Source organism: Cornus florida, unplaced genomic scaffold (genome assembly GCF_030987335.1).
Source record: "Cornus florida cultivar Cherokee Brave unplaced genomic scaffold, ASM3098733v1 CherokeeBrave_3.0.0_Hap2_Chr10, whole genome shotgun sequence".
NCBI lineage: Eukaryota > Viridiplantae > Streptophyta > Magnoliopsida > Cornales > Cornaceae > Cornus > Cornus florida.
In genome coordinates, this window is record NW_026775580.1 from 60,591,439 (window position 1) to 60,735,617 (window position 144,179).

A 144,179-nucleotide genomic window follows, 5' to 3' on the forward strand; every position below is an offset into this window, starting at 1 on the left:
CATAATTATGTTTATCTATAGGATTAGGCTTTTATTTGAAAATAGTAATTAGTTATTTGATGAAATTTTGATGTAATTAGAATGCTTATGTGTAAGATTTTGTTAACATTTTATCTATAAATAATTAAAGAGGCATGCTGTAATAGAAGTCCAGCACCATCAGAATCATTTTATTATTGTGTTTGCTTTCTTAAGCCTTTTTCCTAAATAGAATCCTTGCTATTTTTCTCTATCTCTATCTATCTTATTCTCTCTATCTCGTTCTAATTCTCTCCCTCAATCTCTTTCTCTCTATCTCTTTCTATATCCAGATTTTTTCCCCTTTCTATTCTCAATCTATTACTATAAATTATTCATTATAAAAGGTTTTTTAATTAAGGTAATTCTGAACTAAAAGAGGAGTTTTATTGTTCCCTTATTCCTCGCATCGTTTGAAAGCCAACCTTCTTAAAGGGACTGTAGTTGATAATTTACACTTGAACCATATAATTGGTTCTGGCCGCCCGTAGTACATCAATTTAGAATCGGATCTAACTAGCCGGTTTTAACGTCAACACATAGTCTAGAGACCAGTGGTAGTCCGGTAGAGTCACATTGGAAACGGTGGGGCCCCCACTTTCCATTCGAATTTATTTTCTATACATTTTTTTATAATGAAATTATAGTTGTCCCCTCACTTAACTCCTTAAAAATTCACTGAAGTCCTTAAGAAAAAATATTAAAATTCAAAAAGACCATTCTTTTGTAATTCGCTGGCCAACAAGTTTATCAAAATTAAAAATGAAATAAAAATACTTCTGTATTTTCTCCTCCACTTATGCAACAAAATTTTAATAAATCAAAATTCAAGAAAGGCTCTTACTCTACTATTTATTACTTTGGTTTAATTTTTTTTATTATATTATTTTTAATGGGTGCCGACTCTCAAGTAAATTTCTGAACTCACACTTTTATTATTTATGTAATCGTTTAACACTCTTGCTCAACTAATCTGATTTCAAGTACAACACATATATCAATGGTAATTAATTACTTTGATGACAATATTGTTTGAAAACTTGAGATTAAGGACGGATCCAGCCCATTAATATATATATATATATATATAGGTATATAATTTATAAAATATTATTTGGTATTCCCTTTAAAATTTATTTTTCTTTCACTCATAGGTTTGAATTTTTTTTTTTACATAAAAGTATATAATTTGTAAATTATTACTCTATGCCCTCTAAATCCTAGCCCTATCCCTACTTGAGATCTTTTTATTTTGATTTAATCATTTTTAACTTTTAAAATATAAACTTAATTATTTATATTTTCTAACAATTTCATGAGAGAAAGATATTTGTTCATGATGCATCATATTAAATAAAATGGAGGGTAAAGCACAATGATACCCCTTGAGATAGACATATACAAGTTACCTGTTTTTTGGACAATAACATTCCCTTAAGGTTGAAAAGTTGACAAAGACACCCCATGTTGCCACTTGTCATGGAGAATTGACTAAATTTCCATTTGACCGTTTTAGCGGACTTTTTTTAACTTTACAACTCAATAAATTTGACCAATCTATCCTTATTTACAATTGATGAAAAAAAAAGGTGAAGTACAACCGCAAGGCTACTAATATGGTCGTTGGAGATGACTACATATATATGCATCCCTGTACAACATATGCAATAGATGAGAAATTATACAAAAAGGCAACAGAAGATTGTGGCAGCAACCAATTTAAATTTGGTATAGTTAGTTGGAGATGACTACAAACTTGGCAGCAACCAATTGAAATTTAGCATAGCCAGTTGGAGAAATAATACACCACATTAACAGAATGCAGTAAATATTGACATAGTCAGTTGGAGATGACTACATATATACACACACACACACACACACACACATCCATATACAATTTGTGAAACATATGAAAAATAATACAGAGGGCAACAAAAGCTTTGTGGCAGCAATCAATTGAAGCCATTACAGTCATTACATAACCAACATTTAATATTAAAAAAGTTTTAAACTTATAAAGTAGCCATCCACAATTCATAACAAACTTGGTACAACTTGTGCCAAGTCATTACATAACCAACATTTGACACCAAAAATTAATCTACTAGTGAAATATGAAATATGTTATGCAGTTAGCAACTATGCATGTGCAAAAAATCAAGAGTGCAAACAAAAACCAACTGTGCCTAATTAAAAACCAACTGTGCAGCTGCCCAAACATTAACTATCTAATAGTCAAGTTTCACCCAACTAACAAAAAATAACCTCATTGTGTTCGGTGTCGTATGTGACATTTACAAAAAAAAAATAAATAAATAAAAAAACAAAAAAAAAACATGTTACCTAAAACCCAAAAAACATGTTGTTCATTGCTAAGTACTACTACCAGGGTGGACCAAATACCCCTTCACTTGTTGATGCTCTATTGGATTGAGTGGATGGTGTAGTTGCTGCTATTATACTTGAATGTGTATAATTTGTAACTTGCAAAAATAGAAGCACATTTGGTTATAACTGCTCAATTGGACTGATTGAAAAACAACAATAAAAATTTACCTTTTTGCTTACATTTGTTTGAGTGACTTGTGATGGTCTTGATGTACCAGCAACTCTATTGGGTCCTTCATAACTTCTATATGCCTGCAAACATCCAACCATTTACAAATAACATTGACCTAAGGTATTGACAGTTACAAAAAGAAATTCAAATGAAGTAATGCTTTAGTAATGCTTACATTGGACTGACTGGCCATGGCTTGTGCTGGTCCTACTGATCTCACAACTATACTAGATTGGCCTGCAATTCCAAATGTATAATAAATAAATACCAAGGCATTTATAGAGAAATTTAAAATAACCAAGGTCTACCTGTTTTGCAATAGCTCTACACCTTGTCCTTACTCTTTAACCTCTCATTCCTTTCCTTCCTTTGCTGAAGTTGCTGCTGAAGTTGATCCTGACCCATGTTTTCCTTTTCTTGATCCATGTTTCCTTTGATCTAAACTGAAGCTCTTTGACAATCTCTTTTGTTGTGCCCAGTACCCATGCATATGCTATAGTGAATAATGAAAGACCTCTTACTAGCCTGTGGTTCATCAACTTCCATTTTTCTTGCCACTTTAGGTCTGCCTATAGGCCTTTTTAGAATTGGGGGAAGCAAATCCTCCTTATCTACTTTATCCTATAAGGTCTCATGGTGCATGGGATATTTCAATTTTTTGTATGTTTTAACATAAGTGTACCTACTGAAAAATTCATGACAGTACTCCCCAATATTCAATCTTCTATATGTAACACATGTTACTACATGCTTACATGGTACACCAATGAGTTGTTATTCCCTGTAATCACTTGTTTTGTTATCTAGATTGATAATATATTCATTATAGTTTCCTCTGTTATCTCAAACAAGTCACTACCTGGATAGATCAGTTCAAATGTGCTAGCCTTTTTAATAACTGAGTTCAATATCTTTTTGATTTTTGGGACTGGAAAATTATCCCAACTAGTTTGAAACCTTTTGGAAATTTTGGTTATAAGCTTGATTCTTAATTATACCTTAAAACATAACAGTTATAGGTTTTGCCCTTATCCTTTTAAGCCATGAATTGAATGATTGAATTGCATTATTTGTTAGAAAATCACATTTCTATTTCTCATCAAACTTATGTCTTACCCATGTTTTAAGTGGATGATTCATCAACCACTGCCATGCTTGTAGACTACTACTTTGTATCTTTGTCATTGCTTTATTGAATTCCAACTCAGTATAGGCCCTACCTGCCATCCAAAACAAATTTCTATACCTAACCCTATGATATATTGTCCTAAAATTAGCATAAATATGCCTACAACACCTCATATTGAGCGCATGAGTATATACCTTATCTACAACTGGAAGTATACCCTTTTGGCCATCAATCATAATTACTCAAGCCATATTTCCACATATATCACTAGTAATTTTGGGTAAGTGTTCCAAAAATCACTTCCAACTTTCTTTATTTTCAGACTACACCATTACAAATGAAAATGTGCGTAAGCCATTATTCCCATCAAGCCCCACTGCAGTAATCAAAATACCACCAAAGGAGTCTTTCAAGAAACTACCATCTATACCAATAAATGGTCTGCAGCCATCCATGAAGCCATTTAACTCTGATGCAAATGATAAAAACATCCTCATAAACCTTTGTTCCTCATCTTGTGAATGTTTTATAAACACCAAACTCCTAGGATTTGTTTTCTGAATCTTAACTACAGATTGCCACAGTTTGGAATATGAATCTACATGGGTTCCTTCACTGTTTTCTAAAACTTTCTTTCTAGCTCCCCTCAAACATTTCTCATTCACTTCTACATTAAACTTGTCTCTAACTTCTTGTTCAACTTATCTAAATTGATGTCAGGTTGATTTCTGAATTTATGAATAAGATTGTTTGCTATATATATAGAAGTAACCACCTTGTTCTTAGTGATTCTAATGCAAGTGTGTTCTGGACCAAGCGAAGCAACCTTAAAGGTGGATTGATCTACTTGTAGAGCTGTATGGATTCTCTATCCACAACTTGGGTTCTCGCAATGACTAGTCACTCTAACCCTTTCATTTTTCTTTATCACCAATTTAAAACCCTTTTGAACTGCGAAGTCCTTTAACACAGTCCTGAAATGATTTATGTCATCAAACAAATGATCCTTCACAAATTTAATCTCCCCATTATCACCATACTTGAACAATATTCCCTTAATGTGTTTATGTTAGGGCTGCAACTCGAGCGGGTTGGGCGGGCTTGGCATTCATCTCGGGCTAGGTCCATATAGAAAATCTTCAGCCCGAGCTTGCCTTGTGTGATAACCCTCGACTCCGAGACATTGGTTGATCAGGCCCAAACCCAAACCCGAGGGAATATCAAACATTTAATATATAAACAAACAGAAATACAAAAAGATTTAAGAAATAGAATAAAGCTGGAAGAATTAATTAATATAAAATCCTCAAACCTTAAAGATTAAAATAATCCAACTCTCCAAAACCTCCAAGAGTACAACTTGGGAATCCATTTAGTGGACCCCTAAACAAAATCCCAACTGAAAATAAACAACTGAAGATAAAATCCAAACTAAAACATAAAAAGAAATCCTACGTAATCGGAGGAACGAGTGACTATCTCGGCTTAGCACGATCAAGCTCTAAGGCTGGAACTGTAGAACACCTGAAAAATAAGAGTGGATCAGGCCCATGAACAAGTTCTATTCTAACTGCAATCCATACAGTGACCCGATACGTAGATACATCTTAGATATCTCACAATATTTATCTAGTCCATAAATATACATATATATATCCACTCTAAGGGACACTCACTAAACTACAAAGGGGTCTCAACCTGAATAGAAGGCAACATGCAAAACGCACCAGAGGTGGGCATGAGTACCTAGCCCTAACAGGGTACACCTCATCCGTCATAGCCAGCTATGCATCCTAATGCATATACACTTCTTAACCGACGATCCTGAGGCTCAAGCTCATATCGTGGTACCATAGTTATATATTTAAAGTCCATCCAGAACCAAAATATGTCATTCAATTGTTCATTGATCTGACATAAGATTTCCAATCCAGTTAGTCACTCAACTTATTCAGTTGATCTGACTTAACTACAAATAACAATTAATCCATGTAGTCACTCAACTTACTCAGTTGGTCTACCCTAAATATAAGTAGGATTCAATTTTTACAATCCATTCCCTTATTCCAATAGGGTAGGTCTTAGCGTTTTGAGCTAAACCATCCCTAGTATACCACCGTCTCATACCGGTGCATACAATCCATAACATCCAGGTAATTGACATAATTTAATAAAATAATTCAGCAATTAAAGTCCAACACATTAATCCATATAATTGACAGAACATAGTTTAACAGTTCAACAATTAATAACCAAAACATTAATCTATGTAATTGCAGAACAAAGTTTATTATTTCAGCAATTAACATCCAGAGTAAGCATAGATCAAATCTGATAAATAAATGACCTTATTGTGCATCCAAAACAAGTTTTATAATCATGTTATAGTCCGTTAAATTGTTAAAACAAAATTAAACAATTTAATCATTTTCATCCGTTAACAGCATGCTTTCCTATTGTTCCATCCATTAGCTTAGAGGCATAAACTATGCCATAAAAGGTTTTAATATTACTTGAAACTGGTATTTAAAACCTCCCAATAAAGTCCCAAAACAATTCGGAAAGAACAAACCGTCCAAACCGAGCTAAAAAAATTCTAGAAAGTGATAACTTAAGAGAGCATGCTCTCAAAACTTGAGAGCAGACTCCAACCATACATGGAGCCGGCTCCATGATCCTTGGAGCCGGCTCTAGAGGGGTGGGAGCCGACTCTCTAACCCCTAGAGCCGGCTCTTCACTTGGGGGAGTCGGCTCCCTCTTCCATGGAATCGGCTATCTCTTCCATGGAGCTGGCTCTCTCCCTCTCTAAGAACCCTGAACCTTCTCTGGCCTTCTGCTTCGTCTTCGGCAACTTTCAACTCTTCTGTTCCTCTTTAATACTGAACCTAAGATTCTAATTTATACCCAGTAGCATCCTAATCATTTGTTTATAACAGTAGGAATTAATAACAACGATTAAAACAACTACCGATTCATTATGCTTTAAAAACAGACAATGAATCCAAACTTGCAAGAACTATTCCAGACAAAATTAAACACATATAGATGATCAATTTAACATATACTAAGTATGCAAGATTCAGTTAATGTCCGATTAAAATCTTAGACATCATCTAGGCATGCACAGAACACAGGTTAAGGGGATAGAGACGAAATATAACTTGCCTATGTGGTTTTGAATCAAAACCTCATCGCCATCTTCTAAGTTTTCCGATGATGTCCTTTTACTGTCAATCTTCTACTGCTCAACATTCCCTTCTCCTAGGTCCGTCCTTTAATCCACAGCCAAAACCCCGTCTGTAACCCCGTCTGTAACCCCGTCTGTAACTCTTTGTTTTTCTCACAACCTCTCTTTATTTCTCTAGTACGTGAATAGGGTTTTTTCAACCCTAGACACATGTACTGTTGTATTTATAGGCTTAGGAAAACATAACCCTAATTCTAACTATGAACCGAGAAGGAAAAGAAACAATTAAATTTATAATCTAAGTCAGCTAAAACGTGACCCATAAAAGACTAAAACCCTAATTTAACATTACAATTAATAATACTAATTTAATCCAATTAATTCCATTTAAATAAACTAATAAACCATTAAAACAATTAAAACAAGTAATTTAATTAAAGGAAATACAAATACAATTAAACAAACAACAATGCAATAAAATAAACTAAATAAAACAAGTAATCAATTAATTACAATAATCAGGAAAATAAACAAATAAACAAATAAAAATGCAGTAAAAATTATTATTAAAATGCCGAGACTATCCTTTTAAAATTAAAAGTATTACACCTTAAGTCCGAGCTGAGCAACCCAAGCCTAGCTCATACATAATTTGTCCAGCCCGAGCCCGCACTAAGCCCACCTCAGAAGAATTTGTGTGTAAAAAATAAATCAATTAATGCTGCACCCATGACTTGAACCTAAAACTTTAAGTATAAATCCCAAGCACACTACCAACTTGGCTACTACACTCTTGCGACTTAAGTATATATATTTATAAATTTATAATATTTTCAGGCTCGGGTTAGGCTTCGGGCTTCATCCATATCAACCCAAGCCCAGCCTGAATTGAATTCGGGCTCAAAATATATAACCCGAGCTCAAAATATATAGCCCAAGCCCAAACTGAAATTAGAAAAATATTGCCCAAGCCCATAAAATTTAGGGCTGCGCTCTGGTTATTTCGGGTTGGGCTCGCTTGAGTTGCAGCCCTAGTTTATGCACAGAAGCCGGTCTTTCGTAATCACTTTCTCTACTAAAATCAGCAATGTCACTATAATCAGATAATTCACTATAAATGTTATCAGGACTCTCCCTTACTAATTTAATATTATCATAATCATGTGCCTCTTATCCGGCCCTCATGTCTTTCATCTCCCTTATTCCACTCCTCATCATCACTGTATGAGAAATTGTAATCATATTAATTTATCTTCAGAGTCACTATCTTTATATTCCCCCACAGGATTTTGTGGTCCAATGGCTCCATATCATTATCTAAATCAATTGGGACCATCTTTTTTAGCAATTGAACCATCCTTATTAGCAATCTCAACAATTATATCTATCTCCCTGTCATCTAAATTCAATGTAAAAATTATGATCAGATCATTATCCCCATTTAATAGCATTCTGCCACAACTCCCAAGGAATTCGTAAAATATATTCAATATCATACCAGTCTGATTATAAACATGTTTAAGCACAAATGCATAAGCAGATGAGTACAACTTTAAAAAGCAATAACTATTTGGATCTATCACTCTCACAACATGTATGTGATCATCAAACTTAAGTAGGAGATCATGGACTTTGTCATTAACCATCTGCAACTGACAAAAAAAATTCACACAAAATAAATAGACACTAAATCACACAAGATATGCAGTGTAAAGAGAGCATGCATATGATAGGCACTGTTAAGACAAGAAGCAAACTAAGTGATTGAAACAAATAAATGTCGAGCGGGACCCAAAATTGCCACTAATTTTGCATAGTCTGTCATACAATAAACATTCACAGATCAATCATTATGGTTGCCAAAAGTCAATAACATGCCATTTTATAACTTGTAGTCTCATCAAACTAGACATGCATTTTCACAAAATAACAAATTTTTGGTAAAAAAAAAAAAACCAATTCCAAGCTCTATATGCAACAAATTTCATGAAATAACAAAAATTTGATTTAAAAAAACCCCTAAATAAAATAACAACAAATTGATAATAAAACACTCAATCAAAAACCCTATATGCAACCAATGATTTCATGACACAACAATAAATTTATAGAAACCCCTAAGCAAAAACCCTATATGTAAACACTTGATCAAATATGTTACATAATGAAACACCAAGTCATAGAGGAAAAATGAGATCAGACTTACAGAATGAAACACAAAGTTAGAGAGGAAAAATGAGATCAGACTTGTAGAGATCGCGAACAACCAAACAACCGAACACACAGAACATAAACCACTAAATATTTAAGTGCTTGATCAAATCAAACCACCAACTTTAGCATTTCAGAACTAAGGTTTTGAAATGATAAACATGGTTACAAACTTAGGGTTTTCGAAAGAAAGAGATGCATGGTGCTACGAAAGGCTTTCAGACTTAGAGAAATAAAATGTTAGAGTGAGAGAGATGATGGTTTGTGGGGGTAGGTGGGATGATGGTTTCAGGCTTTGGAGAAATAAAGGGGTTTGTGGGGGTTGGTGGGATGATTGTTTCATCTGGCGCCAATTTGTGGCTGAAATTAACTCAAGGGTAGTTTCGTCTTTTTAATATGTTTGATATTTTACAACAAATTTGATTTTAATATTAAGGGGTAATTTCGTCTTTTCAGACCATCTAAGGCCTTGATTGATTGACATTTCTAATATGGGGTGTCATTGTCCATAAAACATGCAACTTATATATGTCTGTTATGGCAAACCTCAGGGGTGTCATTGTACTTTACCCTAAAATGTATTCCCTCTGTCGCAAAAAGAGACACTCTTTTTAGGACAGAGGGTGTCTCTTTTTGGGACAGAGTCACAGAGGGAGTAATTCAAAGACTAATTTTGTGGTTTACCCTAGTACTTTGTGAGCTTAGCACATACTAATAATATATATCCAAACTGCTCCATGATGTATCTTACAACAACAAAATCAACATTAAGAATAGTAACCATGGCCTTTATCTCAAGTAGTTTTTAAATCATGTTGATGGATATCTATTTACCATGTGTATGTATTTGCTTGAACTTTTAATTAAATTAAAAAAAAAAAAAAAAAAAAAGAGGAAAAAAAAAGAAAGTGTTTGTCACGTAAAACTTGGCCCATCCCAAACAAAGCCGGTCGTTCAAAATCCATGTCCAAATATGTTCTAAAGCCCGATTTTCCTATGAAAGTCCAATGGGCCATGTAAGAAAATAAATGTAGTAATCGCAGTGGGTCCACTATCATCAAGTACCAGTCTACTCCCTTTTATGTCACGCCCTTTTCTGGGAGGGTCCCAGTGAACGATCACACTTCTGGACCAGAAGTCGTTCTCCAACTATGTGAAAACCCACTTAGTAACACTCCCTTGGTCGCTCAATTGGTGATGAGAGAACAAGGCAATGAGCCCCTATTACTCTCATCCTCAGAAGAAAATGAAACCGGCCACCATCAGGAACAATCAGACGGTGGAAGTTGGATCAGACGGACATGGACGGAGACGAAGAAGATATGGCAGATTGCGGGTCCCTCCATCTTCACCCGCCTCGCCATGTTCTCCATGACCCTCATAACACAATCATTCGCCGGCCATCTCGGCGACCTCGACCTCGCCGCAATCTCCATTGCCACCACTGTCATCATCGCCATCAGCTTCGGCTTCTTGGTAATTAAATCACACTCTGTATACTGTATTCGATCTGTTGAAATTAATTTTGAAAAATTATAGAAACTACATTTCTCTGTATTCATTTCGTATAGGATTTCTGAATCAAGTACTTACAGTTGAGTGCTGTTTGATAAAACTGAAAATTTTGAGCTTTATTTTCAAGTGTTGAAGTTTTAAATGATAATTGCAAAAAATTGAGAATTTGTATTAAATTTTAATGCTCTGTTGGGTTATATGGAATTGGTGTCTTAGAATTGAAATTGGTGAAGATTTAGTTCAAACTTTAAACTAATTTTTCTCCCACCAATTCCATGCAGCCGAACATAGCTTTAACTGTAACATTGTGTGATGTCAACTGGAGAAAATTTGGTTCAAGCTTTAAACTAATTTTTCTCTCACAATTCCATACCACCAAACATAGCTATAAGTATTTAAGATTCAGTTAAAAGTGATATCACTGACACTCAAAATTTTAGATATTCAACTTACAATATCAAACTCAATATTGGAATAAAAAGGGCAAATTCAGTGCACAAGGCTCATTATGGGAGTTTGGGAGGGTAAGATGTATGCAGCCTTACCTTTGCATGCGAAGAGACTATTTCCTTGTTTTTAACCCGTCACCTCCAGGTGACAATGGATTAACCTTACTGTTGCGCCAAGGCTCACCCTCAAACTCAATGTCAGAATCAAGTAAAACAAATTGGGTTATCAAACATATCGATACCCATTTCCAATCATAGTTGCATTACCCATTTCCAATTCCATTACCTATTTGTTTTACTGGGATTTCTACGAGACCTGAAATTGGGCTTTGATGGTGTAAAATCACAAGGGATGAAGCTAGCATGAATGGGGCATAGACTTCCTCGTATAGTATAGGTAGAAAACAAGACCGTGCTATATTCGTGTAACTTTAACCAAGTGCTAAGTGAAGAAGACAAAATCTTAGCGTAATAGAAATGTGTGTGTATATATAAAAATTTTCAGCTCATTCTATGTTTCTGAATTTTGCCGCAGCAACTCAATTATGGAAGTTGTATTTTTGTGTTTGTGGTATTTGATGATAGTTAGGGATGGCGAGTGCGCTCGAAACACTTTGTGGCCAAGCTTATGGGGCGAAACAGTACCACATGCTGGGTATATATATGCAGTGTTCGTGGGTTGTGTTGTTTCTTGGTTCGGTGTTATTGTTGCCTCTTTTTGTGTTTGCTACCCCTATATTGAAGCTCACCGGACAGTCGGCAGAAATAGCAGAGTTGTCAGGGGTGGTGGCGATGTGGTTGATTCCGATGCACTTGAGCTTTATGTTTCAATTCACCTTATTGAGGTTCTTGCAGTGCCAGCTCAAGATGGCGGTGATTGCTTGGGTGTCTGGTGGGGCACTTGCAGTCCATGTGTTTGTTAGTTGGCTTTTTGTGTATTGGCTGAGGGTTGGCATTGTTGGCACTGCACTTACTCTTGATTTCTCATGGTGGGTTTCGGTTTTGGGACTCTTTGGGTATATAGTTTGTGGTGGGTGTCCTCATTCTTGGACTGGCTTCTCAAACCAAGCTTTTGTTGGGCTTTGGGAGTTTCTCAAGCTTTCTGTGGCTTCTGGGATCATGCTGTCGTATGCTCTTTCTCTCTCTCTCACACACACACACACTTGTCACTTGCAGTCAGATTTAAAATTTGACAGTTTTTAGTGTTTTAGGTTGGAGAATTTCTATTATAGAGTGTTGATCATAGTGTCTGGGATGATGATGAATAACACTGAAGTTGCAGTTAATGCCCTGTCCATCTGGTTTGCTCCTAATCCTTTAGCCTTTTCAATTTACTCCATTAATTTTTATTACATTCTTTTTTGAGCAGTGTTACAGGAACCAAAACATTAGACCGGTTAAGCAATGTGAATTCAAAATAACCAATAGTTATCTTTATGTGGATCTTCTCTTTAAACTCTATTGGTTATTTTAATTTACGTTGTTAGTTTGTTAGTTATTTCATTTAAAAAAGAATATTTCTTTTTTGTTTTTTTTTTTTTAATTCGGACTATTTTTTTTTTCTTGACAGCATCGCTATTTATGGTTGGGAATCTATGATTCCACTTGGTTTTTTTGCTGCAACTGGGTAAGTTGATCTTTGTAAGTCTCTCTCTCTCTCTCTCAAGTTCGGAGCCAATTTGAGGTCCAAATATGAAACTTGAATTTAGAATATTAGTATAAGAAGAGAGAACGAGATTGGAGATGCAAAATTTCAAATTGTAAGGCACAGAAAGTATATGAATATGGGGTTCAAGGCATTTTTATCACGAGCATCTTTACTTGTCCTGTTGTGTCCACTAAAAATGAAGCAGTCTTGAAAAGCAGTATCATATCTCCATAAAGGAAGGAAAGTGTCCTCATAGCCTTCATTTGACCCCATAGGTCACCATCCATCCCCACTTTGTCTCTTCACTTGGCGCTTGTGCTATGACAACCATATATCACTTTGTTTTTGTACCCCTCCATATGATGTATGCAAACTTATGATAAGAGAACTCATAGTTGTTAAAGGCTAAGGCGCACTAAGGTGCCAAAGGCCTTCTGGAGTCTAAGCGTATGGGGTAGTATAAGACACGGGCCTAATCGAAGTAAGACGTGTAATAATAATGCATATTTAAACATATATTACTATATATATTCAGAATCAAGCACAAATTGCAGTTAATGTAAGTAGTGAATAATAAATTTATGAATTTTGTCAAATATTTCATAATGTTTAACAATATGATATATGATATAGAACCCTTTAATTTAGTAGTCATTAAATAAAAAGAAAATGATATGAATAAATGATTAAAAAAATTCAAGGCGCGCCTTTTTTGACCCTAGAGCCTACTAAAAAGTGTGAGCCTGGAGAGTTTTATGTGAGCCTGATTGAAGGGGCCTAGTTTGTAGTAGGTTGAGGCGCTCTAGTTGAGCCTTGACGAGCGTGGGGCTTTTTTGGAGCCTAGCTAGGCGCGCCTTTAACAACTATGAGAGACTTCAACTGAGAAATTTAAAATTCTTTGCCAGTTGCTATTGACCTCACATGAATCTCATAATTGAATTTATCACATCTATTGAATGAGGTTTTACAGTTATGATTACTCTACTTTTGACTTACTGATTTGTCTCATTGACTAACCAACAAAATTCCGAAGTTTGGATATGTTGTAGAAGGTTGTGTTCGATTACATTATATCTACATGAGAATTTGTTTTTTTACATTTTTTTGGGTGATAGTTACTAGTTGGTTTGTAAGTCAATTCTCTTGGATTTAGTCTCCACTTTATTATTATAAATTTAGGCATCACATCAACGGTGGCTTCACAAAATCTTGATTTTTTTTTTTATTTTAAATTCTTGATTCTTATAAGTAAAACTCGTTGGTCAAATTAGAATATGGTGTTCTTCATCACTTTCTCCCATGGGTATGCTTCTGAAAGAAAAAAAACTCAACCTCTCTGTTGCTATCCGATATTCTGTGTGCACAGAGTACGTGTAGCAAATGAGCTTGGAGCAGGCAACGCAAAAGCAGCCAAGTTCGCCACCATCATGTCAGTACTGACCTCCCTCGTAGTGGGGATTTTTTGTTGGTCAATGATCATGGCCTTCCCTGACAAGCTTGCAATGATCTTCACTTCAAGCACTTCCGTCATTGCAATGGTCGATGAACTAGCAGTGCTATTGGCATTAACCATTCTCATCAATTGCATTCAACCAGTTCTTTCAGGTAAAAGAACTAAGAGGTGTCCAATTTTACAAGCCAAATGCAAGTGTAACAATATCATAATCCGCCCATTTGCTATTTCTTCAGGGGTAGCCGTTGGATGTGGTTGGCAAGGATTGGCAGCATGTATAAATATGGGTTCTTACTATATCATTGGAGTCCCTCTTGGGTTAATCTTGGGATGTTTGCTTCCTTTTGGCATTAAGGTATAACATTTGTTTTACACTGTTCCAAGCACTATGAGCAAATTATGATGCTCAAAGAAACCATTGTGTGTGTCTGGCCTGATTTTTCAAGCATTACTTTCAAATTGTATTCCTGATTTTGATATGCAATGTATCTATATGTTTATCAGGGTATTTGGGCTGGAATGATCGGCGGGACAGTGGTTCAAACATCAATATTAGCAATCATCATTATCAGTTGCAAATGGGAAAACGAGGTAACAATATTTCGAAAACAGGATCGAAACATATTCTCATTTCCATTCTAAGAAACTGACAGTTTCTCCCGGTTGGATTATCGTTTGCAGGCACAGAAAGCTCGGTTTCATATGGCTAATCAGGCACTCCCCAGCTATTAATCTCAGAGCACTGCAAATGGATAGGTGCAAATAGTTTTTGTTCAAACTACAAGAGCTCTAATGCATTTCAGAAAAAAAAAAATCTACTTATTCTTTTCATGATTTCTTCTTGTCATTTTTTTATATTATATGTTCGAGTTTGATTTTTTAAATCTTTTGAGTTGCAGAGAATAGATGAGCCCATTTTGTATGTACCCCACATATGTGAATACTTTGGAGAGGGTTAACATCTCTAACACTCTCAATTATGTATGATGAAAAGAAAATGTTACGCAAACAAAATGTATATATATAAAAATTTGTTTTGAAATTAAGTGAATGCAGAAATATTCATGTATTCGGAGTGCAGAAAAATGTATGTTCGTATTAACTATCTGATCTCATTGGATAGTTAAAAATGCCATTTATGTTTCTAGTCAGAGATGATATCCAACGGTGATGATTTAATGGTTTTTTCTTTATTTTTGTATTTTAATTTGATTCAGCTGGGATTGTAAATGAACTTTAGCTAACCGAATTACAGAATGGTTTTTATGATTGGTTTCGGTTGACTTTCTAAACTGTACTAAACTTGATTAGTGGGTTTTATGTATGGATTCTAAAAATTCAATGGTTGTAATTTAATTAGTGTAGAAAGTCTCTGCGCAAAGTCAGTCTGTACAGTAATATTCTTTGAAGAACAAAACAGAAAAATAATTGAAGGCTCTTATATTGCCTTTCGAAATATCTGACAATAAAAACAGGGTTTTTTTTTTCGGTTCTTCGTTTGGATTTGCAATATTGGTGACGCAAAGAATAATCAAGATTTATGATGTACAAGAAAAGGTTTGTATGTATATAAATCATAAATTTTTAAAGTTGTTTGTCTTTTCTCATGTTATTGGAAAACAAAAAACAATTCATAATTTTGATTGATTACATTTTTTTTGCATAAATTATTTTCTGAAATTGAGATTAAAATAAAAAAGAAGAAATATAAGTTTCGTATTCGGTTTTTTTTTTGGTTTGAAATTATGTTTAAATTATTAAAATCAAGATAAAAAATTTATTTCTTTTAAGTTTTTGATTCTACAGGCATATCTATTTGAGAATGGTTTTGTGGACATTCTTAATTGGCTTGTGTGCATAATACAGGTATTTATGATGCACTCATATTAGCTGTCCTCTTTTAATATTATAATTTTTTAATTACGTTTCCTTTTAAAATTATATCATTGTGGCTTTAAATTTAAATGTGTATGTTACCAAATTGGAATTTTTTTTTTGAAAATTTAAACGGTAATTATATATATATAAAAAAAAAAAACAATATATTTTTTGTTTGGACTTCAAATGGTATAATTAATTTGGATGCCTAAAAAAGAATAATAAAATATTAGTATAGGACAGAGGTAATATATAATATGATGATTACTATACTTAATATATATTTTTTAATTTTATTTTAACTATTCCAATCATAATGTATAATAATAACTCTTAATTAGGGATATATAAGTTCGAATTTTTTTTTATCATTTTCTTATATAATATACATATATATGGTGCAGAAAATGATGAGAAAAAGGCAGAAAAGACATTGACAGAGAGATGAAATGAACAGTCTTTAATTACTATCTCTCAACCCTTCAAATGCGGCCACACCGCCACCCTTCCCTTCCGTGACGTCCCGCGTGTCCATCTTCAGCGTTGCCTGCATATATATACCTGTCCACACTGCCACCCTTTTGTCTTACTTCTCTTTCTCTCTCTCTCAAGCCATCCTTTCTCTCTCACACACATACACACAGTACTACTAAAGCTAGTTTGATCAGCCTAGCTAATTTTCAAATAACACATATACGCAACAACATCTCCTGATCATGGGAAGCATCATCAAGAGTACTACTTCTACCACTGACGATGATGAACTCAATCAGACCTTGTTGATTCAAGATTCGGCAATATTATCCTCAGACGGCCTAGAAAAGAAGCAATTAGTGAAAGAAGAGGATGATGAAGAGAGGGATTTGAAAACAAGGGTGTGGATTGAATCGAAGAAGCTATGGCACATTGCGGGTCCTTCCATATTCAGCCGCTTAGCTTCTTACTCCACCAATGTTATCACCCAATCCTTCGCTGGCCACCTCGGTGACATTGAGCTCGCTTCCATCTCCATTGCCAGCAACGTCATCGTCGGCTTCAATTTCGGCCTAATTGTATGTCCCTGCATCTCATTTCTTCCTTCATTTACATGCATATATATATACAGCGAGTATTATTATATTGTGTGTATATATATATATATATGTTCAATTGTTCATAGCCAAATTGATTATCTAGAACATAATTTTATTTTTTAGGTAAATAAATCTGATTAGGAAAAATAAAAATAAAAAAACTATACAAACAGCATGGGTCATGGCCCAGAACCACAAACCAGGCCCATTAACAAACTAGCCAACTACCAAAACCAAGCATTGGCGGGAAGCGAAAGTTAGCAATATGCAGACAGGAGAGATGCTAATTCTTCTCCTAGGGATCAAATAAGGACCTGGGCTGGTTAATTCCATTCATTTGTGATGGTCGGCATTCGCAATGTTTAATAGAGTATAAGTGATAACGGATTGAATCAATGATTGAATTTATGTCATGCTTGGGAACACCGAATCAGTGTTTTGGATTTTGATTAGATTTTCTTTAATTCCAAATCCAAGGCATCAATTCAGTGCTTCAACATTAGGGTTTTTAGTGGGGAAGAAGATATATTTATGAAGATTTGTGATTTCTTTCCTTCAAATGTGGTAAACAAACCTAGCAAGGGTAATATTTGAAGGTAGGGTTTTACTGTACATTTTTTTTGCTTCTAGCTCAAAGAAGCCAAAGGAGAAAGTCATTCCAACAATTAGGGTTAGTGTTGAAGAGAAAATCAGCATCATCCGGAACGGACGCGTTTCTTGCAATATACAAGGATGACGTCTCTTCGAACGGCACCGATGTGGTGCCAGTTGAGGATGCTTAAATGATCAAGTCAGTAATTGGAAGGAGTTGTAGAGAGTCGTATTTGATACGTACAATTTTTCACATACCTCATTTATTGGCCGACCCCTATATATTGTTATTCTCAGGATCTCAGTGAGTTCGATTAGATGATTGAGTTTATTTCTTCCAACAAATCTCCGGATTTGGTTAGTGGTCGCCCTTATCTCCTTAAAATTTAAATTTAAAATAAATCTAGCAATATCCAAGTCAAATAATCGAAGCAGTAGTTTTTCCCTATCATATAGAATCCACACTTAGCTTGCAATGAGTTCCAAATAAATGAGGAATAAGGGCATTGATGGAAGACGTTATTGTGGTTCTCAGCTGCTTTGAGGCAAAGGATACAAACATTACACTGCATCAAGAAATTTAGAGCTGGTTTGTGTTTATTAAGGAGTTTATCTTGAATGGCAAGCCGCAAACAAAAGGCATGTTTGGGAATCGATTGACTGAACCAAACCAGCTTGTGCCAGTGGACTTTAGGGAATGGTTGGGAGATGGTAGCCACAGAGTAAGGTCGTCCAGGGTAAGATTGGGAAGGGGAAGGTTCGAGATCGATGTCACAAATAGGGGACACTATGTTGTGCAGATGTCTAGGCCAAGACCATTGCCCATTAGAAATCAGTGATGACACCTTAACATAGTTGTTGATATTCCAGCCATGTCTAGAGTCAGTAGGAATACCATGGTAGAATTCCCATTGTTGATTTTGTGTTAATGTATAAATATATGTATGTATATATTACACACAACACAAATGTTGCATGAATGGATGTATTAAGTTTATAAATAACTTGTTCTATTTTTCTATATGTATACATAAGTCTACACATAGGTGGATATTTATACATGTATTACACACATATGTCGCGTGTATATATTTATTAAATTTATAAATTACTTTTTCTGTTTTTCTATTTATAAATATGTCTATATACATGGGTACATGCTGATACCCAAACTGAATAGATAGACCAGAATTTTGTACTAATGTATTTGTGTATATTACTCGCTTATGTTCTATGTATGAATGTATTAATCTACTAAATCACTTGGTCTGTTATTGTGAATTAGCTAGGGATGGCAAGTGCATTGGAGACTCTATGTGGGCAGGCATTTGGGGCCAAGAGGTACCACATGTTGGGAGTATATATGCAGAGATCATGGATTGTTCTATTCTTGTGTTCTGTCTTGTTATTGCCCCTATACGTATACGCAACCCCAATTCTGAAGCTCATGGGACAGCCTGATAAAGTGGCGGAGCAATCGGGGATGGTGGCGCTTTGGTTCATTCCAATGCACTTCAGCTTTGTATTTCAATGCTCACTACAGAGGTTCTTGCAGAGCCAACTTAAGACAGCGGTCCTAGCATGGGCCTCCTTGGCGGCTCTTGTGGTTCATGTGATTATCAGTTGGCTTTTTGTATATCAGTTTAAGCTTGGGTTGGTTGGAACAGCTGTTGCTTTGGATGTGTCTTGGTGGGTTTTCGTTCTTGGCCTTTTGGGGTATACAGTGTGGGGTGGGTGTCCCCAAACTTGGACTGGTTTTTCCATGCAAGCCTTCTCTGGCCTCTGGGAATTTTTCAAGCTCTCTACTGCCTCGGGAGTCATGCTTTGGTATTTCCCTTGCTCTTTATAGAGGGAAATCTTTTAGAATTCGTCATTCAAACAACTCTGAATGATTTGATATGAGTAGAGAGCGTATCACATCAAATCAGTCGGAGTTGTCCGACTTTCGGATTCCATATCATCACTCATATATGTGTGCGTGTGCCTTTGTGTATAATGTTTATGCAGCTTGGAGAATTGGTACTATAGAATATTGATATTGATGACTGGGAACTTGAAGAATGCTACAATAGCTGTGGATGCATTATCCGTGTGGTATGTGAATTTCTTATGATTAATAACATTTCATTACCAATTATGTATGATAAGAGAAAAATTCAATAAATGCATTTTTAGCATGTCCATAGGATAATTTTTTTTATTTTTTATTTTTATTTTGCTGTCCTCTTGGTGTGATTGACTATGATGTGGCAGTATGGCGATTAATGGCTGGGAAATGATGATTCCTCTTTCCTTCTTTGCTGCAACCGGGTATTGTTATTTGACCCTCTCATGCTAGATATTGTAACTGGTTTATTCACAATTGTCAGCCATATGCAGGATGTAACTTTTTTTATTAAACCCTAAAATATGACATCTTTTTTCTTCCCTTCCGGCATGCTGTGGCTTCCCGGCAAATGGTAGCAATGCACAATCAGGTGCAGGATGTGACTCTATGGACTACCAATATTAAAGGGATAATATTCATTTTTCCTAAGGTTTAACCGGGGCCGGCCCTGACCCAAGGCGATCGCCTAGGGCCTCGAAAGGGCGTCAAAATTTTTAAGCCCATTAGTGATAGGTCCAAAGAAAGAAAAACTTAAACCCCTTTACAATGAGTGATAAGCCCAAATAAAAAGAAAAAAAATTTAGGCCCCTTTCTATGAATGAAAGGTCCAAAAAAAATATATATATATACTTGTCATTCAATTAAACGAATTCACAGCCCATTCAAAATTAGGGCCTTTAAAAACTTGGTAATTAAATTTGAAATTGAATATGGCCTTTTACTACTTTATGCGTATGTTAGTGTGTATTTTAGTAATTAAAAGACCTCACATTTAAGTTCGCCTATGGCCTCTCAAGATTTTGTCAATCTCAGAGCCGGCCCTCGATTTAACATGACTTGACAAAACCAGAAAAAGAAAAACAGGGAACTTTAAAGGTCCTAATCCAAGAAATTTTTAGTTTTCAGTGACTAATTTGGATTTGGTGGAAAATTTCCGTCTAAATTTGTATGAATTTTCTCATAATAAAAGGAATTTCTAATATATATAGAAAAAACAAAGATCCCACAAATTCAGCCCTCTACATAAACATGTATTAAAGCATGTATAAAATTATGGCGAAGGTGCCTTTATGTGAAATCATTGGTCACATTTGTTGCTTTAAAGCAAACTAATCACTTAACAATTATCTTTAATTTTGGTCACTAAATTACAAAGTCTCTGTTTCATACGTTTGCTTGTTTCATACGTTTGCTTGATATTGTCGTCATGGCTTTTGTTGAGGTCACGACTCTTCATCAACCATGACCAGCCACTAATTAAGCTTGTCCGAAATTATTACAGTGTACATTTTAAAGATTTAATATATATACAACTTTTAGGAAAAGATACTCAAAAAATTTCTGCGTAAAATTGTGGTGAATATAGAAAACTTTAAGCAACACTACAATATTGTTAAATAAAAATTCAATTAATTTAAGCTTTTATAGTATTGCACTCCTTCCCTTGTATAATATTGTATATTAATGGATGAGTTGTTTTAGCAATTTTGCCATTCGTTTCAAAAATGTATTTATAACTTGTTGAATGCATCAAAATTCTTTGTTTCATCTCTTCATTTGTCACATTTTTCTGGGTGATTCACTCTCCCAAGTACCAAGCCATAGTTTCCTGAATTTATTATGAAAATATTTACAGAGTAAGGGTTGCCAACGAGCTAGGTGCAGGGAACGGAAAGGGAGCAAAATTTGCAACAAAAGTGGTCGTGGCACAGTCCACAATAATCGGTGTCTTCTTTTGTGCACTTATAATGACATTCCATGACAAGATTGCATTGATCCTCTCATCGAGCAGCGACATCCTCAGAGCAGTTGATAAGCTTGCGTACCTCTTAGCTATCACAATTCTTCTCAACAGTGTTCAACCAATTTTATCAGGTTAATTCACCTCCAACTTTTCGATTGAAATGTGTAGCATTCTTATTTTCACAGCATTTATGAAGAAAGAACAATATCTTTCTTTCTTTTCCTAGGGGTGGCCGTTGGATCAGGTTGGCAGTCGAAGGTTGCATACATAAATTTAGGCTGCTACTACCTTATTGGACTCCCCCTTGGAGTTGTTATGGGTTGGGTCTTCCATTTGGGTGTTGAGGTATGTTAGCCTTTTTTTAATCCCCTTGAGAGTACACCAAAGTGACTGTAAATTGGTTATGTGAATGTCATAGTAGGTGTGGACCTAAGAGCTCAAAGGACCATGGTCTGAAACCACAAGGACACACCGGACCTTGTGGTTTGAGGACTAAATTTCATGTTTTTCGCCACAAAAATTGTTTACAAAACTAGTATTCTAACCTTTTCCATTATAATTTACTAACATTCTTTGTTGCTTCCACTCGAGCACGAAAAATTGTTGGGACATTTTTACCATTCGGAGCCTTGGATTGATCTCTACAGTTAGGTTTCAGTATTGTCATGATTAGATGGGTTCGCACTGAACATATATATTATCAGTTAAAAGAAAAAAGGAACATTGTTACTAAATATTGCATTCATTAGCCATGAAAGGATACATGACTTGCTTGCATGACTGATAGTTATGTTGGTCACGAAGAAACTATGAATATCATGGAAAGTTATTGTGAATTTTTTCATTATGTGTTTTACTTATTAATCTAAGTTACATTTTAAAAAATTTAGTGAGATTTGTTTTTGCTTTTATACTAGTCAAATTTCAATTCTCATATTCATTTGAACAGATGTATGAATATTGAGATGTTGGAGGAAGCTAAATAATTCTGAAAAAAGGAAATTAGTTATGCAAATTAACCGCATAAAGTTTGAAAAATCAGATTTGATCAATTACAAGATGATGTGATCTATCTTATTCAGTTAAATATCATAAAACATATATTATATATTATAACATATTCAATTTGTACAGATTCTACCTTCTTCCTGCTAATTTGATCATAACAGATACACTATGAAAACGTATATTTAGAGCTACTAGATATAATATTTTAATTCTCCATTACTTCTGCTAATGTATCTACACAGACTATAGGATTTCTATTAAAAGTTTTTAATAGAAGTCATTAAGAACACTTTGCTGTTAATCATCCAGACTCGGAATGGTAAAAATGTCTAACAGATTTTTATTTTATTTATTTTATTATTATTTTTATTTTTTTTATGTGAACTAGTCCAATCAAAATTCTAAGTAAACTCAATTTTGTTAATGAGATATTATAAAGAAATGTGAACATGTGTTTTTATTGGACTAAACCGGTAAGCAACTTATGATTCAGAATCATCTAATAATTTCTTAAGCACACTTGCTGACATTGTAACTTTGTGACTCCATGATTATTTATAAGAACGACTTAGGTTCCTGCATAAAATGATGCATTTGGTTGATTATTAGATGACAAGTATGGGAAACCACCAAGCACCTTTAAATGATAGCCCGAGTTTTATTAAAAGCCATAATTTCTCGTCCAAAATTCAATGTTGTACATGATCTATGATAAAAGATAATAGTTCTTAGTTTTTTTACTAGAGGATCATGAGTTTTGCTTTCATTTTTTACTTACAAAGTGAATGGCTGCACTAGGGTATCTGGGGTGGCATGATTTTCGGTGGAACTGCGGTACAGACGGCAATATTGATCATTATAACAACACAAAGCGATTGGGAAATGGAGGTGGAGTTGGACACAATTTTTCTTCATCTTTGTTGAAATACACATAATATATATAAATATATGTTCATACACCTAATATATTTTCTTTTCCTTTTGTGTGGAATTGCAGGCTGAGAAAGCTACCATGCATGTTCAAAAGTGGTCAACTCCGAAACAAGATAATCTATCATAAATTGAACATTTTTGTTTAAAGATGGCATCTAACAGTGTCAATTGGATTGGAGAGAGCAATATTGCATGAGGCTCTTTTTCTCAAGATGTTTGTTCCTAGTATGTCATTGCCTTCTACATATGTACATTATCTTTTTACTTTCTAAACCTCTTTGATTTTCTTAGTTTTTATTTTTTTGAAAGGTAAATGTAATTATATACATTGTAAATAGGTATAATTGCATTAAATAAACCCCATTGACTTGTACTGTTTTGTCGAAACCCCTCTTTATTTATTATTTATTACTCATTCCGTTTCAAATTAAACATCCCTTTTTTAAAATTTAACTTTTTAAGTGTGTTTCTTTTATTATCTTTTTACTTTCTAAAATCTTTGATTTTATTAGTTTTTATTTTTTTGAAAGGTAAATGTAATTATATACATTGTAAATAGGTATACTGTTTTGTAGAAACCCCTCTTTAATTATTATTTATTCCGTTTCAAATTAAACGTCCCTTTTTAAAAATTTAACTTTTTAAGAGTATTTTTTTTAATATTGTTTATTATATTGGTAGTGAATAAACTATCAAATGTTTTTGTAGTGAATTCACATGATATGATGGTTTATTTTTTATAAGTTCAATACAAGAAGGTTAAATTAGTAATGTTACAAAAAATAATACTTTGATTTGTCTACATTTATTTTGGGACAGTTAAAAATAGAAAGGTAAATATTTAATTTGAGGCTGAGAGATTATTATTATTATTATTTATTTTTGCCAAAAAAGCCCCTCCAACTAACTGGGTTATTTTACATATAAAAGCAGGCCCAAGCCTCGGAACATGGGCGATGGGCCAAAAGGTTTAAACTAGTACTGTTGGATAACAAGGGCAAGGCCCCAAATGCCTGCTGAGGCAAACTGAGAAAAGTTTCTTCTTCTTCTTCTTCTTCTTCTTCTTCTTCTTCTTTTTTATTTATTTATTTATTTTTTTTTTTTTGTGTGTTATCCCTTATAAAAGTTGTTTATCTAGTATTATTTGTTTGTTTAGGTCATTTCCATGTTTGACAAATAGATCACAACAACAGGGGTCATTTTCACGTTGGACAGATAGATCACAAGAAATAGAGATTAATTAGTATGGTGTTGAAAAAAATCTTTGATGCTGATGTAGAAGTAAAATAGTAATCTCTTTAACGGGAGAAGTACATATATTTAATTGATTCTAGGTTCATTTGACATAGGTACGCTTTGTTGTCCGGTTGGTGTGTAAGCATACGATTTTGTGATTGAGTCTTGGCTTGAGAGAGAATATAAAAGTTTGACTTATTGGTGTAATTTAACTTCAAAATTTTAATGTACAATTTTATTATTTATTTTGAAAAATAAAAATGATTAGATTAGTAGATACAAAGAATGAGGAACGGATCTAGAAATTTATATGGAGTAGGGGCAAATTTATATAGAATAGAAATTTATATGAGGGAAGACAAATTTATATAGAGGTGTTTTTTCTTCTTCATAATTTCAGTGGGAACAATTTAAAAAATTTATTGATATAAATAAAAAGAAATACAAATTTAAGGGTATAAAGTGTAATAACAAAAAATTTCAGTAGGGGTGGATGTCTCCACTGAGCCCACAATAGAGAATCGAAGTCTGGCACTCTAAGGTCTACAAAAAATATTAATCCACTAAATTATTGAGACAACTGCACATACAATAAAATAGGAGTATTTTCTGTTAAAGTGAGAAATGCATATATTTGATTGATTCTAACACAGGTGTGCTTTGTTGCCCGATCTGTGGGTAAGCTTCAAGATTTGGTGATTGAGCCTTAGTTTGAGCCATTATGTTGACAACTAATATGAGAAGAAGGGAGTACTAAATATTGCATTCATGAGCCATTATGTTGGTCATGAAAAAACTATGAATATCATGGAATGTTATTCTTGTTAAAGTTGCACTGCACAATTAACCGGATTTGATACCAGTTATTGTGGCGGAAACATAAAATAAATAACACTGTTCAAGGAATAAACAAGCAATCACGAAGAATAAAAAAAAAAAAAAATCACACAAGAACACAAGATATACATGGTTTACCCAAATCTTAAGACTACGTCCATGGAGCACACCAAACAAATTCACTATGAAAAAGATAAAGAATTACAATAGAGAATTTTCTCTCAATCTCTCTCAATTGCTCTCTCTTGTATTGGCACAAATTTATCTTTAATTTTCACACCCTCTAAAATCTGATTAGAGTTGATATTTATAGAGTTCCCAAACTTGTTCTATAAGAACTTACCTTTTGTAGAATCCAAAACCAATAAGGAAGTTAAATCAAACCAGGAAACTGAATTTTCCTTAAACCAATAAGTAAATTCAAATCAGGAAATTGAATTTTCCCCAAAATTCAGTACTCTTGAAGTTTCTATATAATTAAATCTTCCTAAAAACCAATTACCTAATCAGACTCCACAAAACCACAACAATCTCCCACTTGGAGGCTGGAGCACTTGTAAACATATTCCATCTTATTCTCATGCATGTCCCATACATGTCAATGTGCTTATCTCTGTCTTCAAGCTAGAAGACCGACTGAAGTTGCGCACAACTTCAGTTTCTCCATGGTCACTGTCTTGGTCAATATATCAGCCAGATTCTTGGTACAAAGTATTTTCTCAAATGTCAACATCACATCTTTTAACAAAGATCTGATAAAGTGATATCGAAGTCCTATATGCTTGGTCCTTGAATGAAATGCTGAATTCTTTGCCAGATGTATCGCACTCTGACTATCACTGTGCAAAACATTCTTTACCTATTCGAATCCCAACTCTGTTAACAAACCTTGTAACCAAATCATTTCCTTGCTGGCATCTGTCATCGCCACATACTCTGCCTCTATAGTAGATAACGCTACAATCCTCTGTATTTGCGAAACCCAACTAACTACAGTTGTACACACCATGAACACATACCGGGTAGTACTTCTTTTGTGGTCCACCTCACCAGGAAAGTCTGAATCTACATAACCATGTAGCTTCACTTCACCCCTTTTGAAACATAAGCATCTGTCTATGGTACCCCATAGATATCTCAATATCCACTTTACTACTTCCTAGTGTAGTTTGCCTGGGTTCTTCATGAACCTGCTTACTGCTCCCACTACATATGCTATGTCTGGTCTTGTGCACACCATGATATACATCAAACTTCCAATGGCTGAGGCATATGGAATTTTAGCCATGAAGTTTTTCTCATCTTCTGTCTTCAAACACTGATCTTGAGATAATCGAAAGTTATTAGCCAAGGGAGTACTTACCGCCTTAGCATTGTTCATATTGAACCTCTTCAGAACCCGTTCAACATACTTAGCCTGAGACAACTGCAAAGTACTTTTCTGTTTGTCTCTACTAATCCTCATCCCAAGAATCTGCTTCGCTGCATGTGATACCCCGGGATTTCTGAATGCGGGTTGGCCAGGCCCACGCCCGAATACCCGAGGATATCAAAAAATTCGGTAATAAACGAACACAGAGTACAAAAATGATTTAAAAAATTAAAAAATAAAATGCTGAAAGGAAACTAAAATAATAATCCAATAATTAATCCTCAGAATAAATTTTCATTGATTAATAAATCCTACAACTAATCCTCCAAAAATATACAACTCGGGAATTCATACAATGTGGACCCCTAAAAATCCAAACTAAATAAGTAACTGAAATAATGTCTACATCTGAAAACAGAACCATAAACAATTCTTCTAAATGGAAGCGGAAGAATGAAGTAGACTGATTCCTGCTCAACACGAACAACCTCTACTCCTGATGAACACCTGAAAAATAATGGTGGGTCAGACCCACAAATAAGTTCTACTCTACTATAGTCCAAGTAGAGATCCGATACACGTATACATCCTAATCAACTCAACAATAGCTATATAGTCCGTATATAAATATATCCACACTAAGGGACTCTCACTGGACTACAAAGGGGGTTTCAACCTGAATAAAAGGCAATATGTAAAACGTACCTGAGTGGGCATGAGTACCTAAGCCTAATAGGGTATACCTCTACCATCATAACCAGCTACGCATCCTACTGCATATACGCTTCCTAACCGTCGACACTGAGACTCAAGCTCATGCCACGGTACCATAAATATATATTTAAAATCATATCATATTCATCCATAAGAAATCTGGTTAGTTGTTCAGTTTGTTCAACTGCAGAGACTAAACATTCAGAGAAAAACCAGTTAGTCATTCAGCTTGTTCAACTGCATAGACTAAACATCCAGAGGAAATCCAGTCGTTCAGCTTGTTCAACAGCACAGACTAAATATAATTAAGATTCTATATTTATAATCCATTCACTTATTTCGTATAGGTAGGATATAGTATTTTGAAACTAATTCATCTCTAGTATGCCACCGTCCTATACCGGTGCATACAATCCATTCATCTATAATAAATGATGCACAAATAAATTAGTACACCAATTAATCCATACCTAGCATGATATAAATCATACACATAACCATTTGCGTTTATTTAAGTAAATACAACAATTTAAATAGCATGTAGTTAACTTACATTCCACGTAATTAATCTACATTTTAGATAAATAATATAAACTCCTAATCATGAATAAAGTCATTTAAACATTTAATTCAATTGTTAAAACAATTAAATAACTAACCATCCATAAAATAATTTATAAAAATTATTTATAAATCTGCATTGTCCAATTCCTTAAGCATATGAAGCGTATTATGTATTCTAAAACCTTCCAAAGTCCATTTAACCCATTTAAATTAATTAAAATTGGTTTAAAAATAATTCTGAGCAATTAAAACCAACATCCAAGTCGCGATCCAACTGAGCAGGCTGAGTTCCTAACTTAGTCGGCTGAGTTCCCAACTTAGTCGGCTAAGTTGGTGTTGAAATCGTCTTCTTCATCTGTTCAGCCTCTGTAAACCCTAAAACTCCATAGTTAAAGCCTCTAAGCTTCAACCTAAGTCTCATACGTCCATACCAAATTATTTTAGATGTTTTAACATGCAAAGATTAAACTTAAACATCATCAATTATGCATCAAAAATTCCAGAATCATTCAAAGCAAGAATATGAAACTAAAAACATACAATCATTTGTTTTAGTTCAATTAAGCATGCATAATACTTCAGTTTAATTGTTTAAGTCTCCTGAAATATCCTAGGCATGTATAGAAAAACAGATTAAAGGGAGAGAGTAAGAGAAAAACTTGCCTTAAGATTTCAGATTGAAAATCCCAAATCTCATTCTCTGTGTTCTTCCTCTGATTCCAGCAACCTTGGTTACCGTCGAACCTTTTGCTGCTCAGTCCTAACCCTACGAACAGTCTCTCCTTCTTCCTCTTAGGGTTTGGCCTTGAACCCTTGGCCAAAGCCTCCTTCTTTTCCCTCGCGTTTTCCTCTCTGTATCTCTCTGCCTCTAAGTATAAAATATATCACGTATATGAAAACCTAGCCTCCCACAGACCTATACTATTATAAATATAGTAATCCAATATAACCCTAATCCAAATCAAACCCTAAGTCCGCCTTAAGAAAAAATATCAGGAAAAAGGAAAACAAAAATAATTATGTATATATATATATATATATATATATATATATATATATATATAAGTCTGTTATAAAACTCACGTGAATAAGCATATATACATATATATATATACTATATAACCTTCTAACTATATATATAATATATATTTGATTATAGTTAAATTACTATTAACTATTTATAATATTAATGAATATAAAATCCTTATACATATATACCCATATATATATGTACATCCATCCATGGGTAAACATTCGTACCCAACCAACTCCTATCCAAGTAGTCCATGTGACCCATTGGGTTGGTCCATTACTACTATTTATATCCAACTTCTTTAAAATAAAATACAACATAAAATAATTAAATGATTTAATCCAAATAAATAACTACAATTAAACCACACATCAATTTAGCAAGTAAAACATCCAATTAATTAACTACACAAGTACCTAATTAATTCAAATAAATCACATAAGCAATTAAGATAATAAGCATATAATCATGTAGCCACATAAACACCTAGCCACGTAAGCACATAACCACATGATTAAATAAAATGTAATAAAATAAATAATTAAATTTCCTTTTTATCCTTTTAAAAACTAGGGGTATTACATTCTTTCCCCATAACAAAAGGAAATCCGTCCTCAGAATTCACGAAACTCTGAATTATATTTCTTTTAAATTCATTTCTGTTTCACGTGGACTCTGCCTCTGTGTATGGGTTCCACTGAATTCCAAAGCATCCAATAAAAATTTATGGTTCCTATTTTTTAAGAAACCTAAAAAAAAACCTTACCACATATAAATTGTATCTATCAACAACTCAATCTTACCCAATATTTAGTCAAGGGTAATGATACATAATCTTCCAAATTTCATAGCATATGTGCACAAAACTCCTATGCACTCGGCGTTAACAATTTGGTAACGCAAATCTATAGGCTACTGCCTCAATTGATAAACAAAATCCTCAAAAAGTCAATTTAAAAAGTAAAACTGACCTTCCTCCAAAAATCGCCTTGCTTCCTATACGGAAGACAGCATAAACAACTACTTCCTGATAGAAAACTCTATTATAGGAGTTCTACTATTTCCAAAACCTACTGCCGCCTCCCAACCGCACGCAAACCACTACAAAAGAGAGCATTTCTCTCCGACGTATCTTTAAATGAAGACAAGGTCTAATGGTATCCCCCTTACTTCCATTTCAAATCAACAAATTAGAGGTTTGCACATGTAATATACAGAACCTAAAAAAAATTGTCACACCAACCTCCTGATCGGTTGGTCAATCATACATCAACCTTCGCAATAGCACGAATCATTGTAAAATAGGGCTATTGGTCGGATAAGTCGAACCACTGGGACTGCGCTAGTCTTAAGACAACCTAAGTATCTAGAGTCATTTTAGAATGATAAGGTGTAATAAGGAGTTGTTGATTGGTTTGTCACTAAGCTAGTAATTGAAGTGTGCATAAAACAAGAATGCTAGTAAATGAGAGTTAGAGATAATAAAAGGGGAAACTAGGGAAGTGAATCCACCTACGCCCTAAATACATGCTAAATCAAGACTAAATTAGGGATAAACACTATATAAGTAATGATCAAGAATTATGTCGCAACACATAGTTGCTTCATAACCAATAAAAAGTTCATGAGATTAAAACAAAAATGGTCTATCAAAAGACAACACATTTGGACTACCTAGACTAGGGTGTAGTATCAAGTACATTAACTTAAGCAAAAGACCATCAAGCCTTCAATCAAATGATGAAGCACATGAAGGTAAGAATCAAGCATAGTCCATCAAAGGAGGTACCTAAGCAATGGAATATCAAGTTTCAAAATCAACATGCCTTGAAAACCATTCATAGTTAATATCTTCATTGTCACTATGAAAATAAAAGCAATAAGACTAATGTAAGAATCATCAAGACAAGCTAAAGAACTCACATCAATCATTTAAATATGAATATTCATTACAAGAAGTAATAAGCTCTTAAACTATGAAAAGACCAAAGTTTATACATTATAATCCCCAAAATAGAACCTAATCTAGAACATGAACAAAAGGGGAGGCTTCATCACCTCCCTAGATGGAGTTTAGTTACCCATGAGTGAGCTAGAAGAAGGAAGAAGCATGGATGGACAAGCCATTTTCGAGCTCCCTTCTTTAGGCTTCAAGAACACCTTTCTTGCTCTCTTCTCTCTCCTCTAATCTTGTAGAATGAAGGATAATGATCCATGTGGCCCTTAGTTGCCTTATATCTTTCAACCAAGCTCTCTCTCTCCTCCAAAGACATTCCCAACCACTCCATAAAGAAGGAGGGTGGAAATGTGGAAACCAATGCACAAGTGGGCTGAAGAGGGGTTCATTTCCGAGCTGCAATCTGGCCAAATTTTGAGCACTCGAAGGGTGGCCTCGAGCACTCGAAATTAGTGTAATGTGTAACATGCAATTCTTGCCCCTCACTGATCCACTGTGGAAGAATAACCATAACTTTGTTCTCTAAACTCTGAATGATGAACTGTTTGAAGATTTGGAGAGCTGATTCAGAGCTCTAAAAAATTTATGTTTTGGTGGAAATCCAATTCTCAAGTCTAGTTGGTCGAAATTGAAGAGCAAGGCAGAAACTCATTGCTGCCAGGCAGTTCTGAGCACCTCTAATAAGAAGATCATAACTCTCTGCTCCGAACTCCGAATGATAAACTGCTTGAAGATTTAGAAATCTGATTCAGAGCTCTAAATCTTTCATGTTATGATGGAAGTCCAGTTCTTGAGTTTGCTAGGTCGAAAATGGCGACAAAAGTCAAGTTCCACTGCTGCCAAGCTTCAGCATTGGCACCCTTTTTGTTCAAAATTCCACAAGGCATCATTTTTGCTTCCTTTTTGCAATTTAACCTGAAAATGTACAAAAACATGCAAATGGAGATAATCTACATAAAATAATCAATTAATGGACTTAACTAATGTAATTTAGAGCGCTTGAATATACAGTATTCGGCGCTTATCAACTCCTTGTGCCAACATCATCGCTACAAGATCCTAAAAAGTGAAATAAATGCTTTCAAATTGTCCATGAAAACCTAAGATATATGCCTCAAGCATATCCTCCACGATCTAAGTTAATTTCTTGATCAAGTCCTCCATCTAGAGATATAAAGCAAAGTTGCGGCTCCAAAATCTTCAGAGAACTCCTTCTAAATAGCACTTTTCATCCACTATAATGGATATCCACATGCTATAACACCACTATCAGTGCAATGTAGAATGGATATGAAGCTCTAAAATGAACATTACCCCAATTAATGTCCATAAACGAACTTGCTCAATTCAGCACTCTTTACCCACATGGAATTAAAATTCCAATTCAATGTCGATAATTCATACCGACTATTCACTCCTGATTAGTCCGACTCCCATTTTGATATGAAGTAACAAAAATCTCCAATGATATCCAATTATCAATTTTTCAACTTTTCTAACAGGTGTTACTCTTAGAGACAATTGTGTATATGTCCCTACCCATTCCTGTTCACCCAAACTGACATTTGATGTCTTGATGTAACTTATAACCGTCTGAGTGCACTGAGAAAAATTCACAAATTTTGTATCTCAGTCACTCCGGCATCATTTACAAAACCTATTAATCCTCCGCCAGTACCTTAAGCTTTATTTAAGTAAGGTAACACCTCCTCCAAGGTCAGCTCCGAAATTCTAAGTTAACCTCCTTAATTAGCTTGGTAATAGCAAGTGTTATTATTACACATACTATAAACTCAACTGATAACTCAACAACTAACTGAAAGATTTAATACCATATCGGTTGTTGAGAGCATCCATTTCCAAATTTGATTCCATTAGACAGAACTTGATGCAAAGTGTGAATCACCACTTCTATCCATCGACACCGTCTTGTGATCCATTCCATTCGTATGAACTGATGTCGTACCAGTTCAAAATAGACAATAATTAAGCTGCCATAATTTATCAGTCAACCAATATCCCAACCATAACCCTGACCCTTGTGTAACATCAGCAATCCCTCAACTAAATCTGTGGAAAATGCTCTGTCATTTCCATTTTAGTATAAGAAATAGCTGTAAGGATCTAGTGATCTCTGATGGTCCAGCTCGACTATCTAATAAATAGTAGACTTGGAGACAAAATCACTATGTCCCTCCTCTTACATGTGCTCTAAACATCTGCGTTATAGCGTGATGCATCATATCTTCACCTATATGAAATAGAGAACTAAGAGTTACGAACCTCAGTCCTTGCATCCTCCTCCAATTTGTCTGCAGAAAGTACCGTTAGTCCGGTACCACCAGCTTTCATCTGCACCCAGTGTTTAAAGTGGAGCATCTTCAAAAGCTAATTCTGCGACTAAATCTATCCACTATTAATCCGTGATAACCTTACTAATATTGAAAGTCAATCAGTACTTCCGTTTATCAAAAGTTAACTATCATTTTCACTCAACAAAAGTCAACAACCAAGACCTTTCCATACACACCGTGCACCTCTTCTTTATATATAGGTGATCGGTCTCATCTTCCTGTCTTTGACACACCCTGTTTCTTTAACGAAAGTAAGTGTCAATCAGACTTCTTATGTAACATTAAATGAATATGAAACCTTTCCATCCTCCAATTAAGTCATCAATTTCCTAGTAACAACTAATTGTTGCGAATTATGACCCTAAAAAAATTTCATATTATTTACGCAAGTGATTAAGACTTAGTTTCCTCCTCCACGTGCAACATCGGCAACTCCTCCTAATGACACGTTCTCGTGAATAAATTCCTGTTTAAGAATAGACTGATGAAAGTTCGTACAGTCTACGATCCTCATTCGGCGTCATTCCCATATGTACCTAAGCCAGTACTAAATCATCATTCCGATTTAGTAACAACTCCTAGAATTTCCAAGAGGATGTTCAGCAAATCCGGCACCTCTAATAACCCATCGTGGTGTTACAGTGGTCTTTATTTACTACAACCTCACGAATACCGAAACATTAACAACCACCATTATCATGGCATTGTAATAAGATATGTATCCAGACCTAGCGAAAAAATATCAAACTAATCGTACCAGATTATTTGACTCATAATGATGGTTTAACTATCCCATCCCAAAACATACCACAATGACGCATGTATAGGTCCAATAGATTGGCTAGAATTATGTATATCTACCAAATCCTATGACCACATGCTCACAATCCAAGTATAAATAGCGTTATTACTCCATGTTATTAAAAACAGTAGTTGGCTGATCACATACTTGTGTCCCTAACTAAACCACATACCAAATCCCGAATAATTAACAAAAATAAAACACGTATGACAAACACAATATTACAAAATATACTCCTACTTAAGACATCGTACTTTCTAGGGAAAAATCTCCTCAGAAATCAATTTGAAAAAATTGTTTTACACAATTTCCTTTTAGAGTTTCGTACGTAATCCTCCAACCTCGAAATTTATCCTTTAAACATTGCTTAAAAGCAACATATGTTTTCCTAAGCAAATAACAAGGGCTTAACCCTCATCCTCCTTACACACGAAAATGTAACCTGTCTAACGTGGCTTTATAAAACAAATAGAACGTCATAGCATAATCCACATGCTCTCTTGAACGTGATATAAAATCATATATTTCGTTCTGATAAGAACTCCATCCGATTCCCAAACTCCTGAAAAGTACTTCTTATATATCTCTTTTAGAGATGATAAGAAATTTAGATATATGGAGATTGATCAACACCAACTCTACTAGTATCATTCGCTATACTACTAGCAATTAAGATCACCCTCGTGCAATCATTCATCTTCAAGATTCAGTACCCTCTTTTTTGAATATCCTAAAATCTCCTCCATTAGGATCCTCTTCGGGCTTCTCCTCCTCGCTTTTCTCCTTTTTGAAAATAATTGAAGTTGTGTAGGACCCAAGATGCAGTGACCTATCACATACACCTAAATCCATCATTGGCTTACACTTTAAAGTAGCGCCACCCAAAACTAAACCTTCGATCCCTAATTTTGTCTTTTAGCAAAGAAATCAATAACGTACTCCTTTACTTCTTTGGGTCATTATCGTTTTCACCTTGGACCCAATCCTCCTCCCAGTGCCAACCATTCTGTGACTACAGAATATAATTGACATCAGCTCCTCCTAACGAACCGTAAATAGAGTACAACGAATCCTAATATGAGCTCTAAGTTTTAAGAGACGCAACGCGGAAGTCATATAACGAAAGACACTCCTAAGGACACTTGAACCTGGAGTGCTCTGATACCAATTGTGATACCCCCGAATTTTCGAATGCGGGTTGGCCAGGCCCACGCCAGAATACCCGAGGATATCAAAAAATTCGGTAATAAACGAACACAAAGTACAAATATGATAAAAAAAAATTAAAAAATAAAATGCTGAAAGGAAACTAAAATAATAATCCAATAATTAATCCTCAGAATAAATTTCCATTGATTAATAAATCCTTCTGATACAACTAATCCTCCAAAAATATACAACTCGAGAATCCATACAATGTGAACCCCTAAAAATCCAAACTAAATAAGTAACTAAAATAATGTCTACATCTGAAAACAGAACCACAAACAATTCTTCTAAATGGAAGCGGAAGAATGAAGTAGACTGATCCCTGCTCAACACGAACAACCTCCACTCCTGACGAACACCTGAAAAATAATGGTGGGTCAAGCCCACAAACAAGTTCTACTCTACTACAGTCCAAGCAGAGATCCGATACACGTATACATCCTAATCAACTCAACAATAGCTATATAGTCCGTACATAGATATATCAATACTAAGGGACTCTCACTAGACTACAAAGGGGGTCTCAACCTGAATAGAAGGCAATATGCAAAACGCACCTGAGTGGGCATGAGTACCTAAGCCTAATAGGGTATGCCTCTACTATCATAGCCAGCTACGCATCCTACTGCATATACACTCCCTAACCGTCGACACTGAGACTCAAGCTCATGCCACGGTACCATAAATATATATTTAAAATCATATCCTATCCATCCATAAGAAATCCAGTTAGTCGTTCAGTTTGTTCAACTGCACAGACTAAACATCCAAAGAAAATCCAGTTAGTCGTTCAACTTGTTCAACTGCACAGACTAAACATCCAGAGGAAATCCAGTTAGTCATTCAGCTTGTTCAACTGCACAGACAAAATATAAGTAGGATTCTATATTTATAATCCATTCGCTTATTCCGTATAGGTAGGATATAGTATTTTGAAACTAATTCGTCCCTAATATGCCATCGTCCCATACCGGTGCATACAATCCATCCATCCATAATAAATGATGCGCAAATAAATTAGTACACCAATTAATCCATACCTAGTATGATATAAATCATACACATAACCATTTGCGTTTATTTAAGCAAATACAACAATTTAAATAGCATGTAGTTAACTTACATTCCACGTAATTAACCTACATTTCAGATAAATAATATAAACTCATAATCATCAATAAAGTCCTTTAAACATTTAATTCAATTGTTAAAACAATTAAATAACTAACCATCCATTAAATAATTTATAAAAATTATTTACAAATCCGTATTATGGACATTCCTTAAGCATATGAAGTGTATTATGCATTCTAGAACCTTCCAAAGTTCATTTAACCCATTTAAATTAATTAAAATAGGTTTAAAATTAATTTTGGGCAATTAAAACCAACATCCAGGTTGCGGTCCAACTGAGCTGGCTGAGTTCCCAACTTAGCAGGCTGAGTTCCCAACTTAGTCCGCTGAGTTGGTGCTGAAGTCGTCTTCTTCGTCTGTTCAGCCTCTGTAAACCGTAAAACTCCATAGTTAAAGCCTCCAAGCTTCAACCTAAATCCCATACATCCATACTAAATTATTTAAGATGTTTTAACATGCAAAGATTATACTTAAACATCAATTATGCATTAAAAATTCAAGAATCATTCAAAACAAGAATATGAAACTAAAAACAATAAATCATTTGTTTTAGTTCAATTAAGCATGCATAATACTTCAGTTTAATTGTTTAAGTCTCCTAGAATATCCTAGGCATGTATAGAAACACAGATCAAAGAGAGAGAGTAAGAGAAGAACTTGCCTTAGGATTTCAGATTGAAAATCCCAAATCTCATTCTCTGTGTTCTTCCTCTGATTCCGGCGACCTTGGTTATCGTCGAACCTTTTACTGCTTGGTCCTAACCCCACGAATAGTCTCTCCTTCTTCCTTCTAGGGTTTGGCCTTGAACCCTTGGCCAAAGCCTCTTTTTTTTCCCTCACATTTTCCTCTCTGTATCTCTCTGTCTCTAAGTATAAAATATATCACATATATGAAAACCTAGCCTCCCACAGACCTATACTATTATATATATAGTAATCCAATATAACCCTAATCCAAATCAAACCCTAAATCCGCCTTAAGGAAAAATATCAGGAAAAAGGAAAGTAAAAATAATTATATATATATATATATATATATATATATATAAGTCTGTTATAAAACTCACGTGAATAAGCATATATACATATATATATACTATATAACCTTTGAACTATATATATAATATATATCTGACTATAGTTAAATTACTATTAACTATTTATAATACTAATGGATATAAAATCCTTATATACATATATACCCATATATATATGTACATCCATCCATGGATAAACATTCGTACCCAACCAACTCCTATCCAAGTAGTCCATGCGACCCATTGGGTTGGTCCATTACTACTATTTATATCCAACTCTTTTAAAATAAAATAGAACATAAAACAATTAAATTATTTAATCCAAATAAATAACTATAATTAAACCACACATCAATTTAGCAAGTAAAACACCCAATTAATTAACTACACAAGCACCTAATTAATTCAAATAATTCACATAAGCAATTAAGACAATAAACATATAATCATGTAGCTACATAAACACCTAGCCACGTAAGCACATAACTACATAATTAAATTTAATGTAATAAAATAAATAATTAAATTCCCTTTTTATACTTTTGAAAACTATGGGTATTACACTACACCAAGATCCTTCATCTCAAATTCACTAGACAACTGCTTCTTTAATTTGCTGATTTCTTCAAAATTAGAACTTGCTACTAACATATCATCAACATAAAATAGAAGAATAATGAAACTTGACTTAAACCTTTTGAAGTAATAGCAATGGTCAGCATTGCATTTGTTGTAGCCATGTCGTTTCATAAAACCATCAAACTTCTTGTACCATTGCCTCGGGGTTTGCTTTAAACCATATAAGCTTTTCTTCAACTTGCACACTAGTTTCTCTTTCCCTTTGACTGAGAAACCCTCCAGTTGTTGCATGCAAATCTCCACCTCTAAGTCACCATGGAGGAAAGCAGTTTTAACATCTAACTGCTCAAGGTGCAACCCCTCTGCTGCAACAATGCTAAGAACTGAACGAATGGTACTCAGTTTCACAACTGGGGAAAAAATGTCTGTGTAGTCAATGCCTTGTTTTTGCTGAAAACCTTTGACCATCATTCTCGCCTTGTATCTTTTGGAACCATCATGTTCCTCTTTCACCCTATACACCCATTTGTTGTGAAGAACTTTCTTCCCCATGTGCAACTTGGCTAGTTCTCATGTTTTGTTGGAGATAAGGGACTTCATCTCATCTTCCATTGCAAGCTCCCACTTACTAGCATCTTCAACTTGACATGCTTCATCATAGCATTCAAATTCACCATCATCTGTGAGCAACATATAATCCAAATATTTCCTATTCGGTACATGAGGTCACGTAAACCTTTTGGGTGCAGGCATAGGAGTTGGAATCTGCGGTGAACTATGCTCTGTGAGCTCTGGCCAAGAACCCTCATCTGTCTGCTCCGCGTCAATACTCTCTGGATCATCATCCAGCTCAACAAACTCAGGCTTACTCTGTACAGGACTAGTAAACTGTGTTGCATCTCTATCCTTGTACATCACCTTCTCATTGAAAATCACATCTCTACTTCTGATGATTTTCTTGTTCTGATTATCCCAGAGTCGATAACTAAACTCATCTCCGCTATACCCAATGAAGATGCATTTTTAGTGACTTGGGGTCGAGCTTTCCCCTAGCATAGTCACTAATATGCGCATATGCAATACAACCAAAAACTTTCAACCATGAAAGATTTACCTTTTTGCCACTCCATACTTCTTCTGGTATTCGATGTTCCAAAGGCACCGATGGTCCACGATTAATTAGGTAGGATGTTGTATTGACTGCTTCTGCCAAAAACTGTTTAGGTAGAACTGAATGTATGCGCATGTTTTGGTTTTCTTTGTCAATGTTCTATTCATCCGTTCTGCTACCTCTCTAATCTGATTCCATTATCAAAATAAAACTTCTTGAACCCAGTGTCTTCATACTCACCACCATTGTCTGATCTCAACCTCTTGATCTTCAAACCTGTCTCATTCTCTACCATGGCCTTCCACTTTTTGAACACATCAAATACCTCAGATTTGTGCTTCAAAAAATAAACCCATACCTTCCTCATATGATCATCAATGAAAGTCACATAGGATTTTCCACCAATGGATGAGACAGTGGTTGCTCCCAAACGTCTGTGTGAACTAGCTCAAGTTTCTTCTTTCTGAGATCTCTGCCACTCCTCTTGAAACTGACCCTCTTCTGCTTACCCATCATGAAACTCTCACTGAAGTTAATATCAATTGCCGTATGCCTAGTAGTTTCCTCTTTGAATGCATAATTTTGAGCCCCCTTTCACTCATGTGACCTAGTCTCTGGTGCCAAAAGTTGTGATCTTCTCTATTTTCTGCAACTGCTATAGACCCACAAGCACTGTTAGTTGTGTAGAGAGTGCCATATTTCTTACCACGTGCAATGGTTATAGCGCCTCTAGAAACTTTTCACGAGTCTCCATTGAAGGTTGTAACAAAACCTTCATCTGAAAATTGTCCCACAGAAATCAAATTCTTCCTCAAGTCAAGGATGTGTCTCACATCCTTTAACTTCCAAGCTGACCCATTCAACTTGATTTGCACTTCACCCTTGCCAATGATGCTATAAGGATGATCATCACCAAGATACACCTTGCCAAGGTTACTCGATTTATAGCTATTAAATAGCTCGTTACTTGAAGTGCCATGAAACGATGCACTGGAATCTAAAACCCATGACTCCATCTTACTCTCCAAAGAGCATATCAATGTATCATCTGATTCTTCTGAGACAACATTTGCTTCAGTTTTTCTTTCGATTCTTTTCTTTAGAAGTCTGCAATCAACACGGTAATGTCCCTTCTTTCTATAATTCCAACACTCAACATCACTGAGATCTGTGGAATTCCTGAAATTTTAAGACTGTGTCCTTCCAATTTTTGACTTGGATCTGCCTCTGTTTCTATTACCGTTGCCCTTCTTCTTGTTTGAGCCTTTGCCTCTACTTTCAACATTTAACGCCAAACCACTGGTGGAAACCCCTGCTGCTTGCCTTCTGATTTCTTCAGTCAGAATCATGCTCACAACTTTATCAAACTTCAACTTGGTCTTCCCTGCAGAGCTACTGATTGCTGTAACTATGCCACTCCAACTCTCGGGTAACTGCCCTAGAATTAGCAGTGCTTGAACCTCGTCTTTGAAGTCGATATCAATAGACTCTAATTGCCTAACTATCTCGTTGAACGCATTTAGAAGTTCGTTGAACTTACCACCTTCGACCATCTTCATGTTGAACAAGTTCTTGATCAAGTGCACCTTGTTCGCTGCAGAAGGCTGTTCATACATATTAGAAAGGGCTGCTATGAGAGACATCGTCGTCTTCTCGTTTTTGATGTTGAAGGCGACTGATTTTGACAACGTCAATCTGACGGTGCCAAAAGCCTTCCTATCAAGTAATTCCTATTATGCATCATTTGTATCCTCTGGCTTCTTTCCCAAAGGTTGATATGGATTTTTCTGAAACAAGAGGTCTTCAATTTGCATCTTCCAGAAACTGAAGTTTGTGCCATCGAAATTCTCGATCATGGATGTGGGTGTCATATCTTCTGATGCCATTACTTCCACTCGAACAGACAAATCTGATCGAAAGACTTTCGGAATTTCGTTAAACACCTTCTGTGCCCTAGGTTCTTAACTAAAGGCTCTGATACTAGTTGTTAGAGTTGCACTGCACAATCAACCGGATTTGATACCAGTTGTTGTGGCAAAAACGCAAAATAAACAACACTGTTCAAGGAATAAATAAGCAATCACGAAAAATAAAAAAAAAATCACACACAAGAACTACGTCCATGGAGCACACCGAACAAATTCACTATGAAAAAGATGAAGACTTACAATGGAGAATTTTCTCTCAATCTCTCTCAATTGCTCTCTCTTGTATTGGCACAAATTTATCTCTAATTTTCACACCCTCTAAAATCTTATTAGAGTTAATAATTATAGAGTACCCAAACTTGTCCTACAAGAACTTGTCTTTTGTAGAATCCAAAACCAATAAGGAAGTTAAATCAGATTAGGAAACTGAATTCTCCTTAAACCAATTAGTAAAATCAGATCAGGAAACTGGATTTTCTCTAAAAACAATTCTGATGTTTTTCATTATATATTTAATGATAGTTACATTTAAAAAAATTAATGAGGTTCCGTTTCTGCTTTTATACTAGTAAAACTTTCATTCTCATATTCATTCAAACAGATGTATGTCCCATATAGATGTTGGAGTAAACTAAATATTTTCAAAAAACAATTTAGATGTGAGTTAAATAACATCACACATATATATCACAACCTATTCAATTAGTACAAATTCTACATTCTTTCGGCTAATTTGTTCATAACATGCTTAATTGAGATGCAGGACCGATGGATAGATTTAATGTTCCATTGCAATAACTCAAATTAATGAAAATTGTTTAAAATAACCAAATATATATATATATATATATATATATATATATATATATATATAAAGATGAATAATAATCCATCTATACACAAAATTGCTTTCTAATGACTATTTAACGGTAATTTTGCCAAACTTTTTTATTTATTTATTAAAAATAATTAATCAATGTATCTAAAAGCTGCAACTCTGGAGAATTAAACATTACAACTCAATCCCAATTTATGAAAAACCTAACCCTAACTCAACATCCAACACTAATTATTCAAAATGCGCCCAATCCGTTCTTGAAATTGTAAACTATTAAAAAATTTAGACTTGTTGTTTTGGGCCTTGGGTATACCCCATGATTTCTGTAATTATTTTTTTCTTATATATATATATATATATATATATATATATATATATATATACATACATATAGCTTCAACTTGCTTACCAAAAAAAAAAAAAAAAAGTATACATCAAACATAAATCAATGCTTGGTTTATAGATGAGAGAATAATAATTGTACTCCTTCAAATATTAAATTGGTTTGTTTAGTCAGAATACCAAAAAAAATAAAATAAAAAATAAAAAAATAAAATAAAATGAAAAAAAGAAAAAGAGTATACATCAAACATAAATCAAAGTTGGTAGATGAGAAAATAATAATTGTAGTCCTTCAAATATTAAATTGGTTTGTTTAGTCAGAATACTAAATAAAAAATAAATAAATAAATAAAAAAGAGTATACATCAAACATAAATCAATGCTTGGTTGGTAGATGAGAAAATAATAATTGTACTCCTTCAAATATTAAATTGGTTTGTTTAGTTAGAATAGATTTAATACATTTGGTCATTCGTCTATCTTTCCTTTATTTTAAGAGCAATAATACAGCAACCAAAACTTACCACCGAATAAAACCCCAAATCTGATGTGGCTCCACTCAATTCTTAGCTGGAAACTTCGATCATATTAAAAGACTACTTTACCCTTAAAAAATTACCTTAACTACATTACAAACCCTTCCACGTTTTCTCTCTCTAAAATATATCCTATCTCTGTTGAGTTTCTTTTCTCCACCTCTGTTACAGTCCGACCCGCCTCTCCACCGCCACCATATTTCTGTTCACTGTCTTACCCACCCCTCTACCGCCACTAACTCTTTGTTCTCTGTTGCCCCACCCCTCCACTGCCACCATCCCTTTGCTTCACATCTCTCCCTAAAAAACCTTCAAATTTGTTCCTTCTCCATGACATAAACCAATTGACCCATCAAAACCTTTCAAATTATATAATCTTTTTCGATTGTTCAACAGTTGAGCATGATATAAAACAGTAGACCCATTTCCCTTCACAAAGCTCTAATGAAACTAAAAGATTAGGGCATACATATGAGAGATGCGAAATTGAAGAAAGAGAGAGTCAGAATGGGAGAGAGAACAAAGATGAAAAATTGGGATTTATTCGCTGGGTTTGATGGGCAACTGTTCATTTTTCTGTTGAGTTGTTAAATTGATTGTTGATCGGTGATGAAGATGCAGCCTTACTTGTTCATCGCTATTGCTTGACCCTAGTTGAAGTTTTTCTCTAATATATATATATATTTTTTACTGTAATTGATGATTTTCAGCTTACTTATATGATTCACTAAAGAGTGTAGATCATGGAAGAGGGGAATTGTATTCATTTAATTATTGATGAGAGAATGGGATGGTGGGTGATATATATCTATATATATTTATTTATTTATTTATTTATGTATATTATGGTTGAAGAATGAATCAGACTCTAATAGTGAGAGAAAAAGACTTTAATGGTGAGAGAAAAGCGTAAGCCACAAGGTTGTTTCAAAGAATCTAACGTGGACTAAGTCACGAAGAAATTTTGGACTTATTCGAGAAAATCATTCGGTAACCTTATCATTTTCCTTATTTTAAATGTCAATCAATCATATATTGTTGTCATGGAAAACTTTTGTCACTGTAAAAAGCGAACAGTTGAATGTTTTACAGTAACTGTGGAGCCCCCTTACATAGTGTGTGTGTGTTTAGATATATATATAATATATTTGGATAAAGTGCAGAAAATACTCTTAAAGTATGTTTACAGTGCATATTACACTTTTTACGTGCAAAAAATACTCCTAAAGTTTCAATTTGGTGCAAATAAGTTTCTTTGACAAATTTAATCTCTAAGTTGACTAAATTACCTTTACTAAACTATTTTATAAAATATATAAAAATAACTAATTTTATAAAATAATCAAAAATGACACTATTGTAAGATGCCCATCTCATGGAAAAAAACACCCATAAAGTTTCAATCTGGTGCAAATAGATCCCTTTAACAAATTTAAACCCTAAGATAACTAAATTACCCTTACTGGACCATTTTATAAAATATATAAAAATAAATAATTTTATAAAATGACCGAAAATGATATCATTGGAGGACGTTGGCAATGGACAAGTAAAGATAAAAATATAAAATAAAAATAAAAGTATAAAAGAAAAGTAAAGATAAAAATACAAAATAAAAAACAAAAATAAAGTGGAAACTAAAGAAAACAAAATTTTTTCAAACTCCGAAAACCAGCGCACACTGATATTGGAATTTTTTTTTTTTTTTTTTTAATAGTGTTGGTACAAAAAATAAATAAATAAATAAATAATTTAGTTAAAAAGAGTAAATTGAAATCTCAAAAAATTCAAATCCTTATTCTACAAATTCTCAAAGTTTTTTTAAAACAAATGTTTACAGATATATATAGAGAAAAAAGTTATATATATATATATATATATATATATATATATATATATATATATATAAAGTAACGTGCATATAACATCCCTATACTGTGAGACTAGTAGCATATATATCCCCTTAGGCATTTTTGTAACGACCCAAATCCACTGGATTCGGATTATTAAACAGGTCCCTACCTGACCCAAAATCGTCCAAGGGTAATATGGTCCTTTCATGTTAAATTTGTATATTAAAGTCCAACAAGGACAAGATGGTCATTTGTCACAATTCTAATGATCTGATACTCGAAGGGCAAAATAGTCATTTACTTGTATCACATAATAAATAAGATAAAGTTCGGGGCAATATAGTCATTCCCATGGTTAAAATATAATTTTTTTGTATTTTACTGGACTTTATAATGTGTAACAATACACTTGAGTGAGTGGTCAAGGGCAAAATGGAAAAATAAGTCACAAATGTTTACTACACAGGAACCGCTCAAGGAACCGCTCAACGTGTATAGATCACATGTCAACTGGTTTGGGATGTGAATAGTGGAAAAGCCCACTGCCAGGATACTGGTCGACGTATGGAAGGCTACACGTCCACTAGTTAAAGACTTGTACAGTGGAAATGCTTACTGCCAAGATACCGGTCGACGTGTGGAAAATTCACGTCGACTGGTTCAGGTCATCCGGTCGACGTATGTGATTTTACGTCAACTGGTTGGGTTATCCTCACCCAAAATGCCACTATATGAAGGAAACCGAGATACACCAATTTTGATACACAACCACCCACACCACTACACTCACGTACCTATTTAAATACATTTCAACACCTAATACAATAACAAAAACCATATTGTTAACATAAATTACCACACGTTACTTAAATGCGCTAAAGAATTTAATGTGATTAAAACTTAATTACATTTCCATAATGGCCATATACAAAATGAACCTAAATACATCATGTTGCCCAAGTAATGACCCTAGAGAGGGGGAGGGGGGGTGAATAAGGTCATTGGCAAACTATGGAACTTTTTCGATTTAGCTACTCTAAGCTTCTTTTACTTGTCTCTTTAGTTTGGAGCCATATATGATTCTTTTTGATGAATGCTCTTCTAGTGAGCTATAGTGTCATAATGTGTAGAATGCAAAGTAATAATCTTACTACACTTGAGTGGTTGCTTTAACAAATGAATTCTTTTTAACTTCAATGCATTCAATTTCAATTAACCATTTAGAACTAGCATTTGCACAATATTGATATGAGTAATATTTAAGGTGCAAAAGTCACGAAACACATTATTATAGAGTTTAGAACAAATATATCAAACACTTGGTATGCTTATAAACTCTAAATGTGAAGGATGTGTTGAATATGCATTTTATCAAACACTTGGTATGCAACATAATTTTAGCTATATAAAAGGTTAATAGAAAACATATACTCTAAGCTAAAATCAATCAAACAATTAACCTACTCCAAGTATTCATCCCATCCTCCTCATATATTCAAATTAACATGTTCATCTCATAGCATTCATAAATAAAGTATTAAAATTATGAAATGGAAAATGTTAAGGAAATAAAGAGAGTAAGAGTTAGAGAAATTGCAAACCAAAGGACACGCGATGTACATGGTTCGGCACAACCTCGGCCTACGTCCATGCCTTGAGAAAACCTCTCAAGGATTCCACTATGGCTCCTCCTTACGGGTGGAGAGCAAACATTTACATGTTTTTGCTTGCGGGTGAAGAACCGACCTTGTAATGAAGCCATCTTGCTTCTCCTTCTTTTGATGGCTAAGAAGGAACCATTGCTCAATCTTGTGAGTGAAGAGCTCAACCAAATCCTCTCATTAGAGAGACACCTTCTTTCTTTTACGGGTTGGGAAAGAGAACCCTTACAATAGTTTAAACAAGCTTTCCCTTGCCAAGAGCACCTCTTGGTCTTCTTCTCTCAAGAATGGATATATAACGAAGCTCATAATGAATGTCTCTCAAATAGACAAATATACAAATCAAAGCTCTCATACTTAAAGTTACAAATGAAATAATCAAATGAAAGCTTAACTCTAAGTTTGCAAGATGAATCACATGAATGATATGCAATATATTTCAATGATGATTCCTTGTATGGACTACTAGAGCAAAAGCTCCACAAGGAGAATGAGGAACTAGAGCAAAAACTCTGTAGAAGTTCCTTTTAAAAGCCTCAACTCAAAACCAGAAAACCCCAACTCTATTTATAGACATTTGATATACAATATAGCTGTTGGGCACTCAGTTCTAGCTGAAATAGTCTTTTGAGTTTGAATTCGTGCTGGTTCGGTCGACCGAAATGAAACACCCTTGTGTTTCGGTCGTTCGAAATGGTTTTAAGCTTGGTTCATCGCTCTCAGTACTCTTGGCTCGGTAGACCGAAGTAACGCCTTCCTGTTTCGGTCAACCAAAATGGTTTCACCATTCTCAGCATCTTTGTTTCGGTAGACCGAAGTGATTTGGTGCTCTATTTCGGTAGACCGAAATAGAACTGATGCATCATCCTCAGTATCTCTGTTTCGGTAGACCGAAGTGAGTTGGTCTTGTATTTCGGTAGACCGAAATAGAACTGATGCTTCAGAAAATGTTATAAGTTAACAGATTAGACAGTGCTCTACAGGACATCTGCACAGACCTTATTTTCATTGAAAACATTTAAGTAAATGTCCATTTACTTTAAGTTTACAATGAAAATAAGGAAGTACCCCCCATTTGGATTCAATAAAAAATACTAGAAAATTGAAATCCAACTAAATCAAAATGTAGAAATTCAGTTTTAGTACAAATTTGGATTTCTAACTGTTTTGGTAAAAATGAATCCTTGTGTAGACCAATGTAGACTTGGTCAAAAATTCTGATAAAATCAGGTTAGGCTAGTTGAAGTATAAAGAGTTATTACCGGGAAAAATTATTTTGAAATAATCATCATTTCAAAAATCTATTTTTCACACTTAGCCAAAAACACAGTTTTTCATGACGCGCATTCTGGGGTCTTAATGTTCATTACCAACTCATGGTAATGAAGGCTTCTCATGCCTTAGTTGTTGACCAATATGAATTATATGATAAAGTACATGGTCTTACCATTTATAGCACAAGTGATGAGTTCTTTCAAAGCTTATGCAAGCTTGAACTAACTCACTCGTTAGCAAAGACTCCATGTGCAGTTATATATGAATGAAGTGCATAGTCTATTACTAATGGATATAGGAGCATATGAATGATGATATGATATGCATGGTCCTATAGAGATGAGTTTTCAAATGAAGTTACTTCAAAAATAACTTTACAATTTAAGTTAAACTCACCAAGCTATCTACCCCTTTTTTCAAGCTTTGTTCATGATCTTTTAGGCTTTGAGGTATTCTTGCTTTCTTCCTTTCTTTAAGTTGCATTCTTGATCATTGATGTCCAAGTTGTCTTTGGATGGACTTTACATTTGGTTCCTTGCAACTTCATGTCTTCTTTGTCTCCTTTGTTATCCATAGATGTGATCTTGAGTAATGGAATACTTGGAATGATCTTTCGTGCTCTTCATTGAGGTCATCTTTTGAATGTGAATAATCTATATAACACTTAATGTAAACATTAGTCCTTAAACATCATTAATGGTTTGTTATCATCAAAACCTCTAGATTGTCCTTGGATGGAATCCTTAAGGTCAACACATCACATATTGCAAAATAATACATTTTGAGTCAACATTATACAAAATTAAGCTCAAATACAAAAGATAGCAATAAGAGACATTTTCCTACTCCAAGCTAAGGCCGGGGTGGATTGTCATCCGCTACTTCTTTTCCGTATCCTGAAAAATGTTAGATAATAAAGGGGTGAGCATAAAGCTCAGTCGGAAGTATCTAAGACACGCTTCTTATGACCCTGTGAATCCACGTATAGAATAGAAAGCAACAGAACGGGATCATACTATACTGGGGATGCAAACCATAACCACAATATCCAGTGTAAACACAAATGTTATCCAAGTCACAAATATGCCATGTATGCCGATGAAATGCAATGCCATGCTCATGTCGCTCCCCATTTCCGAAACATTTGCGTTTCAACATCCAAACCGTTAGTGTAATCCGACCCAAGGCACCTCTAAGGCGTCACGAATGGAGGGTTGACTAACTATCCACGACCACAAGGCACCTCTAAGGCGTCACATCCGGCCTAGTTAGTTCAACCATACTCCCTTCTAGACTACACTAACAACACGGATCACTAGGCGCCTCCTAGGCGTCCGGTTTTCACAAACATCTTTCAAAGTCATTTCCCTAAAATAGTTTCATTTGCTTTCAAAACATTTTTCCTTTTTTTTCCTTTCCCAATGAATGCATGAATGCTCTATGCTTCTCATTATGAATTCAACCATGGAATTTCACACACACTTTGCAATCTAAATCTCTAAAATAGGTAATCATGTTTCCCTTCAACATATATACAACACATAAGTAATTTTGCAAGGATTCAAGTTAATTAAGCATATAAAACACAAATTCCATTTCACATAGGCATGTTTATACACATTATATCAATTTTCACATAAACACATCTTCCAAATGTAATATTTAAACAACTTGAAAGAACTTAGCTAATTAAGCATGCAATTTAACAATTTATAAAGAATTAACTCATAAAAGTATAAGAAATCATGTATTAGAACACCCTTACCTTAAATGAGGAAAAGCCCCAATTTGTGCCCTAGATCCCAAATCTCTTAGAATGCACCAAACTAGAAATCGCTTCGATCAACTTATAGATCTCGTCGTGAGCTTCAATTTGCCGCAAACGGCTTCCAAAATTTTCAAATATTGAAGGAGTAATCAAGAATTGCATCTTGAAGCCAAGAAAAAGAAAAAAACAGAAGAGTCTAGAATGGGAGAGAGAGACTTGCGGGAGTGAGAGAAGGAATAGAGAAAATGAGATCAAAATGTGGTCTCATAACCACTTAATAAAAATTATGTGGGTCTCACCAAAAGTATTTTATTTTTATTTTTCTTTTCTTTATCAATTTACACCACAAATACATACATATGCATCAACTATAAAATAGTTACATGTAACACATTAATTAAAATGATTATGATGCAAATGGATCCCACCAAAATCTCCGGATGTAAAAATTTCAGTAGCGGGTGTCCCACACGGGACCGTTCGGCCCGAAAAGCTAAAAATACAAAAATAATCACTCTAACATTTCAAAGAGTTATGAACTCAATGAAATACCCCAAACAACTCTCGGACACGACCGGCACACTTTGTAGTGTCCGGTACAAAAAACGACAAAAAGATGAAAATGATCTCGAAAAATCAGAAAACTCCAAAAATTGAAAAATGGTAAAAATTGGAATCACTACAATTTTAGGAAGAGTAAAAAGGTAAAACAGGTATTACAACACTAATTTATGTCATGAGGTATTTCTGCACAATGTGAAAAGATTAGGGGTGTTTTTTACATACTTTTTCAAATAGGGGGTAAAAGTGCTACGCAAAGTATACTATAAGGGTATTTTCTGCACTTGTCCCTATATATTTCTTAAAATTCAAGCAAATTAACACAATACGCCTGTTTTTCATGACGGTTTTCATTCTATGTTTAAGTTTTCATTCAAAATAAAAACAAAGATTTTGTTGTAAAATATGTTAACATTGATTTAAAGTATGTTTGGCAGCATATATAAAAATTGTTACAAAATTTTTAAAAACAAAAATATTAAAACATATTTAGTAAAAATGTATTATATGATAGAGAAACAAAATCGCTAATTAAAATACGCGATACTATTGAAGCGCAATAAAAAGCACTGAACGCGTTTCAATGATTTGCTTCAATATAGTCCCTGTTACAATGTTACTCAAAACTCAAAACGAAAATATTTGTCAAACAAGTCCTATATATATATATATATATTAAGGGGACTCGAATACTCAAGTACTTTTTCTAAGAGCATCTAGGCTAGAATAGATTCAATGACAAGGTTTACATATCTCAAACAATATATGAACATAACTTTATTAACTGCTAGGTTGGTATATATAATATATGAATATCACAGTAAAATATACTTTTTACATATCTTAATGAGTGGTGTATATACAATGTATGAACCCAACTGCATTCACTGCTAGGTTGGTATCCATGTGTGATAATAATGGATATCACATTGAAATGTACCCTTTTCACATCTTAATGGGTGGTGTATACAATATATGAACCGAACTGGACACGTACGTACCAACCTCAACCACCCTCTTGCACCCTTTTTATTATTATTTATTATTTAGGTCTTCTAATTAAAAGATATATTGAAGACACTAGACAAGAATATGACAGTGACTGAGCAAATATATATATATATATATATAATGTGAACATTATATATATTCTACCAGTCCAATTGAAACATTATCGTACAACAAAAGTCCTTATCCCCATTACTGTAACTAACATTCTTGGATAGAGAACTTCCAACAAATGGTCAGCGGATCATCAACCTTCTGCATTTTGATTTGATTCGATTTTTCATTCTTTAAATCCGAATTGCCTAATTCTATGTCTCTTACGTACTTTTGCTGCACACGGAAGCTCTATACTAGACAGTAGTAGTCACTTTCATTCATAAATATTAGTACTTTGGACAAGATACAACACACTTAAATTTGTTAATTTTTACTATTTTCGTCCCAAATTAAATATCATATTAGAGAAATTGTGACTCACAATTTGAACAAAATACAACACAGCAGGACATTTTTTTTTTGAAACAAATGAAGTATTTTTTTTTTCACTACTAAACCCAATTAAGAGACCAACTCACAATTTAGTTCTGCTACTTAAAATAGGTGGCTTTCACTTAATTAGCTCAATAATATCTATTCAAGAAAGATAGTATCCTCCCTTTGACCACAACAACCTTTTTGAGGGGGAAGTTCCTATGGTATAATATTATTATTTTTACTATAGTATTGGTCGGTTCTTAAAACACCTTATAATTTATCACTAAATATATATAATTTGTCATCCCACAAGCATGCACCAAATACACATTGAGAATTATTAATTTTTTTTTTTTTTGAGGGTGCTCGAGTTTTGTAAGGTCAATATTGAGAGTGCCTTTGTTTAAATTTTTTAAAAAACTTAAAATTAAATAACTACTTTTAATGTCAAAAACTTTATCAATTAGTTGTTCATGTTTGGTATTAGAGGTTTTTAATGTAACATGCAACAAGTGTATTGTTCTATTTTGAAATTATCAAATTATCTTTTTAAATTTAAGTATGTATATTACCATGAAATATATATATATATATATATATATTTGAAAACCCCTTAAAAGACAATAATAAAATGATCACTATTATTTTGCCTAATTTTTCAATTGGATAATTACTTTGAGAAATCCTATAAAATTTTATGGACTAGACAAATGCACAAATTAATACTCCCTCCGTCCCAAAATAAGTGTCATGCTTTCCTTTTTTGTCCGTCTCAAAATAAGTATCCACTTTCCTTTTTCAAACAATATGTTTCACATCATTCTTCTTTGAGTTTAAATTTCAAACTTCAATATTTAAAACTTAAAAGGGTAACATAGTAATTTTCCAGGCAGACAATACATAGTCCCTCATGTTCCCTTAAAAATTACTACTTCCCATAAGTGACACTTATATTGGGACGGAGGGAGTAATTCGTAATTATTCCCTCTATCTCTAAATAGAAGTTCATGTTTAGAAATTAGAGTTTTTAAAGGGACATGCAATTAATGCATTGTCCTCTTTTAAAATTATCAAATTGCCCTTTTTAATTTAAATATATATAGTTATAAATTTTGAAATTTTTTTTAAAAAATAAAAGACAATGATGAAAATATAATGAAAAAATACTTTGAGTTTTCAAAAAGGATAATTAATTTGAGGCACGTAAAAAAAAAAAAAAAAAAAAAAAAAAAAAATTACTAATATGGGATAAATAAATAAAGTCAGTCTATCCTCATTAATGTGGTGAGATTAAAGAGGAGAATCAAACGAACAAAAGTAGTCAGACAAATGGATGGATGTGATGATCGCAAGAATCCTTAGCAAACTTTGCTTCTCAATCCCCACTCCTAGTTACCAAACCTAGCTGTTTGGTGGACACTTACACGGCCAATGTTTCTTCTCCTCTCTCTCTCTCTCTAGCTCCTCCTCTCTCTCTCTCTCTCTCTCTCTCTCTCTCTCTCTCTCTCTCTATATATATATATATATAATACACGCACACTTGGTCTTTGCTTGGTAAGTTAGTTTACATTCGTGATGGCGGGAGTTAAACGTGATGAGGAACTAAATCAGAGCTTGTTATTACATAATTCACCATCAAACGGTCTAGTAGTTGACGATGATCAAGAGAAGAAAGACTTGAAAACAAGGGTGTGGATTGAATCAAAGAAGCTATGGCAAATAGTGGGTCCCTCCATCTTCAACAGGGTAGCCACCTATTCAATGAACATCGTCTCTGTAGCCGTCGCTGGCCACCTTGGTGAGCTTGAACTTGCTTCCTTTTCCATCGCCAACACCGTCATTGTCGGCTTCAATTTTGGCCTACTGGTACCTTTCTATTTCCTTCTCTTCAATATTAATATAAATAATTTTTAAAAAAAATTATTCTATGTATTTAAAAAAAAAAATTGCAAAACGACCATCTATCCATTTATAAAAAAAAAAACTTGCAAAACGACCATCTATCCATTTATAAAAATCACAGTTTCTTTAATACCTTAAAAAAAAAAATCATTCCCTTTCTTCAATCAAACCTTAATTTTTTTCTTCAAAGTTCTCTAATTTTTTTTTTTTTTTTTTTTTTTTGTCTTAAATTTTTTAATAAAAATTCTTACATCATATATGATGTATATGGAGTAGCTTTTTTCTCTCTTTCTAATTCTTTATTTTTTTGTCTTGTTCTTTAAATTTCACTCTATTATTATTTATTGTTAGATACCCAAATTAATTGCCTATTTAAAAAGTCCAAATAAAATAAATGCAATATTTCTATTATTGTCTTGCGTTTTCAAAACTTCAAATACCAAAATGACACACACACGGGATTATTTTTGTTTTTTTGTTTTTTTTTTGTTTTTATATGAAAAATGATATAGATACACTACACAACCTACTTGATATGCATATCTAAAAACGTATTTCTATTCTTTTGAAAAGTTGACAAGAGTCTTGATTTGGCTTGATGCAAAAAGTGTTTTCATTCTTTTGTAGCAGGACTCTATTTTTTTATTTTTTATTTTAAGAACAATGACATAGTATTTAAATTTTGATTACTGCACTTCTGTGTTTAAAAAAAATAAAATAAAAAATAAAACTTGATCATGTTCATTATGCCCCCTAAAATAAATTTTTGGCTTCCTCCAAGGGACGGAGGATACATTAAATTTTATGTATTGTTTTCTGAACTAACATTAATTATGGGCCTGTGTGAACCAGTTAGGAATGGCAAGTGCATTAGAAACACTGTGTGGGCAAGCTTTTGGGGCAAAAAGGTACCACATGTTGGGTATATATATGCAAAGGTCTTGGATTGTTCTCTTCTTGTGTTGTTTCTTGTTACTGCCACTCTACGCGTTCGCAACCCCTCTTCTGAAGCTGCTAGGGCAGACGGACGCGGTGGCCGAGCAGTCCGGGGAGGTGGCATTGTGGTTGATTCCATTGCACTTCAGTTTTGCATTTCTGTTCCCAATTCAGAGATTCTTGCAGAGCCAGATCAAGGCTAACATCCTGGCCTGGGTTTCGATGACGGTTTTCGTGCTTCATGTGATCGTCAGCTGGCTCGTTGTGTATCAGTTTGGGTTTGGGATTGTGGGGGTGGCTGTGACATTGGATATTGCCTGGTGGCTCTTGTTCTTTGGGCTGTTGGCGTACACTCTGCTTGGTGGGTGTCCTCAAACTTGGACTGGTTTCTCAATGCAAGCCTTTTCTGGCCTATGGGAGTTTGTCAAACTCTCTACTGCCTCCGGTGTCATGCTTTGGTATGTACTAGGTTCTCTCTAACCATCTATACATATATGGAAAATCTCTATAAACACATAAAACCCATAATTTAGATGATGAGACTGTACACAGGGGAGGGTAGACATTGCCCACCCACTAAAGGTGAGACCACTTTGTCAGTGAGGACCATATGGTGTAATCTCCATCCTTACTTTGTGCATAGTATTGTATAAAGTTGAGTGCTTTACGACATATGATATGAGTTCCATTATATATATGAGGGTAAAATGGGATGAGGGTAAAACTGAGTGATTTAAGTTTATACAGGTTCCATTTCAATAAATCAATTCTCATATACAACCATGATGCACGCATTGACTTGTTGTTAGTGAAAAAACAAACTTACAATTAATTAAAGTGAGACCATGTCAATATCAAAGAATTGGTTGTACATGTAATTATACGATTGTTTTAAAGAATTGAATTTAATTTGACGTTATTATTGCAGCTTGGAGAATTGGTACTACCGAATATTGATTTTAATAACTGGGTACCTACCGGATGCCACACTTGCTGTGGACTCATTATCCGTCTGGTAATATTATATTTTCTTTAATATATTTCACTGCCATTTCTGTGGTAGTATTAGACAAAAAATACATATATAATTTTAAAATATTATTTTAACTTTGTTTACGTGTTTTAATATAATTTGGCAGCATGAATATTAATGGGTGGGAAATGATGATTCCTCTTGCTTTCTTTGCTGCAACCGGGTACTGTTCTTTTATCTTTTTATTATTTATCTTACTATTTCCTTTGTGAAATTTTTATGTTGATGTCTGCAATTTATCTTTCACTCTACAGACCCCCAAAATAATAATAATAATAATAATTTGGTCTCCATTGGCAATATTTAGGGCTTTGTCCCAACTAATTCTTGAATCATCGTACAAAGCGTCCCTCTACACGAATAAGATAAAATTTGGATTTTCACCCGTATGAGTGACCCCAAGATATTGTTTACGCTGAAGGCGGATCAAACCTTAATCCTATGTTTCATGAAGTACAAAGTCCAAGTGAGATTAATTTGCATTGCTATGAATCAAAATAAAAGGAACCTTAACTTAATCTCTTTTAGGTCATACCTTTGAAAATTTACAAAATCAAAATATAATACGTTCCCTCCTCATTTTTTTTCAATTAATGACCATGAAGTACGTTCTTCTTGGTTAATTGATCATTTTATCTTAAATTTTCTGTAACGTTAAAAATCTATATTAAGAAACTTGGTATAAATATAAATATATATACATTCATGTGTTTTGCATGGGAACGCAGCTAACTTTGGGATATTTTCATTGTTAAGAATGGTAGGTACACTATTGTATATAAAGTTAATTCTTGGTTAGTGCTTTCTCGAATGACTTTAAGACAAGCACGTAAATGTATTAACCACCATTCAGTGGACCATTCTTATCCACATTGTTGATGAATTAATTGGAGATCTTTTTAAAATTTTGGAGCCACTAAATTAAAATATTTTTCTTTAAAACAAGTTGTTAGAAAATGTAAAAATTACAACAAGTATATCATTATAACAGACTCTCGATCTTATGTAAATTTGGTGTTATTTGATATACTAATTCAGCGTTTACTTTTGAATTGATTTAGTGTTTATTTCTTTAATAACACAATCAATGGCGTCGAAAATGAGTTAAAATTTTAATTGACATTGATTTCACTTATCATAAACGTTTATTCAAAAAATATTTAAAACATTCAGTATTTTACAAATACCTCACTTAAAATTCACACACAATATGTATTTATATCATCAACATGTAGCACACTCATGCCAACTTAAAAAAAAAAAAAAAAGCAACCCTGTCTTAACGAAGCACTTGGTTAAAATAAATTTTATTTTAATCCGACAGTAAAGATGTGCTAATAGAATTTCATAGGGTTAACTTAGTTGGAAAAGACTTGTGTCATGGTGCCTCACGAAACATCAAGTCTCATGATCGATTCCTCCTAAGTGCAAACAATTCCTTAAGCGTCATGCTCACGGATATAATCCGAGTTTTACTCAATCCTTGTGGGGGTGGATTAGTAGGGATAAAGCCCTAAACACCCCGATTATAAATAATAATAATAAAAAAGTATTAACACAATGGTACTCAAACCAGTTTTGTGAATTAAGTATGCGTTGTTCAGATACTAACTTTTTTTAATTCTTGCCTTGTCGAGGGAACTTGGTATAAATTTGACATTTTTGTCTTATTGTTGCATATCTAAAATCTATTGTTTTGTGCACAATTTGCAGAGTAAGGGTGGCCAATGAACTAGGTGCGGGGAATGGAAAGGGAGCTAAATTTGCAACAAAGGTCTCGGTGGTGAACTCCACAGTTGTCGGCATCTTCTTTTGTGCTCTAATTATGATATTGCATGACAAAATCGGGTACATCTTCACGTCGAGTACCGATGTTCTTGAAGCAGTCGACGAGCTCTCTTACCTCTTAGCCTTCACTATTCTCCTCAACAGTGTTCAACCAATTCTTTCAGGTGATCAATTCGACAATTCCTAATTTGGTGATTGAAAAATGTATAGCATTTAACATTTTGATACAAATTATTAGACTAGTTTGCCAACTGTTACAGGGGTGGCCGTGGGATCCGGATGGCAGGCATGGGTTGCATACATAAATCTGGGTTGCTACTACCTTATTGGGGTTCCTCTTGGTTGTGTTATGGGGTGGGTTTTCGACTTTGGTGTTCAGGTAAGTTCGGTTCTTGCTAGGAAGAGCATTGCACTGGTCATTTTCGGAAGTACTAAATTGGCTCATTGAAATTGGCATTAAAAGGAAATTTACTTCAAACTTTGAAATAAATTTTCTCCGGCCAACTCCAATTTCAAAATGTTGATTCAACTTTTTAAAATTTTTTTTTTTTAAGTGTTTATAATTTTTTGCAATCAGGGTATTTGGGGTGGGATGATATTTGGCGGAACTGCTGTGCAAACAATAATATTGGCCATCATAACAATACGGTGTGATTGGGAAAAAGAGGTACAAATTAACAAAAATTTCACTTTTATGACCTTTGTTCAAAGTCATATATGCTAATATGAACTATGTAATTCTTCTAAAATGGTGGATTTGCAGGCGGATAAAGCTACCAAGCATGTCCAAAAGTGGTCGACTCCTGATCCAGATAATCAATCATAAGCAAAATGTACTCGGGTCTACCACATTTTGAAGTGTCTCTTTTTTCATTATATTATAATATATTACAGGTTTTTTTTTTTTTTTTCGGTTAACATTGATTTCTAAAGGTTTTTATCTGTTCTCATGTTATTGGAAAATAAAAAATAGTTCATAATTTTGATTGATTATAGTTTTTTTTTTCTTTTTTTCTTTTTTGAAATTGAGATTATATATATAAGTTTCACATTCGGTTATTTGTTTTGAAATTATGTCAAAATTATTAAAATCAAAATAAAATTTTTTTTTCTTTCAAGTTTTTGATTCTACATAATGGCATATCTATTTGAGAATGATTTTGTGGGCATTCTTAATTAGCTTGTGTGCGCACAACACAAGTATTTCCTATGCACTCATATTAGCTACCCTTTTGTAATATTATAACTTTTTAATTATATTGTTTCTTTTTAATATTAAATCATTGTGACTTTAAATTTAAATGTGCATGTTACCAAATTGGATTTTTTTTGAAAACTCAAACGATAATTATAAAATACATATATATATATATATATTGCATTCATTAATTCCAAATTGGCAAGTGCGTTGGAGACTCTATGTGGGCAGGCAGTTGGGGCCAAGAGGTACCACATGTTGGGAGTATATATGCAGAGATCATGGATTGTTCTATTCTTGTGTTCGTTCTTGTTATTGCCCCTATACGTATACGCAATCCCAATACTGAAGCTCATGGGACAGCCTGATAAAGTGGCGGAGCAATCGGGGATGCTGGCGCTTTGGTTCATTCCAATGCACTTCAGCTTTGTATTTCAATGCTCACTACAGAGGTTCTTGCAGAGCCAGCTTAAGACAGCGGTCCTAGCATGGGCCTCCTTGGCGGCTCTTGTGGTTCATGTGACTATCAGTTGGCTTTTTGTATATCAGTTTAAGCTTGGGTTGGTTGGAACAGCTGTTGCTTTGGATGTGTCTTGGTGGGTTTTCGTTCTTGGCCTTTTGGGGTATACAGTGTGGGGTGGGTGTCCCCAAACTTGGACTGGTTTTTCCATGCAAGCCTTCTCTGGCCTATGGGAATTTTTCAAGCTCTCTACTGCGCCGGGAGTCATGCTTTGGTATTTCCCTTTCTCTTTATATAGGAAAATCTTTTAGATTTCGTTATTCAAACAACTCCGACTGATTTGATGTAAGTTGAGGGCGTATCACAACTAATCAGTCGGAGTTGTCCGACTTTCGGACCCCTTATCATCACTCATATATGTGTGCCCCTGCCTTTGTGTATAATGTTTATGCAGCTTGGAGAATTGGTACGATAGAATATTGATATTGATGACTTGAAGAATGCTACAATAACTGTGGATGCATTATCTGTGTGGTATGTGAATTTCTTATGATTAATACCATCAGGTACTAATCAGTTGGTGTGATTGACTATGATGTGGCAGTATGGCGATTAATGGCTGGAAAATGATGATTCCTCTTTCCTTCTTTGCTGCAGCCGGGTATTGTTATTTGACCCTCTCTTGTTATGATATTGTAACTGGTTTATTCACAATTATTAGCCATATGCATGTTAATGAAGCCAGCTTAGCATAAATGGTGTTTTAAGTTCACGAAGAACATTTAACTTTTTTTATTAAACCCTAAAATATGACATCTTTTTTCTTCCCTTCCGGCATGCTGTGGTTCCCCGGCAAATGGTAGTAATGCACAATCAGGTGCAGGATGCGACTCTATGGACTACCAATATTAAAGGGATAGTATTCATTTTTCCTAAGGTTTAACATGACTTGAAAAAACCAGAAAAGAAAAACAGGGAACTTTAAAGGTCCTAATCCAAGAAATTTTTTTTTTTTAGTTTCAGTGACTAATTTGGATTTGGTGGAAAATTTCCGTCTAAATTTGTATGAATTTTTCTCATAATAAAAGGAATTTCTAATATATAGAAAAAACAAAGATCCCACAAATTCAGCCCTGGCCTCTGCATAAACATGTATTAAAGCATGTATAAAATTATGGCGAAGGTGCCTTTATGTGAAATCATTGGTCACATTTGTTGCTTTAAAGCAGCCTAATCATTTAATAATTATCTTTAATTTTGGTCACTAAATTACAAAGTCTCTACTTCATAAGTTTGTTTGATATTGTCGTCATGGCTTTTGTTGAGGTCACGACTCTTCATCAACCAGGACCGGCCATTAATTAAGCTTGTCCGAAATTATTATAGTGTACTTTTTAAAGGTTTAATATATATACTCCTTTTAGGAAAAGATACTCAAAAAATTTCTCCATAAAATTGTGGTGAATATAGAAAACTTTAAGCAACACTACAATATTGTTAAATAAAAATTCAATTAATTTAAGCTTTTATAGTATTGCACTCCTTCCCTCGTATAATATTGCATATTAATGGATGAGTTGTTTTAGCAATTTTGCCATTCGTTTCAAAAATGTATTTATAACTTGTTGAATGCATCAAAATTCTTTGTTTCATCGCTTCGTTTGTCACATTTTTCTGGGTGATTCACACTCCCATGTACCAAGCCATAGTTTCCTGAATTTATTATGAAAATATTTACAGAGTAAGGGTTGCCAACGAGCTACGTGCAAGGAACGGAAAGGGAGCAAAATTTGCAACAAAAGTGGTCGTGGCACAGTCCACAATAATCGGTGTCTTCTTTTGTGCACTTATAATGATTTTCCATGACAAGATTGCATTGATCCTCTCATAGAGCAGCGACGTCCTCAGAGCAGTTGATAAGCTTGCATACCTCTTAGCTATCACAATTCTTCTCAACACCAAAGTGACAGTAAATTGGTTATGTGAATGTCCTAGTAGGTGTGGACCTAAGAGCTCAAAGGACCATGGTCTGAAACCACAAGGAACACCGGGCCTTGTGGTTTGGGGACTAAACTTCATGTTTTTCACCACAAAAATTGTTTACAAAACTAGTATTCTAACCTTTTCCATTATAATTTTCTACCTTCTTTGTTGCTTCCCTTCGAGCACGAAAAATTATTGGAACATTTTTACCATTCGGAGCCTTGGATTGATATCTACAGTTAGGTTGCACTATTGTCATGATTAGATGGGTTGGCACTGAACAAATATTGTCACGCCCCAAAATCCTAAATACATGAACTCTTGTCTCGTATTAAGATTTGGTATGACTTTTTTTACACAACCATAACCTTACAATAAAAATAATTAAATAAAAAAGTAGATGTAAACTACCCTCTAATTTATTAAATCCATACAACCATAATATCAAACAATCTTGTCAAAAATAATCCATGATAATTGGACAAAATGAACTAACTCTCAAAAAAAAATATCGTCATTCTTATTACAATGCGAAAATTGAACTAAACCAAGAAATGCGACAAACAAGCCAAAATCCATCACCATCATGTAATCCCATCACGTTCCTACTCAACGTGCACCTGAAATGTGATAATGGGGTGAGCTCACAAGCTCAGCAATAAATGCTAAACACAATCATCGTTCAGCAAATTAATCTTACCTTATATTCCTGTATATATAAGCAACTCAAATAAGTTCATTATTCAAATGTGTATAACCCAGTTAATTATAAACTTAATAAATAACCATCTTTTATTTTTTAATAAATCGGCATATCTCACATGAGCCCCGGGCTCCCGTCCAATAAAATGGTGTGAATCGTATAGTCCCTGACTACCAAAAACACACTTGTGGCTGGATTGTACGTCTACTCCCCAGATGATCCCTTATCACGTCCACACAATAAGGGCTCATTAGACCCATGGCCATAATAAATGGGGTAGTGCACTCCCAAATAGGTAGGTCCCTGACCATACCCAAGAGTCATCATAGGGTCAGTCCCTGACTGCCCTCCGGCTAATCCAAACTCATCATTATTAATTATAGTGAATTATGAAAGATATCATTAATTAATAATTCAAATTAATAGGTAATGCACCCAAATATCATTTTAATTTGAAACCGGAACCCTAAAGATCCAACTAGTGAGAGTACAAAATTTCTGGACATAGCCTAACATTAGGTAAAATACCCTGCAAAATTTCAGAATTTATATCCTAATAGTTTTTCCGTACTCTCCCTTTTAGTGTTGAGAAATAATATTTTTTTTAGGTTTAATTTGGTAAACTTACCCAATAACATTTAAAATATGGATTTTAAACAAAACTAGATTCATTATGCAAAAATATAATATTCTGGAAAATATAATAATTTTTGAAATGTTTAAAATATTTTTCCTTAATTATTCTAAGTTAAAACTAATAAGAAAAAAGAATTTTAAAAGAAATACTTCTAATTCAGTTGGGCCCGAATGTAGCTTCCCAGATTGGGCCTAGTGTTGACTAACATTAAATTCAACATGGGCTTGACTCTTCCTCACATACCAAGCCCTACAATGACAATGTAGTAACCCAAAAATTGAATTCTTCCTTCCCAATTAAGTAAACCCATATCTAATCAAAACCACTATTTCATTCCAACATCTAATTGACCCAACATTCTATATTAACATTAATTAAGTTCATGACTATTGATTCTGTTTACAGAGTAGAATTATATTCCTTCAAAAATTCTATTCATTCAATGCATGTAGAATTTTGTCAATAACAGGTCCCTTCTTTCTTCCTTATCAGGTTTTCATTTATATATATATATATATATATATATATATATATATATTACATACTATACACATATGCATGCCTATCACCCATAATGAATTAAACGACAATATTGCCACATTGATTCCATACTCAAACATAAACAGAACAACAATCAACGTTTAAATATTCTAAAAATTTAATTTTCTAAATTCTGTTAATTCATTAATTACGCATGAAACTGCCAATCTATTTTCAACTAACATCTCATTAAAATGCTATTTGTCTTTAACATCACATATAGTGATTAATCAGCACAGTTAACAAAGAAAGTTACAAATATATATAAGTGTCCAAAGCAAGATTAACTTGCCTGGTATAACTAATTCTTCCTTCCTACGCGACTTCCCGATTACCGTTCTTTCCCCGGCTACTGCAGGAAAACACGACGTCAAATCACTCTCTCTGGTCCCTTCTTCTCCCGTTATCGTGCTAGTATCTCTTTTTTATATATATATAAATAAAATGTATTAGAGAGTTATAGAGATATAGGGAGTCTGGTGAGATAAATTAGTTTTTTTTTTTTAAATTTAAATTATTTAACAAACTTTATCACAATCACCCGTTTAAATTAAATCAGAGATAACCATTAAATTATATTAAGTAAATAAATATATGATATAAATATGTATTTTACACGGGTCTTACATTCTACCCTCCTAGAAAGAAATTTCGTCCTCGAAATTTGCGTACCTTATTCGAATAGATGTGGGTACTTTCCCTTCATTTCTGACTCTAGCTCCCAAGTAGCCTCTCTCTCATCCTAATGATTCCTCTGTACCTTCACCAGAGGTATCTCTGTCCACCTCAACTGTTTCACCATATTGTCAACAATGCGAACAGGCGTCTCAACATAGGTCGTATTAGGGCAAATCTGGACCTCTGTGCAGTCAATGACCTGAGTTTCATCCCTCAAGCACCTCCTCAACATAGAGACATGGAAAACATCGTGAACAGCTGATAGTCTAGGTGGTAGAGCCAATCTATATGCCACCACTCCAACCCTCTCTGTGATCTCAAAAGGTCCAATGAATCGAGGAGCTAACTTCCCTTTCTTCCTACCAAATCTCGTAACCCCCTTCATTGGTGATACTTTCAAGAACACCAAGTCACCTACACTAAACTCCAAAGCACGACGACGTCGGTCTGCATAACTCTTTTGTCGACTCTGAGCTGTGCGAAGTCGATTTCGAATGATGGCAACCTTCTCCGTAGTCTCTTGCACCAACTCTGGCCCCAAAAGACTACCATCACCAACCTCAGCCCAACATACAGGTGAACGACAAGGTCTACCATAAAGTGCCTCATATGGTGCCATGCCGATACTAGCCTGATAGCTATTATTATAAACGAACTCAACCAATGGAATGTGATCCTCCCAACTGCCCCGAAAATCTAGCACACAAGCACGAAGCATATCCTCCAACACCTGAATGACCCTCTCGGACTGGCCATCGGTCTGAGGATGAAAAGCAGTACTTAAACTCAAAGGAGTACCAAAAGCTGCTTGGAAACTACTCCAAAATCGAGATGAAAAACGAGGATCACGATCTAAGACAATAGACACCGGCACTCCATGAAGCTTAACTATGTCTCTAATGTAGATCTTACACAATTCCTTTACAATATCAGTAGCTCGAATAGGTAGAAAATGAGCTGATTTAGTCAATCGGTCCACTATCACCCACACTGTATCATGGTTATGTATCGACCTCGGTAACCCCACAACAAAATCCATCGTCACATGCTCCCATTTCCACTCAAGCACAGGCAAAGGCTGTAATAGTCCTGCTGGTCTCTGGTGCTCAGCCTTCACTTGCTGACAAGTGAGACATCTAGATACAAACTCTGCCACATCACGTTTCATGCCTTCCCACCAGAACTGCCTCTTAAGATCATGATATATCTTAGTGCCACCTGGGTGCACTGTGTACCTAGAGTGATGTGCCTCCTCTAAAATCTCTCTCTTGAGGTCTGCTAAGTCTGGAACACATAGCCTACCTCGAAATCTCATACCACCATCAGCTCCATACGTCCAGTCAACATTACCTTCATCATTAACAGCCTCAACTGCTTTGGTCTGTAACCTGTCATCCTGAGTCTGAGAATGAATGATCCGGCTGATCAAAGTAAGTTATACAGTCAAACTACAAAGAAGAGCCCCTGTACTCTAAGAACTCGACATGATAGAAAACTCTGCCAATGCCTCTAACATCATCCACTCCTTAATCATCATAAAGGCAACTAATCCTCTCGGTTTTCGACTCAAGGCATCCGCTACCACATTAGCCTTTCCAGGATGATATTGAAGGGTCATATCAAAATCCTTCATCTTCTCCATCCACCCCCGTTGCCTCATATTCAACTCCTTTTGAGTGTAAAGGTATTTGAGGCTCTTGTGATCAGAGAATAACTCAAATTCCTCGCCATACAAGTAATGCCTCCACACCTTCAATGCAAGAACCACTGTTGCCAATTCCAGGTCATGTGTAGGGTAATTTTGCTCATGTGGCTTAAGCTGCCTAGAGGCATACGCTACCACCTTATCATCTTGCATCAATACACAGCCAAGACCCGGATGTGATGCATCTGTGTAGATCACAAATCTCTCACCACTAGCAAGAATGGTAAGAACTGGTGCTGATGTCAATCTCGTCTTCAGCTCCTCAAACGCCTGCTCACAGCGGTGGTCCCAAACAAACTTCACATCCTTCCGAGTCAACCGGGTCAAAGGTGCAGCAATCTTGGAGAAACCCTCAATAAAGCGCCTGTAGTATCCTGCCAGTCCTAAGAAGCTACGAATCTCAGTGACAGTAGTAGGCCGTTTCCAACTCATCACAGCCTCCACCTTGGCAGAATCTACTGAAACTCCATCCTTAGAGATCACATGCCCCAAAAACTGAATCTGTTCCTACCAAAAGTCACACTTCTCAAACTTAGCATAGAGCTGATGCTCACGCAAAGTCTGAAGTGTAATGCTCAAGTGTCTCTTATGCTCCTCCTTAGTCTTGGAATATATCAGAATGTCATCAACAAATACTACAACAAACTGATCCAAGTAAGGTCGAAACACTCGGTTCATCAAATCCATAAAAGTTGCCGGAGCGTTAGTCAACCCAAAAGGCATGACTAAAAACTCATAGAGGCCATAACGAGTCCTGAAGGCAGTCTTAGGAATATCCTCCTCCTTAATCCTCAGTTGATGGTATCCAGTCCTCAAGTCAATCTTAGAAAACAACTGCGCCCCTCTAAGTTGATCAAACAAATCATTAATGCGTGACAATGGGTACTTATTCTTAATAGTGACCTTATTCAGCGCACGGTAGTCAACACATAAGCGGAGTGACCCATCTTTCTTCTAAACAAATAAAACAGGTGCTCCCCAAGGTGATGTGCTAGGTCGAATAAACCCCCGATCTTGCAACTCTTGAGTCTGTTTCTTCAACTCACTCAATTCAACTGGCACCATTCTGTAGGGTGCCCTAGAGATAGGTGAAATACCAGGAGTGAGATCGATGCAGAAATCCACTGCCCTCTTAGGAGGCAAACCCGGAATATCCCGAAACACATCTGCATACTCTGACACTGTAGGCAACTGCTCTATAGTCACGCATTGCTCAACCACCTCGATGTGGGCCAGAAATCCCATAGTCATGGTGCCCTCAAACTCCCCACACTTATATCGAGAAGGTAACTGTCCCGGAACTGAGAATACAATAATCCTCTCATGGCAGTCCAACTGAGCATGATATCTAGCCAACTAATCCATACCCAGTATAGCATCAAATTCTCTCATACGTAATACTATTAAATCAATAGGATACTCCAACTCCCCAATTGTAACAGGGCAAGCACGACATATTCTATCAAGTGTCGTCGCGCTCCCGAGTGGAGTTGTAATAGATAAGGCATTACTTATATGTCCAGGTTCTAATCCCAGTGTATCCACAAATGATAGTGCAATAAAAGAATATGAAGAACCTGAATCAAATAGTACTCTAGTTATACTGCCATAAATAGTAAGTGTACCTTCCACTGTTGGTGGTGCACGATTCTGTCTCCCATCTGGAACAACTGCATAAACCCTTGCACTTCCTTGTTGCTGTGGTGCCTGACCTTTCTGCTGGTTATTCTTGTGAGGCTTGGGACAATTATGAGCCAAATGTCCTTGCTCACGACAATTGTAGCAATGCCCGCTGAACTGATATGGCTGTGCATCATGAGGTGTGGCTGGTACTAAAGCTGTGGATTGCTCACCTTCACTAACTCTCTACCGTTTCCCTGCTCGCCAATCTTGTCTACCTCTCTGTCAAGACTGACCCTGCCAGTTTCTCTGAGTCTACTGCTGTTGACCCCTCTGATTTTGTTGAAAGCTGCTCTGATTCTGTTGAGAGCTGCTAGCCCCCTTACTTTTCTGCTCTGCCCTACGCTCCTTCTGTTTCTGAAAGGCAATGTTATTATTCTCCTCTACTGCCATAGCACAATCCACCACTCTAGCATTAGTGTCAAAACGATGACCCACCACAAACTTCTTCACATAAGAGACCAATCCTCGCTCAAACTTTCTAACCTTGTGTAACTCATTCGCAACAATGTGAGGAGCGAATCGAGATAGCTCTGTAAACTTCCTCTCGTACTCACTAACTGACATCTCATTATTCTGTTCCAGCTGCGTGAACTCTGCTGCCTTCTTCTCCTTCACTGATTGTGGAAAGTGTTTGTCATTGAACCGAGTTTTAAAATCATCCCAGGTCATAGTTGTAATGTCCACAACCATCCTGGTCTCTGACTGCCACCACTGGCGCGCCTCACCAGATAAAAGAAATGCACCAATCTTCCTTTTCTGCACCTCAGTGCAGTCCATCATCTCAAAATACTTTTCCATATCTTCAATCCATTTCTCAGCATCAAGTGGATCGGTAGCTCTAGCAAATTCAACAGCCCCCAATTTGCGGATATCTCTGATAAATCCAATCATAGGATTCGGCACATGAGGTGTATCCTCCAACTGAACATCGTCATGGTTAACACCACCATGACCAACACCTCCCTGACCTCTGCCTCTAGCAGGTCGTCCTCTGCCTCTTCCAGCTCCTGACATCCTATTTTCAGTAAAGAATGTCAATGATAAGTCTCATAAGTAATTTAAACTTAAACTGGAGCATGGTAAGAGAGTAATAATTCGTATAAGTATATGCTCCTATTCTTACTATCACTTTTCTTAGCCAGGTAATTCTTAACCTAGGCTCTGATACCATTTGTAACGACCCACTCCACCACATGGTATGATATTGTCCGCTTTGGGCCTGAGCTCGCACGGTTTTGCTCTTGGGCTTCACCCCAAAAGGCCTCATACCAATTGGAGATGACACACTTACATATAAGCACTTCACCTTTCCTCTACCCAGGCGATGTGGGACTGTGCACCCGTAGCTCGCTAGTGTGGTAGCCTGACAGTATCTCTCGCACCCGCACACGGCACACCCGCCTACAGGGTCATCACAATCCACCCCCCTTTGAGGCCCGACGTCCCCGTCGGCACACTTCCGGCTGGGTCAGGCTCTGATACCAAACTATTACGCCCCAAAATCCTAAATACATGAACTCTTGTCTCGTATTAAGATTTGGCATGACTTTTTTTACACAAGCACAACCTTACAATAAAAATAATTAAATAAAGAAGTAGATGTAAACCACCCTCTAATTTATTAAATCGATACAACCATAATATCAAGCAACCTTGTCAAAAATAATCCATGATAATTGGACAAAATGAACTAACTCTCAAAAAAAAATATCGTCATTCTTATTACAATGCGAAAATTGAACTAAACCAAGGAATGCGACAAACAAGCCAAAATCCATCACCATCATGTAATCCCATTACGTTCCTACTCAACGTGCACCTGAAATGTGATAATGGGGTGAGCTCACAAGCTCATCAATAAATGCTAAACACAATCATCGTTCAGCAAATTAACCTTACCTTATATTCCTGTATATATAAGCAACTCAAATAAGTTCATTATTCAAATGTGTATAACCCAGTTAATTATAAACTTAATAAATAACCATCTTTTATTTTTTAATAAATCGGCATATCTCACATGAGCCCCGGGCTCCCGTCCAATAAAATGGTGTGAATCGTATAGTCCCTGACTACCAAAAACACGCGTGTGGCTGGATTGTACGTCTACTCCCCAGATGATCCCTGATCACGTCCACACAATAAGGGCTCATTAGACCCATGGCCATAATAAATGGGGTAGTGCACTCCCAAATAGGTAGGTCCCTGACCATACCCAAGAGTCATCATAGGGTCAGTCCCTGACTGCCCTCCGACTAATCCAAACTCATCATTATTAATTATAGTGAATTATGAAAGATATTATTAATTAATAATTCAAATTAATAGTTAATGCACCCAAATATCATTTTAATTTGAAACCGGAACCCTAAAGATCCAACTAGTGAGAGTACAAAATTTCTGGACATAGCCTAACATTAGGTAAAATACCCTGCAAAATTTCAGAATTTATATCCTAATAGTTTTTCCGTACTCTCCCTTTTAGTGTTGAGAAATAATATTTTTTTTAGGTTTAATTTGGTAAACTTACCCAATAACATTTAAAATATGGATTTTAAACAAAACTAGATTCATTATGCAAAAATATAATATTCTGGAAAATATAATAATTTTTGAAATGTTTAAAATATTTTTCCTTAATTATTCTAAGTTAAAACTAATAAGAAAAAAGAATTTTAAAAGAAATACTTCTAATTCAGTTGGGCCCGAATGTAGCTTCCCAGATTGGGCCTAGTGTTGACTAACATTAAATTCAACATGGGCTTGACTCTTCCTCACATACCAAGCCCTACAATGACAATGTAGTAACCCAAAAATTGAATTCTTCCTTCCCAATTAAGTAAACCCATTTCTAATCAAAACCACTATTTCATTCCAACATCTAATTGACCCAACATTCTATATTAACATTAATTAAGTTCATGACTATTGATTCTGTTTACAGAGTAGAATTATATTCCTTCAAAAATTCTATTCATTCAATGCATGTAGAATTTTGTCAATAACAGGTCCCTTCTTTCTTCCTTATCAGGTTTTCATTTATATATATATATATATATATATATATATATATATATATATATTACATACTATACACATATGCATGCCTATCACCCATAATGAATTAAACGACAATATTGCCACATTGATTCCATACTCAAACATAAACAGAACAACAATCAACGTTTAAATATTCTAAAAATTTAATTTTCTAAGTTCTTCATTAATTACGCATGAAACTGCCAATCTATTTTCAACTAACATCTCATTAAAATGCTATTTGTCTTTAACATCACATATAGTGATTAATCAGCACAGTTAACAAAGAAAGTTACAAATATATATAAGTGTACAAAGCAAGATTAACTTGCCTGGTATAACTAATTCTTCCTTCCTACGCGACTTCCCGATTACCGTTCCTTTCCCTGGCTACTGCAGGAAAACACGACGTCAAATCACTCTCTTTGGTCCCTTCTTCTCCCGTTATCGTGCTAGTATCTTTATTTTTTTATATATATAAATAAAACGTATTAGAGAGTTATAGAGATATAGGGAGTCTGGTGAGATAAATTAGTTTTTTTTTTTAAAATTTAAATTATTTAACAAACTTTATCACAATCACCCATTTAAATTAAATCAGAGATAACCATTAAATTATATTAAGTAAATAAATATATGATATAAATATATATATGTATTTTACACGGGTCTTACAAATATATTATCAATTTAAAGAAAAAAGGAAAACTGTTACTAAATATTGCATTCATTAATTAGCCATGAACGGATACATGACTTGCTTGCATGGCTAATAGTTATGTTGGTCACGAAGAAACTATGAATATCATGGAATTATTGTGAAGTTTTTCATTATATGTGTTTTACTTATTACTATGTTTAATCTCAGTTACATTTTAAAAAATTTAGTGAGATTTGTTTTTTCTCATATTCATTTGAACAGATGTATGAATATTGAGATATTGGAGGAAGCTAAATAATTCTGAAAAAAGGAAATTAGTTATGCAAGTTAACAAAGCATGAGATTTGATCGATTACAAGATGATGTAATCTATGCTAACTATTTAGTTAAATATCATAAAACATATATGATATATCATAACCTATTCAATTTGTAGAGATTCTACATTCTTCCTGCTAATTTGTTCTCCATTACTTCTGCTAATGTATCTACACAAACTATAGGATTTCTAGAAAAAAGTTTTTAATGGAAGCCATTAACAACAACTTTGTGGTAATCATCCAGACTCCGAAGGGTAAAAATGTCCAAAAAATATTTATTTATTTATTTTATTATTATTACTTTTTTAATGTGAACTAGTCCAATCAAAATTTTAGGTAGACTCAATCTTTTTAATGAAATATTATAAATATTTGAACATGGCTCCTACATAAAATGATGCATTAGGTTGACTATTAGATGAAAAGGATGGAAACCACCAATCACCTTTAAATGATAGCTCGAGTTTTATTAAAATTTGCCATAATTTCTCGTCCAAAATTCAATGTTGTACATGATTTATGATAAGGTAATAGTTCTTAGTTTTTTTCCTTAGAAGGTCATGAGTTTTGCTTCATTTTTCACTGATAATGTGAATGGCCGCACTAGGGTATCTGGGGTGGCATGATTTTCGGTGGAACTGCGGTACAGACGGCAATATTAATCATTATAACAGCACAAACCGATTGGGAAATGGAGGTGGAGTTGGACACAATTTTGCTTCTTCATATATATATATATATATATATATATATTCATACAAATAATATATTTTCTTTTCCTTCTGTGTGGAATTGCAGGCTGAGAAAGCAACCATGCATGTTCAAAAGTGGTCAACTCCGAAACAAGACAATCTATCATAAATTGAATATTTTTGTTTAAAGATGGCATTTAACAGTGTCAATTGGATTGGAGAGTGCAATATTGCATGAGGCTCTTTTTCTCAAGATGTTTGTTCCTAATATGTCATTGCCTTTTACATATGTAGATCATCTTTTTACTTTCTAAACCAACTTGATTGCCTCATTTTCTTAGTTTTTATTTTTTTGAAAGGCAAATGTAATTATATACATTGTAAATAGGTATAATTGCATTAAACCCCATTGACTTATACGGTTTTGCGGTTCTTTAATTATTATCTATTACTCATTTCGTCCCAAATTAAATGTTCCTTTTTGAAAATCTAACTTTTAAAGAGGATTTTTATAAATATATATTTTTTTATTATATTAGTAGTGAATGAATTACCAAATATGTCTATAGTGGATCCACATTATGTGATTGTTTAAAGTTCAATACAAAAAGGTTAAATTGGTAATATTACAAAAAATAATACTTTAATTTGTCAAATGAAACATTTATTTTGAGACAGACAAAAATAGAAAAGTGGGTATTTAATTTGAGATTGAGAGATTATTATTATTATTTATTTATATTTTTTTTTGCCAAAAAAGCCCCTCCAACTAACGGGGGTTATTTTACATATAGAAGCAGGCCCTCGGAACATGGGCGATGGGCCGAAAGGTGTAAACTAGTACTGTGGAATAACAAGGGCGAGGCCCCACTAGGGCACGGGCCCAAAGGCAAACTCAGAAAAGTTTCTGGTTTTTATGTTTTATTTTTTTTGTATCATTTCTTATAAAAGTTGTTTATCGAGTATTATTTGTTTCTTAAGGATCATTTACCAGATCACAGCACGGATCATTTTCATTTTGGATAGATTGATCACAAGAAATTGAGATTAATTAGTATGGTGTTGAAAAAAATCTTTGATGTTATGATGTAGAAGTAAAATATATTCACTCTGTCCTAAAAAGAATCTCTTTTAGAAAACTATGACCCACAATTTAATGGGATACTCTTTTTGAGACAGAGGGAGTAATAATTTCTCTTTAATGGGAGAAGTACATATATTTGATTGATTCTAGGTTCATTTGACATAGGTGTGCTTTGTTGCCCATTTGGTGTGTAAGCTATACGATTTAGTGGCCGAGTCTTGGTTTTAGAGAGAATATAAAAGTTTGATGGGGCAAATTTATATAGAGGGTATTTTTTTTCTATAATTTTAGTGGGGACCATTTTAAAATTTTATAAATATAAATGCAAAAAAGTACAAATTTAAGGATATAAAATGCAATAACAAACAATTTCAGTCGGGGCGAATGCCCCCACTAAGCCTCCCATAGATTTGTCCCTCCAGAGGATTGGACACTCTAAGATTCACAAAAAAAAACCACTAATCTACTAAACTATTGCAACTATATTTGATGTTCTGATGTAAAAGTAAAATACTATAATTTCTTTTTAAAGTGAGAAGTACATATATTTGATTGAGTAGTTCATTTCACACAGGTGTGCTTTGTTTCCGGATTGGTGGGTAAGCTGCACGATTTGGTGATTGAGCCTTAGATTGAGCCACCTATCCCCCAGTTCCCTCTAATATCATTCATGAGAGAAAATGACCCTTTTCAACTAGCAAATAAAACAGCGTACAATTTATCTTTCAAACCATTAAATTTGCACTCCTCCTACCAACCAATTACAATGTGAATGGTATTTTTTATTTTTTATTTTTGATTGATTGATGAAATGAATTTCTCCCCGCTAACCTAACATACTTCCAATATAAAGTTTTGATTGTCTTTGATTTAGAAGAAGTAACCCCAACCCTTAATTGAAGTTAATTTCGAATCTCCTCCTTAATTCGTGATTGAAATCTCCTCATTAAGTTGCTCATTATCACAGGGGTTGCTATCGGATGAGGATGGCAATACTACCTCATTGGGATGCCTCTCGAAATTGTTATGGAGTGGGTTTTCCACTTGGGTGTTGAGGTATGTGTGCTTCTTTTGCATCAGTATCCTTAGATGAATAAGTTAGTAAGTTGTTCACAGACTGTTTAATGATCCAAGGTTATGTTGAAAGTTTTACATGATTCGGGACTAATCACAACTTGATATGCAAACAAATGTATTAGTGGGTGTTCGGAATTGCAAACAAATGTATTAGCCATGCAAGCTCTTAAGATGGTAGAGGTTATGTCTAAAAATCGCGTTGAAGTGAAGTTAGAAATCGTAACTTTTAAAATTGCATTACTGGTAGAGGTCCATATTTTTAGGTAACTAATTTTCTTTTAGACAATTTAATCCCTTTATATTTTTTATAAATATAATTTTATCCCTTCTACAAACAAATAGCAAACAATATCTGGGACTGTGTAACAAACGAAGATCCTAATTTATTTTGAATCTCTCTAGCGGCCTTTCAATCTCGGTTTATTTTGGAACTCTCAATTATATATATAATTGTTAGATGTTTAATTTTTAATAAATTATAACTTGTAATTTGTTTTTAAAATAACTGAAATACATTTATGCTATTATCTTAAATAACAAGTAATAAGATATTTAATTATGGTTAAAGTGTTTTGTTTTATTTTATGAAATGTTGTCTATATTGCAAAATATTATATTATTAAGTTTCATTATTAGATAATGAGCTAATTTGCTTATTTTAATATTGAAAAATTTCAAATCAGATACAAATTACTCATCATTAAAATATGTTTTACTCATTAATATTTTAGTACTCAGTACAAATTCGATATTATAAACAAAATATGTGATATTTAAAAATAAAAAATAAAAAAATAGCAAATATAAGTTGATCTTTATAAATTATTGAACTCAATGAAATTTTATAATATTTAATATTAGGGAATTAGTATATATTTAGTGTAAGGGTAACATAGTAAAATTAGTAATAATAGTGTTTTAAGCAACATTATTATCAAACAAATTTTAAAGTGCTTCAAATATAAAAAATGTTTTATACAATGTGTCACAAAACGCTTAACTGCGTTTTACTAACAACATTTTTATAATAGCTCTACTATTAAAATCGCTTTTAACATTCTAACAGCAATTCCAAACGGACTCTTAATTTTATTTAAATTTAGTCATGTTGAAATTTTTATATGATTCGAAATTAATCACAACTCGATATGCAAACAAATATATTTATTTAATTCAAATTTCTATTTGCATTTCTTGCCATGATTGACCGGCACTATATAATAATTTTTTCAAGGTCACGAAGCATCATTCATATACAATGGGAGGCCATGTGGCTTAGTAGGATGCTTCTAAGGTTCAGACCAATGCAAAACTAGGTCATTGAAGTTGTCCACTACTATAACTAACCAAATTCAGATTTCCAAATGTTTGGTGCTTTTTTCATTACCCTTTGCCATTAAATAGGCACTAAATTTAGTAGATGACTAGGACAGCTGTAAGTTGTACTATGACGTACCCTAAATGGTCCAAGGTCATTAATTTGGTTTGATAGTGATGATCAATGCAAAACTAGGTACACTACCCTTGTGTACACTACCCTTGTGTATGTTGCCATAAATATTCCATGGATTTATTTAATCAGTTAAATAATCGTAATTAACTCATATGTGAATGGTCAAAACAAGGTGCTTGGGGTGGTATGATCTTCGGTGAAACTGCTATTCAGACGGCAATATTGGCCATCATAACCGTACAAAGTGATTGGGAAAAAGAGGTAGAATATTTAAAGAATGAAAAAAATGGGTGGTGTATATACAATATATGAACCTAACTGCGTTCACCGCTAGGTTGGTATCTATCTACGTGATAATAGTGGATATCGCCCTTTTTTTTAATTTTAATTTTTTATTTTTAGTATGAAAGCATGTCATATATCATTTCAAAGGTACAAAAGTTAAGCTAACGTAATACAGAGGTAAAAAGTCAAGTTAAAAAAAGACATACAAATCATGAAGCAAAGTAATAAAATGAAGAACAGGCTCCGAATCTGTGTACAAATTATAAAGCAAAACAATAAAATAAAGAACATACTTCAGATCTGTAGAGAAAATAGAGCCTAAAACTCTACAAATGAACCATCATAGGAGAAACGCAGCAAACTGGAGTGACCCAAAAGTTAGTCCATCATCAAGGCAAAAGCTTTAAAGTTACAACCACAAGACACTCATTGAGAAATGATACTTGAACTGATTTGTTGTAATGAATTACTTAACCAAATGTTACTGATTGATTATTTATGCACAATACATGCAAGTGGAGGGCCCACTTCTTTATTTATGCATAAATGGTTCAATAAAATAAAAAAAGTCTCGCAATTCACTATAATAAATTATATAAATAAAGAAGTGGAGCCTTTTACTTACATATATTGTGCATAAATAACTAATAAAAAATATTCGATTAGGTACAATAAATCAGTGCAAATATTATTACTCTTTATTATTTAGGTCTTATAATTAAAAGATATATTGAAGACAAAAGACAAGAATGTGACAGTGACTGAACAAACATATATATATATATATATATATATATATATATATATATATATATATGTATCCATATCTACCAGTCCAATTGAAACATTACAGTACAACAAACCATTACTGTAACTAACATTCTTGGATAGGGAACTTCCAACAAATGTTCAGCGGATCATCAACCTTTTGCATATTTCCTATGAAACACTACGCTTGTACCCTGATCTAACCTCTAGGACTGTTCTATTTTATATTTATATATTGATTTTACCTTTCCAAAAGACAAAAAGAATAAATAAATAAATAAATAGATAGATAGTATTCATCCCTTTGACCACAACCACCCCACCTCGAGGGGAGGTTCCTATGGTACAAGTTTATTATTTTTATTATGGTAATTGTCCGCCTCTTTAAACAATTTATAACCTATTATTAAATGCATTTAGTTTGTCATCCCACATGCATGCACAGAATATACATTGAGAATTTTTTTTTAGGGTGCTCGAGTTCTGTAAGGTCAATATTGAGAATATGTGTTTGTTTAAATTTTTTTTAAAAATTAAAAAAAAATAATTACTTTTAATGTCAAAACTTTATCAATTAGTTGTTGATCTTGGTTTTAGAGATTTTTAATGTAACATGCAACAAATGTATTGTTCTATTTTGAAATTATCAAATTATTGTTCTACTTTGTTCGTTTGGTAACATGCAACAAATGTATTGTTCCGTACGCGTGTAGATCCCTACTCCTTAGCAAACTTTGCTTCTCAATCCCTACTCCTAACCACCAAACCTAGGTGTTTGGTGGACACTTACACGGCCACCGTTTCTTTCTCGTCTCTCTCTCTCTAGCAGTCTAGCTCCTCCTCCTCCTCCTCCTCTCTCTCTCTCTCTCTCTATATATATATATATATATATATATACAATACACTCACACTTGGTCTTTGCTTGGTAAATTACATTCGTGATGGCGGGAGTTAAACGTTATGAGGAACTAAATCAGAGCTTGTTACATAATTCAGCATCAAACGGTCTAGTAGGTGACGATGACCAAGAGAAGAAAAACTTGAAAACAAAGGTGTGGATTGAATCAAAGAAGCTTTGGCAAATAGTGGGTCCCTCCATCTTCAATAGTTTAGGTGCCTACTCGATGAACATCATCTCTGTAGCCGTCGCTGGCCACCTTGGTGAGCTTGAACTTGCTTCCTTTTCCATCGCCAACACCGTCATTGTCGGCTTCAATTATGGCCTACTGGTATCCCTCTATTTCCTTCTTTTCAATATTAATGTATATATATATATATATATATATTATAAAAATCATCCTAACACTTTCTTTTTTTTTTTTCACAACTTTCTTTAATACCTTAAAAAAAATAATAATAAATCATTCATTTTTTTCAATCAAACCTTAATTTTTTTCTTCAAAGTTTTCTGATTTTTCTTTTCTTTTTATTTTTTCTTTTTCATCTTAAATTTTTTTTAATAAAAATTCTTACATCATATATATGGAGTAGCATTTTTCTCTTAAATTCCACTCTATTATTATTATTATTATTATTTTTTTTTTTACTCAAATTAGTTGTCCCCAAGTAAAATAAATGCCATATTTCTATGAGTGTCCTTAAGTTTTCAAAAAATTTCAAATTTTAACATGTATTCCCTTCGTCTTAAAATAAGTGTCATGTTTTTATTTTTTTGTCTGTCTTAAAATAAGTGTCTACTTTTTTTAAAAAAAAATAATATATTTTACATATTTTCATATATGTCTTTTGAATTTTAAATTTCAAAATTGAATATTCAAAACTTAAAAAGTAATTTAGTGACTTTCTCAGGAGAATGCATGTCTTATACGTGTCCTTAAAAATTAGGAATAATTATACTGACCTCTTATGAGGTTTCATTGTTATACACTGACCTTCCTTTTTGTTTGTCAAATAACATTGACCTCCCCGAAAGTTATATCCATGCGTCTCCAGTCTTCGGAGCTTTGCTGGTAGGTTCATTGACACTTAATGGTCTGAGTTGTCACTGGACCGAACTGGGTTGCTACAACTCGCCGTCACCGGAGATGGGTTCTTGTAGAAGCTGCTGGCTGGGCTATCACCGGTGAAACCCACTTCTAATCAATCAATAATGAGACAAAAAATAAGGAAAGAAATACTGAAGAAAGTGAGTATTGCTTGTAGAAAGAGAAAAAGAGAGAGAGCAAAAAAGGAAAACTCTATATAAAATAATGCAAACCCAGTTTAAGAGTGCCCACTGTACCCGCCATCCTCGCCGTAGTCCTCGTCGTTCCGTTTCACTACCGAGAATACCTTGCTCGCCGCCGTTCCCCGCGCCTCGACGGTAAGCTTCGTTCCGAGCTCTCCTTCAGCCGTTTATCCTTGCCCCTATCCGTCGCCACAACTGTCATGCTTGCCGTCGTCGGTAAACAACATCCGCCGTCATCCAAGCACACTGACCGTCACCATCATCCGCGGTCTTATCATCCTTGCCGACCATTTAGTTGTTCTAAGCTCTCCGCTACCAAGCCGGTAAGTTCTATTGCCGTAAAATCCTTGATAGCTGGTAAGTTCTCTTGCCGTCGGCAGTACAAACCCGCTTGGGTCATCATGGGTAAAGCATAGTCCCAACATCTGCAAATCAGTCGCTTGCTCCCCGGGACAGTTCCTTCTAGCTTCACCACGGTTTAATTAGTCCATGCTCGTCGGTAAAGACATCTTCCTTCGCCACCGGTAAGAACAGTCCCTTGAATCGCAGTCGTTCTGTGTGTTTGACGGTACACTCCGTCATCGAGCACATCGCCGTCCATGCTCTTCTCCATTGACATCACCCGTTTCCAGCACAGACCCACTACCAAGGTGGGAACATATAAGAAACAAACATTTGGAGATGGGAGAAAGCAAGTAAGCATAGTTGCCGGGGAGCCGTCGGGGACAGAGGAGAGAGAGAGAGTGGACTTGTCGGCAGTGTCAAGGCCGTGGGAAAGGAGAAGGGAAAAAAAATCTTAACAAGGGTAATATTGGTATTTTACATCCATAATATTTTATATTTTTTTATAATAAATTAATAAGTAAGGGTAAATTAGTAATTTTATTTTTTTCCTTAATAGTATTCTTTTGAAGGGGGAAGTGAGTATAATTGACAAATTAAAAGAGAAGAATGCATAGATTAACAAAATCTCAAGAAAGATAAATATAGTTTACCTAAAAATTACTAGTCTCCAAACACCGAACATACAACTTGGCTATAGGTGAGAGATGTGGCTTAGCTGCTCCCTTCGCTATATAGCCCATGAACCCGGCTTCTCACTCAGCCTACAAGTCTAACAAGAAGCGCCGGGAATCGCTCGCTGTAATAGCTTGCTTATCGGGTGGCTTGCACCTGGGGTGGTGCGGCTGAGCCAGAGTGGGCCCAGTAGTCAGCCTATGTTTCCGACCGACATTGGAACATACACCTTAGAGACTTCAAATACCAAAATGACACATAGGGGAGTATTTTTATTTTTTATTTTCATTTGAAAAATGATATACATGCAACTACATTTACCAAACTACACAACTTACTCGATATGCATATGTGTATAGTATTTCTATTATTTTAAATAGTTGAAAAGAGTCTTTATTCAACCTTCCATTCTTTTGTAGCAGGACTCATTTTTTTCTTATTTATTTATTTATTGTTAGAACAATGACATAGTATTTAAATTTTGATTACTACACTCCTACGTTTTGTCTGCATAATAATAATAAAAAAAATTTGATCATGTTCATCATGTCCCCTAAAATAAATTTCTGGCTTCCTCCAAGTGAAGGAGGATGCATTAAATTTTACTTATTCTTTTCTGAACTAACATTAATTATGGCGGCTGCGTGAACTAGTTAGGAATGGCAAGTGCATTAGAAACACTGTGTGGGCAAGCTTTTGGGGCAAAAAGGTACAACATGTTGGGTATATATATGCAAAGGTCGTGGATTGTTCTCTTCTTTTCTTGTTTCTTGTTACTGCCACTCTACGCCTTCGCAACCCCTCTTCTGAAGCTGCTAGGGCAGACGGACGCGGTGGCCGAGCAGACCGGGGAGGTGGCATTGTGGTTGATTCCACTGCACTTCAGTTTTGCATTTCTGTTCCCAATTCAAAGATTCTTGCAGAGCCAGATCAAGGCTAATGTCCTGGCCTGGGTTTCGATGACGGTTCTCGTGTTTCATGTGTTCGGCAGCTGGCTCGTTGTGTATCGGTTTGGGTTTGGGATTGTTGGTGTGGCTGTGACATTGGATATCGCCTGGTGGCTTTCGTTTTTTGGGCTGTTGGCGTACACTCTGTTTGGTGGGTGTCCTCAAACTTGGACTGGTTTCTCAATGCAAGCCTTTTCTGGCCTCTGGGAGTTTGTCAAACTCTCTACTGCCTCCGGTGTCATGCTTTGGTATGTACTAGGCTCTCTCTAACCATCTATACATATATGGAAAAATTTTACAAACATGTAAACCCGTGATTTAGGCGACAGACTGTGCACAGAAGAGGGTGGACATTGCCCCCACCCACCAGGGGTGGTCTCACTTCCTCAGCGAGGACCATATCCCATATGGTGTAATCTCCATCCTTACTCTGTGTACAGTATTGTATAAAGTTAAGAGTGCTTTACGAGTTCCATTATATGTATGAGGACCACATTCTATGTGAGGGTAAAATGGGATGAGGGTAAAACTGAGTGATTTTAGTTTATACAGGTTCCATTTCAATAAATCAATTCTTATATACAACTATGATGCACACATTGACTTGTTACAATTAATTAAAGTGAGACCATGTCAATATCAAAGAATTGGATGTACATGTAATTATAAGATTGGTTTAAAGTATTGAATTTAATTTGACGTTATCATTGCAGCTTGGAGAATTGGTACTACCGAATATTGATTTTAATTACTGGGTACTTACCGGATGCCACACTTGCTGTGGACGCATTATCCGTCTGGTAATATTATATTTTCTTTATTATATTTCACTCCATTTTTGTTGTAGTATATATATATATATATATAATTTTAAAATATTATTTAACTTTGTTTACACGTTTTAATATAATTTGGCAGCATGAATATTAATGGGTGGGAAATGATGATTGCTCTTGCTTTCTTTGCTGCAACCGGGTACTGTTCTTTTATCTTTTTATTATTTATCTTACTATTTCCTTTGTGAAATTTTTATGTTGATGTCCAATTTATCTTTCACCATACATACCCCCAAAATAGTACTGTAATAATAATAATAATAATAATAATAATAATAATAATAATAATACGGCCTCTATTGGCAATCGGGGTATTTAGGGCTTTGTCCTGATTAATTTTCGGATCATCGTACAAAGCGCCTCTCTACATAGATAAGATAAAATTCGGATTTTTACCGGTGCATGAGTAACCCCAAAATATTGTTTACAAGGGGATCAAACCTTAAACCCATACTTCATGAAGTACAAAGTTGAAGTGAGATTAATTTGGCATTGCTATGAATCAAAATAAAAGGAACCTTAACTTAATCTCTTTTAGGTCATACAATTAATGACTATGAAGTTTTTCTTGGTTAATTGATAATTTTATCTTAAATTTTCTTTAACATTAAAAATCTATATTAAGAAACTTGGTATAAATATAAATAAATAAATATATATACATTCATGTGTTTTGCATGGGAACGCACTTAACTTTGGGATATTTTCATTGTTGAGAATGGTAGGAACAGTATTCCTGGTTAAAGTTAATTCCTGGTTAGTAAACTTTGTGCTTTTTCGAATGACTTTAAGACAAGCACGTAAATGTATTAGCCACCATACACTCGACCATTCTTATCCACTTTGTTGATGAATTAATTGGACGTCTTTTTAAAATTTTGAAGCCACTAAATTAAAATAATTTTCTTTAAAACAAGTCGTTAGAAAATGTAAAAATTACAACAAGTATATCATTATTACAAACTCTCGATCTTATGTAAATTTGGTGTTGTTTGATGAACTAATTCAGCGTTTACTTTTGAATTGATTTAGTGCTTATTTCTTTAATAACACAATTTTAATATCGCATAAAATGATCAATGCATGGCTTCAAAAATGAGTTAAAATTTTAAATGGCATTGAGGTTTATTCAAAAAATACTTAAAACATCTAGTATTTTACAAATACCTCATTTAAAATTCACATACAGTATGTATTTATATCATCAACATGCAGCACACTCGTGCTAACGTAAAAAAAATAAAAAAACAAAAGCAACCGTGTCTTAAATAAATACTTGGTTAAAATAAATTTTATTTTAATCCAACAGTAAGGTGTACTAACAAAATTCTATAAGGTTAGCTTAGTTGGAAAAAACCTGGGTCATGAAGCCTCATGCCACATCAAGTCTCAGGATTCATTCCTCCTAAGTGCACACAGTTTCTTAGGGGCAATGCTTGTGGACATAATTCGAGTTTTACTCGATCTTTGTGAGAGTGGATTAGTAGAGGCAAAGTCTCGGACACTCCGGTTATAAAACAAAAAGGTATTAACACAATGATACTCAAACCAGTTCTCTGAATTAAGTATGGGTTGTTCAGATCCTAAGTTTTTTAATTCTTGCCTTGTTTTGGGTTGGGAACTTGGTATAAATTTGACATTTTTGCCTTCTTGTTGCATATCTAAAATCTATTGTTTTGTGCACAATTTGCAGAGTAAGGGTGGCCAATGAGCTAGGTGCGGGGAACGGAAAGGGAGCTAAATTTGCAACAAAGGTCTCAGTGGTGAACTCCACAGTCATCGGCATCTTTTTTTGTGCTCTAATTATGATATTGCATGACAAAATTGGGTACATCTTCACGTCAAGCACCGAAGTTCTTGAAGCAGTCGACGAGCTCTCTTACCTCTTGGCCTTCACTATTCTCCTCAACAGTATTCAACCAGTTCTTTCAGGTGATCAATTCAACAATCCCTAATTCGGTGATTGAAAAATGTGTAGTATTTAACATTTTGATATAAATTATTAGACTAGTTTGCCAACTGTTACAGGGGTGGCCGTGGGATCCGGATGGCAGGCATGGGTTGCATACATAAATCTGGGCTGCTACTACCTTATTGGGGTTCCTCTGGGTTGTGTTATGGGGTGGGTTTTCGGCTTTGGTGTTCAGGTAAGTTCGGTTCTTGATAGGAAGAGCATTGCACTGGTCATGTTTGGAAGTATTGATTTGGCTCATTGAAATTGGAATGAAAAGAAAATTTACTTCAAACTTTGAAATAAATTTTCTCCAACTCCAATTTCAAAATTCAAAGCTTTTTTTATTTTTTTATTTTTAAATTTTAAGCATTGATAATTTTTTATAATCAGGGTATTTGGGGTGGGATGATCTTTGGCGGAACTGCTGTGCAAACAATAATATTAGCCATTATAACAATACGGTGTGATTGGGAAAAAGAGGTACAAATTAACAAATATTTCACTTTTACGACCTTTGTTCAAAGTCCATATATACTAATATGAACTCTGTATTCTTCTAAAATGGTGGATTTGCAGGTGGATAAAGCTACCAATCATGTCCAAAAGTGGTCGACTCCTGATCCAGATAATCAATCATAAGTAAAATGTAGTCGGGTCTACCACATTTTGAAGCGGCTCTTTTTTCGTTATAAGGTTTATTTTATTGATAATTGTTAACACTGATTTCTAAGCTCTTTGGACTGATTCCATTAATTTCATGTTCAAAGCTAGTATAGTTGAGCAATTAGGGTTGTTTGGGTAGACCAGCGGTACTTTACTTGTGAAGGTACATGCTAGTATGAGCAATTGTTATCAACATTAATTCTCATCTGTCTTTTTAACGATTAAACGTAAACAAACTTGATTGTCTACGAAGGCACAAAGTAATGTGAGTGGACAAGCTGATCATGGAAATCTGACTTTGGTTAAGGATGTTAATAGCTTGATTGTCTTTAGCCTAAAGCCTAAAGCCTAAATCATGAGTACAACTGTTGGAAACTAAGGTTAAATCTCTTAATGAACCAGTTGGAAAATTTCCTATGCTCCTCTGGGTTGGATTTGGATCCTATGAATATTCAATGCATTTGTATGACTGGCCAACTCATCCACATTTATGTTTCCAATGTTACTTCTAACTCTCCTACGTTTTTTGTCACATTTATCTATAAGGCTAACACACCTGAGCAGAGGAAACCGTTGTGGGATAAAATTAATGAGATAGGCTCCGCCATCTCTTCTTCTTCATGGATTTTATTTAGGGTTGTACTTTGGACGGGCTAACTCAGTCCAACCCAAACTTAACCCTAAATTTTAAAAATTGGACTTTAAATTCACAAATCGAATTCATATTCGGGTTAAGTTTTGTCAAACCCAGACATATTTGGGTTAGCTTGAACCCAACCCGAAACCCCAAAAAAAAAAAAAAAAAAAAAAAAAAAAAAAAAAAAAAATTCTCCTTTCTCTCTCCTCTCTCTTCTTTCTCTTTCTCTCCCACCGCTTGAGAGTTGAGAGGCAGCGGCGAGATCCACCGGTGCCAGGAACACCTCCAGAGACGGCGACCTCCTCCGCCGGAGAGACAAGAATATCACAATTGATGCCATTCAAATTCCAAACTCTCTCTCTAAATATATGTATATGTTTCTCTCTCGAGAATCTATATTTCTCTTCCTTTTTATCACCAGATCCGTCAACACAAATCTTCCCACTTTCTGCAACTTGTAATTTGTCGACGAAGAGGAAATGAAATTCTTTTTTTCCAAACAAGCTGAATCTCATTTTTATTAATACAACTTTAAACAGATGGAATTGAAATTCAATATATATAAGTTAGCAATTTGTAACGACCTGAACCCAAGAGTCCGAATAGCTAACCGGGTCCTTATCCGAACCCGAGGTCAACTAAAGACATAACCGTCATTACGTCAATACATAATATACGTGTCATCCCAGAGTTTAAAAATAATAATAATAATAGCAATAATAATAAAAAGATATCATAGCTACAAGATATGTCACTGCAGTCCACTAACCCATTGAACTCTGTGGAGGAGCGCCGTCGGCCACTTCTTTCCTATAACCTGAAAAATGTTAAATATATGAGGTGAACAAATTGCTCAGTAGGTGGTGCCTAAGACACACTTTTTGTGACCCTATAAATCCAAATAAGGAATAGGAAAAAGTATCGGGATCATGCCATTACCGGAATAAATATAACAACAACATCAACAATAATAATCCAAGTCATAACAAACCATGCCATATTATGGAATGCAATGTCATGTATATTACTCTCCGTTCCGAAACATTTCCATTTCAACCTCCAAACCGTTAGTGTAATCTGACCCAAGGCACCTCTAAGGCATCACGAAAGGAGGATTGGCCAACCATCCACGACCATAAGGCACCTCCAAGGCATCGCATCTGGCCTAGTTAGCTCAACCATACTTCCCTCTAGACTACACTAACACCACGGACCACTAGGCACCTCCTAGGCGTCCAGTTTTCGCAAACACTTTTAGAAAAACTTTTTTCCAAAAATAATTCCATTTGTTTTTAAAACAAACTTTTCTCTTTACTTTTCCAATGACAATGCATGAATTATGCAATTCCTTCAATGCCATGACAACATAGAATTTCATACATATTATTCACATCATTTAAGCATGTTTTAAAACATGAATTTCCACACAATACCGCATTCTCATATTTCCAAATCATGACATTTTATATACTTTTAATTCGCAAATCCAACAATTAAATTCTACACATTCTATCAACATCATATTCACATTTTGAGAAGAAATTCTAAATTTATTCCTACAACTAATAATCCCAATTTTACATTTATTTTTACAACCAATAATCCCAATTTTTCATTTATCTACACCAATTAACATGCTTCCATTTATCAATTTCTAGTAAATTACTAACACCATAGGCATGAGAAATTAACGCGTAAACATGCTTTCCACATAGCAAGTTTTAAATAAGTTATCAAGCACACAGGCATATAAAACCAACATTTAAGCATACTTTTCACACAAATTTACTTATACATATAATCATAAATTCTATATACAAAACCAAATCATTTTAGAGGCATTCATCTCAAATTAAGCATGCTTAGCTATAATTAATAAAGAATAATTCACAAGGGAACAAGAATCTCATGGATTAGGAACCCCTACCTCAAATTGTAGAAAAACCCTCAAAATGGGTCTCAAAACTCGAAATCCTAGGGGAGGCCAATACTGAAATTGCTTGTACTCACACGTAGATCTCGTCGTGCTCTCCGTTTTGTCGCAAACGACATCCAAAAATTCCCACAAATGAGGGAGTAATCAAATTTTGAAGCCTTGAAGCAAGGTGAAAAGAAAATGAAATAGAAAAGAAGGAAGGAAGGTGGTGCCGGGAAGAGGAAATGAGGAAGAGAGAATGAGAGGCTAAGTGACCTCTTGGTCACACAAATCATATTAGTGGTGGGTCCCACCACTAAAACTACCTTTTGACTTTTCTTTTTAATTTTATCACATACACCTATATATATAAATATAACTTACAACCATTACACAGTTGCATAGAGAGGGGGGCAAGCTTGAGAGTTGAGAGACAGCGGCTGAAGCTTGCAAACGGCGAACCCGAAATGGAACAGCGGGCGGTGGAAACTAAAAGATCTGGGTTTTGATTTTTGTACAATCTGAAATGATATGTCGATCTGGGTTTTGATTTTTTGAACAATCTGAGATTGATTTTTTGAACAATCTGAAATGATATGCCGATATGGGTTTTGAACTTTTGATTCTTGCAGATAGATAGATAAAACTGAAATATATGAGTTTTGAACTTCTGATTCTTGTAGATTTTGTAGTTTGCAGTTGGAAAGAGAGAGAGAGAGAGGGCAAGTTCAGAGAGAATAAAGATGGAGGGCATAGGGGAGGCTGAAATGATTTGCCCTAAAAATATTTTATTTTATTTATAATAATATAATCACATATAAAATATTATATATATATATATATATATATATATATATATATATAAATTTCTGAAAAAAAAAATTAAAAAAAAAAAAGTTAAACCTTTCAATCCGACCCAACCCGCCCGAAAATATTCGGTCTGGGTTATGACCATAACCCATGTTGAGTATAATTCGTGCTGGCCCAAGTCAACCAGCTTCAGGTTAAGGTTGTGTTGGGATTAGGCTGGGTTGGACCAACCCAAATTACAGCCCTTTTAACGGGGGACTTCAATACTATAAGATGGACAAGTGAGAGGTATGATGGGACAGAACTGTGGACTCCAACCATGAATTATCTTGATGAATGTTTGCTAGATATCTTGATGAATGTTTGCTAGAAAATAAGTTAAATGATTTAAGATATTCTCAACTGTTTCACACTTGGTCAAACAAATCACAAATCCACAATCCAATTACCAAAAAATTGGACAAAGTTGTCATATATTACTTTTACTAGTGTTTACACCCTAAAAATAAATTTTAATTCAGCCACATGGTATCGAATAATTTGACAAAAGTTCTTACTTCAATTAATTTAAATTAATTAATTGTTGGATGACTTCTTATGATAAGCTGTAATAATAAATGATTATTTACAGTTGATACAAACACTTAGGACTCTTATTCAAATTGGAGTCTAAAGTTACGAATTGCAGCTACGTCAGTTTGATTCCAAAAAATACGGTCATTTGGATGAGCGAAAAATGAGTGTATGTGGATAAGCTTAAGACAAAATGGAGTGTATTTGGATAAGGAATTTTTTTTTTTTAATTCAAATATAATATTTGAATTTGAAAAGGAAACTTATTTTACTAACTGCTTGGAGCCTCAACTATAATGTCATTACCCCGAATTTTCTAATAAAATCCTCAATTTATATAAATCTAAATACATTAGGATCACAAAAAAATGTCCTCTTTTCTATAAAGTTAATTACCTAAAAAATATACAAAATTCTCCAAATAAATAAAATAAATCATACAACGCCGACTCTTCCACCTAAGCCCGTATCTAGCAATCCCCGTTCATCTTCGGTACCTGAAATTGGATAGTGGTGAGACAAAAAATCCCAGTAGGAAAAACCATAATAGGAATTTCATGGAGGTTTAATAAAACAGCTTCACAAAATAAACATATAAGGGTGAGCATAAACAAAATACAAATGTATTTAATTAAAACATTTAATAAAAACATTGACACAAAACCTCCCCATACAATTCAAGGTATAGAGAACCCTACACTGAAACATAAATCATCACTGAAACATCTGGGTATCAAACTTCCGGCCTCCTCTGTAACTCTCGGCTCCTATATCATTCCTCTATTTTTTTTCCTCTTTCTGTCTCTCAAACTCACTCTCTTAATCTTCTTTTATTTTTTTCTTTCTTTCTTTAGCTTACCAAAGTTGCAAACACAGACGTCTTTATAAAGAGGGCAAAGTACAAAGAACCCCCTTCGACTTATAACATTTTCCAGTAAATTCCCTTGACTATTTTTTTACTAAAGAACAACCCTCGACTTGTATTCTTTTTCCAATAAATTTCCATTGTCTAATTTTTTACCAAAAAACCCCCCTCAGCTATTTGAAAGGGGTAAAAGAATTGATAATTGGACCAAAATACCATTTTATTTAAATATTAATTCTCCCGAACTTCAAAAATTCATATATCACAAACTGTACATTTTAAAATTATAAATAATATATGTACAGAAAGCTTATAAAATAAGGATCCCAGAAATATAAGATTGGTACAACAAACCTTCATAACCAGAGAAAAATAAGAAATCTAAAAATCTACTCCAATATTTTTAATAAATAAAATACTCGAGATATTTGTAAGAAAATTTTAAGAATTATTCATTTACATATGAAGCCGAATATATAAAAAATTTAACTCCAACAGAGATCAATTTCATGAGATATCATATTTTGCGTCAAAGTATTTTCATTTTTTTATAGACTTGCCATGTAAAAAAATATAAAAATGAATATTCAATCTCTATTGGGACTAATTTTTTTATATGTTATGCTTCATATGAAACTGAATAATTTTGAAAATTTTCTTTCAAATAACCCGAGTATATATTTTATAAAAAATAAAATTATTGCAGTATATTTTTAGATTGTTATTTCTCTTTGGTTATGAAGTTTTGTTAAACAAGTTTTATATTTTTGAAATTTTTGTTTTATAAGTTTTCCGTGCATATATTACTTGTAATATTTGGATGTATAGTTTGTGAGATATGAATTTTTGATATTTGGAAAAATTAAGATTTAAATAAAAAGGTATTTTAGTCCAAATATCAACTCTTTTATACCCTTTAAATAATTGATGGGCGTTATTTGGTAAAAAATTGGACAAGGTAGATTTATTGGAAAATGTTACAAATTAAGGGAATTCTTTGACAAAAAAATTAGACGAGGAGTGTTAATTGAAAAAAGTTATAAGTCAAGAAGAGTTTTTTTTGTACTTTGCAATTCGACCGACACGCAACAAAATCAGCCAACAAAACCCACATGTACAATTCAAAGCCAGAAAAAAATTGACCAAAAATCCAAATGAATCCCTACATCATCACTATACATTATCATTTCAATTTCCCTTTCTACCTTTTCCTTTATCTTTTTTTCTTACCAAAACACAATTCAATGTGAAAAGCTTTTTGCCCAAAAATTTCTTCGTAGGTCCCACCACTATCTATCACAATTTCCATCGTCACATCGTTTCCTTTTCCTCCTCTCATTTCGGCCAACTTGCCTTCCATCTTCATTATTAGATAAGATACAATATATATACATATATATACATATATATACATGAAACCAACCCATTAAATGTATAAAGTGGGACCCGCCCAAGAAACCATCACAATTTCCTTTATCTCTCTCTCTCTTCCAATCTCGCTGGTACCTTGCTACCACCGACAGATATATATTATGTAACCCAAATACCAAATCAATTAAAATTAAACATTAGTCTTCAATTTGATAAGTCCCCAATATATATCATGTAACCCAAATACCAAATCAATTAAAATTAAGCATTAGTCTCCAATTTAGAATAAAATAATCAATCTTTGACAATTAAATTAAAATTCATAAAAGAAATTAAAATTTTAAAAAATTTGGGTTATCACATATAAATAGAAAAAGAAGACATTGTGTAAAAGGTCCCCGACGACACAACACATTATTCATTCCCTGCAATTTCATACTTAGTCTTTCATTTACATTGTACTTCTTTTCTTAAGAATAGTTCTGTTAGAATTCAATTCTTGTACTTGTATTACTTGTGTAAGAATTTCACTTATGAAATAAGATGGATGCTAATACTTAAGTATTCCCTCCATTATTATTTTATAAGTTTATTTGGGATTGATGAACGCTTGTGCAATTAGTGTATGTTACTCCCTTCATCCAATTCCAGCCTTTATTTTATTTTATTTTGTTAAAAGTCCTTTTAATTGAGGCGTTGAAGAACCTGAAGGAAGGGATTATCCTTGCCTTTTAGCAAGTTGATTGATGAAATTGAAAAATAAGTTATTTTATTTCTTGATGACATAAAGTATTCTTTTTAGAAAGAAAAAAATTTTTTGGGTAAAATATTTTTTATTTTTACTTTGTCAGTATTTGGCAAAGATTAACATCGAAACAAAGGTCAAGTTCATTAGGCAGGATATGTAAAATAATTTGTCAGAAAATTTATGAATAAATTATTTTTTTGTTAAATTTATGGACAGTACAAGAACTTCCAACAAATATTCAGCGGATCATCAACCTTTTGCATTTTGATTTAAATCCGAATTGCCTAATTCTATGTCTCTTAAGTAGTTCTCACTTTCATTTATAAATATTACTACTTTCGACAAGTACAACACACCAGATTTGTTAATTATTATTTTTTCACTACTAAACCCAATTAAGAGACCATTGACCAACTCACAATTTAGTTCTGCTACTTAAAATAGGCGGTTTTCACTTAATTAGCTCAATAATATCTATTCAAGAAAGATAGTATCCAACCTTTGACCACAACTACCCTTTTTGAGGGGAGGTTCCTATGGTATAAGTTTATTATTTTTATTATGGCAATTGTCTACCTCTTTGAACACTAATCTATCATCAAATATTTACAGTTTGTCTTCCAACATGCATGCACGGAATACACATTGAGATTTTTTTTTTTTTTTTGAGAGTGTTCGAGTTCTGTAAGGTCAATATTGAGAGTTTGCGTTTGTTTAAATTTTTTAAAAAAATTAAAAATAAATATTTACTTTTAATGTCAAAAACTTTATGAATTAGTTGTTGATCTTGGTATTAGAGGTTAAAAAATTAAAAATAAATAATTACTTTTAATGTCAAAAACTTTATCAATTTGTTGTTGATCTTGGTATTAGAGGTTTTTAATGTAACATACAACAAATGTATTGCTCTATTTTTAAATTATCAAATTATCTTTTTAAATTTAAATATGTATATTACCATGAAAGATTTTTTTTTTTATTAAAAAAAACTCTTAAAAGACAATAATAAAATGATTACTATTATTTTGCCTGAGTTTTTCAATGGAATAATTAATTTGAGAAATTTTATAAAATTTTATGGACAAGACTAGTTTATTCAATGATGAATAAGTCATTCTTATTATAATGTGATTCAATCATAAATGTATAAATAATTCGTTAGTACAAAATTTGGAATCAAATAAAAAATAATAATAATAATTTTTTAAAATAAATTCAGTCCGAACACATGTACATTAATGTCGTGAGATTAAATAGGACAATCAAACGAACAAAGAAGTTCCCAAATTGGTATCCCCTAAAGGTAGTCAAACAAATGGATTGATGTGAGGATCGCTAAGAATCCTAAGCAAACTTTGCTTGTCAATCCCTACTCCCTAGGTGTTTGGTGGACGCTTGCACGTACGGCCTTTCTTTATCCTCTCTCTCTCTAGCTCCTCCTTTTCTCTCTCTCACTCTCAATTCCTACCACTCGTTAGGTGATTAGGAGCTAAATTAGAGCTTCTTACATAATTCAGCATCAAAACTTTGCAACGGCCTCTCTCTCTCTCTCTCTCAATTCCTACCACTCGTTAGGTGCTCGGTTGACTCTACTCATTTATACCCCTCTATTTTTAACTCATTTTAAATGAGTTAAATATGAACCGATTCATATTAACTTGTTCATTTTCAATCGATTTAAACTCGATTAATCCGTTCATTTATCACTCTTAACATATATATATATATATATATATATAATACACGCAAACTTGGTCTTTGCTTGGTAAGTTACATTCGTGATGGCGGGAGTTAAACGTGATGAGGAACTAAATCAGAGCTTGTTACATAATTCAGCATCAAACGGTCTAGTAGATGACGATGATCAAGAGAAGAAAAACTTGAAAACAAAGGTGTGGATTGAGTCAAAGAAGCTATGGCAAATAGTGGGTCCCTCCATCTTCAACAGGGTAGCCACCTACACGATGAACATCGTCTCTGTAGCCTTCGCTGGCCACCTTGGTGAGCTTGAACTTGCTTCCATTTCCATCGCCAACACCGTCATTGTCGGCTTCAATTTTGGCCTACTGGTACACTTCTATTTCATTGTTTACAATATTAATATAATTAATTTAAAATGAAATAAAATTTATGCCCCTAAAATAAATTTCTGGTTTCCTCCAAGGAAGGAGGATACATTAAATTTTATGTATTCTTTTCTGAACTAACATTAATTATGGCGGCTGTGTGAACTAGTTAGGAATGGCAAGTGCATTAGAAACATTGTGTGGGCAAGCTTTTGGGGCAAAAAGGTACAACATGTTGGGTATATATATGCAAAGGTCGTGGATTGTTCTCTCCTTTTCTTGTTTCTTGTCACTGCCACTCTACGCCTTCGCAACCCCTCTTCTGAAGCTGCTAGGGCAGACAGACGCAGTGGCCGAGCAGTCCGGGGAGGCGGCATTGTGGTTGATTCCACTGCACTTCAGTTTTGCATTTGTGTTACCAATTCAGAGATTCTTGCAGAGCCAGCTCAAGGCTAATGTCCTGGCCTGGGTTTCGATGACGGTTCTCGTGTTTCATGTGCTCGTCAGCTGGCTCGTTGTGTATCAGTTTGGGTTTGGGATTGTGGGTGTGGCTGTGACATTGGACATTGCCTGGTGGCTCTTGTTTTTTGGGCTGTTGGCGTACACTCTGTTTGGTGGGTGTCCACAAACTTGGACTGGTTTCTCAGTGCAAGCCTTTTCTGGCCTCTGGGAGTTTGTCAAACTCTCTACTGCCTCCGGTGTAATGCTTTGGTATGTACTAGTCTCTCTTTAACCATCTATACATATATGGAAAATCTCTATACACACATAAAGTCGTGATTTACGCGATGGTACTGTGCGTGCACAGAGAAGGGGGGACATTGGCCCCACAAACCAGGGGTGAGGTCCACTTTGTCGGTGAGTACCATATCTATCTCATATGGGGGTAATTTAATTTAACTCTTAGTCTGTGCATAGAGTATCGTGCAAGGTCATGTGTTAAGTTGGGAAATCGAGGACTACATTCTATGTGAGGGTAAAATGGGACTAGGGTAAAACTGAGTGATTTAAGTTTATGCCGCTTCCATTTTTTTTTTTGGTTTTGTTTTGTTTTTTGTTTTGTTTTATTTTGTTTTCTTCTTCTTCTTCAAAAATTTAAGCAATTTTCATTAAGAAACTGTACAAAAGTAGGGCTTGGCCCATCCGAAAAGCAAGCCCAAGGCTGCAAAACAGGTCCAAACAAGGACAAACATAAAAGCAAGATAACCACTATTAACTATCCTTGATGGTGAGCATTAATACTCTCCGGTGAAAACAAAGAAGGGGTAAGTCTTGATGTCTCAGCTGTCTGGCGGCCAAGGAGGAGGCCTACAACATGAAGGAGATAAATCCCAATCCATAAGGATCAATTTTGCCGTATTGCATTCTCTTAGACAGCCAAGCTTCAAAATACTTGTTATTGTGGAGCATACTTTTGCACAGACGACTCTCTGGGATGATTTGTGTCCTCTGAAAATTTGAGCATTTCTCTCTTCCTAGGTATGGTATACCAAAGCCGATAAACATAATTTCCTGTGTAGGTTAATAGGAGTGTTTGTTTTCCATTCAGTACTAATCCAGATTACAAGATTTTCCCAATTTGTGATTGTTGTGTGAATGTTGCTCTTGTATTTGATAAAACGCCATAGAGGGGAGGTGAAGGTGCAATTAAAAAATAGATGATCATGGGACTCACTTGATATGTTGCAAAGGGAGCAAATGTTATTGTGTTTAGCCATAAATTTACTGTCGAGTGTTGGTAGTTTGCATTGAACAACCAACCAAAGATTGAATTTCATTATTGGTATGGTTGGAGAATACCAAACAAGGTTGTGCCAAGGGACAATAGGAAGGTCACCAACCATGTGTGCCACAGTGTGTCTGAATGAGTAGTTGCCATTAAGTGAAACTGTCCACTTCTTACTGTCATTTCTAGATGGGCATGGAGGTGGTAGTGCAAGTAATTCCGGGATTGCAAAAGTAAGAGAGGGAGGAAATGATCAGTTGCTGTCGACAATGAATGTATCCACAGTTGTTATACCATTAAAACTAGCTGTAGTGAGTAGATGAAGTGGAAATCTTGAACATAAAGGACCTCCTGGAGCCCAATTGTCCCACCAGAAAGAAGTGTTAGCACCATTGCCTATAGAGTGTTTTATGAGTAGTCTAGCAGGATGCCTTAGTTAGAGGATTTCCCTCCAACTCCAAGTGTAACGGCCCAAGTTTTTCAACCCGGTGTGTCAGTGATAAACCGAAAGTTGATCCGATAACAGATCCGAAATGCGGAAGCGAAACCAAAAACAAAGTCTATAGGGATATCAATCATCCCTAAGACACCCAAGTAACTTTTTATGAAGTCATGAAACTCAAAGAAATAACTAGAAACGGAAACTGGAAGAGAAAGGGTCAAATGGTACCTTATGGCACCAATGACAACCAAGGGAAACAAAACCTAGTTCAACTAGACCACATATGCCGTTATATGGCCCAAACATGATTAACGAAGTTGAGTGTAAGTAAACCAATTGGCGCAAGCCTGAAGAGACAGCAACCAAACAAAATCAACAAGGCAGCTCCATTTCGGTTGACCGAAATGGAGCATCGGTCTGCCGAAATAAGCCTGGAAAAAGAAGAGAAAAGGGCTCTCAGTTCTGTTGACCGAAGTGATAAACAAGTCGACCAGTTTAAGGCTCGAGATAAAAAAATGAGTTTCGGTCGACCGATGTAGAGAACCGGTCGACCGAAACTCATTTTTTTATCTCGAGCCTTAAACTGGTGTAGAGAACCGGTCGACCGAAATAAGCCTCGATGGTGAAAATGGTTACTAGAGTTGGGATTTTTGCTGAACAGTGAAATCCAAGAGAGGTTCAGTTGACCGAAACAGGCCACCGGTCAACCGAAACTGGTCAAAAACATGAAAATGAACCTGCTAAGCACCAAAACTGAAAAAGAGACTTTAAGCCTCACTTGAATCCCCCATTGCATAATCAACTTAATTATATGCAAGTGTGTGACGATGTGAACATGCACGCAAGTGTAAAATGATATTCTAAGCATGCTACAATGGCCTATGGCCTTATTACAATTCATTTACAACATTTGACATGTCAACCCTCCAAGTTAGAAAGATTACATTTCAAAAGCAAACTCAAACATGCTAACACTTGCATGTGAACAAGAATACATTTAAATGAGGCTTCAAATCTACAAATCACCCAAGGCAAGTGCAAGTCTCCAATCTTGAATCCTGTACCTGAACAAATCCCCCAGTAACTTCATGGTGAGTAAACAAGTTTACTCGTAGAGAATGAGCATGCATCAACTCGATTTCTTTATAGATTTTTATAACAACATGGAACAATTCAAAAGGGTCATGCCATCTAACGTCTATGTCAAAGGTTAGACTAAGGGAGCATCCTAAGCTACCTTAACTCATTTCTAGCATAAAACACATCCTTTTTGCAATTTAAACCACATAGGAGCATGCTATACGAAGCAACACAATATAAATTCTCAAGGTCATCAACTTAAAATCTAAAATGCAAAAATAACAAAAGTAGGTCATACCACTTAACGTCTATATTCCAAATAAATCTATAGGGTCATTCCTAAGCTACATTTGAACAACAAACACGAATCACAATATCTATGCAATTTAACAAACATAGAAGCATGCTATACAAAGTAACAAGATATAAATTCTCAAAATTATCAACTTGAAATCTAAAATGCAATAACAACTAGATGTATCAATTTAGTACAATTAGAATTTCTAAAACCACAAATCAATACATAGATTCTCTAAGTTATCAACTTGAAATCTAAAAGTGTGAGAACAACTAAATATAACAATTTAGTATGGATGTACTTAACAACATCAAATCGCCAATAGCTAAAACCACAAGTCGCGATTAAACATGATTGTCAACTTGGAATTGAATGTGAAATCAAATAGTGGAAGATTTGGACATCACGTCTCGGACTAAACCAAGAATAAAATGGTTATTCCGGGCATTAATTCGCTGGAAAGACCACCCTACTGTGCACTATCTCAATTGGAGAAAACTCATACCTCCTGCGCTAGAGCCAAACTCTAGCCATGTCACTTGTAACAACAATGTCCCAAGACTCCAAAATAATCCAAATAAGTTCACAATTTATACATAATTTATATAATGCATGAAAACACCTTCCATGCGCAAGTAGGTTGAAACTACACAATCCATACGTTAGAGTTACAATTCTAAAATGATATACATAATGTTAATTACAAAGTGTGTAAATCATTACACAAGGCAATAATATATTCCATAAAGAACACATGTTCTCATGAATATAATTTTAACAACAATGTACTCAATGCTTAAAACATAACCAAGTGACTATACAACAAGTCCATCCATGATTTAAATATAGAAACAATTTCTACAACATAATTAAAATCCATGGAACAATGTGATAGAATTTAATTAAATCATGATAATTAAATCTTTAATTTTCAAATCAATTCTAAATGGTCCCAAATTAATATATGCTAGTGCACAATTCCTAATCATCACAATTATCAAGTTAAAACACAAGTAAGCCAATGGAACCTTTGAAATAGATTTTTATTAATGCTTTTAATCAAAATCTCTAGATTTTCATACTCATCCAAGTGCTCTCAAATTAAAGTATGTTGAATAACATGCCAAGACTTAATTTAAAAGTATATCACAACTTAATTTCATGCAAGGTACGATCATGATAATTAATCTTTCACAAAAAAAAAAATATTAAATAAAAGTTGCAATTCTTTTCCAAATAATCCAATTTAATATATGCTAACAACCATATCAAGGCATAATTTTCTAGTATGCCATAATTTAATTCTAAGTTACATATCATCATGAGAATTAAATCTCAATCCTAGAAAATAATTAAATTATATTCTAGATTATGGACAAAAGTATGCATACAAGTTGTATAAGTATAAAAAAATATGCAAGACAACAAAAATATGAAATTATAACACCCTCTACCTCCATTTGAGATGAAATCTCAAATCCCTACCAAAATGAAACCGCTCCGAATCCGACGAAACTTCTAGGTTTTGTCGGGGAAAACACGATGAACATAACCCCCAAGGAAGCCCCATCAAAATCACAACTTGACTTCAAACCCGAACTCAAAAATAGCCAAAAACGGATTCTAATAAGGGGGAACGGTAGAGCACGGCAAGGCGAGCATAAAACACTACGGCACTGCACCTTTTTACTAAAGGGAAATGGCCGGAAAATGAAGAAGAAGGGTGGCAACCCCTTGGCTGCCATGGCTGCTGGCCAAGAGAGAGGAGAGAGAGAGAAAAATCTAATTTTTCTTCTTAAGACCTCCTATTTATAGAAAAACCCTAAAAGTGTCCCGAACGGGCCCCGTCGGGTCCGGGAAAGTGAAATTTGAGCAAACGTGCTCAAACAACAAAACTCTGTGAACAAAAAAGAAGCAGAATTAGAAAACATGAACAACGGAAGAAACGGTGTCAAAAACTGAGTCCCGAGCAGAAAGTTATGCACCGAACAAGTTCGGCGGCAACCGGGGCCAAAAACCCTGAAGCTGGAAAACAACGACCAGGAGGAAATTTCATGAGTACATGACTCGACGAAAAGTGAAAATGAATCATGTACGAGGATCCAGGCTCAAAACAAGGCATTTAGCAATAACTTTCATTAATTGCACAATGGCCCCTCCAAAAAGTGAAAATTACACTAATGGCCTAGAATGAAAATATCTTCCAAAAATATTTTCTTAAAAATCCCTGAAATAAAATATCTTCAAAAAGATATTAACGAAAAACACCCCAAGAAAAAAGAGTTTCCAAAGAACTATGCATCCATGCCCCTATGGACACCGGGATCAACCAGAGTACTTTGCTGCAAAAGTAAAGATACGTATTTTGTGAAAACCACTTAGAATGGAGATATGTGAAGTCAAAAACGAAGTCCAAGCATGAGAAGTGAGGTTATACCAACAAAGTGACAAATAGGGAAAAGACAAAATAGGGAAAAGGACAAAATAGGGAAAAAGACGAAAAGTGAATAGTATTTAAAAAGTGAAAAATATGGAAATGACTCGGTCCTTAAAGGAAGTTGTCAATCTAAAGAAAAGAGTCTCAGAAACCATTTTCGAGCACTCAAGACGACATTAAGTGACGAGAAACCGAACTCAAAAAGGAAAGATCAACGGAAAAAAAATATATATATCCGTAACAATCTGAGAAAAAAGAAAGGAAGGAAAAAGACCGGATCATTAAAACCTTCCCACCTTAAAGGGATTTCGTCCCCAAAATCCTGCCCCGCAAAACAAAAGGCGAAACCAGGATAACTACGAAGTACATCTCCGAGTATCCCACACAACACGCTATACCAGCGACCTCAAAACCGAAAGGAAATCCACAAGCCAGTGTCATTTGCACCCACATGCTCATGACAAGACAACCCCTCACAAGAAAAGTGACCACATAGCCACACGACAAGTCCGAACTCACACACAGAACCCAAGGTCAGACAAAAGAACGGAAAACAATAATCGTAAGCATCCCTCCAGATGAACCATCATACCAATCCAAAAACAATCACCGAAAGAACTCCAAGATAACCACGTATCAAATCAAGGTACCGAACAAAGATGACATGGTAGTACGAATAGCGACTATGACCCTCCCACGACGTACTCAAATGTGTGGTAGCAATGACAGTATCTAGTGCCCGCCCACACTTACTCGTCAGTAAGGTAGTAACGACGGCAACTAGCACTCGCCCACAACAAACAACTTTATACGGTAGCATGGCAGTATAAGGCACTAATTCATAACCTGCCCCTCACTAAGTCTACCCATGAAACCTCTAAATACAAATAACATCAATGTCGTGAATCATCATTACCAAAATCACCTCGGAGACCAGACATTTTGTAAGAGTTGAGGTATGATCCAAAGATGTCCGGCCGGACCATTCTGGCCAACCCATAACTCTAACAACAATACCATAGGTACCACTATGCTTAAGGATTTAAATCCTCAATATAGCAAAATCAACATATCCAACATCTCAAAATTCTCCAATTAACATCAACTAAGAATCAAAAGCCTGACAAACAATTCAAAACCTCCTGAAATCAAAATGAACCTCACCACAAGACATTTCATCGAAAGTCCTTCATATCTCCTTGAAACAGATCAACTATAAGACTACACCGTAGTCAAACATCAGATTCACATCACTATCACGGATAACTAGATCCTCGAAACACAAGTCCACCAAATGGCATACATATAAAATCTCGACAATCAAAATCACCAAATGAATCCCTCAAAACTGTACTTGGCAACACCAAGCTAAATCAAAATTCCTCAATTTCGATCCACAACCAATCATCGGAACTACGATTCCTCAAAACTACGCCTAGTCGTAACTAGGATGAGAAAACTCCACAAACAAGCCATATCCAACAGCGATCCTCCAAAACTTCTCCTAAAAGTCAACCACATCTAGATCTCCAAAACCAAAGCAAGTCTCCAAAAGACATCCTCAAAAGAGCATCGAGCTCACCTCACGAATCAAATAATTCCTCAATGATATGGATATAAGTCCCCGTAAAAATGATCTCACACCAATCAACTCACTATGAGCACCACAACTCCGTCAACAATCACGGTAAAACTCCTCAAGGGAAGACACGAAGGAAAGGAACTACCAGTCCTAAGAAAGACAATACCACGACTTCATCTTTGAAATGAAAGACAACAAGGTCAAAGACCTCATTCCCTACATAGAAGTAAGTCGACCAAAATCCATCGAATCCTCACCAAGGACTCAAGACAACGATAGTGGTCCTTATAGACCAGCCAACCCCAAAGCTGTACACGATGCAATAAAGAGAAGAGACTCACTCCTTGTGAAGCCCTTACTTGAACCAAGAAAAGAGAAAAAATCCTATTCTCCCACAAGTGTCGATATGACAAACGCGAAAATAGAGCATCCTCCCCACCTTAGGGAAGTGGACAGCCCAAGACAAAACAAATGTGACAACTCCTTTATAAGGAATCTCACAACGAAACCCTTACGGAAACCCACATACACACTACGTTCGACCGAGGGAAAACAAAAGGGGAAAACTAAACATAGAAGTCATGCAAATATCAAGGAAATGCAACTACCAAGAAAGTAAATCTACTCATAGACAAAATCAAGGGTACATGTAGCACGTCTCCACGTAAGCACAAAATCATGTCACTAAAATAAAGTAACAACATGGCATCTTTAAGCATATAAGGAAGGCATGTTAATGCCACACAACAAGAAGGCAAATGTAGACATACCTCCACTTACTCATACATCGCAATATCATAAATCAAACTACTAACATGGTAGTAAACGAAACTGCAGAAGACAAAACGATGCAACAATGAACCCTATGGACATCGTGTCCTAGAGTGTTTAGGTAAAAGGAAAGACTAATCCTAGCCATAAACTGACTCTAAAAACCAATGTGACAACAACCCGTCTCAAAACATACGTGAGCCCTTACCACAATGGTAAGATTCTAACAATCCATCTTCAAATCTAGAGGTGACACTATAAGTGACACTAACAGTGCAATGCTCTCTCTATCCAAAACATCAATCAATCGACTTGATCCCAAAAGCGTCATCATGCAAAGAGAACTCAAAGAAAATGGCAATTATAGTCATACCAACAACAACCAAATCAATCACTACGACTGATCCTCAAAACAACCATCATCATTATCGATTAAAAGGACAACGCCTATCAAAACAAAACCAACATTGATTCCATCTGAACTGCATTTGTAGCTCGCCAGTATGGTAGCATGACAGTGCCATGCACCCGCCCACAATGTACCCGCCCACGAAAATTGCAATCCCAGAGGAATCATCCCGATCAACCAAGGATTCTAAGAGATTCATAATCTCATCATGGCCCAAAACTAACAAATCCAGCACTACGGCAACGCTAAATGACTCACCTCACGAGAGCCGAAATAAAAGGTGTCTCACTACCCACCTTAAAACTAATGCTAGGTCGACAACAACCTACACTACCGTAAAACTATGTGGACAATCACCAACAACCTTAAGGAAGAGTGCCTGAATAAAACCAAACACACCAACCATTACACTAATTGAAAACTCACCAAACGACTCAACCTCAACTCAAACATCCAACAACTAATCTTAAGTCTTGCCAAAAATGCAAAACAATCATGCATTGTGATACCCCTCGGATCCGAGACACGGGTTGATTAGCCCCAGGCCCAAACCTGAGGGATATCAAACAATTAATATTTTAAATCAAACACGGAATACAAAATTGATTTAAGAAATAAAAACAATAGAAGCTGAAAGGAACTAAAATAATATCCAAAACTGATAATCCAAATCTCCATAAGTTTACAACTTGGGAATCCATCAATTGGACCCCTTATTAAACTTCTCAATCCGAAACTGAAATAACAGAAATAAAACTAAAGCTAACATAAAGTAGATCCCTACGTAGTGGGAGGAATGAGTAGCTGTATCGGCTCTGCACGTCCAAGCTCTAACCCTGAAACTGACGAACACCTGAAAAATAAAGGAGTGGATCAGGCCCACATGCAAGTCTTGATCTACTACAATCCAAACAGTAATCCGATACGCAGATACATCCTAGGAAGACTCAACAATATCTAGAGTAGTCCATATCTATACAGTACACACTAATAGGACGCTCGCTAGTTCAATAGGTTTGTCTCAGCCTGAATAGAAGGCAACATGCGAATACGCACCCTAAGGTGGGCATGAGTACCTAGACCTACCAGGGAACAACACCTATGTCCAGTTATCCATCCTAGGCAATATACGCGCCCTAACCATGGACATGAGACTCAAGCTCATTCCACGGCTTCATACATTCTATATATAAAGTCCGTACTCCTCCTAATACATAATACCATCCACCTGTATAAGGGTTTGATATATGTATACACTCCATCCTGAATCCATAGTAAGTCACTCAATTCACAATCGATATGACGTATGTAGGTGATGGACTTAACCATTATGATTAATCCATACCTTAATCCAAGTTAGATAAAACTTAGTGTTTGATCTAGTTCATACCTAGTATGTCACCATCCCATACCGGTACATACCATCCTCCGGTTAACATAGTTGATAACAACATTAAATAATCATCAACTATTATCCATAATATGTATCAATACCATTTAAAACATATACCAAGACAATAAGAATTATTACAGAATCCAAATATCACATTTTAATCTTTTAAAATGCTAATACAAGTCGCAGTATTCCAATCCTCCACAAAATCCTTAGATTGATAGAGTTTATAAACAACCCTATCAATTTATTCAAAATTAAGAACAGATAGTTTCACGCACTTACTATTCTTATACTTCTGTATAAATACAATAAAACAGTAAATTATATAATACAGAAATTCCACAGTCCGATACATAGTTTATTGTCTAAATCAGTCAACAAAACGATACAACTACAACCGTTTGAGTATCCAATGTAAATCCAACCCAAGTATAGTTAAACATAATTAATTCACTATACTTATTACGCTGGAAAAATATATGATTATACATAATTAAATTATATATATACACTCTGCCAAATTCCAGTAACATAAAACCCACCAGATAGTGTGAAGGTTACTAGTTTTCCTAACTGAATGTTATTCCTTGATTAAATCAATTTATAAATTAATGTTTCACTATTATTTTACAAGTTTTTATCAGTGAAATTCACCCTCCAGTAGCTTTAAGATAGCTTTAAAAATCAGTCCTAACCAAACAATCCTTAAAATCCAAAATACACGCACAAATAGGAGAGAGCAGGCTCTAGAAATTGAAGAGCCTGCTCTTTGGGCAAGGAGAGCCGGCTCCCCACCCTTGGGAGCCGGCTCTAGGTTGTTGAGAGCCGGCTCTCAACCCTAGAGAGCCGGCTCTAGCTTTGTGTGAGCAGGCTCCTTCCGTTTTTTGAGCCTGCTCTCACTTCTAAGAGCCGTAGCCTGTTCTCCTTTCGTCTTCTCTGACTCCGGTGAATTCAAATCTCTGAGCTTAGTTTTATCCATGTTTGAAAGTCCCATCCTCTTCCAGATTAGTCATACAGAATGATATTAAATCAAGACATGAATTTAAAACACAAATTGCATTTAAAACATAAGTTGTTTCACAACGGCAGTTAAGTTTCAGATTGATTTTTTTTTAAACAACTATTAACAGATTTACTTCCATGCAATTAAATACTAATTACAGATGCAGAAAAGATGCAATTAAGTCTGATTTTAATTCCTGGAGTCTTGCTAAGCATGTACAGAACACAGATTAAAGAGAATAGAGCGGAACAGAAACTTGCCTTTGAGTTTCAGATTGAACCTCTAATCCTCTGCCTCTGCAATCCTTCTCTATGTTTCTCCCTCTGTATCTCACTGTTGTCACAACCTATCCCTACGTTTAACTGTTTTGTGTTATGCTCTTACCAAAACCCTAGGCTAAAGCATAACAGAGTTTTTTTATAGGCTTACTCCCAAAACCCTAATCCACGTATAATTATCTACTGAGCCCTAATGTGATCGGCCCAACACATGATTTCATATAAAAAAAAATTAAACTCTAATTTATTTAATGATTAAATAATTAATTTAAAACCACCTAAGTATCACGACAATTTAAAACAAATAAATCAAGTATACAATTAACCAAATAAGGTAATTAAAACTAAATCAATTATACAATTAACCAAATAAGACAATTAAAACAAATAGTCTAACTAAATCAATTAAGTCAAGAATGCAAGCAAATAATCCAATAAAATGACACATAATAAAATAAAATGCAATTAAATACAATAATTAAATTCCAGAACTGTCCTTTTAAAATTAGGGGTATTACATGCATATACAAATCAAATCTAGCATACATCATATGTCATGCTTTTTACTTAGAATTTTAAATCATGCTAAACAAATGGCATACCACATGTATCACATAAACACATAAACATGTTATCAAATCAAAACATGTTATCATGAGGCACATAAACACATAGAGCATGGCAACATAAGCATGATATGCACCCAAAACCCGTCGTCCTAGGGTTTTCGAACCTAGGAGCTCTGATACCACTTGTGACGGCCCAAGTTTTTCAACCCGGTGTGTCAGTGATGAACCGAAAGTTGATCCGATAACAGATCCGAAATGCGGAAGCAAAACCAAAAACAAGGTCTATAGGGATATCAATCATCCCTAAGACACCTAAGTGACTTTTTATGAAGTCATAAAGCTCAAAGAAATAACTAGAAGCGGAAACTGGAAGAGAAAGGGTCAAATGGTACCCTATGGCACTAATGACAACCAAGGGAAACAAAATCTAGTTCAACTAGACCACATATGCCGTTATATGGCCCAAACAAGATTAAAGAAGTAGAGTGTAAGTAAACCAATTGGTGCAAGCCTGAAGAGACAGCAACCAAACAAAATCAACAAGGTAGCTCTATTTCGGTCGATCGAAATAGAGCATCGGTCTGCCGAAATAAGCCTGGAAAAAGAAGAGAAAAGGGCTCTCAGTTCCGTCGACTGAAATGACAAACTGGTGACCGGTTTAAGGCTCGAGATAAAAAAAATGAGTTTCGGTCGACCGATGTAAAGAACCGGTCGACCGAAATAAGCCTCGATGGTGAAAATGGTTACTAGAGTTGGGATTTTTGCTGAACAATGAAATCCAAGAGAGGTTTGGTCGACCGAAACAGGCCATCGGTCGACCAAAACTGGTCAAAAATGTGAAAATGAACCTGCTAAGCACCAAAACTGAAAAAAAGACTTTAAGCTTCACTTGAATCCCCCATTGCATGATCAACTTAATTATATGCAAGTGTGTGACGATGTGAACATGCACGCAAGTGTAAAATGAAATTCTAAGCATGCTACAATGGCCTATGGCCTTATTACAATTCATTTACAACATTTGACATGTCAACCCTCTAAGTTAGAAAGATTACATTTCAAAAGCAAACTCAAACATGCTAACACTTGCATGTGAACAAGAATACATTTAAATGAGGCTTCAAATCTACAAATCACCCAAGGCAAGTGCAAGTCTCCAATCTTGAATCCTATACCTGAACAAATCCCCCAGTAACTTCGGGGTGAGTAAACAAGTTTACTCGTAAAGAATGAGCATGCATCGACTCGATTTCTTTATAGATTTTTATAACAATATGGAATAATTCAAAAGGGTCATGCCACCTAACGTCTATGTCAAAGGTTAGACTGAGGGAGCATCCTAAGCTACCTTAACTCATTTCTAGCATAAAACACATCCTTTTTGCAATTTAAACCACATAGGAACATGCTATACGAAGCAACACAATATAGATTCTCCAGGTCATCAACTTGAAATCTAAAATGCAAAAATGACAAAAGTGGGTCATGCCACTTAACGTCTATATTCCAAATGAATCTATAGGATTATTCCTAAGCTACATTTGAACAACAAAAACGAATCACAATATCTATGCAATTTAACAAACATAGAAGCATGTTATACAAAGTAACAAGATATAGATTCTCAAAATTATCAACTTGAAATCTAAAATGCAATAACAACTAGATGTATCAATTTAGTATAATTAGAATTTCTAAAACCACAAATCAATACATAGATTCTCTAAGTTATCAACTTGAAATCTAAAAGCGTGAAAACAACTAAATATAACAATTTAGTATGAATGTACTTAACAATATCAAATAGCCAATAGCCAAAACCACAAGTCGCGATTAAACATTATTGTCAACTTGGAATTGAATACGAAATCAAATAGTGGAAGACTTGGACATCACGTCTCGGACTAAACCAAGAACAAAATGGTTATTCCGGGCATTAACTGGCTGGAAAGACCACCTTAGTGCGCACTATCTCAATTGGGGAGAACTCATACCTCCCACACTAGAGCCAAACTCTAGCCATGTCACTTGTAACAATAATGTCCCAAGACTCCAAAATAATCCAAATAAGTTCACAACTTATACATAATTTATATAATGCATGAAAACACCTTCCATGCGCAAGTAGGTTGAAACCACACAATCCATGCCTTAGAGTTTCAATTCTAAAATGACATACAGAATGTCAATTACAAAGTGTGTAAATCATTACACAATGTACTGATATATTTCATAAAGAAAACATATTCTCATGAATATAATTTTAACAATAATGTACTCAATGCTTAAAGCATAACCAAGTGACTACACAACAAGTCCAAATCCATGATTTAAATATAGAAATAACTTCTACAACATAATTAAAATCCATGGGACAATGTGATAGAATTTAATTAAATCATGATAATTAAATCTCTAATTTCCAAATCAACTCTAAATGGTCCCAAATTAATATATGCTAGTGCATAAGTCCTAGTCATCACAATTATCAAGTTAAAACATAAGTAAGCCAATGGAACCTTTGAAATAGATTTTTATTAATGCTTTTAATCAAAATCTCTAGATTTTCATACTCATCCAAATGCTCTCAAATTAAAGTATGTTGAATAACATGCCAAGACTTAATTTAAAAGTATATCACAACTTAGTTTTATGCAAGGTACGACCATGATAATTAATCTTTCACAAAAGAAAAATATTAAATAAAAGTTGCAATTCTTTTCTAAATAATCCAAATTTAATATATGCTAACAACCATATCAAGGCATAATTTTCTAGTATGCCATAATTTAATTCTAAGTTACATATCTCATAAGAATTAAATCTCAATCCTAGAATATTATTTCAAATTAAATTCTAGATTATGGACAAAAACATGCATACAAGTTGTATAAGTATAAAAAATATACAAGACAACAAAAATATGAAATTATAACTCCCCCTACCTCCATTTGAGATGAAATATCAAATCCCCACCAAAACAAAACCGCTCCGAATCCGACGAAACTTCTAGGTTTTGTCGGGGATAACACGATGAACATAACCCCCAAGGAAGCCCCATCAAAATCACAACTTGACTTCAACCCCGAACTCTAAAAATGGCCAAAAACGGATTTTAATAAGGGGGAAAGGTAGAGCACGGCAAGGCGAGCATAAAACACTAAGGCACTATACCTTTTTACAAAAGGGAAGTGGCCGGAAAATGAAGAAGAAGGGTGGCAGCCCCTTGTCTGCCATGGCTACTGGCCAAGAGAGAGGAGAGAGAGAGAAAAATCTATTTTTCTTCTTAAAACCTCCTATTTATAGAAAAACCCTAAAAGTGTTCCGAACGGGCCCCACCGGGTCCGAAAAAGTGGAATTTGAGCAGACGTGCTCAAACAACAAAACTACGTGAATGAAAAAGAAGTAGAATGAGAAAACATGAATAACGGAAGAAACGGCGTCAAAAACTGAGTCCCGAGTAGAAAGTTATGCCCCGAACAAGTTCGGTAGCAACTAGGGCCTGAAACCCTGAAACTGGAAAACAACGATAAGGAGGAAATTCTATGAGTACACCACTTGGCAAAAAGTGAAAATGAATCTCATACGAGGATCCAGTCTCAAAACAAGGCATTTAGTAATAACTTTCATTAATTGCACAATGGTCCCTCCAAAAAGTAAAAATTGCACTAATGGCCCAGAATGAAAATATCTTCAAAAAATATTTTCTTAAAAATCCCTGAAATAAAATATCTTCAAAAAGATATTTATGAAAAACACCCCAAGAAAAGAGAAAGTTTCCAAAAAACTATGCATCCATGCCCTTATGGACACCGGGAGCAACCAGAGTACTTTACTACAAAAGTAAAGATACGTATTTCGTGAAAACCACTTAGAATGGAGATACGTGAAGTCTAAAACCAACTCCGAGCATGAGAAGTGAGGTTATACCAATAAAGTGACAAACGAAAAAAAGACAAAATAGTTAAAATGACATAATAGGGAAAAAGACGAAAAGTGAATAGTGTCCAAAAAGTGAAAAATATGGAAATGACTCGGTCCTCAAAGGAAGTTGTCAATCCAAAGAAAAGAGTCTAAGAAACCATTTTCGAGCACTTAAGACGACACTAAGTGACGAGAAACTGAACTCAGAAAGGAAAGATCAACGAAAAAAAAAATATCCGTAAAAATCTGAGAAAAAAGAAAGAAAGAAAAAAGACCGGGTCATTACACCAAGAGCATGGCTGTGGGTAGTTCAATGACCATAGGTTTCTGGACTTCAGTAAATGAGAGTGGCACCACCTTACCCACAAACTGTTTGTGTCTTCTTTGAGAATGTCCCAAATAAATCTGATTAATCCAGCCTTGTTCGCCATCTCCAAATTGGGGATCCCCAAACCACCTGCAGATTTGGGGCTACACACCCTACTCTAAGCTACCTTAGAACCAGAAGACTTCATTTCTGGCCCTGACCACAAAAATCTCCTAAAAATCTTGTTGAGTTCATCAATTACTCCCTTTGGCAAAATGAAAATGTTGCACCAGTAGTTCTGAGTTGACACCAATACTGAATTTATCAATTGGAGTCTACTTGGATATGAGAGAGATCTGGAAGTCCAATTAGTGATTCTGTGAGTAATTCTGTTTACCAATTGATACTTCAAGTTTGTAGAGATCAATGGCACTCCAGGTATCTCACTGGCAGTGTGCCTGATTGAATTCCTAGCAATGTAGTAATTTGATGCTGTGTGTGGTCATTTACACCAGAAAAGTAAACCTTACTCTTTGATAGGTTGATGTCTAGGCCTAACATAGAGCAGAATAGATCAAGAGCTGATTTGAGGACTGAGACTGAGGCAATATCTCCATGGAAAAATAGTAACAAATCATTTGCATAGGACAAGTGAGTGATTTTGTGTTCTCTGCACCTCCAATGGAACTTGAAAGAGGACACCCTTCCCACATACTTGTTGACAATTGAGGAGAAAACATCCATTACAATCACAAACAAGAAAGGGGAAATGGGATCCCCTTGCCTAAGACCCCTTTTACCTTTAAAAAAGCCTTGGAACTCGCCATTTAGAGCAATTGTAAATGAGGGAGAAGAGATGCATGCCTTAATGAGAGAAATAAATTTTGGAGGATATTTGAGTAATGAAAGGCAGCTGATGATGAAATCCCACTTCACTGAGTCAAATGCCATCTTGAGATTCATCTTGATTGCACATCTTGCTGGTCTTCCATGCTTGTGATACCCTCTTAGTAACTCATGGGCTAGTAGTATAGGATCTGTTATCCTCCTTCCATGGACAAAAGCTAACTGGGATTGGTCAATGAGGTAAGGCAGTGTGGACTGTAATCTTGTTGCAAGCAGTTTGGAGATACACTTGTATAAGGTGTTTACACAAGAAATAGGCTTGTAGTCATGAAGTGTGGTTGGGTTTTGGCATTTTGGGACCAAGGTAATGTAGGTGTTGTTTGCCTCTGCAAGCAATTTACCATTTCTAAAAAATTCTAAGATGGCCTTTATAACAAATCTATCCACAATGTCCCAAGCTTTTTGGAAGAACAAGGCATTATAGCCATCTGGACTAGGAGCTCTGTCCCTATTTAGCTTCATCATGCAAGTCTGTATTTCCAAAATGGTTGGCATGTCTTCAAGATAAGAGTGCAGATTGGATGGGACTTCTTTGGTGATAAAAGGTGATAGATCAGTGATTTGGTATGTAGTAGGGGGAGAATAACCAAGCAAGGCTTGAAAGTGGTTGACTACTTGAAATTTAATTTCATCCACATCATGAGTTGTTTGGCCATCATCCAAAGTGAGGGAAATTATCTTCTTCCTGTTATTTCTAGATGTGATTGACTTGTGGAAATAAGATGAATTACAGTCCTCAAGCTTCAGCCATGACATTTTTGACTTTTGCCTTAGAGTATCCTCTTGTAGTCTTCCCAGTCTTAAGAAATCCGCTGTTAAAGCCCTCTCAAGTCCTCTTATATACAACTATGATGCACAAATTGACTGGTTGTTAGTCAAAAAACAAACTTGAATGATTAAAGTCCCATGATAAATTAAAGTGAGACCATGTCAATATCAAAGAATTTGATGTAACATGTACTTATATGACTGTTTTAAAGAATTTGATTTAATTTGACCAGTATGTTTCTATTGCAGCTTGGAGAATTGGTACTACCGAATATTAATTTTAATTACTGGGTACCTATCGGATGCCACACTTGTCGTGGATGCATTATCCGTCTGGTAATATTATATTACCTTTAATATCATTGCCATATATATATATATATATATATATATGTATTATTTTGAAATATTATTTATCTCTCTTTACATGTTATATTATAATTTGGCAGCATGAATATTAATGGGTGGGAAATGATGATTCCTCTTGCCTTCTTTGCCGCAACCGGGTACTGCTCTTTCGTCTTTTTATTATATATCTTACAATTTCCTCTGTATTTTTTTTTAATCTAGAATTTCTCTTTCACTATAAATACCCCCAAAATAATAATAATAATATTAATAATAATTGGTCTCCTTTTTTTTTTTGTTTTGGGTAATTGGGAGTATTTAGGGTTTTGTCCCGACTAATTTCCGGACCATTGTACAAAGCGCACATCTACACAAGTAAGATAAAATTCAAGTTTTTACTTGCATGAATGACCCCAAGAACTTATTTATGCTGAAGGGAAATCAAACCTTAAACCTTATATGCTTCATGAAGTATCAAGTTCAAGTGACTCACCACTAGAGTCGAAAGAATAATTTGGCCTATGAATCAAAATAAAAGTAACCTTAACTTAAGCTCTTTTAGGTCATAGCTTTGAAAACTTACAAAATCAAAATATAATAAGTTCCCTCATTTTATGCACTTGATGACCATGAATTGGGTAATTGATAATTTTATCTTAAATTTTCTTTAACATTAAAAATCTATATCAAGACACTTTGTATTATATATATATATATTACATTCGTGTGTGTTGCATGGGAACGCTGCTAACTTCGGGATATTTTCATTGTTGAGAATGGTAGGTACAGAGTATTGTATATAAAGTTAATTCCTGGTTAGTGCTTTCTCGAATGACTTTAAGACAAGCACGGAAATGTATTAACCACCATACACTAGACCATTCTTATCCAGTTTGTTGATGAATTAATTGGAGATCTTTTTAAATTTCTGGAGCCACTAAATTAAAATATTTTTATTTAAAACAAGTTGTTAGAAAATGTAAAAATTACAACAATTATATCATTATAACAGACTCTAGATCTTATGTAAATTTTGTATTGTTTGATAAACAAATTCAGCGGCGTATACTTTTGAATTGATTTAGTATTTAGTTCTTTAATAACACAATTTTAATATCGCATAAAATAATCAATATATGACTTTGAAATGGGTTCAAATTTTAAATGACAATAATTTCATTTATCACCCAGTGAAGTTTATTCAAAAAATATTTAAAACATCTAGTATTTTACAAATACCTCACTTAAAATTCACACACAATATGTATTTATATCATCAACATGCAACATACTCGTGTCAACACAGTAAAACAAAAACGTCTTAACTAAGCACATGGTTAAAATATATTTTATTTTAATCCGACAAAAAAAATGTACTAGCAAAATTTCATAGGCTTAACTTAGTTGGAAAAGACTTAGGTCATGGTATCTCATGAAATATCAAGTCTCATAATTGATTCTTTCTAAGTGCAAACAGTTTCTTAAGGGTCATGCTCGTGGACATAATCCGAACTTTACTTAGTCCTTGAGGGGGTGGATTAGTTGAGACAAACCCGAACACCCCAGTTATACAAAAAAAAAAAAAAAAAAGAAAGAAAGAAGGTATTAACACAATGGTACTCAAACCACTTTTGTGAATTAAGTATGGGTTGTTCAGATCCCAACTTTTTTTATTCTTGCCCTGTTTTGGGTTGGGAACTATAAATATGACATTTTTGTCTTATTGTTGCATATCTTAAAATCTATTGTTTTGTGTACAATTTGCAGAGTAAGGGTGGCCAATGAGCTAGGTGCGGGGAACGGAAAGGGAGCTAATTTTGCAACAAAGGTCTCAGTGGTGAACTCCACAGTCATCGGCATCTTCTTTTGTGCTCTAATTATGATATTGCATGACAAAATCGGGTACATCTTCACGTCAAGCACCGTTGTTCTTGAAGCAGTTGACGAGCTCTCTTACCTCTTGGCCTTCACCATTCTCCTCAACAGTGTTCAACCAGTTCTTTCAGGTGATCAATTTGACAATCCCTAATTCGGTGATTGAAAAATGTATAGTATTTAACATTTTGATACAAATTATTAGACTAGTTTGCCAACTGTTACAGGGGTGGCCGTGGGATCCGGATGGCAAGCATGGGTTGCATACATAAATCTGGGCTGCTACTACCTTATTGGGGTTCCTCTTGGTTGTATTATGGGGTGGGTTTTCGGCTTTGGTGTTCAGGTAAGTTCGGTTCTTGATAGGAAGAGCATTGCACTGGTCATGTTTGGAAGTACTGAATTGGCTCATTTAAATTGGAATGAAAAGGAAATTTACTTCAAATTTTGAAATAAATTTTCTCCAACTCCAATTTCAAAATTCAATGCTCCGAACGTAACATAAAAGTTTTTATTTTTTTAAATTTTAATCGCTGATAATTTTTTACAATCAGGGTATTTGGGGTGGGATGATATTTGGCGGAACTGCTGTGCAAACAATAATATTGGCCATCATAACAATACGGTGTGATTGGAAAAAAGAGGTACAAATTAACAAAAATTTCACTTTTATGACTTTTGTTCAAAATCATATATGCTTATATGAACTCTGTAATTCTTCTAAAATGGTGGATTTGCAGGCAGATAAAGCTACCAAGCATGTCCAAAAGTGGTCGACTCCTGATCCAGATAATCAATCATAAGCAAAATGTACTCGGGTCTACCACATTTTGAAGCGGCTCTTGCTTCAATATATTATAATATATTACAGGTCTTTTTTTATTTTTTATAATTTGGTTAACATTGATTTCTAAGCTCTTTAGAGTGATTCCATTAATTTCATGTTCAAAGCTAAGTATAGTTGAGCAATTAGGGTTGTTTGGGTAGACTCGCTGTACTTTACTTGTGAAGGTACATGCTAGTATGAGCAATTGTTGTCAACTTTAATTCTCATTTGTCTTTTTAACGATTCAACGTAAACAAAAACTGAGGAGGATTGTAGGTTGATTCTGGAGGGTGGTCCTTCGACCTTCTCTAACAGGCCTATCATCCTTAAGATATGGCAACCAAACATGCAGTTTAATAAGGATTTTTGTGCCAGTATACCAATCAATGTAAACCTCTGTCATGCCACAAGTGTAAATGTTTTGGACACTCTGACCTCAAATGCACAAAAACTAGTAAGATATAGGTGCCAAAGGCACAGAGTAATGTGAATGGACAAGCTGATCATGGAAATCCGACTTTGGTCAAGGTTGTCAATAGCTTGATTGTCTCTAGCCTAAGTCATGAGTCTGGAATCATTAAGCCATAAATTAATGAAATTGCTTCATCTCCTGCTTTACCTTTGCCACTCATTAGTGTTACTCATCCTGATGGTGATGTATTACCACCCTCTACCTGTAACCACCCTATTGACTATCTGACCTTGGGAAAATCATCCATACATATCCCACTGACCTCTCCTAAAGGACAAGGTCATCAAGCGAAAGTAGGTTTATCTCCCGCATCATCATCTTGTGCCTCATTGCCGCCAGGTTTTGAACATTGCACCCCTTTAACCAATTTAGGAAGTTATCACCAGACAAAGCTTGGGATTTCAAAGCCTTTGGTTGTGGATTTGCAGGCTCCTTGCTCATCAACTAGATCTACCTCACTTTAAATAGGTTTCAGGCTCTGTCACGTACAAATGATGGGCAGAGAAGGATGAGGAGGTTTGTACCTCTCTGATCAATGTTGAATGCACTATGGAGGAGTTACCCCCTGAGTATGATCATGAATATGATTTCTAACCTAGACTTAGGGAACTCACAGCTAGAGGAAGCTAGGAGAGCTGCTAGGGCAGTCCATAAGGCTTCAAAGGCCGAGTATATTAGGTTCATTCGTGACCTACATACTCCACCTTCCAAATAATGTTTGCAGCATGGAATGTGAGAGGGATGAATAATCCCTCCAGATAGAGAGAAGTTAAGAAGTTCATTGATAACCATTTAGACTTTGTACAACTGTTGGAAACCAAGGTTAGATCTCTTAATGAACCAGCTGTACATAGAAGTATCTCTCAGTGGCCTCTTATCACTAAAATTTCCTATGCCCCTCTAGGTAGGATTTGAATCCTATGAACCCTACCTCTGTGAATATGCAATGCATTTGTATGACTGACCAACTCATCTACATTTATGTTTCCAATGTTACTTCTAACTCTCCTATGTTTTTTGTCACATTTATCTATAAGGCTAACACACCTGAGGAGAGGAAACCATTGTGGGATAAAATTAATGAGATAGGCTCCACCATCTTTTCTCCTCCATGGATTTTAATGGGGGACTTCAATGCTGTAAGATGGACAAGTGAGAGGCATGGTGGGACGGAACTGTGGACTCCAGCTATGAATTATCTTGATAAATGTTTGCTGGAAAATGAGTTAGATGATTTAAGATATTCTGAACTCTTTCACACTAGGTCAAACAAATCACAAATCCACAATCCAATTACCAAAAAATTGGACAGAGTTGTCATTAACTTCACTGGCTTACCTTCTTCCCCAACTCCACCTGTCATTTTCTCCCACCTATTGTTTCTAACCATTGCCATATGACTGTTAATCTTGGACACCCTAACCCAAGCAGAAAATGTCCAGGGTGAATTCTTTGATAACCTTAGCCTTATTCCAACTGATTTGGAAATTAGGAACTCTATTTTCTCTATAAAATTAAAAAAATCCCCTTGGTCCAGATGGTTTTAATTATTTTTTCTTCAAAAAAGGATGGCAGATTGTGGGGGAGGAAGTGACATTGGCTATCAAACAAAATTTTCAAACAAGCAAAATTTTAAAACAGATCAATGCCACCTACATTGCTTTAATTCCAAAATTCCTAAACCGACATCTCCTGCTAATTACAGACCTATATCATGTTGTAGTGTGCTGTATAAATGCATTTCCAAGCTTATAACTAACAAAATTAAGCCCATCTTGCCTACTATTATTGACAAGGCTCAAAATGTCTTTGTTAAAGGTAAGAAAATTAGGGACAACATGATTTTGGCTCGGGAACTATTGAGAGAATACCATAAACCTTTGTTTTCTCCTAGGTGCACTCTTAAGGTTGACCTACATAAGGCTTGTGATCATTTCCATTGGCAATTTCTTCTTGATGTACTTGAACTGATGCATTTCCCTCATATCTATTGGATTGATTAGATCATGTGTCAACACTGCTTCCTTCTCTTTTTCTGTCAATGAAGAGCTTTGTGGCTTTTTTAGAAGCATCAAAGGACTGAGGCAAGGGGATCCCCTATCCCCATACCTTTTTGTCATAGCCATGGATGTACTGTCATCCATTACAAACAAACTTTCAAGCACTAACCCACATTTCACTCACCATTGGAGATGCGAAACTCTTCAAATTTCACATCTTTCCTTAATTTGCAGATGAATCGTCACGCTTTGTCACGGGGATATTAACTCTGCAAGAGTTCTTATGGAATCTTTGATAAATTTAGTTTGCTTTTTGGCCTCACCCCAAACCTAAACAAAAGCCGCATTTTATTCAGTGGTGTGGCACCAAATGAGATGACAACCATTTCTAACATTTTCCACTTTCCATGAGGCAGTCTTCCCATAAGATATCTTGGAATTGCACTTATTACTTCTAGACTAACTGCCTTTGACTGCCAAACATTATTAGACAGCATGCTATCTAAGGTGAACAATTTGACAGCCAGAGCCTTGTCTTTTGCAGGTAGACTTCAACTCATCAAAGCAACTCTTTTCAGCATGCACATATTTTGGACAAATATCCCCATCCTACATTCAAAAGAATGTGATCAGATCAACCAGATCCTTCAAAGGTTAGGCTTACAGGATATTCAACTATGGAACAAGGCTGTTATCCTAAGGCACTTGTGGACTCCATGTTCAAATGAGTCAAAAAGCTTGTGGAAGGACTGGACAGAGAACTATCTTATCAAACACACAAGTATTTGGGACATTAGTGTTCCAAATGAAGGTTCATGGTTCTAGAGGAAGCTGCTTCAAAACAGACATTTGGCTCAACCTCTAATCAAACATTCAATCAACAATAAAGCCTCAACTATGGTGTTTTATGACAATTGGCTAGCTTGTGGACCTCTTTACCAGGTACTTACTTCGACCTCTACTCATAGGCAGGGATGGCTCATCAACAAGTTCATGAAGGTCTCACAACTCCTAACCCATAACCAGTGGACTTGGCCTAGAAATATTTCCAACTTCATCTCCACTCACTGCAATAATATTTCTAGTTTGCCAATGCCTAATCTCTTAACTGAGGACCTTATCCAGTGGACTCCCTCACCTAATAAGACCTACTCACTTAAACATACTCTTATAGCCTTATGACAATCACACCCAATTCATGGTAGGAGTTCTTATTTTGGGCGTCATCAAATTGGAAACAGAAATTGAAGTTTAACAGGATACTCACTTGGAAGCTCATGCTAGCAAGTTGAGCATATCATGTTTGGAGAGAAAGGAATAATAGAATTTTTTGAAATCAATGCTTACATCCATTTCAGACTATGAATGCTATGATCAACTTAGTCAGATCGAGTTTCTTATCAATCAAGAAGTGTTCTTGCCCACACGCAGAGGAAATTGCTAGGGAATGGAAACTTCCAAGCTCTTTCTACGAACCAGACCACACAAATCCCTTCTTCTCCATCCCACCATGACTCTCAACACCACAAACAACCAGAAACAACCTTACCAATCCACTTCCCGGGACTGTTACTGAACTTGTTGTGTTCCCGCCCAAGTATATGCGTGGGTAGAAGTTTGTTGTATAGGCTCTGTTTGGGCTATGTTTTGGGGTTGACATTTGGGACTTTTGGGCCTGTGTGTTTGGTTTTCTTTTTGGGCATCAATGGGTTGATGCATTGTCATATTTTGGGTTCTTTCTGATTTGGGTTGCTCGGCCTATACTGTTTATTGGGGTATGGCCCATTTTACTTGTACGTTATTTTTCCTTTTAGGATATTTTCATTATTTATCGAAAAAAAAAAAAAAAACGTAAACCAAAGCTTGTGAGCATATTCAAATTAGAGTATTCCATATGACTAAAATTTGTTTGAATTTTCTTGAGCATCAACTTAATATTTTTCTTCTTTTTCTTTTGCCATTAATTGAGTGTTTTTGTGTTTGGAAGTATAAAAATTAACATCTTGAATTAGGTATTGGAAGTGGCGAGTTGAGTATTCCAATTGGTAGAGACATTCTCCTAAATCATGTGGGAGCTCATAGTTGACTCACCCCGTCCATTCCTTTTTTTCCCTCCTTGCCAAATAAAAATAAAATATATAAATAAAATTGCCAAATTGGTATCGAAAACAATTTGGAATGAAAGAACATGATGCTAGTTCTATTACACAAACATTTTTTTGGGAGTAAAACAAAATAAGAAAGATAAAAAAAACACTCCATATTTTGAATTAAACATAAAACCCACAAACACACAGTATCACACAAACTTCCACCATATATTTGATTCCGTGGTATGCAGCTGAATTGATTTCACTATCCAGCGATGCTTGACAAGGCTTACAATTCTCTCAAGTTCGTCCCCCGCGAAAAAGTGATTTGAGTATGAAAAGCGTAATATCCTTATATTATATTTAATATTATATTATATTACAATTTATACAAGGGGATGACAAAATTTTTTACTCTGGTGAAGTCTCAACTCTCGCCATCACCACTCTCTTCTCACTCGTCCAACCCTGCTCCCTCTCTACAAAATCCATTAGATTTAAGCTTAATCAAAGCACACCCCTGCTCTCTCTCTCTCTCTCTTCGAAATTACATGTTCATTAGTTTAAGGTTAATCAAACCACACATATAGTAAGAACGAATTCATAATCAATGGGTGGTTAAGGGTATTCATAGCACTCACCCCTTCCCTTACTTCGAGGACCGCCGAGATGCCGTCAAACCACACACTCACCATAATTTCTCAGCCAAGGACCGCCGAGATGCCGCCACACCACACACTCATCGCAATTTCTTAGCCTCAGAAACCAGCGCGGTATCTGGCCGAAATCCGATTACGGATCCGATGTCATCGTCGGTGTTTTCAAGACCGGAGTTTGGTCGGAGCGAAGAAGCTTCTCCGATCTGAATCTCGGCCGGAGTGACGGTGTGTATGATAGCGGCGTCTCTGAAATCCCCAGGGAACATGATGCCACCACCAATTGCCACCATTAGCGCCTCTAGTACCTTTGCTGGTTGGTCTTCATTGCTACCAATAGCTTCGGCTGCGCCAGAACTCGCTGCCGTTGTTTCGCCATCATGCTTGCAACCGTCTCATTATTGGAAATTTTTTATAAATTTTTTTTTTGTGCTTAACTAATAAATGTGATTTAACCCTTTTGACAAAAGCTGTTTGATTCGTGAAATGGAGTGTAATTTTTTTTAATCATTATTTGCACAAAAAGTGAAAAAAAGAAAAAGAAAAAAAGAAAGCATAATGAGATCAACAACCTTTTTGACTTTTAAAACTACGCATGAATATTACCCACCAAAAGCATTAAATCTTAATCATGTATCTAACAATTATATAACTTTAAAAATCAAATTTTAGTTTTAATAATTCAAAAAAAAAAAAAAAAAAAAAATCCATTTCAATAACAAACCAAACACAACCTCACAATTTACTCGTTATATTTTTATCCATTTAAGATTTAAAACATAAATTAAATGCAATTTTAGTATGCCTTTAAAATATTCTGCCTGTGATTTGAGCATATTATTTACCATCATTTCCAATTATCCAACTTCTAATTTATTGACTTCATCATTTCCAAATGTTCTTTTTGGTTTTTTTACAAAAAAATAAAAAAATAAAAAAAATTATTTTTATATATTTTATAAAATATAATTTTGTCAATTTAAATTTTAAATATGTCAGGGGATCTAATTGCACCAAATTAAAACTTGAGAAGTATTTTTTACACGTGAAGGGTGTGATATGTACTATAAGGATATTTGAGGGGTATTTTTTGCACTTGACCCGTACATATATTTGATTGATTCTAGGTTAATTTGACACAAGTGTGCTCTGTTTCCGGATTGGTGGGTAAACTGCACGATTTGGTGATTGGAGCCTTAGTTTGAGCCACCTATCCCCCACATCCCTCTAATATCATTCGTGAGAGAAAATGCCCCTTTTTTTACTAGCAAATAAAACTACGTACAATTTATAAAATGACCCTTTTTATACTAGCAAATAAAACGACGTACAATTTATCTTTCAAAGGATTAAATTTGCACTACTACTCCTCCTCCTACCAACCAATTGCAATGTGAATGGTATTTTTATTATTTTTATTTTTTATTTTTTTTTGATTGATGAAATTAATTTCTCCCCCATTAACCTAACATACTTCCAATATAAAGTTTTGATTGTCTTTGATTTAGAAGAAGTAATCCCAACCCATAATTAATTAAGTTAATCTCAAATCTCCTCCTTAATTCGTGACTGAAATCTCCTCATTAAGTTGCTCATTATCACACGGGTTGCTATCGGATCAAGTTGGCAATCGATTTTTGCTTGCATATACTTCGGTTTCTACTATCTCATTGGGATACCTCTCGGAATTGCTATGGGGTATGTGTGCTTCTTTTCATTAATACCCTTGGATGAATAAGTTAGTAGGTTGTTCACAGACCGTTTAATGGTCCAAGGTCATGTTGAAATTTTTACATGGCTCGGGACTAATCACAACTCAATATGCAAATAAATATATATAGCTTTATTTAAATTTGGTCATGTTGAAATTTTGACATGGTTCGAGACTAACCACAACTCGATATGTAAGCAAATGCATTTACTTTATTCAAACTTATGCTTGCATTTCATGTCATGATTGACTAGGATCATCTAATAATTTTTGCAGGGTCATGAAGCACCATTCATATACAATGGGAGGCCATGCGGTTTAGTAGAATGCTTCTAAGGTTCAGACCAATGCAAAACTAGGTCATTGAAGGTGTCCACTATGACTAACCAAATTCAGATTTTCAAATGTTTGGTGCTTTTTTCATTACCCTTTGCCGTTAAATAGGCATTAAATTTAGTAGATGACTAAGTTAGTAAGTTGTACCATGACGTACCCTAAATGGTCCAAGGTCATTAATTTGGTTCGGTAGTGAATAGTGATGATCACTGCAAAACTAGGTAATTTGATTTTGTACACTACCCTTGTGTATGTTGCTATAAATATTCCATGGATTTATTTAATCAGTTAAATAATCCCAATTAACTCATATGTGAATGGTCAAAACAGGGTGTTTGGGGTGGTATGATCTTCGGTGGAACTGCTATTCAGACGGCAATATTGGCCTTCATAGCCATACAAAGTGATTGGGAAAAAGAGGTAGAATATTTAAAGAATGAAAAAATTGGGTGGTATATATACAATATATGAACCTAACAGCGTTCACTGCTAGGTTGGTATTCATGTACATGTGATAATAATGGATATCACATGTTTTTTGTTTTGTTTTGTTTTGTTTTTTTTCTTTTTCTTTTAAGTAAGAAAACGACATCATTTCGAAGACAAACGCTAAGCCAACAGTAATACAAAGGTAAAAAATTAAGTCAGAAAAAGACATACAAATCATGAAGTATAATAATAAAATGAAGAACATGTTTGAGATCTGTAGAGAAAATAGAATTTAAAACTTTGCAACGAAATCACCATAGGACAAACGCAGCAAACTGGATTGATCCAAATGTCAGGTCATCATTAAGGCAATAACTCTAAAACTACAATCACAAGACGTTTTAACACTCAAAAAACCCCGCAAATGAGGGCAAAAAAAAAAAAAAAAAAAAAAAAATCAAATCTAAGCCTTTTTCACATCTTAATTGGGGAGCGAATGCAATATATGAACCGAACTGCAGAGTAACGCACCAACCTCCACCACCCTCTTGCTCCCTTTTTATTATTATTTATTATTTAGGTTTTATAATTAAAAGATATATTGATGACAAAAGAAAAGAATGTGACGGCGACTGAGCAAATATATATATATATATTTATATCTACCAGTCCAATTGAAAGATTATAGTACAACAAAAGTCCCTATCCCCAAAACTGTAAGTAACATTATTGGATAGAGAACTTCCAACAAATGTTCAGAGGATTATCAACCTTTTGCATTTTGATTTAAATCCGAATTGCCTAATTCTACGTCTCTTAAGTAGTAGTCACTTTCATTCATAAATCTTACAACTTTCGACAAGTAAAACACACCAGATTTGTTAATTATTATTTTTTCACTACTAAACCCAATTAAGAGACCATTGACAAACTCACAATTTAGTTTGCTACTTAAAATGGGTGGCTTTCACTTAATTAGCTCAATAATATCTATTCAAGAAAGATAGTATCCACCCCTTTGACCACAACTACCGTTTTTGAGGGGAGGTTCCCATGGTATAAGTTTATTATTTTTATTATGGTAATTGTCCGCATCTTTGAACACTCTATAATCTATCATCAAATATATATAATTTGGCATCCCATGTGCATGCACGGAGTACACATTGAGAATTTTATTTTATTATTTATTTATTTATTATTTTTTTTTAGGGTGTTCGAGTTCTGTAAGGTCAATATTGAGAATGCACATTTGTTTAAATTTATTTTAAAAAATTTAAATTAAATAATTACTTTTAATGTCAAAAACTTTATCAATTAGTTGTTGATCTAGGTATTAGAGGTTTTTAATGTAACATGCAACAAATGTATTGTTCTATTTTGAAATTACCAAATTATTTTTTAAAATTTAAATATGTATATTACCATGAAAGATTGATTTTTTTTTTTTTATTTTTAAAAAAACCCCTTAAAAGACAATAATAAAATGATTACTATTATTTTGCCTGAGTTTTTCAATGGGATAATTAATTTGAAAAATCTTATAAAATTTTATGGACAAGACTTGTCTACTCATTGGTGAGTAAGTCATTCTTACTGTAATGTGATCCAATCACAAATGCACTGTAACGACCCAAAAGAAATAAATAAAAAATAAATTTAGCATGACCTCTACAGAAAAAGTACTTCTACGACCTGCTGAAATACATATAAAATGCAATGGCCTCACTTGGCTTCAAAACTAATCTATCATATCTCAACACATAATACAATAATATACAACATCCCCAATATCAATGCATACATAAAATGTCCCTTTCCTCCATCTCATCCGAACAATGAATCACTTTAATTACATTAAGTTACAGTCTATGATATATATTTATTTACACAAATTCTTCCATTACAACACTATACAAGTTACACTTAATTTTTATAAAAAGGTACATGATCATGTTTCTATACAACAGACAACAAAATAAGAGTTCTAGTTCAGTCTTAATTTGCGATGGGTTGTCGCCCGCCCCTTCTTTCTCCAAACTTGAAAAATATTAAAATAATGGGGTGAATATAAGCTCAGTAGGAGGTGTCTAAGACACACCTCTTCATGACCCCGTGAATCTACACAAAGCATAAGGAAAAAGTAAACGAGATAATGTCAATCGGGAGAAAAACACAACGACGACAACAATATCATCAAAAACTATAAAGCAAGTCATCAACCCATATGTTTACAATGTATGCCAATGTAATGCAATGACATGCCAATGTCACTCCCCATTTTTCAAATCAATTCATTTTCACTGTTCCAAACTGTTAATGCGACCCGACCCATAGCAACTCTATGACGCCACGAGGGAAGGATTGACTAGCTTTCCCCGACCACATGGCACCTCCATGGCGTCGTCTGGGCCTAGGTAGCTTAACCACACTAGAGTCTCTCTCTATTTCCCTCTAGATCACATTAATATAACGGATCACTAGGCGCCTTCTAGGCATTTGGTTTTCACAAACCTCATTTCAAAATCCTTTCCTAAATTAATTTTTATTGTTTCATAAAACAACTTTTTCCCATTTCATACCCAATGATAAATGCATGAAATGTCACATGTTATCTAATGTCAACATCAGAATATACTCATTTCATTAACATCATGCTAGCATATTTAAAAACAAATCTTTCCACACCAAGTCATGTTCTCATTCTCAACAAATATAGCATTACAAGTAAATGGAGCATATAGGTAATTCAACTAAACATTAATATTTCATCACAATTTAATTAGACATGTAACTTAGCACATACAACACATAAAAACACCTCATCATACTTCATTTACATATAATTTCAATAACCATAAATTAATACTCATAATTTAGTGAACAATTTTACAATTTCTATAAAGAAAACTCACAAAGGGCAAAGATATTATAGCTTAGAAACCCCTACCTCAATGGAAGTGAAAACCCCTAAAATCCCCAAATTCAAGCCCTAAATTCGAAATCCCTAGGCTTGGTGATGAGCGCTGAAAAATGCGTAATTAAACCCCTTAAACTTAAGTATTCTAGGACCTTTATCTATCTTATTTTCTTGTCTTAGATTAATTTCATGTTATTGCCCTTTTCAGGTGCTTATCCTATAAATGAGTTAATTCAGCCAAATAAGAGCTTAAAAGAAGCAATCCCAAGCTGAATGGAAGAAATGATCAAAATGGAAGCAAAATGAAGCAAAGTGTAGAAATCAGCAAGTTCGATCGATCTCAACATTACTTCGATCGATCAGAGCAACATCGATCTGGACACTTCAAGATGGATCCAAGCAATTGGCCTTATCCAAAAGATCTTAGCATGTTCGATCGATCCAACCATTCTTCGATCGATCGAAAATATTCGATCTTATCCACACCTACCACTCTACTTACCACTTTTGTCTCTTTCCTAAAATATCCCAAAATATCTCAGAGATTTGTCTTTATTCAAAAGGCGCCGCCAAGGATGATCGATCTCTGCAGCATTCGATGGATCTCACCTAAGTTCGATTGATCTCACCACAGTTTGATCGATCGAACCTTCTCAAGTCCAAAAAAAAATAAGTTCCAGCTCATTAAAAGTTGTCTCATGGTGCAATCATTGGAGGAGCCCTTGTGCACGAGTCTAGACCATTGGGTGTGACACTTGAGCCTCCTATATAAAGATTTGAGCTACTTTTTACACATATACAAAGAGATATACTTAGAAACATTCTTAGAGAGGAAGAAAAGAGAGGAGGAGAGGCTAAAGATACATTCTTGGGAGTTCTTCCATTCTTCTAGGGTTTCCATCAAGAAGGAGGTCATTCCTACCATAGAGATAGCCCTTGAGGGTTGGATGGCTATTTCAATGAGTGGCTAAACATCTTCTTGGGGCTAGAGTTAGCCCTAAGCATGCCTTCTAGACTCTAATGCTTCGTATTTTGAGGGTATTTGTGTTGTAATCTTGTCTTGACACTTATTTTATATATAAATCTTGTTTATTCAATGATTTGTGTGGTTTAATACTTCCAATTGATCATTTCATTCTATCCATATGTCTATGTATGTTAGAATAGATGTTTATGTGTTTATCTCTAGTTTTTGTATTATTGATGCATGTTTATATGTGTTGATGCTATGGATCTAGAAATTGTCAAGGCATAATGCTTAATAGAATATTATTGTGGTTTATTTGATGGTTCATACTCATATCTTGATGGATTGTGCCTCTTCCTTAGTTTATTTAGTTTAATTTTTATGCATTTAGCTTAGCTGCAGTGTAGTTGCCTTAGTTGTTAGATGAGAGGACAATCCATGCTTGTTGTTTGATATTCCATGCTTATGAATGCAAGTAGTATTATTCTCTAACCATGTGATATGTTTGGATTGTGAGCTTAAAGGAAGGATTAATGGCTTAGTTTGATGTATTGTACTATTCACTAGGTTGCTTAGACAATATATGCTTAATTGGTCATCCATGCTTGTTGAAACAATCAATCACACACTTTCAAATTGCAACACATGTTTCCCCTCATTAATTATACATTGAATGTCTAGAATGGTGATGTTTAGTGGTGACCTCTAGACCCCAAGACCTCACTCTCTTGTTTTCTCTAAATTTCATTTAAATTGCTTATTTTACATTGAACTTGTTTAGTTTAGTTTGTAATCTAATCAACCAAACAATCCACTTTTGATCACTCGACCTACTAACCTATATATTGTTTCCATTACTAGTGCACCCACAATCCCTTGGGACGATCCCTACTCACCCTAGCTATATTTTTAGTTAGAGGTAGTAGTGGCATTTATAAATTTAAAACTTGGCTACACTATTTTGCACAAATTTGTTTGTACATGGATGACACACACCAAGTCTCAACCCTTGTTGCCACCCACTGCTGCAACCCACCTTCCCAGCCTCCGGCGAGTTTTCCGAGCTTCGAAATGTCATCTCCACCTCTAGATCTCATCTCATCTCCTTCGTCTCCACTTCTTTCACTCGGCTTGGTGAGTTCTCAAGCTTATTTTCATTTTCGAGCTTCAATCTTGATAGTTTCCATGTTTCTATGCTAAATTTGAGCTTTTAGGTTGGATTTGTGCCATTGTTGATGATTTTCAAGCATGTATATATATATGTATATATTTTATGAATATATTTGTTTCAATTTCGATTTAGGGGGTCACGTGCCTACATAAGTGACCATTTTTGTGTTGTTGAGGTGTAGAAGGACCCACAACCTTGCTTGGGTACCCCCCGTGCCATCCAAGTCACAGATATGTGACTTTTCAAATTTTCCGAAGTAGTTCGATCGATCAAATTTTTCTATGATCGATCATACAAAGATCGATCGAACTTAATCCTGATTGATTTGACAGAGATCGATCTCACTCGAGTCATGATCGGTCGAACTTCATAGATTTGCATATGCACACTTCACACACCATCTATAGTGTTCATGCTAGTTTTTTTGATGCCCAATACCTGTGTTTTCCACATTGGATGCATTCCATACTCACACTATTAAGCATGCTTCACTTAGTCACTATTTACTTGGCTGCATGATCACTTGCGTAGATTCATGATTATTACTCTGAGTTGTCTATCTTATTTGACATACATGTTTCTATATGTGTGCTTCAAATCTCTATTAGCTGTTGCTGACTATGCAAGTGTTTCGTTCTTTTGCAGGCTATGGCACGGGTTAAGACAGTTGCCCGTCGACAGTATGAGCAGAGAGTGAGACCCTGTTTAGATGAGGAGGAAGGACTTTCACATGCTCCAGATCCATCTCCAGAGCATGTTGAGCATTTGAGTAGGCTGAGCAGCCTGAGCAGCCCGAGCATTTAAAGCAGTATGAGGAGCCAGCTCTGGCTCAGTCTGACCGCTCTGTCTCTTCTGCCTCTGCCTCTTCCTCGTCTCCTTCTGATGAGGCTGAGCATACATCTTTTCCGTCTCCACCACCGGCACAGCCAGGCCAGATTAGAGACTGGCCTCTCCCGAGATACTCACGCCTTTCAGTGGCGTATAAGTCAGTTTTTGATATTGATTTCTTCTCCCGGCCAGTCTTGACTCGGGCAGCTTTTGACGACATCGAGTGGAGCAGCATTTCAGCCATTTTGGCACCAATTACTTATCCTGTCTTCCCGCGGCTAGTTCGGATGTTCTTTCAGAACCTCCGGCCGGCCATGGGTAATCTATCAGAGCTGCATACCACCATCGATGGCTACCCCATCCGGATTACAATTGATACATTAGCCAGATCTTCTCGGTGCCCGCATATCTACCCTCCCGAGCTTCATTATCCTATTATGCAGAGGCCTTCTGACGCAAACATGGCCGTTGCACTGACAGGCCACTATGCAGCTGGCAAGACATTCGCCACTCGGACTTATCTACCCGACGACCTATTGTTTTTTGATTTGGTCTTGCACCAAAATGTGTTTATGGCGGGGCATAAGATCCAGAGGCGTTCTGATTTTCTAGCTGCCCTCTATGCTTTCTACACCGGGCACTGGGTATCTATCCAGGCACTCTACTAGAGTGTCATGATGAAGCTCTACACAGACTACATCAGCAAGGCGAAACCCAAACGGCTAAGTACCTTTCATTTGCTTATCTTATTACTCAGATCTCATGGGACCAGCGCTACCCTTTCCATCCATAGGAGCATCCTGAGACAAGGGCCTGCAACTTTCTTAAGAAGGACTGGAATAAGAGCTACAATGCTCTTATCAAGAGCCTAGAGCAGGATGCTGTTTTGGCAGCTAAGGAGGCAGAGCTTGCAGAGATGGAGGCAGCAGCAGCAATAGTGCCAGCAGAGCATGATCCAGCAGACTCACCGGTGGCTGCGGACATATATATGGATATTGATCTGGAGCGAGAGCCAGCACAGGAGTCACAAGATCACTCTCAGGCAGGGTCGCCATTACATGTCTCGGAGCCTAGTCAGGATGAGCATCATTCTCCTAACCCAGTCATACTTGACGCTCCAGTTCTAACACCCAGCCCAGGAGAGCGTATACAGACCTTGGAGGATGTCGTTGTCTTTCTTCAATCCGATGTTGCCTCCCTCAGTACTGATGTGGCATCTCTACGTTCAGATGTCATGGCTGCACTGCGAGATATATCCAGAGATATCTGGGGATCACGCCCCGCTCGCCCGACCTCCTCTGCCTGATTTCTCTATCTCTTTACTCTCGTCATTTTTATATATCTGTGATATTTGACTGTTCTATTTATATTGTTATGATATTTTTGCGGCCAGTCTGTTGGCCCAGACACTGTGATGTACTTTATTTTTCTTTCTCTTCATGTTAGCTTTTGGATGTCATATATTTCTATAGATATATCTGTCTGTGATTGACTTCAATTTATCAGGTGCATCCCAGTGACTTCAGTAAGAAAGAGTGTTGCCCAAAATTTTTCAGGACCACTCTTATTCATCTCTCCTTAGTTCATTTATTATCCCATTTACACTTGCATGTCCACTGTGTACTATTATTATCCTTTTTGTTATCTGATGAGTTTTATCTAAGTGCGATCTTTTCAGGACCACAGTTAATCCCGAGTTTGGGGGGGTTATACCACCCACTTTGGATATTTGTGTCCCGGCCATTCTTTACCATAGTTGCACTGGTATACTCTTTCCTTTGCTCTCTTTGCACATTGAGGATATTGTGCCATTTAAGTTTGGGGCTAATGGTGTTAATTACAGTGTTTGCTTTCAATTCAAAATTTTAAGCATGACTTGTGTATTTGAGGGATTTTCTATGATATGGTCCATAACTAGCTATGATTTTGATTTTTTGATGACTATATTGCTTAGAATTTAAAAATTGCTTGACTTGAGAGTCCAATACTCCTTGTATGCCTTGTGGATGCCATTTTGAGTAAATTTTTTGAAAGATTGATATCTTTTTTGCACTTGTGGTCCACATCATCCTGATTTTGTGATTACTTTGAGATTCACTCTAGAATTCTACACTAGCACAGACGCACACTAGCATTCATTTATGGGGTACATGCTTTGTTGATTATTGAATTAATTATATCCCAATTGGGCTACTAGTGCATTGAAAGCTTTCATTTTTGATAAAGGTGGATAACAAACCCTTTTCATTAAGTAGCCGGGATTCTAGCCTCATCAACCATTGAATTTCTCACGCTGAAAGGTGGAGGGCCCAAACTCTAGGTTTATAATTGAATGCTATTGAAAAAAAAAAAAAAAAAAAAAGAAAAGAAAGAAAGTTGCAAAAGCAATAAAAAAGTGAGGACTTCTCTCAAAAGGTGAGAAGTGAGAAATAATTAGATGGAGGTTGTTTTGATTTGTAGCCTAGTTGATTTGAGCTTGTAAGTCCTTAGGGGTGTTTGAACACCTAGTGCCCTAAAGCTGTCTGGTTTGGGAGTCATTGACCTAACGCTCGATCTCATGGATCGCTAGAAAGCTTAATAGATCAACACATTGCACTATGCTTCCATCTTTGATCCTTAAGGTAGTAAAAAAAAAAAAAAATCAAGTGAAAAGAATAAGCGCACCTAGATCAATAAAGCTTTAATAAAAGGTCCATTCTTTGTCTTGATGATCGGGACTAAATTTGTGTGCTAATTTGAGGGTAAGGATGTGATCATTTCTTTAGTTGGTTAAGATAGCAACATACTTGATGTCGGTCCACTCAAAAAGGATTCTAGAGTTGCTTTGATTTGCATGATCATTTTCTTGATGTGTGGAAGACCATACTTGCTTGCTTGGTATTGAAATTTTGGGAGATTTCTTGGAAATGGTTGAAAAATTGCATACTTGAGGTAATTTTCTCCTGATACTTATTTGCAATATTGGTGCCTCTTTTGTGAGAATGAGTATAATGTTTGTGGGTATCATGTGGCGGCCCAAGTTTTTCCAACTCGGTGCGTCAGTTATGAACCGAAAGTGATCCGATAACGAATCCGAATTGTGAAAGCTAAAGGAAAACCAAGGTCTCAAAAGATAGGAGTCACTCCTAAGACACAAATGTGACCCTTCATGAGGTCACGGAACTCGAAGAGGATAAAAACGGAAACAAAGGTTAAAAAGGACAAAATTTGCTATCCAAGGGGCAAAAAGGTTAATTCACTATTAAAAGTAGAAACTTGAGTCTAAACAAGTCAAACAAGGTTAATACAACCTAATCTAATCACTTTGAAACATTCCAAGAGGTTCCATAGACTTTGGCTAAGAATCCCACAAAATGCCCCGTCCCGGTTGAAGCAAAACTGACACTGCTTCACTAAAACATACATAAATCCCACTATATTTGGAATTTAAGAATGGGATTGGTACCATTGGAAAGCTGACTCAAAATTCTTGAGTTTAGGCTTAAGAATCACCCCATTTGGATTAGAAACAAAGAAGTTATGACCCATTGAAGTCAGATAACCAGTGCTGAAACTCAACAGAGGCAAGGCTCAGATTCAGGCTATTTCGGTCGACCGAAATGGACTTTCAGAAGACCAAAATGAAAGTGCTAAGACCTGAATTCATGAAGAAAAGGTTCCAATTGCTTCGGTAGACTGAAATGAAGGTTCGGTCGACCGAAATGACTCATGAACAGTGCATTTGGCTACTGGAATGTGAGATTACTGTACAAAAACCAAACCATTTGACATCAGTCGACTGAAACCTAAACACCATGAAATGCTGCTAAAAAAGCTGCTAACAGCCCAAGGTGCTAAGGTTTAAACTCTACTTTGAATCGCATGATGTTTTGGTTTACAATACATGTGTAGAACTGATTTTTCATGAAGTTTTGAGAATGTAAACATGTCAACAAGTTTGATATGAGTAAATGAATATAAAACAATGGCTCATGGCCTCATACACTTCATTTACAAGATTTTTATATGTCAAACCTCAAACTTTAGTTTAAATACACTTTTGATGCAAAGGTTGATACCAAAAGGGTCTAAGTATAAAAATAGACATGCTTAGCCCTTGGCCTCTTTACATACATACTTAAAATGTCAAAAACAAATATTTGAGTGTTATTACATATCAAGAAAGCTACCAAGCTCCAAAAGTACCATACACCCATGGCATTCAAAATATGATATCAAAAGTCAAGTCATGTTAAACACTTGCATGTTAATATACAAAAATGCTTCAAATAGCTCAAAAGCTTCTAAGGATGATAGGCATCCATGAACATGGTCTCCTTACCTGAAAAATAACCCAAACCACTAGGGTGAGTAATCAAGTTACTCGTAGGAGAAGCATATGCGTATACCCTAAAGTTTCAATATCATTGCAAGATCAATATAGACGAATACAAGGGATCATTCCACTTAACATCTATGTTCAAGGTGTGCTAAGGGATCATCTTAAGCTAACTTTAATGATTCTTTAGCAATATAAATCAATATCAATGTTCTTAACAACATCAATTTGCCAATAACAAGAACTTTAAGCTACAATTAAGCATTGGTTGTCAATTTGAAATTTAATGCGAAAACAAGTAATGGAAGACTTGGACATCACGTCTTGGACTTAACCAAGAATAATACGGTTATTCCGGGCATTAACCCGCTGGGAAGACCACCCTAGTGCGCACTATCTCAATTAAGGAGAACTTATACCTCCCACACTAAGCCAAACTTTAGCCATGTCACATGTAACAATGTCCCAAGAGATTTCAAAATATATATCAAGTTCAAAACTTATATATATATATAATAAGGCATACAAACCACCTTCCATGCACAAGTATTTTGAAACCATACAAACCATGTCTTAGGGTTCCAAATCTAGAATGGCATGCCAAATGACAAATTCGCATTATGATATTATGCACAATACAATATCACAAATTTATCAATTCAAGTCATGCCTCAGTAACAAGCTCTATATACTAATTATCAACATTATAGCAATAAGCTCCTAAATAATTACAATCAGCAATTCACAAGGGCATAGAATTATTGTAACAACAAATATAGCAATTCATATCAATAAAGATTGCATATAACATCAATAATTCTACAAGTGTCCCATATCACTAACACATGTGAAATTTCTAGAATTTAGCATGCTACTAAATTATATAATCCTCCCATACATGGTTTACACATATCATACATGCTTAAATCAATAAACCCTACGTCAAGAAGTGAGGGTCTCCTATAATATGCAATTCTATCATATCAAAAACATGTACACAATATATATTAAACCACAAGGACTATAAAACACTTAGAATATAAACATACTACCACCCCTACCTCAATAGAGAATTGAATCTCTATAATCCAAGCTACCAAGCACAAAATGGAAAACAAGCTTAGGATTCTTAAAGAGGAGAGTGAGAGGAATCCTTTATCTCCCAAGGTCAAAGGTCTAGGGTGAGTGGAAGAGTGCTAAATGTGAAGTCAAAGCTCTATACTAAGCTTTCCTCTAATGGAGTCTTTGCTAGGGTTCATGAGAGATAATGAAATGAAGAAGGTAAAGTGTAAAAATGGTGAGTGGAAGGGCTAGAAATCCTCCATTCACTATGTGCTCTTACACTACCTCTTTTACACACACAATGCAAGACTAAATGGTGAACCTACACTTGTCACTAATCCAATGCCCCTTCTAAGACTTAATCCTAGACCCACACTTGTTAACAATCAATGGTTACATGTGCACCAATCCAAGGCCAACACATGGATAAATCTCCACCCACCAAATGTCAAGAAGTCATGGTGCCAAGTCTCTTCACCTAAATGCCAACAAATGGCTCCATGAGAGTGTGACACTTGTCACACTTTCCAAAAATTACAAAATGGTCATTTTTCAAAATATCTTCTAAAATAAATTACAAAAAGGTCCCCAAAACGAAAGATAATTACTTTACATAATTACATTGAAACCCCAAAAGTTATAAATAATTACACTTAAGTATGCATTCATGCCCTTTACAAGAAAAGTACTAATCTAGCATGCTTTTCAAGAAAAGTAAAAATACCAATGTCACAGAAATCAAATATCATGAATGCATGCAAAATCGGAATCAAATCCGAGCACAACAAGTGAGGTTATGCAAGGAAAAATGAAAAACGACTAAAAAACGAAATAAGGAAAAGACAAAAAAAGAAAATCGCCGAAAATGGAAAAGGAAGAAAAAGACTGGGTCATTACATATCATTTCTAGAAACCCTCACGAGACTTCACTCGTCCACTAGGGGTAACCTAGGGGTTTAAAAGGCTTGTTGCATATGCTAAATGCAATCGTGTTCCCTACGAAAGTGGCGTTATCCATTTATTGCTTTCTAGTTCATAGTTTTATAGTCGTTCATTTCATTCCTTTACTTCATAGTTCATTGCTAGGGACTAGTAATATTTAAGTTTGGGGGTGTGATGAGCACTGAAAAGTGTGCAATTAAACCCCTTAAGCTTAGGTATTCTAGGACCTTTATCTATCTTATTTTCTCTTCTTAGACCAATTTCATGTTATTACCCTTTTCAGGTGCTTATCTCAAAAATAAGCTAATTCAGCCGAATAAGAACTTAAAAGAAGCAATCCCAAGCTGAATGGAAGAAAGGATTAAAGTGGAAGCAAAATGAAGCAAAGTATGGTAATCAGCAAGTTCGATCGATCTCAATATTACTTCGATCGATCAGAGCAACATCGATCTGGACACTTCAAGATGGATACAAGCAATTGACCTTATCCAAAAGATCTCAGCATGTTCGATCGATCCAACCATTCTTCGATTGATTGAAAATATTCGATCTTATCCACACCTACCACCCCACCTACCACTTTTGTCTCTTTCCCAAAATATCCCAAAATATCTCAGAGATTTGTCTTTATTCAAAAAGGCACTGCCAAGGATGATCGATCTCTGTAGTATTCGATGGATCTCACCTAAGTTCGATCGATCGAACCTCCTCAAGTCCGAAAAAAAATAAGTTCCAGCTCATTAAAAGTTGTCTCATGGTGCAATCATTGGAGGAGCCCTTGTGCACGAGTCTAGACCATTGAGTGTGACACTTGAGCCTCCTATATAAAAATTTGAGCTACTTTTTACACATATACAAAGTGATATACTTAGAAACATTCTTAGAGAGGAAGAAAAGAGAGGAAGAGAGGCTAGAGATACATTCTTTGGAGTTCTTCCATTCTTCTAGGGTTTCCATCAAGAAGGAGGTCATTCCTACCATGGAGATAGCCCTTGAGGGTTGGATGGCTATTTCAATGAGTGGCTAAACATCTTCTTGGGGCTAGAGTTAGCCCTAAGCATGTATTCTTGACTCTAATGCTTCGTATTTTGAGGGTATTTGTGTTGTAATCTTGTCTTGACACTTATTTTATATATGAATCTTGTTTATTTAATGATTTGTGTGGTTTAATACTTCCAATTGATCATTTCATTCTATCCATATGTCTATGTATGTTAGAATAGATGTTTATGTGTTTATCTCTAATTTTTGTATTATTGATGCATGTCTATGTGTGTTGATGCTATGGATCTAGATATTGTCAAGGCATAATGCTTAATAGAATACTACTGTGGTTTATTTGATGGTTCATACTCATGTCTTGATGGATTGTGCCTCTTCCTTAGTTTATTTAGTTTAATACATATGCCCTTAGCTTAGTTGTAGTGTAGTTGTCTTAGTTGTTAGATGGGAGGACAATCTATACTTGTTGTTTGATGTTCCATGCTTATGAATGCAAGAAGTATTATTCTCTAACCATGTGATGTGTTTGGATTGTGAGCTTAAAGGAAGGATTAATGGCTTAGTTTGATGTATTGTGCTATTCACTAGGTTGCTTAGACAATATATGCTTAATTGGTCATCCATGCTTGTTGAAACAATCAATCACACACTCTCAAATTACAACACATGTTTCTCCTCATTAATTATACATTGAATGTCTAGAATGGTGATGTTTAGTGGTGACCTCTAGACCCCAATACCTCACTCTCTTGTTTTCTCTAAATTTCATTTAAATTGTTTATTTTACATTGAACTTGTTTAGTTTAGTTTGTAGTTTAATCAACCAAACAATCCACTTTTGATCACTCGACCTACTAACCTATATATTGTTTCCATTGCTAATGCACCCACAATCCCTTGGGACGATCCCTACTCACCCTAGCTATATTTTTTGTTAGAGGTAGTAGTGGCATTTATAAATTTAAAACGTGGCCACATTATTTTGCACAAATTTGGTTGTACATTGACGACACACACCACTTGCCCAAATGGTGAGTTGTTTCTATCAAAATGACAGCCTCGACGAGCTCTCCAACTTTGCAGAGGAAGTGCTATCAAATTCCAATTGGTGTAGAAGAAATCAAGCTTTGAAAGCTTAATTGAAAGAAAAAGAAAAGAAAAAAAGAAAAAAAAAAGAAACCAAGGGGGGAGAGAGACTACTGGGAGTGAGAGAGAAAAATGAAGCTGCAAAGTGGCCTCTTGGCCTTCAGAAAAATAAGTGGGAAGTGGGCCCCACAAAAAAATCCAACCTTTTAAAATTTTTTTCCACCATAATATATATATATATATATATATATATATATATATATATATATATATATATAATCATAAACATTACAATCTACCCTCCTTAAAAGATTTCATCCTCGAAATCTACCTTCCTTAAAGAAAGAGGCCCACAACCACACACTTTCTCAAGAACACCTCACAAAACCCCAAAACCATAAACTCACCAACATTATTGCCTTTGACACCGCACTTCACCAGGCATCACACACCACTGCCACAAAAACACAATGCTCACCACCTTATGAGGATACTCATTATTCACGACATCAGAACACGAGACCAACTAGGCCTTACACCTGACTCAAAACGGACATCGGTCCACTCTACACTGCTACGCAAGACTCTGAAGCCCGAAAGAAGAATGGTCACTAAACCACTGAATATGATAAACAACTCCTCCATAAAAGGACACAAAACCCTAGACAAAGAACCCCGTCCATCTCACAATCAAGCTCAACTCTAATCTTCACATCCCTGTCATACCAAACACTCAATACCTTACACTTAACTACACCATTACATACCTGTACAATGAATACTAACCACACAAAGCGGCAATCACTAAACTTATCATCCTCAAGATGACTAAATAATGAATCTCCCAACGACTACATAATCATGAATCACCAGAACAATAAAATAAATTATCCTGTACCCAGATCACAAATCCTCAAAACAAAATCTTCAATAATTAATGATTGAATTGCAAACCCTATACCAGACACTTGGCACTACCTAACATACTTCGTCACCCAAAACAAATCATCCGAATCCACACTGCCACACCGACACAACGCGTATTACCGTACTCTCCCTATCCCTGACAAATTGAAACAATCATTAACCTTTGACCCGACATCGTGCTAAGAGGTACTGATTCAGGTGAAATGGTTAGCCAGGCCATTCTCATCATCGATCCGGTCTCAACACAGATGCCATTCCTCTCCTCAAGTTCAAACCTAATACACACTCTTACACAGTCCTCAAAACAGCCATAAGATTCACTCGCTATCAATCCATTGTTCTACGTAACCACGACGGCTAAACAGTTACATATTTACTCTAAAAATCCCAATCATGCTTTAATCATACAACCCTAACAAGCTAGTAATAACACAACACCAGATGTCACAATCATCAACCAGCGTAAAAACTCTCTAATGATCTCATAGCACTCATACCAGGTAGATGACTCCATAACATCATTCGATTCAATTCTTACTTCTTCAAAATACATAATACGACCGTCTTATGTCTGAAACCTCAAAATCAAAATCAATCATTCCCTTTATTCTCAACAGAATCCTACATTCACTTTCTTTAATCACGTGGTTCTAAGGCGACATCGACACTATCCTTAAGACACTGATCGAATCAAACGCCTATAAAAATATCCAAGTACAGGACTCACATCACGTCACCTAGCCATCCTCAAGTTTATAATTCACGACACATCCCTAGCCATCATCGAAAGTACCAAACACTGGAAACACAATCCCTATTCAGCAACTCGTGCCGTCAAAACCACCCTCAAAACTAGCACTACTAAAAACCGATGACTTTATCTCCCTCCGTGGGATTGAGTCAACCAAATCAACCAACCCTTTACTGATGAACTCAACAACATAGCAAATCACATATAGGTCTGTCCACCCATGGATGCACACAACTCCTAAATGGAAAATAAAACTCACGACAAATAACGTCCTTACCAGGACTAGAACAAATGGAAAGGGTAACAAACCCCGCTCTTACAAGAGACTGACGACTCGCACCTGAACGCACCCGACACCTTGTCACATGCTACACACCAACTATCTAACCATAGACACCCAATCTCACCTGAGATGAACTGAACTTCTTACACACAAGGAGAAGAACCAATTGGGAACATATACGGGACTACGACCTCAACTCTAAGTGACCTCGCTACTAACGGACCGTCGCACACTATCAACACCAGAACCTCACATACGATGCTCTTTAACAACCATGCTAACCAAAACCAATCAGATAAGTGCACCAATTACTTACTGCATACCAACACTAGAAACGATCATAACCCATTAGACACCATATCCCGTTCTACCTGGAACCCATCACTCCCGAATGACAACTTCTTAGCCACAAGATGACACTTTACCATCCATTCCATCTCTACCTTCCCAGGCGACATTGCCTCGATCACCGTGCACACAAGACCCTTGACCTTAGTCACAACAATCAACTGACTCTTCAAAAGAAAAAGATGCCTATATGGCAACACCACTCTCACTGGCTTTAAGGACTAAGTTATCTACCATCACCTCGACTGATGCACAACCCCCATCACCTACCTGACAACATACAACAAACAACTCTTAATCTCTAAACCATCATCGGATCATACCTCAAACCATTCTGCTCATCCGCACTAAACATCACCCTATAACGCATCGACTACTATTATCCTCGAATGACAACTCGAACCTCTCATCTTACCGGACCATCAAGCTACTACCAAACGATTCATCCTCAAACATCCTTAAGGTAACACCATCATAACAAGAGAATAAGCATCACTCTCGATACTCCCCCACAACGGCCACTATTTACTATTAGAAAAGAACCTCCATACGACAATGCCATGCTGACAAATCCTCAAAACAAAAATGAGCATAAAAACCAGAATGCTCAACAGTCAACTATCTCCTCAAAACCATCTACAATGCAATCAATCACCAAAGCTTAACCGGTAACCCTAACCACTCTTTCTAAGACAATCTACATGCCCTAACAAGAAAGCTTCATACCCTAGGTTCAACGTCACTACTTACCCTCTTCCACGTCCCTCTTGGCCCTGACAAAAGATAAATGGGGCTACCAACTAAACCTACAAGATCAACTTTACCCCAATCATCCTTATTTTAATACCCATAATTTTTAAAAAATAGTCTCGGTATTTTTATTAATTGTTTTAATTGTATTTTTAATTTTTATTTGTTTTAATTATTTATTTGAATTAATTGATTATGTGTTTACTTGAAATACTTGTTTATTTAAATTGTGTGCTAAATGATGTATATTTGTTGTTTACATGTTTGGTGTTTACTTGTAATTATTTGCTAAGAATTAAATGGTTTAAATGTTGTCTTATTTGTTTTATTTTATTTTATTTTTAGGATTATGGTTAGTAGTAATGGACCAAACCCATGGGTCGCATGGACTACTTGGATAGGTTTAAATGGGTATTTATACTACCCATGGATGGTTGTACATATATATATGGGTATATATGTATATAAGGATATTATTATAATGATAGCTATTATTATTAATTACTGATTAATAGTTATATAGTTGATATATTATATATAATTATAAGTTATATATGTTATATTATATGTAATATTATTACGTTGAGGCAGACATAGTATGTATGTATATATATAAATGATTATATATATATATATATATAGTTAATATATATAAAGTAACCATATTAGTTTTATATTATTTTTCTCTTACTTATCTTTCACGCCAGTTTTTGGAGTTGTAATGGGATGGGGATTAGGGTTTTATTTTATGCCTATATATATATATATATTATAAGTCTGCATAGGGTTGTTAAAAAACCATTAAGCAGACATAGAAAGAGGACGTGAGAAATATAAAGAGAAAGAGAGAGCCGAGAGTTTTGAGAAGAAGAGGGAGATTCGGCCAAGGGGTTCAAGGCCGCACCCAAGGAAAAGAAAGAGAGGGCTGTGCGTAGGTTAGAGTGTGCAACAAAGAGGTTTGAAGGTCACCAAGGGTTGCTGGAAAATCAGAGAAGAAGGAGATTTGACATTTTCGTTCCGAAACCTTGAAGGCAAGTTCTTCTCTTACTCTCTCCCTTTGATCTGTGTTTCTATACATGCCTAGGATATTCGAGGAGACTTAAACAATTAAACTAAATTATTATGCCTGCTTAATTGAACTAAAACAGAGGATTGTATGATTTTAGTTCTATGTTCTTGATTTCTTTATTCTTAGATTTTTTATGCATGAACTGTTGTTTAAGTTGAATCTTTGTATGCTAAAACACTTAGAATAATTTAGTATGGACGTATGGGACATAGATTGGGGCTTATGACCCTTAACTATTGAGTTTCTAGGGTTTACAGAGGTTGAACCAACGAAGAAGACGAAGTCTAAGTGAACCGAGCCGACTCAGTTGCAACCGAGCCGACTCAGTTGCAACCGAGCCAATTCAGTTGCAACTGAGTTGACTCAATTGTTAACCTAGCCGACTCGGTTGGAATCGAGTCGACTGAGTTGGGGCCTCAGGACAAACAGAGCCGACTCGGTTGGTAACCGAGTCGCCTTAGTTGTAGCTGAGCCGACTCGGTTGGGCTGCGACTTAGGTTTTTGAGTGTTAATGGCCAGAATTGGTTTAAATTGGATTTAATCCTTATAGATGGGTTTAATGGACTTGGGAAAAATCTCAGAATGCATAAAATACCTATATATGCTAAGGAGATGGATAGTTCGAAAGTTAAATAACCTATATGTTGTTAAAATTGGATGAAATGATTAATTTAATTGCTTTAACAACTGAAATTAATGTTTATATGGTTCTACATAATGTTTATAAAACTTTATATTGTTTATCTGAGATGTAGGTTAATTACTTAGAAGGTAAGTTAGTTACATGCTATTTAAACTGTTGTATTGCCTAAATAAATGCAATATTTATCTATATGATGTGTATCATAATATCTCTTGATTAATTGATGTATTATTATTCTGTTGCATCATTTATTGGACTGTTTGGATTAATGCACCAGTATGAGATGGTGGCATTCTAGGGACAGATTAACCAAATAAGTTAAGTCCTACCTACTTGTATTTATTAGGGACGGATTAACTAATATGTTAAGTCCTACCTATTCATGTTAGGCCATTTATCAGATGGATGACATTTTATTATACGAATTATATATATATATATATATATATATATATATATATATATATATATATATATATATATATATTTTTGAGCCGTGATATGAGCTCGTATATTGTAATACCTTTAATTTTAAAAGGATAGTCTTGGTATTTTATTAATTGTTTTAATTGTGTTTTTAATTCTTTATTTAATTTCTTGGCTATTTGTTTAATTGTTTATATGAATTAATTGATTATGTGTTTATTTGAAATACTTGTTTAGTTGAATTATATATTAGATGATGTGTATTTGTTTACTTAAATGTTAGGTATTTTCTTGTAATTAATGGTTATGAATTAAATGGTTTAAATGGTTGTTTTATTTTATTTTATTTTATTTTAATGGTTATGGATAATAGTCATGGACCAACCAATTGGGTTCCATGGACTACTTGAATAAGGGGTTTAATGGGTACAGATAATTACCCATGGATAATGTATATGTATATATTAGGAAAGTCATTTAGTGATAATCTAATGTATTTACTTTATTTATGAAAAAATAATATACAAAGATTATACGTAACATATATTTTAGTTATTTTTTTTAGTATTTTAATTTTATTATTTTCTTTATTTAATTTGATGTTAATTGGGAAAAGGAGTAGGGTTATTATTTAGTCTATAAATATATAACTATAGGGTTGGAAAAGAGGACTAGAAATATATTGCGTATTTTATTTTAGAGAGAGAGAAAAAGAAGGAGAAAGAAGGAAGAGGAAGAAGAAGAAGGAGGTTAGGATTTTTATCAAATCCCTAAAGGTAAGTTCTTGTTCTACACTTCTCCTTTGATCTATGAAATTTATATCTCTAGTATAATCTTAGGATTATTTAAAGAACAATTAAAACTAGAATTTTATAATTTAAATTGATCTAAAACATAGGTTTTATAAATTATATTTTTCATGGTTGTTCTTATTGTATGAATTGATAAATTCATGGATTTGATTTGATTTCTTTATGAGTTTATACATGTTTTAAATGATGTATTTTCACATCTGAGTATTGATAGAACCTAGAAACATGCCTTAGAATCCTTGCACAATAAAGATTGGGTTCACAGTAGAATTCTGGGTTGAATCGTGTAAACAGTGTTTGATTCGTTGATACAGTGCTCGAGCCTTGGAGGCAAAGCTCGAGCCATAGGTGAAAAGCTCGAGCCTGAAATAGGAAGCTCGAGCAATTAGGACAAAAACTCGAGCCTTACTTAGGGAAGTTTCGTAAACAGCGTTGAATTTATTTTAATTGAAATTGAGGGGTCCTAAACATCAAATAAGGACTAGATATGAGTTTAAATAAATTCTAAACAAACTTAAATATAACAATGCATGTTATTTGAGTCTTTGAGGGATGAATGGATTTAATCTTTGTTTTGTTATTAAGATTTATTGTGTAGCATGAATTATATTTGGAGAATACTTACTTGACTGTATAGTAAAATATCAGTATGTTTAAGATTCAATTTGTGTAGGATATGTGATGTAGGAAGCTTAAGTAAATTATAAGTCATTCTTATTTTGTGATAACATGATATTATGTTATTATGGTTATTTCTAAATTATTTGATGTACTTCTTTAATTGTTACATCAACTATTGGATGATGTGGATGTAGTACACCAGTATATGATGGTGGCACTCTAGGGATGGATTAACTTATCAGTTAAGTCCTACCTATTTTATAAGGGAATGGATTAACTAAAATGTTAAGTCATACTTATATTCGTGTCAGGTCAACTGAACAAGTTGGATGATACATAGTGGATTACTTTAGATTGGATAGAATATATATTATAAATATGTATATATAGACATATGCCATGATTTGAGCTTGAGCTTCAGGATCAGTGGATAGGGTGCATATATTACCGGGACGTGTAGCTAGATATAGTGTGGTTGTATGCCCTGGTAGGTCTAGTTACTCATGCCCATTATATGTGCGTTTTGTATGTTGCCTATTACTCAGGTTGAGGCAACCCTATAGTCTAGTGAGGTTTCTTTATTGTGTATATGTATTTTGGACTATATAGTTATTGCATGGGTTAGCTATATATATAGTTTCTCGGGTCTTTCTTTGGGTTGTTGTAGAAAGAACTTGTTCGTAGGCCTGACCCACTTTTATTTTTTAGGTGTTCGTCAGTTCCAGATTTAGAGCTTGTTTGTGCTAAGCAGAGACAGTCCATATCATTTTTCCAGTTCTACGTAGGACTTTCTTTATGTTTTAGTTTTAGGATTATATTTCCTTCCAATTGTTTCAGTTGGGTTATCATTAGGGGTCCACTAGATGGATTCCTGAGTTGTAATGATATTAAAGATTCTGGATATTTCATTTGGAGGATTTATTATTTAGTTTTCTTTTCTGCTATTTTATTTATTCTTAGTTATTTCTTTTGTAATCAAATGCTTGTTTATGTACTTAATTTTTTGGTGTCCCTCAGATCTGTATTCGGACTTGATCACCCATGGCTTTAGAATCAAGGGGAATCATAGTTAGTATCAGAGCACTCTAGGTTCAAGTGTTTATAGGGATATATCGTTTTAAGACTTCCGCGTAGCGAATTCTTTTATTTAAAGCCTAAGTTTAGGATTCATTGTATTCTTTTACAGTCTGCTTATATAGTACTGAAGTCGGTCTTTCTATGTTAACAGAATAGTTAACGTTAGAAGAAGACGGGACAATTAGAGAAACAGGCAGCGAAGAGGAGCGACACATAGACAGCAGGATTTCCTACGGCGTCAGCAAATGAAGGAAGAACAACAACTGCCTGGGTTTTAGGAGGAAGATGGTTTAGTGCATATTGAGCAAGAGGAAGTTTAGCAGACTCAGGATTGGGGCTACAATCGGGGCAGGGATCCAGAGTTTCCTTTCCATATAAATGACCTCATTGCTCGGGCTATAGAAGCAGGTATAGCAGCTGCACTTCGGAATCAGCCACAGGTTCAACAAGCACCTATCCCAGCACCAGTGGCTCAGACTGATCCTTGGGAGAAGTCTAGGAGTTCTTTCATAAAGGGAAACCCACCTGAGTTCTCAGGCTCCACCGATGCGAAAGTAGTTCATCAGTAGAAGATGGACATCGAGTGACATTTTCGCATGGTTAAGTGTACAGAGGTTTAGAAGCAGATGCTT

General features: G+C 35.1%; 7 protein-coding genes and 2 long non-coding RNA genes across 15 annotated transcripts; 6 read left to right on the plus strand and 3 right to left on the minus strand.

The window, feature by feature from the left end:
• Nucleotides 1–10,274: 10,274 nt before the first annotated feature.
• On the plus strand, nt 10,275–15,490 carry LOC132278757 (protein DETOXIFICATION 27-like). Of its 3 annotated transcripts, none has more exons than XM_059780638.1 (8): nt 10,275–10,584; nt 11,658–12,199; nt 12,284–12,373; nt 12,643–12,699; nt 14,087–14,528; nt 14,678–14,764; nt 14,855–14,929; nt 15,073–15,490. In XM_059780638.1, exons 1-7 carry the CDS (start codon nt 10,306–10,308, stop codon nt 14,903–14,905), a joined length of 1,548 nt encoding a protein of 515 aa, XP_059636621.1. In that variant the 5' UTR covers nt 10,275–10,305; the 3' UTR covers nt 14,906–14,929; nt 15,073–15,490. The 3 variants fall into 3 exon arrangements, with proteins under 3 accessions (XP_059636621.1, XP_059636620.1, XP_059636622.1); XM_059780639.1 differs by having other exon boundaries at nt 10,291–10,584; nt 11,662–12,199; nt 14,087–14,325; nt 14,410–14,528; nt 14,855–15,466; XM_059780637.1 differs by having other exon boundaries at nt 14,855–15,489.
• A 1,277-nt stretch (nt 15,491–16,767) lies between these two features.
• Nucleotides 16,768–23,634, plus strand: LOC132277680 (protein DETOXIFICATION 27-like). Its single transcript, XM_059779522.1, has 8 exons — nt 16,768–17,103; nt 19,001–19,542; nt 19,723–19,809; nt 19,969–20,025; nt 21,459–21,697; nt 21,793–21,911; nt 23,373–23,462; nt 23,572–23,634. Exons 1-8 carry the CDS (start codon nt 16,768–16,770, stop codon nt 23,632–23,634), a joined length of 1,533 nt encoding a protein of 510 aa, XP_059635505.1.
• A 24,589-nt stretch (nt 23,635–48,223) lies between these two features.
• LOC132279039 (uncharacterized) lies at nt 48,224–49,979 on the minus strand. Its single transcript, XR_009471199.1, has 2 exons — nt 49,645–49,979; nt 48,224–48,775 (listed from the first exon to the last, which is right to left on the minus strand). It is a non-coding gene; the product is annotated as an uncharacterized LOC132279039 (long non-coding RNA).
• Nucleotides 49,980–53,062: 3,083 nt separating this feature from the next.
• LOC132276700 (protein DETOXIFICATION 27-like) lies at nt 53,063–58,344 on the plus strand. Its single transcript, XM_059778267.1, has 8 exons — nt 53,063–53,556; nt 54,445–54,986; nt 55,457–55,543; nt 55,668–55,724; nt 57,275–57,513; nt 57,610–57,728; nt 57,927–58,016; nt 58,113–58,344. The coding sequence occupies exons 1-8, from the start codon at nt 53,266–53,268 to the stop codon at nt 58,173–58,175; spliced, it is 1,488 nt and encodes a 495-aa protein (XP_059634250.1). The 5' UTR covers nt 53,063–53,265; the 3' UTR covers nt 58,176–58,344.
• A 202-nt stretch (nt 58,345–58,546) lies between these two features.
• On the plus strand, nt 58,547–61,325 carry LOC132276702 (protein DETOXIFICATION 27-like). Of its 2 annotated transcripts, XM_059778273.1 has the most exons (4): nt 58,547–59,281; nt 59,612–59,668; nt 60,748–60,814; nt 60,996–61,325. In XM_059778273.1, exons 1-4 carry the CDS (start codon nt 58,803–58,805, stop codon nt 61,038–61,040), a joined length of 648 nt encoding a protein of 215 aa, XP_059634256.1. In that variant the 5' UTR covers nt 58,547–58,802; the 3' UTR covers nt 61,041–61,325. The 2 variants fall into 2 exon arrangements, with proteins under 2 accessions (XP_059634256.1, XP_059634255.1); XM_059778272.1 differs by having other exon boundaries at nt 60,748–61,325.
• Nucleotides 61,326–65,760: 4,435 nt separating this feature from the next.
• LOC132277681 (uncharacterized) lies at nt 65,761–67,950 on the minus strand. The gene is made up of 5 exons (XM_059779523.1): nt 67,203–67,950; nt 66,879–67,091; nt 66,621–66,830; nt 66,316–66,554; nt 65,761–66,207 (listed from the first exon to the last, which is right to left on the minus strand). The coding sequence occupies exons 1-5, from the start codon at nt 67,948–67,950 to the stop codon at nt 65,761–65,763; spliced, it is 1,857 nt and encodes a 618-aa protein (XP_059635506.1).
• A 9,058-nt stretch (nt 67,951–77,008) lies between these two features.
• LOC132276701 (protein DETOXIFICATION 27-like) lies at nt 77,009–84,172 on the plus strand. 4 transcript variants are annotated; one of them, XM_059778269.1, is made up of 9 exons: nt 77,477–77,544; nt 78,269–79,308; nt 80,174–80,715; nt 81,181–81,267; nt 81,386–81,442; nt 82,997–83,235; nt 83,332–83,450; nt 83,648–83,737; nt 83,834–84,172. In XM_059778269.1, the coding sequence occupies exons 3-9, from the start codon at nt 80,180–80,182 to the stop codon at nt 83,894–83,896; spliced, it is 1,191 nt and encodes a 396-aa protein (XP_059634252.1). In that variant the 5' UTR covers nt 77,477–77,544; nt 78,269–79,308; nt 80,174–80,179; the 3' UTR covers nt 83,897–84,172. The 4 variants fall into 4 exon arrangements, with proteins under 4 accessions (XP_059634251.1, XP_059634252.1, XP_059634253.1 ...); XM_059778270.1 differs by having other exon boundaries at nt 80,178–80,715; XM_059778268.1 differs by lacking the exon at nt 78,269–79,308 and having other exon boundaries at nt 77,009–77,544.
• Nucleotides 84,173–85,099: 927 nt separating this feature from the next.
• On the minus strand, nt 85,100–86,713 carry LOC132276703 (uncharacterized). The gene is made up of 2 exons (XR_009470918.1): nt 86,485–86,713; nt 85,100–85,374 (listed from the first exon to the last, which is right to left on the minus strand). It is a non-coding gene; the product is annotated as an uncharacterized LOC132276703 (long non-coding RNA).
• Nucleotides 86,714–92,433: 5,720 nt separating this feature from the next.
• LOC132279117 (protein DETOXIFICATION 27-like) lies at nt 92,434–114,055 on the plus strand. Its single transcript, XM_059781046.1, has 8 exons — nt 92,434–92,908; nt 93,075–93,616; nt 111,051–111,137; nt 111,251–111,307; nt 112,917–113,155; nt 113,252–113,370; nt 113,579–113,668; nt 113,765–114,055. Exons 1-8 carry the CDS (start codon nt 92,621–92,623, stop codon nt 113,825–113,827), a joined length of 1,485 nt encoding a protein of 494 aa, XP_059637029.1. The 5' UTR covers nt 92,434–92,620; the 3' UTR covers nt 113,828–114,055.
• Nucleotides 114,056–144,179: the final 30,124 nt, after the last annotated feature.

What these genes read in the sequence shown, in the direction of transcription:
- LOC132278757 (XM_059780638.1), top strand. Translation starts at nt 10,306, where the DNA reads ATGAGAGAACAAGGCAATGAGCCCCTATTACTCTCATCCTCAGAAGAA. An exon ending in GTTAATGCCCTGTCCATCTG is followed by an intron (nt 12,374 to 12,642) that starts GTTTGCTCCTAA and finishes TTTTCTTGACAG; the next exon opens with CATCGCTATTTATGGTTGGG. An exon ending in TGCTTCCTTTTGGCATTAAG is followed by an intron (nt 14,529 to 14,677) that starts GTATAACATTTG and finishes TATGTTTATCAG; the next exon opens with GGTATTTGGGCTGGAATGAT.
- LOC132277680 (XM_059779522.1), top strand. Translation starts at nt 16,768, where the DNA reads ATGGGAAGCATCATCAAGAGTACTACTTCTACCACTGACGATGATGAA. An exon ending in GCCTCGGGAGTCATGCTTTG is followed by an intron (nt 19,543 to 19,722) that starts GTATTTCCCTTG and finishes ATGTTTATGCAG; the next exon opens with CTTGGAGAATTGGTACTATA. An exon ending in GTGGATGCATTATCCGTGTG is followed by an intron (nt 19,810 to 19,968) that starts GTATGTGAATTT and finishes ATGATGTGGCAG; the next exon opens with TATGGCGATTAATGGCTGGG.
- LOC132276700 (XM_059778267.1), top strand. Translation starts at nt 53,266, where the DNA reads ATGGCGGGAGTTAAACGTGATGAGGAACTAAATCAGAGCTTGTTATTA. An exon ending in GCTTCAATTTTGGCCTACTG is followed by an intron (nt 53,557 to 54,444) that starts GTACCTTTCTAT and finishes TGTGTGAACCAG; the next exon opens with TTAGGAATGGCAAGTGCATT. An exon ending in GCCTCCGGTGTCATGCTTTG is followed by an intron (nt 54,987 to 55,456) that starts GTATGTACTAGG and finishes TTATTATTGCAG; the next exon opens with CTTGGAGAATTGGTACTACC.
- LOC132276702 (XM_059778272.1), top strand. Translation starts at nt 58,803, where the DNA reads ATGTTGGGAGTATATATGCAGAGATCATGGATTGTTCTATTCTTGTGT. An exon ending in GCGCCGGGAGTCATGCTTTG is followed by an intron (nt 59,282 to 59,611) that starts GTATTTCCCTTT and finishes ATGATGTGGCAG; the next exon opens with TATGGCGATTAATGGCTGGA. An exon ending in TCCTTCTTTGCTGCAGCCGG is followed by an intron (nt 59,669 to 60,747) that starts GTATTGTTATTT and finishes AAATATTTACAG; the next exon opens with AGTAAGGGTTGCCAACGAGC.
- LOC132277681 (XM_059779523.1), bottom strand. Translation starts at nt 67,950, where the DNA reads ATGTCAGGAGCTGGAAGAGGCAGAGGACGACCTGCTAGAGGCAGAGGT. An exon ending in AGAATTTGATGCTATACTGG is followed by an intron (nt 66,555 to 66,620) that starts GTATGGATTAGT and finishes TTGTATTCTCAG; the next exon opens with TTCCGGGACAGTTACCTTCT. An exon ending in CTAGGGCACCCTACAGAATG is followed by an intron (nt 66,208 to 66,315) that starts GTGCCAGTTGAA and finishes TTATTTGTTTAG; the next exon opens with AAGAAAGATGGGTCACTCCG.
- LOC132276701 (XM_059778268.1), top strand. Translation starts at nt 77,257, where the DNA reads ATGGCGGGAGTTAAACGTTATGAGGAACTAAATCAGAGCTTGTTACAT. An exon ending in GCTTCAATTATGGCCTACTG is followed by an intron (nt 77,545 to 80,173) that starts GTATCCCTCTAT and finishes TGCGTGAACTAG; the next exon opens with TTAGGAATGGCAAGTGCATT. An exon ending in GTGGACGCATTATCCGTCTG is followed by an intron (nt 81,268 to 81,385) that starts GTAATATTATAT and finishes ATAATTTGGCAG; the next exon opens with CATGAATATTAATGGGTGGG.
- LOC132279117 (XM_059781046.1), top strand. Translation starts at nt 92,621, where the DNA reads ATGGCGGGAGTTAAACGTGATGAGGAACTAAATCAGAGCTTGTTACAT. An exon ending in TGTTCAACCAGTTCTTTCAG is followed by an intron (nt 113,156 to 113,251) that starts GTGATCAATTTG and finishes CAACTGTTACAG; the next exon opens with GGGTGGCCGTGGGATCCGGA. An exon ending in GGTGTGATTGGAAAAAAGAG is followed by an intron (nt 113,669 to 113,764) that starts GTACAAATTAAC and finishes GTGGATTTGCAG; the next exon opens with GCAGATAAAGCTACCAAGCA.